General features: G+C 37.7%; 5 protein-coding genes and 2 long non-coding RNA genes across 11 annotated transcripts; 5 read left to right on the top strand and 2 right to left on the bottom strand.

The window, feature by feature from the left end:
• Nucleotides 1-71059: 71059 nt before the first annotated feature.
• Nucleotides 71060-77132, top strand: LOC112176048 (WD-40 repeat-containing protein MSI1). Its single transcript, XM_024313865.2, has 6 exons — nucleotides 71060-71615; nucleotides 72347-72673; nucleotides 72920-73072; nucleotides 74441-74565; nucleotides 74664-74759; nucleotides 76656-77132. Exons 1-6 carry the CDS (start codon nucleotides 71271-71273, stop codon nucleotides 76879-76881), a joined length of 1272 nt encoding a protein of 423 aa, XP_024169633.1. The 5' UTR covers nucleotides 71060-71270; the 3' UTR covers nucleotides 76882-77132.
• Nucleotides 77133-78985: 1853 nt separating this feature from the next.
• Nucleotides 78986-79600, top strand: LOC112168726 (germin-like protein 9-3). The gene has a single exon (XM_024305661.2). The coding sequence runs from the start codon at nucleotides 78986-78988 to the stop codon at nucleotides 79598-79600; it is 615 nt and encodes a 204-aa protein (XP_024161429.2).
• Nucleotides 79601-82571: 2971 nt separating this feature from the next.
• Nucleotides 82572-85250, bottom strand: LOC112181810. Of its 3 annotated transcripts, XR_005804942.1 has the most exons (6): nucleotides 85228-85250; nucleotides 84663-84842; nucleotides 84248-84407; nucleotides 83004-83209; nucleotides 82852-82905; nucleotides 82572-82590 (listed from the first exon to the last, which is right to left on the bottom strand). It is a non-coding gene; the product is annotated as an uncharacterized LOC112181810 (long non-coding RNA). The 3 variants fall into 3 exon arrangements; XR_005804941.1 differs by lacking the exon at nucleotides 85228-85250 and having other exon boundaries at nucleotides 84663-85219; XR_002929114.2 differs by lacking the exons at nucleotides 82572-82590; nucleotides 82852-82905; nucleotides 83004-83209; nucleotides 85228-85250 and adding an exon at nucleotides 83691-84037 and having other exon boundaries at nucleotides 84663-85219.
• Nucleotides 85251-94512: 9262 nt separating this feature from the next.
• On the top strand, nucleotides 94513-96258 carry LOC121051211 (E3 ubiquitin-protein ligase RDUF2-like). The gene is made up of 2 exons (XM_040513334.1): nucleotides 94513-94881; nucleotides 95023-96258. Exons 1-2 carry the CDS (start codon nucleotides 94768-94770, stop codon nucleotides 95431-95433), a joined length of 525 nt encoding a protein of 174 aa, XP_040369268.1. The 5' UTR covers nucleotides 94513-94767; the 3' UTR covers nucleotides 95434-96258.
• A 3412-nt stretch (nucleotides 96259-99670) lies between these two features.
• LOC112181948 (putative germin-like protein 9-2) lies at nucleotides 99671-100291 on the top strand. Its single transcript, XM_024320355.2, has one exon. The coding sequence runs from the start codon at nucleotides 99671-99673 to the stop codon at nucleotides 100289-100291; it is 621 nt and encodes a 206-aa protein (XP_024176123.2).
• Nucleotides 100292-101053: 762 nt separating this feature from the next.
• LOC112186555 lies at nucleotides 101054-106172 on the bottom strand. 3 transcript variants are annotated; one of them, XR_005804717.1, is made up of 4 exons: nucleotides 105532-106172; nucleotides 105377-105448; nucleotides 102660-104135; nucleotides 101054-101776 (listed from the first exon to the last, which is right to left on the bottom strand). It is a non-coding gene; the product is annotated as an uncharacterized LOC112186555 (long non-coding RNA). The 3 variants fall into 3 exon arrangements; XR_005804718.1 differs by having other exon boundaries at nucleotides 101076-101776; nucleotides 103418-104135; XR_005804716.1 differs by lacking the exon at nucleotides 101054-101776 and having other exon boundaries at nucleotides 101784-104135.
• A 9009-nt stretch (nucleotides 106173-115181) lies between these two features.
• Nucleotides 115182-116136, top strand: LOC112181745 (putative germin-like protein 9-2). Its single transcript, XM_024320132.2, has one exon. It carries the CDS (start codon nucleotides 115359-115361, stop codon nucleotides 115986-115988), a length of 630 nt encoding a protein of 209 aa, XP_024175900.1. The 5' UTR covers nucleotides 115182-115358; the 3' UTR covers nucleotides 115989-116136.
• The last annotated feature ends 28043 nt before the right edge of the window (nucleotides 116137-144179 follow it).

Below are 144179 nucleotides of genomic sequence, written 5' to 3'. Positions count from 1 at the left end.
TGATTGTCAAAATTAAGGCTGATTTCTCCAGTTTTTCTACTCTCGTAGATTTTTGCTTTTGCTCTTTCCGGTTGCCTTTTTGGACCTGATAATTTCCATTCAAGAGGAAAAGTCACTTCATTCCAAGTAACTTTATGAATCTGCTGCGAATAGTTCTTCTGGTTGGTGAGGAATCCAGTAGTAAGACCTGGGATATTTGTTATCCTTGTCTTGGGGGCTACTGTAGTACTCATCAATTTATAGTATATTCTATATACTATTGCAAGTTCTTGCATATCTTCTTTCATGGATATGCCGTTTGTCTTGACTCTCAATCGTAGACAGTGAGCTGCATCTTTCAAGCTGGTGGTGAAGTTGGGGAAGCAGTTGAAATACGCTACTTGATCGCACAGAGATGCTTCAAGTGTTCCCAACAGACTAGCTTGGAAGTCCGTTAACCTGTTGTCCTGTAGAACACATAGGACTGAACAGTTTATGCCTTCACGAGCAAGCAGATTTATGCCTACTTGGACTGCTCCAATATGCATAAATTGATATTTTTTTGCTTGTGCTCTGGCAACTTCTGAAGGAGTGATTAATAGAAGATCAGTCTCTCCACCTACTGTAGCGGGGGTTGTGATTTCCAGTAGTTTAAAATAATGGCTATCCATTAGATCAAACTTTCCCCTTTTGTAGATTTGTTTAAAATCTAATTTTGGGATTGAGGAGTTTTTTTACCTCTTATTCAATTTCGTTGAATTCGAACTCTTCAGCATTAAGGAGCTGTACTCCTTTCTTTTTTCCAAAGATGCTTAACATTTTCATTTCTCTTTTTTCCGGGTTTTCATACCGGATACTAGTCTGACTAGTAGATGGTTCCAGAAAAATCATGTTTGGAACACGATTTGTGTCTGGTTTTTCTAATGGTTTGAATCCATTAGTTTTCTTTTTTACTGTAGGCCCTTTCTTGTCCTTCAGTATATTTTTCATAGATTCCAGCGTTTTTTGCTGTTCATTGATTTTTCTACTGACGACTGTCAGCTTTTCTTCTTCCGTTTTTGGAAGTTCTTTGATATAATCCAGTTTGTTTTCCAATCTTTCCAATTGGTGGATTATAGCAGGTAATTTTTCTAGATGAGTTTGACATCTAGATATTTCTAGTAACAACTTCTGATATTTCTCATCAGAAGATTTCAACAGAGAATTTATTTTCTCTAATAACAATTCTGACATTGTCCCCATTAAGGAGGGGTTCTCCTTGAGCTATTTTACAAGCTCTGATACCAGTGATGTGCGGATCTAACCAATGCTCAAATAATCAAGAGGTTTTTGTTCCTCTTCCAGAACATCTAAGAGATTATCTATCTCCTCTTCTATTCTATAGATTCTAGTCTGTAGTCTATAGATAATATCCCAACTACTAAGATTATCTCTATAGGTTTTTAATTTTCTCAATTTCTCTCTCTCCTTTTGCAGTTCCTTAGTAGTAATTTTGCAGATAGCAATCAACTCAAGTCTATCAACAATCGAAATTATGAATGGTAAAAATAACCGTTTACCTTCGAGTATAGAGGATGGATTTATACCTGCAATATGGTTAAACAAACAAATTCAAAAGCATGGGCCCACTATGCTCTGTCAATTTTATTTTTACCAAAGGAAGAGATAACTATTAAGGAAAGTAAAAGACTTACTAAAGACAAAATGTCCTTAAGTGTAAACTTTTGTCCTTAGATGTATAGAATCAAAAGTGGAGGAGTTATTTGTGTTTTGGACTTCTACTAGGGGGGTCTTTGTAGTTTGCTAATAATTATTCTGATTTTTTTTTCCATCGGCAATCCTCCTTCTCTTATATGTACAAAGAAATGTTCTGCACATCCATAATTTTTATTTTTTTCCGTCTCTCGTAGAGTCATTTGCCCTTCTTTTTGATACTCTATGTACGTATGCCCTTTCCATCACCATCATAAACATACCCTTAACATGACCTCAAAACCCAAGACCTAAACAATTGGTATATACTTATTTCTAGTAGGGAACAAATTTCATTACTAGAACTATAGAAGCATAAGATAAAATAAATTAAAGAAATAATGTTGTGGAACAGATATCTAAGCAGGCAACAATATTGATGAATTGATATGTGCAACACTTCAACATAATTATCATATATATATATATATATATATATATATATATATATATATATATCAGTGTTATACATCCATCCATTGACTACAGTGGAAAATGACGTAAGAAACTGTAAAAGAAAGACAAACACACACAGAAAAAGAGACAAATAATTGATGCATAACCTTATGAACTCATTTTAAAAAAGGGAAAAATTCACAACGGTGTCTGGACACTTTAGTGACTTTCAGAATGATACCTGAACTCTGAATGTTATCAATGTGATACCTAAACTTTACTTTTCGTATTATCGTCGTACCTCTGGCGAACTTATGTCACGTCTCCGTCAACTTTGAGCACGTGTGACTCACGTGAGCCCAAAAATAAGGGCAAAAAAGACCTTCTGCCCTCAGTTTGTTTTAGGGAAAAATTCACCAACTGTGTCTGGACACTTAGGGGCCTTTCAGAATGATACCTGAACTTACAAAGTTATCAATGTGATACCTGGACTCATTTTTTCGTATCAACGTCGTACCTAAGACCAATTTCAGTCACGGAGCCGTTAAATTTTGCACGTGAGTAACTTAATGAAGACAAAAAGACCGATTTACCCTCAAAAGTTTTTTTTTCTTTTTCTTTTCTTTCTTTCTTTCTTTATTCTTCTAATTCTTTCTTTCTTTCTTTATTCTTCTTCTTTCTTAATTTCTTTCTTTGTTCTTCTTGTTTTTTGGTTTCTTCTTCCCCTGATTTGAATCATCAAGATTCAAATCATCTTGCTCGTCCGATTCCCACTGCCGATCGCCGATCAAACACTGCCTCTGCGTCTCAATCCACCTTCATGCACCGCAGATGTTTCCCCCCACTTCAGATCCTACAGCAAATTGAAATTGTGCACTGAGGCTTCGCCGCTCACTCTGAGTTCATCCCTGCCGCCGCCACTAACGACTTAGCCACCACCACTCTCGTTCTCTCCTCCGACCCCCTTTTATACACCATTGATCAGAAACTCAGACCCCGCCAGTCCTCCACTCTCAAATCACAGCTCCAATCCCACCCCGCCATCCTCTCCGTCGTTCCCGACACGCAACACCACCTCCACACCATCCTCACCTGCAACTTCATCGGTCTAGCCGACAACTTCGGCCTCTAGCCCAACTTCGATCAGAGGCAATTGTAGGCAGACAAAGATTAACAACTTCGGCCTCCACACCATCCTCACCTGCAGAAAATTCAAGTTGTTCTGAATCACCAGCTCCGCCACTCCGCTGCTACCCACCATTGCGCCTCGCCGATTAGCAGACAAAGAACTCAGAGCCTACACCATCGGGAAATAGAGGCTCGCGTTCTGGGTGTCCTACGCGGCGGATATCGGCACCGTCGGAAAAGATGTTGTCTGAACAGAAATTGAGTTCGGGTTCCACGGCGGCAGCTCATCGATTGCGGCCTTGGCTTTCTTGATGAGCCAATCGACGGCCTTGCTGTCGTATCAGAGCCGGTCTTGCACGTCGTAGAATTGAATGGCGATGTGGGCGGCGAGCCGGACACGGTAGTCCTTGGGGCCTTTGGCCGTGCAGACCTTGCTGTGGCGGTCTTTTCGGTCGGCGGCCCTTAGAATGTGGCCTCGAGCCTCCATGATTTCGCTGGCGGTAGAGGAAGAAGCAGTCCTTATCCCCAACCCAATCGAGAAGCAGCAGAGGACGACGTCATTGCGCGGTGGTGGAGGTTTTTGTTGCTCTCCCCCATTTTTCTTCCTGCATATTCGATGGTGGGTTCTCCAAAAGCGGTGGTATTGGCAAGGAGAGAAGGAGAGAATAAAGAAACCGAAAAAGAAGAAGAAGAAGAAGAATAAAGAAAGAAAGAAAGAAAATAAAAGGAAAAAAAAAAGAATAAAGAAAGAAAGAATGAAAAGAAAAGGGAAAAAAAAAAAAGAATAAAGAAAGAAAGAAAAGGGAAAAAAAACTTTTGAGTGTAAATCGGTCATTTTGTCTTCTTAAGTGACTCACGTGCATCGCACGTGCAAAATTTAACGGTTCAATGAAGGAAATTGGGCGTAGGTACGGCGTTGATATGAAAAAATGAGTCCAGGTATTACATTGATAACTTTGTAAGTTTAGGTATCATTCTGAAAGTCCCCTAAGTGTCCAGACACAGTTGGTGAATTTTTCCAAAAACTTTTGAGGGTAAATCGATTTTTTTGTCTTCATTAAGTGACTCACGTGCATCGCAAGTGCAAAATTTAACAGCTCTGTGACGGAAATTGGTCATAGGTACGACGTTGATATGAAAAAATGAGTCCAGGTATCACATTGATAATTTTGTAAGTTCAGGTATCATTCTAAAAGTCCCCTAAGTGTCCAAACACCATTGGTGAATTTTTTCCTTAAAAAAACTAAAAAAAATCCTAATGAACTCAACTTCTGGGTCTTCTCCTTGATACTTTGATCAATATTGCAACTATCTTGATAAACCACTCATGCCTTCTTGTGATCACATCGTTTGCAAGAACCATTCCAACAACCAAGCCACTCGCAAAACCGGCCAAAAAAATTTCCATTCATTTTTTTCGAAAGCTGCAGTTGGTGGTAGAGGAGTCTTATGATTGATTCCACATTTCTTTGGCAATGCATCTCCACACAACCCTGGGTTTCCCTCATAACAAATGTGGTCGAATGTAGTAAACTGTGTTCCATGTGGCATAGGACCTGTGAGACTATTGTGAGAAACATTGAATTCAACAAGAAATGTAAGCTGCATCAATTAATGAGGAATCTCTCCACAGAGTTTGTTTGTGAAAGATCCAGTGATTCAAGCAATGTTAAGTTGCCCAATATTGATGGAATGTAACTCGTGAATATGTTGTCAGAAATATTTAGAAAGCGATGCCCTTTCAGCTTCCTAGTGAATTCAGGAATCATGCCTTCTGTTGAAAATATTCAATTTATGGGTGTCTTACTAAACTAAGATTATTTTCTATTGTGACAATAGGAGAATATTGTTCTAGATTTCTAGTTCTAATTAGAATAGGATTCCTTGTACTCAAAGATTATGTACTTGCACTTTCTATATATAGGGGCTCCTATTATCAATGAAAGACACACTAATTCTCTCTACAATCTCCTTGCAATCACGTTTCCTTAAACATGTTATTAGCACTATCCCTAACCCTGAGACCAAAAAGCTAAGATCCGCAGGACACTCCCACCACTAGCCTCACCTGCCGCTAGCCTCGCCTGCCCCAACAGCCCGACCAACCTGGCAGCCTTCGTCTAACCCAGCGGGCTCTTTCAACCAGTACCAGCCACGACTAGGCCAGCACCGGCCACGTCCCGGCCAATACTAGCAATGACAGGACCCGCCCCGAATTTCACCCTGAAACCCGAGGTGGCCCTGTGGGCCCACCTTAGGGATAACTCTACCAAAAATTCGGCAGAGTCACCTCTAAAATGGACTACCCAAAACCTGTAAAAACACACTAAACACTTCAAGCAAACCAACCTTATACTCCTGGAGCCACCCTGCTCCCAATTACCAACAACTCCACTTTCACAAAACACAAAACTCAAAAATACTAATCCCAAGGTTATGCAGAGCAATACTACTATACACAGGGATATAACAGAGGAGTAAAGGATCAAGTGATCCTACACTGCGGAAGTAGTGACAACTATGCCTCAAATGTCATGTACGCCCGACCTCCACTAATTTGCCTGCAAATTGGGCATTAGAAACCGAAAGGCCCAGGGAAAAGTAGACGAAAAACGTTAGCGTGAGTGGACAAAAATAAACAATTTAAAGGAAAAAGGATTTCATACTTTCCCACATTTATTCTCTTTAATAACCGATGCATGCAACAATTAGAAAAATACATTTAACTTTAAATCCAAGAATTCCAAAACGATAAATTGACTAGCCTCGCTAGTCACCACATTCGAAAACTATATCGTAAAACCGAAGTCTCATTTCTCAAGAAAATACGACCAGCCCCGCTGGCTACAGTGAAAATCGGACTAGCCCCGCTAGTCAAGCAACGATAAAATATGGGGAAGAAGTTTCACCATACAAAAGAAGGGAGCCTTATTGGCTCGGGTCGGAGTGTCCCACACTCTAGAGCATCCCATGCTCTCCTCTACTCGCCTACGAACACATAGTAAGTAGGGAGGAGTACTAATAGGCTAGCCAGTAATATAATATGTATATATAACGACCCTGGGTATGGTGGTTAAAAACTGATAAATCCTTAAAGCTTCCCCATGTCCCACGTATAAAGAGAACACGGGTACGATTCCCAACCGTACCCGGAAATACTTATAAAGCCGTATAAAATAACCGCGTGTCCCACACGCTAACAAGTAAATTTAAATTATCAGTAAGGCATTCCCAATGCCAAAACAAAAGTCGATAATCCCTTAAAATCTCAAATCGACAAGTATAAATAAAATAAATCGTATAAATCCGAAAATCATATCTAAAACCATTCGTCGAAAAATCAACATCAATTATAAATTCGAATCCGAGCATAACAACTTTATATCCAAACTTTCAACCGGTATAAATCATAAATACTTCATGAGAAACAATATTTAAAAGTAATTCCATGAAATAATTCACAATTATCTTTATATGCTCGGAAAATACGTTAATAAAATAGGACAAGCTTTAATAAATAAATGCATGCATCACTTATTTAAAACAAACGTCCACTCACAGTACTATTGGGCAACCACGCAGACGAGTTCCTTCATCTAACCGTAGCTCGCGACATTGCCCTGTACACAATTATATTTCCATAAACGGTAATCCGATATAATAATTACGAACTTAAACGAAATCCGAAAATCCCTATCTCCAATACTTCTCAAATTCAACCCAAATCTCTTCCACAATTCTAATTCCTCAATTTACATATTCCAAAAAGAAAACGAGGGAAATCCGACGGCCGGATTTCCCATAATTCCACCACAAAACTCCAAACTTTGAAAATTCACAAACAATTCCAAACTCCTCCAAAATTCACCAAACTTCACATATATGCTCTATGATAATTATAGAATTTAACTAGCCAGAAATTGAAATTAAAAAGCTACCCTAGCCGCCGCTACCGCCGCCCACAGTGGCGACACCGCCGCCACCGCCACCATCTCCGATGGCCACCAAAATTTGGCAGTAGCACCTTCTCAACACACCCATTAATTCTTTCAACTGTGACTAAGTTAGAAAATGAGCGGAAGTACCTCAACAATTAAAGAGAAGTTTGAACCCGAATTGTGAATAGTAACTCGGAATTTCAAACCTTCGATTCGACCTCCACACTGCAAACCGTGGCTCAAGGCTAGGGGCAACATGATCCATGGGAAAAACCGCTCCTTCGACGCCGGTTTGGTGGCAGGAGATGGCCGGAATCGCCGGAAATCGACGAAAATCCCAAACTGCTACAGTAAACTTTTACGGGCCGATGCCTCGTTTTCCGGCCAAACCGCCGTGAGTTACCACCACAGGTGCCAAGAGGGGGCGGAGGCGAGTCCAAAGATGTCGGCTTTATGCCACCAGGTGGCCGGAAGAGGGAGGTGGCCGGAGTTGCAGAAAGAGCCGAGGAGAGGAAGAAAAACGCGGGGAGGAGGAGAAAGAGAGGAAAAGAAAGTTACCGGCCCCAACAGTAAAAATTCAAATTTATACTTTCTACCAATGAACAGTAACTTTACTATTTCGCTTGTAACTTTCACATACGAACTCCGATTTTTACGTACCACATATGCACGCGCTCGGTTTAACGTCCTCTACAACTTCCATGAAGAACATTTTCTCAAATTTTGACCCGAACAAAAAGTCAACTTTTAGGGCCACTAAAAGTACTAAACCGAAAGTAAAAGTGAAAGTAAAGGTCGTTTACCGTCCCAATGACTAGTAAACCGGTGAATTTAGGTTCGGGATGTTACAATCTCCCCTCCTTATAATAATTTCGTCCTCGAAATTTCATACTGTTAAAGTAGAGGTAGCACACATATACTAATCTGCAATGCAACATCCCCAACGAATGTAGTACACAGATCATAACAAGGTGGGGATGATATTGCACGATCGATATGCAAGTCTGCTCAACTCATGTAAAAACTAACTTTAGATCTAGTCCAAGAGGTGGTCAAATACAATAAGGGAATCGACATTAAAAAGTAACAGTCCTCAAGCAGAAATATGACCAGTCACTGTAATCTTGAATACCGCAAGGAATAATCGTCTCGCCCATCAAGAAAACCAAGATGTGAAAATAACGATATAACCCACAACCAGAATGAACTTCTTTTCATAGTCCCCAAAAGACTAACCAAAACAATATCTCATCCAATGTTTCCAAAACCTTGAAGCTTGTCGACTTATCCTTGGTCAAATTTTTCTCTTACAATCACAAGTCAACTACTTTGACAACCCCAAAGATTTTTCCTATAATCCCAACTACACAAGCAAATCAAAACGTGATTATAATTCAGATAGCACATGGTATTGACATCACAAACCATTCGATCGAAATAGTAGCATTCGTAACCTCTTCAAATACGTCACACAGTGAAGATCCACCCCGTTCTCCAATAATATTGTGATAATATATCAATTCCATACTCAATACATTTCCCTTCGTACGTGCGTTCATGGGGGTAACCCAACCGCTACTAATATGCCACAAAATAGTCGCTGTTAACCAACAAGTCCAAAACAATTAACTTAGCTACCCCAAAACAACACTTCCTCTTTTGCCTGTTGTGCACAGATTATTGATCAAATATCATTCACATAAAGATCCCACAATTGTCAAATATAACAAAGGTAGCTTCGCACAACCTATAAGTTCTTAATCATGTAGTTATGGGGCCACTACACTTCCGCTACGTTACACTGATACCTAACTAAAAATCATTGGTCCAGCCTTGAAATTATGTTCCAAGTCGACTACGAAAACTCAATTGATAGTTGCCCTGCTGGCCACACTTATAGTATCTCAAACTGGTTAACTAACATTGTCTCTTGAAAATTTCTTATAAAAATAATGTGGTGGAAAACTTTTCTGACTCAAATGTGTTTCAAGGAATCTACTAATTACCAACGTCCCCAATCAGAACTGCTAAAATTCCTCACATGATAATACTTACGGTACGCAACGAGTACCCAGTCGTTCGAAACTCGGTGCAAAGCAAAACCGTTACTACTCACTCTACTCCAGCCCCAAAACTCAAATCTAGGAGGAGATGCATCACTAAAATTGTTCTTAACTATGGCTACACTTCTTTAATAATCATAAGTCAGAAATCTGGTTAAATTCATGTCGTTCTCACTGTCCTCTAATGCTACAATTGATAATTCTACTTCATATGCCAATGTAATTCTCACCACTGAAAACACCACAATCCGTAATATAAGATACTTGACTGAAATTCTGATCAAACTTAAATAAAATAGCATCCTTAGATAACTAGAAAAACTCTCTCTCATAACTGCTCCACCTGTTCCAAGTAGAACATTTCCAACCATCTGTCAAACATCACCTCATAACAATTCTACTACAGGTATGACATTATAGAAAAGTTCTAAATTCTGTATGTGTCAAATTCTCTAATGGACACATACCTCCAATGGACTATGATGCATCCATCAACACAAGAAATTGCTCTTAATCTGATCCAAATCTTGACCAACAGGAAAAGAAATTCAACATTTAAAAAGGAAAAAATCCTCAAGCTGGAATCTAGTCAGAGGCAACAATCCCAACAAAATTCACAGCATCCCTTGTTGACTCAACAGTTTTAAAGTATAGATATGCCCTCAAGCATTACCAAAAACTCTTAGCCACTGCTAAGCAAAAATTCGTAAAAACTCTTTTGCTCAAAACAACCTGGAGAGAAAGTCGAATAAGAGCCCAAATAGAAAAACTTAAAGTCACTTAAAACAGACTACAATACCTTCCACCCAAGATAACAAGAGTCTTGGTCAAGCCTTAACTTAAAATATTTCCAGAGCCAACAGAGAACTTATTTCCTTAAAGTTATTCCACCATCCACTAATATAATATCACAACCCATTCGTCCGGCAAACTTCCACTAAGAGTCTATCACAATTCAACCTTCAAGGCTCCGCGATTTAAAACTCAAATCAGATTCCGTATCACAAAGTAATTTCGTTTGAACTTCTAAGAACACCGAACTATGTCACTATCACTATTCCCCACAACCGTTTCACTCAAAAATGGATAAACAAAGGAATCCATTTGCATAATACCACATACGAAGAGTTGATTCCAACTCTCCCAATTATTTACCGACCAAAGTCGTAACTCTATTATAAAACCTTAAACATTCTTCCGATTCTTGCACTTCAAGCACATATCAACTGTAAAAGTCCATTCTTGTTAATCTCCCTACTCGCTACCATCCAAGACTCAGATAGACAAAACTATAAGTCATGGTATCAAAAATCAATCTCTTTTATTTCGAGCAAAACTATGCTCATACACCTTAGCTAGGTCAACGACCCAAAATGACAATTTCTAAAAATCTCGTCCTACTTATATCTCTCAATTACTATCGTCACTTCTCACTTGCCATCATCAGTGACCAAAGTCACTTGAAAACAAAGACTCTAGCCATAACAACCCAGAATAATTATTCAATTTTCTCTGTAAATGGGTTCCAACACTGAGGTTCCCAAAGAACCACCAAAAACTTCCAATAATGTTCAAATGCTACTTAACAACCAATCACATCACAAAATATCTTTCCCGAAACTTGGTTCAAAGTCAAAACCACCATTATTACCAAGTCCATTTCTACCCACAATCCTGATTCCCGAAGCAATCATATCATCTAGAGACAGCCCAAAGCTATTGTCGCTCGTCTCAGACACTCAAACACAACTCGAACTCTGGTTTCCGCACCTTAATCCCTGCCCCAACAAACTTGTTGGCATCAAAGAAAAGACAACCACAACATTTTCCTCGAATCACATTTCGTAGCACAACTCGAAACTGTAGAGTAGTTTTACTCTACCATCACCAGGGATAGGCGCATGATATTTAACCAATCGAATACGCAAAGAAAACCCTAGGAGGTCGGCGTACAAGAGGCATAGCACCAGAAGAAAACCAACTAACTTTGTACCGTACACACTTGATGAATACCACAGCACCGAAGAGCACACGATGGGGAACCGCTGCAGTCGGGCCATCACTCGAGAGGTACTGGGCAACACCAAGTATATAAGGTAACAGAACAGAAACGAGTCTACAGAACCTAACAACCTAATGCTCTGATACCAAATTGACAGGACCCGCCCCGAATTTCACCCTGAAACCCGAGGTGGCCCTGTGGGGCCCACCTTAGGGATAACTCTACCAAAAATTCGGCAGAGTCACCTCTAAAATGGACTACCCAAAACCTGTAAAAACACACTAAACACTTCAAGCAAACCAACCTTATACTCCTGGAGCCACCCTGCTCCCAATTACCAACAACTCCACTTTCACAAAACACAAAACTCAAAAATACTAATCCCAAGGTTATGCAGAGCAATACTACTATACACAGGGATATAACAGAGGAGTAAAGGATCAAGTGATCCTACACTGCGGAAGTAGTGACAACTATGCCTCAAATGTCATGTACGCCCGACCTCCACTAATTTGCCTGCAAATTGGGCATTAGAAACCGAAAGGCCCAGGGAAAAGTAGACGAAAAACGTTAGCGTGAGTGGACAAAAATAAACAATTTAAAGGAAAAAGGATTTCATACTTTCCCACATTTATTCTCTTTAATAACCGATGCATGCAACAATTAGAAAAATACATTTAACTTTAAATCCAAGAATTCCAAAACGATAAATTGACTAGCCTCGCTAGTCACCACATTCGAAAACTATATCGTAAAACCGAAGTCTCATTTCTCAAGAAAATACGACCAGCCCCGCTGGCTACAGTGAAAATCGGACTAGCCCCGCTAGTCAAGCAACGATAAAATATGGGGAAGAAGTTTCACCATACAAAAGAAGGGAGCCTTATTGGCTCGGGTCGGAGTGTCCCACACTCTAGAGCATCCCATGCTCTCCTCTACTCGCCTACGAACACATAGTAAGTAGGGAGGAGTACTAATAGGCTAGCCAGTAATATAATATGTATATATAACGACCCTGGGTATGGTGGTTAAAAACTGATAAATCCTTAAAGCTTCCCCATGTCCCACGTATAAAGAGAACACGGGTACGATTCCCAACCGTACCCGGAAATACTTATAAAGCCGTATAAAATAACCGCGTGTCCCACACGCTAACAAGTAAATTTAAATTATCAGTAAGGCATTCCCAATGCCAAAACAAAAGTCGATAATCCCTTAAAATCTCAAATCGACAAGTATAAATAAAATAAATCGTATAAATCCGAAAATCATATCTAAAACCATTCGTCGAAAAATCAACATCAATTATAAATTCGAATCCGAGCATAACAACTTTATATCCAAACTTTCAACCGGTATAAATCATAAATACTTCATGAGAAACAATATTTAAAAGTAATTCCATGAAATAATTCACAATTATCTTTATATGCTCGGAAAATACGTTAATAAAATAGGACAAGCTTTAATAAATAAATGCATGCATCACTTATTTAAAACAAACGTCCACTCACAGTACTATTGGGCAACCACGCAGACGAGTTCCTTCATCTAACCGTAGCTCGCGACATTGCCCTGTACACAATTATATTTCCATAAACGGTAATCCGATATAATAATTACGAACTTAAACGAAATCCGAAAATCCCTATCTCCAATACTTCTCAAATTCAACCCAAATCTCTTCCACAATTCTAATTCCTCAATTTACATATTCCAAAAAGAAAACGAGGGAAATCCGACGGCCGGATTTCCCATAATTCCACCACAAAACTCCAAACTTTGAAAATTCACAAACAATTCCAAACTCCTCCAAAATTCACCAAACTTCACATATATGCTCTATGATAATTATAGAATTTAACTAGCCAGAAATTGAAATTAAAAAGCTACCCTAGCCGCCGCTACCGCCGCCCACAGTGGCGACACCGCCGCCACCGCCACCATCTCCGATGGCCACCAAAATTTGGCAGTAGCACCTTCTCAACACACCCATTAATTCTTTCAACTGTGACTAAGTTAGAAAATGAGCGGAAGTACCTCAACAATTAAAGAGAAGTTTGAACCCGAATTGTGAATAGTAACTCGGAATTTCAAACCTTCGATTCGACCTCCACACTGCAAACCGTGGCTCAAGGCTAGGGGCAACATGATCCATGGGAAAAACCGCTCCTTCGACGCCGGTTTGGTGGCAGGAGATGGCCGGAATCGCCGGAAATCGACGAAAATCCCAAACTGCTACAGTAAACTTTTACGGGCCGATGCCTCGTTTTCCGGCCAAACCGCCGTGAGTTACCACCACAGGTGCCAAGAGGGGGCGGAGGCGAGTCCAAAGATGTCGGCTTTATGCCACCAGGTGGCCGGAAGAGGGAGGTGGCCGGAGTTGCAGAAAGAGCCGAGGAGAGGAAGAAAAACGCGGGGAGGAGGAGAAAGAGAGGAAAAGAAAGTTACCGGCCCCAACAGTAAAAATTCAAATTTATACTTTCTACCAATGAACAGTAACTTTACTATTTCGCTTGTAACTTTCACATACGAACTCCGATTTTTACGTACCACATATGCACGCGCTCGGTTTAACGTCCTCTACAACTTCCATGAAGAACATTTTCTCAAATTTTGACCCGAACAAAAAGTCAACTTTTAGGGCCACTAAAAGTACTAAACCGAAAGTAAAAGTGAAAGTAAAGGTCGTTTACCGTCCCAATGACTAGTAAACCGGTGAATTTAGGTTCGGGATGTTACAAGCAAGCTTCCAGCTGATATCGGCCACGACTCGATCAGCCTTCTGCAACGCACCAGCAAGCTTACAGAAACATCTAGGCTGGTGTAAGTCTCCGTGACAGTAACTCTGAAGCCCAGTACTCTATCCGCCTCAGTGGTGTAAGGGTACGTACGGGAGTATGAGAGTACTTTAACCTGGGAGGCTCACTTGTATGGCTATTTCTTCCCCGATTCTTACTTTACTATTTTTCACTAGCAAGGCTAGTCGCCTTTATTCTTTCAATTATTTTGACTGGCGGTGCTGATTAGTTTTATTCTTCGAACTATTTTCATAAACTCTTGCATGCATCATTTGTCTTCTAATGTAAAAGTGAGAAAGTTTTTAGTTATCATTTCTCGTTTAATTTACGAATTTTGATGTTCATCCGCTAATGCTAACATTTTCAAATTAATTTTCCTAGGCTCTTTGTTTTCTAATGTCCAGTTTGCAGACCAGATTAGTTGAGGTCGAATGTACATGGAGTCAAGGCATAGTTGTCACTGCTTCTGCATTGTAGGATTTATCTATCCTCTTCTTTATTTGTCTATTATGAGGAACTGTTAGATTGCTCTGATTTTCATTCATTTGTGTATTTTGTAAATTTTGAAAAGTGTTGAATTGTCTCCATAGGTTTTGGGTAGTCCATTTTATGAGTGATTCTATCGAATTTTCGGTAGAGTTATTCCTGAAGTAGGCCAGCAGGGCCACTTTTGATTTCAGAGTGAAATCTGAGGCCGGGGAGATAGAGAGCATTGTTGCTGTTCTATCTTCAATCTTATTAAAAAAAAAAAAGGATTGTGCATTTGGTATTGTATGTATGTTCTCTGTCTGTTTTTTTTTCCATTATAATCACCTAGCTCTTTGAATAAAAAGTTTCAACATTTTGCTGTATTCGTTATCATGTGTGTAATCTCAATTGCCTATCTGTACGTTTTGTTGGTTTATGCATGCATGCTGTTCTTGTAGTGCGGCTTGCGGTCACCAAGGTTCACTTAAAAGCGAGAACACAACAGAGTTTTAGCCAAACGAAATTCAGTCCTTAATTCCGTTAAAGACATCCAAATTTCTAATATGATTTAATTTAGTGACATCAATAATTGCCTCTCCAAACAAGCAACAAAGAAACATCCGTTGTCAAAACGATAGTCAAGCATTCCCAACCAGTCATGCCTGTAGAAAGACAAAAGAAATTCCACCAAATACATTTCTTTTTTATATCTTCTAATTCTATTTTTGTTATTCCAGAAGCATGACCTTGTGCCACTAATTTCACTAGGCTACATACCTTCTTTAAAAAATAAAAAATAAAAATAATGAAGAAGAAGGGGAAAACAAAACAGAGGCGTTGGGGCTCCTTATTTCTCTTTAGAAGAAAAATAGGATGCAGTCATCTGTTAAAGTAGCAATAAATATTTTTACCCGATATCAGGGATAATGAAAGTAACATGATAGTGGCACGTTAGGCCGGTGATGGTGGTGATGCCAATCCAAACGAACCAGAGACCTGTTCCACAAAGAATGTAGAGCAAAGACCATAAAGATTCCCATCAAATTGACTTGGAGTCAAGACATGTTTCTAGTATGGCATCTGCTCATCCTTGAATTTCTGTAACCTCAGCCCATTTTATACGTTGGAGGACTTGACTTACTCGCAAGTTATCTTAATTAACTGACTAGTTACTTGAAGTCATAATAGAGAAAAATCCTATCTACAAAATAAATGAATATTCTTGGTCAGTTAACGGACCAATTTGTACTCAATTTTTTCTTTAATATACTTTTCTCATTTGTCTAGGTATCATTACAAAGGAAAAAATTGCAAACATACAAATTTTTGGTGATTGGATGACTTCACTTGATAAACAAGAAAGTAGAACCACATAACTACATTTTTTCCAATCCACCCATCCTTAATGCGAGTGAGATTTGAACTCATGACATTCACGATATTAATTAGGCTACCTAATCAATTGGTGACGACTCACCGATAAATCGCGACTAATGTTTTAGACTATCAAACAAACTATCACAGGACAACATATCATGTGGAAGCTACTGTCGTCAATTAGTGCAGACATTCTAGCAAATTGTGATCATAATTCGCTTCTTGGTAACTAGAGTCAGTGTGTCATCAAAAAACTAGAGTCATTGGATAAGTGACGTCCAACTACATTACGTACAATACAATCTGAATTAGAACCCAAGACGTCTTTTTTTTTTTTTGGTTAGGTGGCTGGTCACATGCCTCATCCTTTAACATTTGAGATCTCACCCCGCTTCATAAGTTGGACGAGAGTCCACCTGCCTAGTTCCATCTTTTCCTTGTGTTTTGCTTTCTGTCAATGTAATCCATTCGCCAAAAAAAAAAAAAAAAAACAAACTCTACTCGCACATCGCTATCAATCAAGGACCTTAACCCATAAAAGCATAACCTAGTCTTAATTAGAGAGTGGAACATTGGCGCACATCCATGTGGGATGTGACAATAGCATTAGAGAGGATCTGGGAGCGCGTTTGGACAAAAGGAAATGGAGGTTTTTTTTTTATAAGATAAAAGGAAATGGAGGTTGTGCCGCATGCTTCACGTTGCATTCCGTGTTTAGAGGGCGTTCTAGATGTCTAGATTTTCTTACTAGTATACGTCACTGGTTATTGCAAAAATGCAATCTGAATGGTGTTTTCGATTTGCCCATTTTTGTTTTTTTGAGCCAAATACTCGGAGCTTCTTCTGCCCACCCAGGTGGGCACTCACCTTGGTCTTTTAACAGCACGTGAATTATACGCGCTGTTAGTTTTCGGCGGTTAAGATATTTGTTGAGACGGAAGACCAAAAATTATCAACCCAAATTAAGATCGGCAACTACTTCGAACCCAGATCGAATCTGGATGTTGTTGGGTTAGCGAGTCTCCAGAATCCTCCAAAACCTATTTATGAGTCTCCAAATCGGCCCTTCCATGGAGGACTGAGTTAATCCGTCGATTGTTCTCCCATATCTGGATTTTTGATGGTCTTTGATATAAGAATTTCACATCTGCAAAATTGATTTGATAACTACTGCTAACTCTGAGATGTAACGGTGCAAGACATCAATGCTAAAGTCAAATAACGTTACTATAAGTGATCAATCAAGTCAAATTCTACCAGCTTTTCACCATATCAATTCAAACTAGAAGTCAATACCCTTTACGAAAGTTGCAACAGACCATTGATGCTTTTATAGATGAAAGCAATATTTCAAATTGAAAATCTATACTAACGAATTGGTATCGCAACTTCTCTGAATCTATTCATCCCCATAAACGTAAACAACCCAAAATCCTTCTCATCGTTCTTCAGCCACAGAGGTCTGCAACTGGTTATTTCAGTATCGTACATTCAACAATTGACATACAACCAAAGAAAAATCCAATCAGTTAAGCAGACAATTCGATAGAACTTTTAGTATCTTGTATTCGAACCAGAAAGGATCTGGGTTTTCGATGGTGTTGTCTTTTGATTGAACCTTTGACTAAACCCTTTTTTCTCCCAACTATATTTTGATTTCTGACGGTGATGGTCGTATTTAGACTAACGACTGAATGTACGGTTCACGTGAGTTAGTCGCTTGAGAGTGGCTAGATGTCTGACACGTCAATCAGGTGACCACCCACTTGGGTGGGTAGAAGAGTTTTCGCCAAGTATATGCGTCATAAGGTAACCAAAATATTAAAAAGTCCTTTTTTTTTTATACTTTCATAAATTATAAGACATTTGTGTGAAAAGCTACTATTATTTTCCGAAATCATTACAACTTTAGTATACATCATCTTTTTATGAACTAATATTTAGTATTTGGTCGGGGATGTTCTGCTGGTGGCAATGTCTCGAGATAATGATTTCTTCTCATCCAATAGCTATTATTTTATTTTTTTCCAAAATAGTTTCTAAAGGAGATAAATATAAATTTGAGCCAGCATATAAGACCATTTATAATCAGTTTATCTATACTATTATAAAAGAAGATGTTTGTTAGCCAAAATCTAAAATTTTGATAAAAATACCCCTAAAGAATAATTATACTCAAAATAAATTAAATCACAAGGATAAATATAACAATTACAAAATATATTTTTCTTAAAAAAATAAAAAGAAATTATCCCATAAGCCACATTTCTCTCACACTATCTCTCTTTGCAATAGCTGTTTTATTCATCTAGCAAAGCAGTCAATCAAGTGCAGGCTCCGTTTATTTGGGTTGGTTTGTTGACAAGTTTTGGTTTCTCGAAAAGGTCGGCAGAATCGATTCCCGGCTGTGGAATCGGGATTTTGATCTGAAATCAATTCTGGTGTTGTGGAATCAAGGAGCTGATCGATCGGGTTTTTCGCCGACTTTTCGCGTCAGCGTCGATCGAGCTTAGTTGCAGAGGGCAAGTGACATTGACGCTGGGTTGGAAGGGCAGGTCACCGGAAAGCTTGCCGGCGGCAGCAATGGTTTGGCCGGAAGGATTTAGGGCTTCTGCACACTTAGCTTGGGTTTGGGTTTGGTGGGCCGTTGGGCCTGGGCTCAATCCGAGTCAGAAAAATGCAAACAAAAGCAAGAAGACCAACCTCTTGCCGAGGTTGTTGGCTACTGAAGAGCCTGAGGCAAGTGCTAGTTCTGACCCCAAGGGGAAGAAGAAAGTACTTGCTTAGGGATTCCAAGACATAGACATTCTAAACTCAAGCCTTTTAAAGTATGAGTAATTTCTATAAGCTTATCTAAGACGTTTCTAGTTGATATTTGTACCACAAATGCGACTAGTACAAGAATGTTGATAGACATCAGCTAAAAACTGATGTCTATTTCAGTAAGCAACCGATGTCTCGTTAAGTGATGTCTAATGTCATGCATTTAGACATCGATTTTTGCCCGATGTCTACATCATATTTAGACAACACAGATTTACAAGAAAATGATGTCTTGTATATACTACAAACCCATCACTACCTAGAATTATCGATGTCTAAGCACCAACTTCTGATGTCTGACATTGCTTTAACATCAGCGAGTTATTTTCACCTACTGTGTAATCCTGAAACCAAATCGGCGTTTTACTTATATTTGATGTCTAAGAAGAATTTGACATCAATTATTTACTAGTTTCTGTTTACATATGCATCTTTACACCACTAACTGCAATTAAATCTGTTGTTATCTAGTCTTTTGGCATCCCTTTGTAACTTAAATTTTTACTGTAGAAATAATATAACTTTTATACTTCAAGATGAGATTAATACAACCATTTACATACTAAGAGAGCACTTCTTATTGCTCAGATTAGAAAGAGACTAACAGTACATTGAGATTAATAAGAAATATGATTTATTAGCATAAAAAAACAAATACAATAAAGAGGGGGACATAAGGCCTTACCTCTTAGTACAAAAAACATACACAACTTACATAATGGGAAGCAATAAAAGTTCAATTGATCAAAATTAAATATCTTCGCTGTCGAAATCAAGTTGGTACCCAAGAATTAATATAATTAAAATGTTACATGAATATATAAGCACCCTTGGAATGAGAGAAGAACAGCTCTTCCTTGCACAAAACAGAGCAGAAAATCCTCTTGCAAATCCAACAGAATAGCAACCCCTCCTTGCATTATCCAGTGAAACCAATGCAACAAGTAAAATAATGTCTAAACACATAAGCTTAGGAATAGATGCAGGAAAACAAACATCTAATATTTAATGACCAAAAGTACCAATAAGGCTAGCTTGCCAAGGACATTCTTAGCAATTCAAAAAACAAAACAAAACAAAAAATGCTTTTGTTAAAGTTCTCAAACTCAGTATGTTAAAGGAAGCTCAATTCACTCCATAGCATAATTCTTATCGCCTTATTTAGTTAAACCCACATAAAGAAGTTAGTTAAATTACAAATGATTAAGAACCAAGTGTTTAAAACTTAAACAAATTACAGATAACATAATCATTTATGGGTATAAATCGTCTATTGATTCAGCAAGTCCAGATCGATATAACTTGTGAAGACATCTCTCTGTTAGGAACAACTATTTATGGGTGAAACGTGTTTTCATCAAGTGTATGCAGCACAGTAACAAGCATAATGCATCATGTATTTCTTTATAACCAAGTTTGGTAAAGTAACAAAAGGAAAACTAGTGAAGATATTTATGTTCCTTTAAATCACTGATCAGAATTAAAGTTATGCGACCAACTGATTCTTTGGTTTATGATTTATTTTTAAATTGAAGTTTTACATGTTCCTCAAAGGTAAACTAGTAATCCGATGGATAGTCCCAACTTCTCTGCAAGAGATAAACACAAGCAACACTAGTATAAATAGAATGAATGAATTGACGTATGAAAGACGCCCAAATTTTATTTTATTTTTTTAAATGGAAAAAGATAAAGGCAAACAGTATGGTGGACTTTCAATGGTCACTAAGAGAATAAAAATAATAAAAATAAAAAGAAGAGTCTTGACTTGTCATCTATGAAATCTCTTCAAAACCAAAGGTATTCCTCAGACCCATAAGAGAGAGGCTCTTTATCATGAATGGGGGAAATTCAAATACATAATCCTCTAAGTAAACCTACAAAGAACAGAGAGAATCTGACCCAATAGCTTGAATGAGAAAGAATGATTGGACCCATGTCTTTTTCGTTAGTTATCTACACTTGTCTGCATCGCTTCAATCAGTTCTGTGAATGCCACTTACTCTCCATTTCGCATTATGTGATTGTTCGCATCCAATTAAAAAATGTTTCCGCACCGAATGCCGTCACCTCATGTTGTATATCTGAATTTCAAAAGGCCCCGGGAAATCAAAGCAAACTTGCAGAAACTACGAAAATTCAAACCCTATTATTTCAACAAATGTAATGAATATAAAGAAGAAAGCCTAACTACCGAATTGAAAGAAATTGCAATCGAAGAATGACAGATTTGAGAAAACCAGAATAAAAAAGGCATTGCTTCAAAGAGAGTAAATCGCATATGAATTAAAGAAATTAACAATAGAAAATGTATAGTAGAAGAGGAAGCTTACATCATCAAGGAGGGCGAAGTCCGGGCTGCAGCTTGTGTTGGATTCAATTGTAACCAGAATTTGGTCTTTTGAGAAATTTTTGGCCTTTGATAATTGCAGAGAGAGAGAGAGAGAGATAAGAGGGGTAACCGAATGAAGGGAGAGATTAGGGTGACTGCAGTTCAGGTCTTCAGGACGTGGGGAATTTTTTTTTTTTTTTGTGAGAAGTTGGAAGTAATTTTAAGTTTTTAACAGAGGAGCGCACTCCGCTTTTCTAATTATGAGGTTCCCGCAACTAAAAATAATAATAATACCAGGCTGTAAGGCCCGATGTTTATGGTCATATTAGAAATTAGAAATAAAAGAATGCGATGTTAAAATATTTTTAGAGTAGTGCTATATACACTAAAAAGTTATACAAAAAACTAATACCAAATTATGTGGCGTCCTACGTGGCATTTACCACGTCATCATCTTCAATTAAACAATTTTCAGCATTATATAATTATATTCATTTTCAAATTAGCCTAAAATTAATAATAAAAATCATCATAATAATAAAATAACTTCCTTATCTGAATAAAAGACTTGATGAGATTTACCTAACCTAATTAGAAGACTGATCTTCAAGGTTTTACCAAAACCAAGCGTATTCTAAATTGCAGAACGACTACTTTTATCGTCAACATTGTTCATCTTGTTACTGAGCTTGTCGCTTGTTGCTTGCCTCAAAGTCCTCACAGATGCAAAATCATGTAGCTTCTTCTCTATTTCTCTTACTCGTTGCTCAAATAATATTAGGCCTTTGCAGCAGTCTTGAATACGTACTGATCGATTTCCTTGGATAGCAGCTTTCATATCAATCTGTTTCCTCTCCCTGTAAGTATATTAATTGCACACTTATATACGAATACTGAGTTTAGTCTTTAGTTTCAGAGTTCAATGGCTTTTGTGAATCATATGATTAATAAACTAGTGGCTTGTTAGGCTTTTTTATTTTATTTTATTTTATTCTTTTGATTGGCTAAAGAACTGGGAACCTTTCAATATCATTACAAACTAACTTATTCCAGCTATGCAAATTCATGAAATCAAGAGTACTAGGCTTCTACCAATACGTGGTCCAACTATAGGAATATACGATCTCATATGAATTTGCTTCCATAAAAACTTCCCACTCATATATACCATAAAACGTCAATTTGAAATGAAGATGATACTCCTAAAACTCAAATATAGTAGTTGTAGGTTGGAACTGACAATTGGAAGGATCATGTTCTAGCTCTTATACTACTCATTGCCTGATATCGTTGAACTGCATGTTAGGGATAAAGGCTTCACCTTGGGTTACACACACACACGCGCATATATATTTGCTGAGCCGTTAGATTGATGTATGCTACTTGAAGAATTTATACATTATAGACCAAAAGTTTATCTTCCACAATTCATAGATAATTACTTTTTTCTTTTCCAAAGGACTCCGGCTTTTCTAACACCTTAGGTTTGCAACATGTTGTCCTTGTAGGATTAAGGCTTTTTTGTCCCATATTAGGTTCAGAGCATCTCTCTAGCAGTTTTGGGTGTGGGAAGCATTGCCACTCGGTAAGTTTTAAGTGCTATATGCCTTAATTTTAATAAGAATGGTTATGCAAAGAAAGAGTATTGGATGAGCATGCCAGATATGGGGTATCTAATTGCCACATATTATAAAGTGGTGGTGATCCATTTATCTAATGTACAATGTGTTACTGTCCTTCCTTTGATATTGCCGTCTGAACAGCATGACACTGAGTTACCTGAGATTGCCATTGGCTTTGTCAAGATAGGGAATAAAGGGCATTTTGTACAGGTATTGTAGGTGCACTTAGAATTTTTATTCTTTACAAGTTAATAGTCATGTATATGCAAGTTAATACTTTCTTATCAAATAAAAAAAATGACAGACCTTTCTTTTGTAGGTAAATTTGTCATCAGGGTTGATTCCTATACCACCAATTTCAAGTGAGTGGCACATGCACAATGATGAAACTACACAACACTTGTACCTTAGATACCAAGCCCGTGAAGAGCAATTCAAACAAGTATTTTTGGAGTGCGGATACTATTTGTGCAACAAAAACAGAAATTATGGATCTTGACTGTGATTCATTACATGAAAAGTGCTAGAAATTTTGTGATTCAGCTTTGTGAGTGATGAAGTTCATTGGATTTGGCTCCTGAGTGTTAAAAATTTTATTCCAATTGCATTTGTGATTCATGTATGGGATGCTATATATCTAACTTAAGACACTTTCAGCACCATTCTAAGTGTTTTTTTTCTATTATATTTTTTTTATATCAAAAATAGAATAAGACATACATGTTTATGCCAACTTCTTTTGTGAATCTCTTTGTCTTGCATAATCGCAATAGAGGCTTTACACAAACGGGTGATAACTGTGATATGCTTTACGAATGCTGTGGATCAAGCATTACTAAACGAATGAAAATTTCGATGAATAAAAATTGGTAGAAAATTTCTATGAAAATTTTCATTTAACAAACTGAGTTTATCTTGAACAGAACTTTAGAAGAATAGAACTACAAAATGCATGGATTGCATTTCTCATTCTCAGTCTCTCATTAACAAGAGCCTCACAGCCTTCTTGGGCTTAAACTCGGTTCCATATTCTTCAATGGGAATGAAAGCAGAACCCCCTCCACCATTTGTCTGCTGTAGTTCAACCAAAACATTACAATTGATGGACTATTGATCAACGCAATATCCCATTACAACATTAACACTAATATTATTAATATGAAACACAAAAGAAAGAACTAAAAGTGAAGGAGAGATCTGTACATGTGAAGTTGAAGCAAGGTAAAGGAACCGCTGCTACATAGGCGGTATATTGGGGAAAGAGAAGCCCTTGTATCGTTTGTAAGCATAGCTAAGCAATCCGTGTGTAATAGAGCCTGGAATGAACAAGATCCCACCAAGAATTGCAAAGACATTCCTGAAATTCAAAACCCTGAAATATGAAAATCGGCAAATTGAAAGTAATCAAACAAAATCATATTGCATGAATGCATGTACATCAAAATACTACAAAAATATTTCGCACAGAAATATTATCCTGGTCACCCACCTCTAATATCAAGGGTATCACATAAGTTATTTCAATGCTACACTTGGGGTTTACCAAAATTGAAGGAATTACACCAGATTTAAGGTAGAATTAAGCGTTGGTGTGCAATACAAATACCACTCTCATATCATTATTCACAAAAGCTCACTTTCCTAGTATTCTGGCAACAATATTCGTACCTCATATATCCCACAAATAAAAATAGTCTTTCTTCCAGTGAGACTTTGTCCTCAATATCTCAATTTGTTTCTGTGTGTATTGCTTCGTTGCGTCACCAGTATGGCAGTAGAAGGATATTAGGGTACCGTGAGCTTTTTCGCTGCCGATGCGATTATAGGCCATGAGGGTGCCAACGACAATGACGTCGGTGATCGAAAATGGTTGATCTACATACGCCATGGTTGAGATATGCAAAATCGGGGTGAGGATTTTAGGGTTTCAGAATTGGGATTTTGGGGTTTCTGGGTTAGCTAAGGTTTGTTATTTCTTTTTTTATTCATATTGTTGATTTTTATTTTTATTTTTTGAAAAGATTGTTGATTTTTATTTTATATTGAAAAGGATTTAATAAGAAGACATGTTGGAAATTATTAGGATTAACATGATGATGTAGCATGTGCCACATCATTTGGTAAAGACTTTTTGTATAATTTTTTGGGAGCTTAAGCATTTTCGATATTTTTAACATCAGATTTTGATTAACCTGATGTCAATCAGGCGATGTCTATTAAGGGATTTGTAGTACAGGTTATATTAGATGAATGATTTTTCCTTAGAAAGCGAGATTGTTCTTGCTTAGCTTAGGCTTGCTGTTCAACGAGCATCCCTTTAGACTTTAATGAGTTTAGTTTGGCTTAGATAGGTTATCTGGTTTTCCAGATTTTCTTATATAAGTTTTGTTAAACTCTAGCCTGTTTTCATGCCTTGATTACTAATGAAATAGATCAATTCCTATTCCAAAAAAAAAAAATATTGTTTTATTCATTCTTTTCTTTTTTATTTTCTCAAATAAAAAAAAAACTATAACACATGCAAACATGTATATGGAGAAGGCTAGTTATTCTCTAAGCCATCTAATCCGTTGTCAAAAAAAAAAAAAAAAACAGAAAGTGTTTTACCAACAAGGTCAATCAATTAAAATTTGGTTGGTTGGGTAACAAAGCACTACCCTAAAATTAAACAATTCTTTTACTGTTAAATTTTTTTAGGAGAAACAATAACAGTTTCATTGAACGTCAAAGCAAATATTACAAGAAGCCAAATACGGTCTGGAAATAAGCCCTAATGAGTAACATACACTCCAAAGCCTCCAACGAAAAGAGACCAAGTACACAGAACAAGAGTAGGGTAAAGCCGATCACGGCCAAACTAAAAAAGAAACCCCCTACTAATGAATTGTGCAAAATAAAAAATAATTCAATGACGAAACAGAGAACCCCACCTCTAACCTTTCATTTATTTAATTTTATTTTTAAGGGTTTTTGTCCATTTACCCCATTTCTAGGGATTTTTTTCTCACTAACCCCATTGTGTTTTTTAATTCCCTCTTACCCAATACACTCTAAGAGAGTCTTCCCTAATACCCCATTAAGATTTTTTTTTTTTTTTTTAATTTTTTTAATACCATTTTACCCCTCACCCCTTATTTACTTAGAAAGAGAGAGAGAGACCATAGGAGACTTCGCCGGAGCCCGTCACAGTTGCCGGAATCCGATCACCGGTCGCCGGATTCCGACCAACTTTAGCCGGATTCCGGTCACCGGTGGCCACCCATTAGACCTTTCAGAAAACCTTGCCGGAAATGTTTATTACCCCAACAGACATCTATTGCCCATCAATAAAGGTCTATTGCTCCCCAATTGACGTCTATCAGCCATGTATTGCCTCCCAATAGACTTCTATTGCCCCCTAATAGAACTTTTGGTCTATTGCCCTCCAATAGACGACTATCAGCCATGTATTGCCCCCCAATAGAACTTTCAGTCGCCAGAATAGGAACTAATCTTTCTAGATTTAGACAAATAAAACTTTGATTAAAGAAAAAAAATGAGAATATTACATAAATTCAAAACGTCTATTGCCCCCCAGTAGAACTTTCAGTTGCTGGAATGGGAACTAATTTTTCTAAATTTAGAAATATAAATTTTTGATTAAAAAAGAAGAAGAGGAGATTACATCAATTAAAAACGTCTATTTTCCTCCAATAGACGTCTATTGCCCCAATAGAGAGGCAATAAACCTCTAGCCACCGATGGAAGAGAAAAATATGAGAAAAATATATGTAAAGATACTAAAGCATAAACATTGAGCTACATAACAAATCATTAGTTCACTACTCATTTCAATCATGCTTTCTTTTCTTCTTGCATCGGCCAATGGAGTATGGGCATGTTGTATACCATGATCTAACAAGCTACCTAGGTATAGCTGCACCAGAAAATATTAAAATTTCAACAAACTTTGGAAACAAGTTCTTATTCTCCTGACATATGAACACAATTAACCTCCTCTCCCAATTTAGATGCCCCATCTATCTGGTGGACCTACGCATTAATGGAATTGCCACCTAAAGCTGCCAGAATTGCTTGCATCTGGACACCCTTATGAATTTGTCTGCATCATAACAACTAAGCAAAACCAAACTTTAATACGCAGAAATATGATTCACATTAACCCTTATAACAGAGCACCTCTGCATGCAATTCGACTCAAATTGCTCAAATCTAACAAGCAAGGAACAATTAACAATAACAGATCACCAGAAAATACAATCATAAAGTGGATTTCACCTAAGAAAAGTAGCAAACTAGATCAGGCTACCCGTTTCTGTGGTGCACCCAAACCAAGGAACCTACCGACGCATCAATGCCATTATTACCGAACTCGCTGGAGCTTAAAGTCGGCGCTGGAGCTAGAGAAATCCAGAGTAGAAGGCGCGGAGGTCAGCATCTTAGACGTTGAATGCGGGGCGGAGATCAGAGGATTAAGACGAAGAGGTCAAGGTCGTCGACGTTAGGGTTCGGACCTTGTTGGCGTTGTCCTTGTCGCCGTCGCTCGAAGAGGAGACGCACTGAGAAGATCGGAGAGGGATGAGAGAGAATTCAGATTGGAAAGGGAAGAGAGAGAGTTCAGATTGGAGAGGGATGTGAGAGAGAGAGAGTTCAGATCGTGGAGAGAGGAGAGAGACATAGAGGCAGATGTAATTAATTAATTAAGTGAAGGGCATAACTGTCATTTTTCTTTAAATAGGGTAAGTGAGAATAAAAATTTGTTGCTGGGGTAAAAATGGGATAATATTGGCCAATTTTTGTGCTTTTGGTCAAGGACCCTATTTTTAATTTATTGCACTAATTCTTTTTGTTTTGCTTTAGTCCCACTAACTTTTTGATGCTTTTTAGTTTAGACTAAATGGTAATTGGTTAACCATTAACATCTTCTTATGCCATTATTTTAGGAAAGAATATTCAGTACACCGACGTGCATTTGCATCAACATAAATGGATGGTTAGATAAAATCGAGCATAGTTTTTAGTTATTAAAAAGATGATTACCTATAAATGTTAACGGCTGAGATTTGCTGATTCACTTACACCGCCAGTACTTAGAAATTTTTTTTTTTTATGTCCATTTTCGCATGATATAATATGATAGAAACAACTTAAGAAAAAGAAAATAACAATGGTACACGTAATATACAAAGTTGTTATAATATAAGAGAAGGAACTTGCTTGCTTGGTTGTGAGGAATGAACTTGCTCACTTGCTAGAAAGTAAAGAGTATGAAGAGAGAAGAATAGATGAGGAAAAGTGGTGTGTCTTCTCATTCTCATTAGTTCCCTTTAAATAGGGGTAGACTTACTTGATGATCACACTAACTTGGTGATCACTCATATGGTAAACATGGTGATCAATCTCAAGTTTCCTCAATTTGCATAATGGACTCTAACTAATGAGTATTACATGTTGTCCCAAAATAATTACATGGACAGCCACATTATTATAGTATTTACAACACTCCCCCTAGGATGTCCACCAATTTATTTTGGTGTTGGACGTGCTTATTGTTGCCTCATTAAAACCTTGCCAGGTAACAAAAACCCAGTGGGAAAAAATAACCCTGGTTGAAGGAAAAAGAGTACAACGCGCATATGTCCTATTGAGAATGATTTTGAGCGCTCCCCCTGATTGGAATCTCCCACTAATCACAGCATGCATCTTCTGGTAGCTTGGAAAGTCGACGCATTCCGAGGCCTTTCACTAACTTCTAAAAGGTACATTTTGGTAGAGATTTGGTGAGGAGATCTGCCAAGTTGACATCTGATCGAATTTTTCTAACTTCAACTTTTTGATGCTCCTGAAGCTCATGAGTGTAGAAGAACTTTAGTGCAATGTGTTTTGTTCTATCTCCTTTGATGAATCCTCCTTGAATTTGAGTTATACACGCTGCATTATCTTTGTGTAAGATTATAGGAGTGTCTGTTACTGATGATAGACTGCAGGTGCTTCGAATATGGCGAATCATTAATCTCAACCAAACACATTCTCGGCTAGCTTCGTGAAGTGCAAGAATTTCTGAGTGATTGGAAGAAGTAGCCACTAGTGATTGCTTCGTCGACCGCCACAAAATTGTCCTATCTCCACAAGTAAAAACATATCCTGTTTGAGAACGACATTTGTGTGGATCAGAGAGAAATCCAGCATTTGCATATCCAACAATACTTGGACCATTTATACATTTACATGTATAAAATAAACCTATGTCCGTTGTACCGTGAAGGTAGCACAAGATATGTTTTACACCATTCCAATGGCGCAATGTTGGAGCAAAGCTGTATCTTGCAAATAAATTGACTGCAAATGCAATATCTGGTCTAGTGCACTGTGCCAAATAAATCAGGGCACCTATAGCATTGAGATATGGTACTTCTAGACCAAGGAAAATTTCACCTTCTTGCCTTGGATGGAATGGATCTTTCTCAACGTCAAGACATCGAACGACCACTGGGGTGCTTAGTGGATAGGCTTTGTCCATGCCAAATCTTTTCAAAACCTTTTCAACATAAGTTGATTGATGGACAAGAATCCCACTAGCAAAATGCTCGATCTGCAGGCCAAGGCAAAATTTTGTTTTCCTAAGGTCTTTCATTTCAAATTCCTTTTTCAAATATTCTGCAGTCTTTGTGAGCTCTTCAGGGCTCCCAATTAAATTCATGTCATCGACATAGACTGCCACTATTGCGAAACCAGAATTTGATTTCTTGATAAACACAAGGACATGCAATGTGATCTAGCTAGTAACATGGATATAAAATGTCTCTTTGCCAAAAAAATAACTTCAATCAGTGGAAGTTATAGTTTCACAATTAATGTTATGGCTCACTAAACAGTACATTACTAACTTGCAAAGAATAATATTGTTGTGATAATGACTATTTGAAAAGGAAATGCATATAAATGAAGAACCCAGAATCTCAAAAAAACCAAATGGATCTCAAAGAACATTGCTTTTCTTCTGTAAGAAAATTTTGTCAAAAAGTAACAAAATTCCACTTGGCTTGGGTAACTAGTCGACACATGTAATCCCGTAGTGTCATTAACGCCAAGTATTCTCAATTACTATTCTAAGATCTATGAATGGTCAAATAGTGTCACATTTGAGGTATTTCAATAATGGAAAGCAGATCTAAAACTGTAAATGAAGTAGTATAATCTTGATTTTCCATTGCACATATACTATATCACAAAGTAACAAAGCTGAAACAATATTACATAATCAAAATATCGAAATCCCAATCAATCAAGGGTAAATCAAAGTGCAGGTGGATTGGAAGGGCATGTGGCTTCTGCCTTTGGTCTGGAGGTAACTGTAAAGCTACACAGAAGTGTAAGATCAAATATGGACATAACACATATCATCATAAAGTAATTGATGATTAGCTTAATATCAATCCTAGTTTAACATGGATACAAACAGTAAATCAATAATTGTAACTTAATGAAGCAGTGTATCTATTCATTAAGGTAAGTAATCCTATTCTTAGTTTGTAAGAAAGATTACAATGAAGTGTTACATTAAGAATCTAACTAGGAAACCTAAACCGATATGGATAGCTTTAATGGGAAGCTTCTTGAGGGTTAAGTCTCCTATATATACAGATGAATTGGTCTCTGATTACTACCGACGTTTTGCATATTGTTCTGTCCATTGAGAAGCAAGTTGGTAAGTAACAGAAGGCCATATTCAGTGTTCGTGTTTGCAGCATAAGATGGAATCCATGCCAGTGATTGCTGAAGGTAAGCCTTAATCCCTTTTATGATTGTGTGCATATATTGTGAGCATGTATATGGTTTTTAACAATTGGTATCAGAGCATAGGCTCACATATATCAAAATCGTTTTAGGGTTTTGCAAAACAAATACAAAAAAAAAAAACAAAAAAAAAAAAAGGTTTTTGCTTTACGGGTCAAGTAACTGACCAAGTCACTGACCATGTAACTGGTCATGTAACTGATCAAAGTAAGTTAATTAAGTCGATTGCTGCATCTGGTTAATTATCAAATTCACGCTTCCGCTGTGATTTTTAGCAGCAAATTGGGGAAAAAGCAAAAAAAGGTTTTTCTATGGAAATTGATTTCGATTCATAGCATGATAATTGAATTTTGATTGTGCTCAAGAACACTAGTTGCATTCCCGGCGTGCGTTAGGTTAAAGTAGATGGTGACCGGATGAAATTTACAATTTCTTGATTGTTCTGTGGTTTCTTGGAATCGAAACAATTTTGATTGTGCTTGAATATGCATGATGAATTGATTGATGATATGGTATTGTATCTGTGATTGTGTAAAATTGCATGAAGAACAAAAATCTCCCAGAATTTGTTTACACAATTAAAATTGACAGATACGAGAGCTTAATTTTCTTACAAGGATGAATCTGGGTAGAATATAAAGTTAAAAGCTCATGAGTTTTGTGGTTTTCTGTTGGCATAAGTGATTATGATGCACAAAGCATTCTTCATTGATGTTGGCAGAAAACAATGATCAAGTCACTGACCATGTAACTGGTCAGGTCACTGACCACGACCTGACCAGTTACATGGTCAGGTCACTGACCACGTAACTGGTCAGGTCACTGACCACGTAACTGGTCAGGTCACTGACCATGTAACTGATCGAGTAACAAAACTGAAATTGTGTTTTGTGTTTTAAAACTATGCTTCAGTTTTATCTTCCAAAGAAGTGGTCAAGTATGGTTTTAGAATACAAAACAGCAATATGCGTGCTTGATGAAAATAAATACGGATACTTAGAAATTTTTCTTCTGTCTAAAGATGTGGATAAATTTCTTTGGATAACTTGTTTTCATTGAACATGGTATATTGATAAAGAACTCCAGGATGTTATGCTTCTGCTCAAAAGTGTTGCTTAACATTATTTTTGGTTATGGACTGATATGAATGCAAGTATGGATTGTTTAGGTTTTCTGTATGTTCTTGTTTTGGTTGCTTAAAGCTAAATAAAACACAGAAAACTTAAAGTTATTTTCTTTACAAATTGAGAACTCACACGAATTTTTGTTTTGCTCCTTAGGTAACTCTTACATGAACTTGAACAGTGTCTTGATGCTAACTGGAACCAACTATAGAGCTTGGCTAGATTCTGTAGAGAACTATATGGGAATGCATGAGAACATAGAATATAGCTTCACTGAGGACAAACCTGAAGAGTTAACTGAAAAGAGCACTAAGAAGGAAACTGATCTTTACAAGAAGTGGCATAGATCCAATAGAATGGCTAAGAACCTCATTCGTACCTCTATGTCCAAGACTGTCAGAGGAAGTATAGAAGAACCTGAGCTAGCATCAGATTTTTTGGAACTCATAGGTGCTAAGTTTAAAGAAAGTGAAAAGGCAGAAGCTGCTAGGCTAACCAAGGAGTTTCATGATTTGAAGTACATGGGTTCAGGGGGAGTTAGAGAGCATATTATGAAGATGATCAATATAAATGGCAGACTCAGGGAGCTCTTGATGGGGGTTAGGGATGAGCAGGTAGTGCATTATGCACTACATTCCTTGCCTAACAGTTTTAGTCATCTTAGGACCAGTTACAACTCTCAAAAGGGAAACTGGACTCTAGATGAACTTATATCCATCTGTGTGGATGAAGAATCTAGGATCAAGGAAGAAAAGGAACCTGCTACAACCATTAACCTCATTGAGAAGCCTAAAAGGAAAAAGGCCCAAAATAAGCTCAAGCCTATCAAAGCCATAACTAAGAGTTCAACAGCTGCAGTGGCCAAGGAAAATAGGCCATTTAGGTTCAAGTGCTACTTTTGCAAAAGAGTAGGACACATGAAAAAGGACTGCACTGGCTATAAAAATTGGTTAGCCAAAAAGGGTAAGATTTTTTCTAATACAGTTTTTTCTTTAGAAATTAATCTTATAAATGTTGAACCACAGTCTTGGTGGATAGATTCAGGCTCACCTATTCATATTACTAATTCTTTGCAGGGATTCATAAGGAGGAGAATCCCAAAAAGTGATGAAGTGAACCTGTGTGTAGGCAATGGCATGAGAGTGGCAGTCAAGGCTATTGGAACCTTAAAGCTCGATTTAGGATTAGGAAAATTGTTAGTTTTGGACAATGTTTTTATGTACCTTCCATGAGAAGGAATTTGGTTTCGGTTTCTCTTTTAGTAAAATCTGGTTGTAGACTTGTTATGGATAGTAATGGAATTCTTATTTCTAAAAATTCTGTTCAAATTGGTTCTGGTGTTATTATGAATGATTATTTACAGTTAAATTGTTCAATGGCTCAACAAGAAATTTTACTTGTTGAAAATAACACAAACAGTACTAACACTTTAACAGGTGTTAAAAGAACCAAACTAAATGAAAAGTCTGCATTTTTATGGCATAGAAGACTCGGCCATGTTTCAAAAGAGAGACTGAAAATTTTGGTGAAAAACAACATCCTAAATGAACTTGATTTTTCTGATCTAACAGACTGTGTTGAATGCTTTAAGGGAAAAATAACTAATACTAGAAAGAAGACTGCATATAGAAGCCAAAATTTATTAGAACTCATACACACTGATATATGTGGACCATTTAGGCATCAAACTATCTGTGGGAATGTGTATTTTATCACATTCATTGATGACTTTTCTAGATACAGTTATATTTATCTACTTTCAGAAAAGGCACAAGCATTGAAAGCCTTTCAAATCTTTAAGTCTGAGGTAGAAAATCAACTAGAAAAGAAAATCAAAACAGTGAGGTCAGATAGAGGGGGAGAGTTCTATGGAAAGTACACTGAATCCGGCCAACAAAAGGGTCCATTTGCCTTGTTTTTGCAAGACAATGGAATTAAAGCTCAATACACAACACCCTATAATCCACAACAGAATGGTGTTGCAGAGAGAAAGAATAGGACTCTTTTGAACATGGTTAGATGTATGATGTGTACAACTGGTTTGCCTAAATTTCTGTGGGGTGAGGCTTTAAAAACTGCAAATTATATTTGCAATAGGACACCTAGCAAAGCCATAGAAAATACTGCTTTTGAGCTTTGGTGTGGCAGGAAACCTAGTCTTCATCACTGTCATGTTTGGGGATGTCATGCAGAAGCTAGGATTTATAATCCAAGCTTGAATAAACTTGACCCCAAAACTGTTAGTTGCTATTTTATAGGTTATCCAGATAAATCTAAAGGTTATAAATTATATTCTGCTCATCATTCACCTAGAATTTTTGAAACACATCAAGTAAAGTTTCTAAGTGAAAAAGTTCATAATACAAACCTTGAGGATTTAACCTCAGATTTTGAGGAAATTGTGTCAGATGAGAATATAAGTGTAGCATTGCCTTTAGAACAAGATGTAACTGATCATGTCACTGGTCACGTAACTGACCAAGTAACTGTACCTGGTCGAGTAACTGGCCAAGTAACTGTACCTGGTCGAGTAACTGGCCAAGTAACTGACCATGTCACTGACCAAGTCACTGACCATGTCACTGACCAAGTCACTGACCATGTAACTAACCAAGTAACTGTGCCTGGTCAAGTCACTGCCCATGTCACTGACCAAGTAACTGTGCTTGGTCAAGTCACTGCCCATGTCACTGACCAAGTAACTGTGCCTGGTCAAGTCACTGCCCATGTCACTGACCATGTAACTGACCAAGTAACTGTTCCTGGTCAAGTTACTGACCACGTAACTGGTCAAGTAACTGAACCTCACCATCCTCCAGTGGCTCAGCCTAGAAGATCACAGAGAGCAAGAAAACCAACTTGCGGGGGGGAAGAGAGTGACTACATTGTTTATCTGCAAGAAGCAGAAATTGAAATGGACTGTGCAGAGGACAATGATCCAACTACATTTAATCAGGCCATTGAAAGTAGTGAATCTTATCAATGGCAGCAAGCAATGGAAGCAGAAATTAATTCCATGAGTCAAAATGCAGTTTGGGAATTAGTTGAACCTGACCCCAACCAGAAGCCTATAGGTTGTAAATGGGTTTTCAAAACCAAAAGAGATGCAAATGGCAACGTAGAGAGACATAAAGCAAGATTAGTTGCCAAATGTTTTACACAGAAGGAGGGCATTGATTTTACTGAAACTTTTTCTCCAGTTTCTACAAAAGACTCGTTTAGGATAATCATGGCTTTGGTGGCTCATTTTGATATGGAGCTGCACCAGATGGATGTTAAAACAGCTTTCTTGAATGGTGAACTAGATGAAGTGATTTATATGAGGCAGCCAGAAGGGTTTGTACAAGCTGGAAGTGAAAACTTAGGGTGTAAGTTAAGAAAATCAATTTATGGCCTAAAACAAGCTTCTAGACAGTGGTACAAGAAATTTGATTATGTGATTTCTACTTTTGGATTTACAGAAAATCTTGTTGATGAGTGTGTTTATTTGAAGACTGTTGGGAACAATTTTATTTTTCTGGTACTCTATGTGGATGATATACTTTTGGCTAGCAGTAACATTAAATTGCTTAAAGATACCAAGAGTTTTCTGTCAAGGAATTTTGACATGAAAGACTTAGGAGAAGCATCCTATGTACTAGGTATTGAGATTAAAAGAGATAGGGCACCGAGACTACTTGGTTTGTCTCAACAGAATTATGTTACCAAAATTTTAAAGAGATTTGGTATGGAGAAGTGTGCAGCTGGAGAAGTTCCCATGTCCAAAGGAGATAAGTTAACCAAGAAGCAAAGTCCCAATAGTGATGTTGAGAAAGAAAATATGGAGTCAAAGCCTTATGCCAGACTTGTAGGAAGTCTCATGTATGCACAAGTCTGCACTAGGCCGGATTTGTCTTTTGCAGTAGGGATTTTGTCAAGATTCCAATCTAATCCAGGCCATGAACATTGGGTAGCTGGGAAGAAAGTGTTGAGATACCTGCAGAGAACTAAAAACCACATGCTAGTTTATAGGCAAGTGGAGGATCTGAAACTCATTGGATTCTCAGACTCGGATTTTGCAGGGAATTATCCAGACTCCAAGAAGTCCACTTGTGGATATGTGTTCTTGCTTGCAGGAGGTGCTGTTGCTTGGAAAACCATGAAACAAACACTTGTTTCAACTTCTACTATGCAAGCTGAATTTATTGCAGTATATGAAACTGTGTGTGAAGGACTTTGGATTATGAATTTTCTCATGCAGACCAAAGTATTGAGTCACATTGTGGCTGGAACACTTGTAATTTATTGTGACAATGAGGCTGCAGTTTTCTTTAGCAAGAACAGTAAAAGGTCAAATAATTCCAAGCATATTGATCTAAAGTATTACAGTGTTAGAGAAAGAGTAAAGCATGGTGAAATAGCTGTTTTGAGTATTGACACAAATTCACAGCTAGCAGATCCTTTCACCAAGGCATTGTCAGTAGCAGCATTCCAGAAACATACAGCAAGCATTGGAATTTTAGCTAATTTAGATGCTTAGGTTCAGTAGAGAGTTAGTCCAGTTGGAGCATTTAAAATTCTAAGGTTTTTTGAGTTCTTGTGTTTTAGTTGTGATCTTTTATTTTGTTTATCACAACTTGTTTGTAATGACAGATTTTATTATTAATAAATTTTGAGGTATTTTCAGATTTTGGTTATTACTGCAGTTTTTGTTGAATGTTCTGAAAATTATCGATTTTGTGTTTAAAGTTATACTTGCTATCAGATGGCTTAAATCATGTGAAGCATGATGTTAAGGTTCAAGCAATATCTTTAAGCCATCAGTGTTCAGTAAATTTGCTTGAGTTTTTGGTTTTAGAAACATAAAGTAGGACCTAATATATGTTTACTTGTTGATACACATTAACATATATTGTATCACTTCTGGTTTGACATATGTGGATTGCAGGAGCTTGTGTTTGTGGTTTTGAAACTCTGCATTTTTGTTAAAATGTATACTGTTTCTTGCTCTGCATAAGTAACTGTGATCTGACCATGTTGGAATGGATTTTCGATTTAAGTTTGTTATCTGGCGCGCACTTCAGTAAGTAAGTAGGTTTTGATGTTCTCTGGTGCAAATCATCGAGCATGATATGTGTGAGTCCAAGGGGAGATTGTAAGATCAAATATGGACATAACACATATCATCATAAAGTAATTGATGATTAGCTTAATATCAATCCTAGTTTAACATGGATACAAACAGTAAATCAATACTTGTAACTTAATGAAGCAGTGTATCTATTCATTAAGGTAAGTAATCCTATTCTTAGTCTGCAAGAAAGATTACAATGAAGTGTTACATTAAGAATCTAACTAGGAAACCTAAACCAATATGGATAGCTTTAATGGGAAGCTTCTTGAGGGTTAAGTCTCCTATATATACAGATGAATTGGTCCCTGATAACTACCGACGTTTTGCATATTGTTCTGTCCATTGAGAAGCAAGTTGGTAAGTAACAGAATGCCATATTCAGTGTTCGTGTTTGCAGCATAAGATGGAATCCATGCCAGTGATTGCTGAAGGTAAGCCTTAATCCCTTTTATGATTGTGTGCATATATTGTGAGCATGTATATGGTTTTTAACAAGAAGCCCGGTTCGACCGACCACTCAATCTCTCCAAAGCCCCACCAAACCCAACAGGTCCCCCGAGCTCGCCGATAACTCTCATCCCTGGGGAATAATCCCTTTACCAAAATCCACGCACACACACGCCCTCAGACACACTCAGAAAGGCCAAGAGATGGCGTACCTGATTCACTCCTCCAGCCGGAAAATACCAACAGCAACGCCTCCAACGCCAAATTTCGACCACCTACCGAAAGCTCCAAACCTCTTGCACACCAAAGGGCTTCAAGCCTCACTAAGTTCTTATCACAATTTCCAGCAACAACACAGGAACAGTAACCGCCTCTATATCTCTCCTCTATCCTTATATAGGGACCTCAAGCACACGGGGACCATTGGACGTGCAAGGACGACGACACAAGATCTCACCACGTTTTCGACACCCCTGAACCTTGCAGAGGTCATGCACCGTCGCCTCGGCTCCTTACCACTACGCCATTATTACATGATCCGAACTCCAGTACACCAGGCTTCCCGCACACGACAAACGAATGACATCCCTCCACGTGTCCCCACGGGACTACACATGCACCAAAAGATGTATGAGCCCTACTACCGATTCGCAATAGCGACACCACGCCGAGTACAAATACGCTCTCCTTACCCCATCCAAGACTCCTCTCAAGTGGGGACTGGGGGTACTGGCTATACGGAAGCCACGTGGCATGAACTCGCTTTACTCTTCTGATACTTGCACCATAGACAAACTCCCCACCCAAGAGAACTCTTAACTGAGGACTTGGGGGACTTGTTAGTATACACATACCTCCTGGACACAAGTATCGGAAGCACAAGACTCGTATCGCCAATACACAAGTGAGGTAAGCTCCTAGCCGAGGTTCCCGATACCCCTCGGGCCGATATCGGGAACCCCGATCGTCCTACACCGAAAGAAACAAGGCCAAACTCCCACAAATCTGCTACACTAAGGTCATCTCCAACAACCCAAAAAGATGTAACTGTTTATTATCGCTTTCCATTATCATTATCTTATAACAACACTGACTTAGGCATCGGAGCGTTGAAGGCCGGCACACCCGGTCTTCCCTCTGACCTTTGTCTCTTTTGCAGATATGTGAGACCGATAACGATAGTAGCAGATCGATATACCCCGTGTTCAGCTGGATCGGACCCACCTCGATACCACTGAAATAGCACGCATACAAAAATTAATAAGCATACTTAGTATAAGTAGAAAAACGAAGCAGCTATTCACGATATCTAACTCATAAATAAAATGAGAAATTACATAAGAAAGTCATTACAAAACCAATTGTGTTGCATTTGAAGAACAAATAGCCCAAACTAAGGGAAATGAATGACACCTAGCTAAGGTACCAACATCAGTAAAGCAGGGTCATTTAGGATGCAATGAGGCACACAAAACACAATGATTATGGCCTGTCAAAACTGAAATAAAAGTGAGCGACTGCTAGCATTCTATATACAAATACTCTGGTCATCACTGGCACTCAACAACTACAAAACCCACAACTCCTAAAATTTTCTGCTATGTTCTACATAAACTTGACAAAAGAAACTGCATAGCTATAACAAGTACAACAAAAACCCACGAACAAGCAGCACCAGATTGTTACAATTATTCACGAACTTTAAAACTAAGACCATAATTCTTACTAAGTGAGATTATTATACCAAATATCAGCAATCACAAAAAGCAAGACATATCAAGTTGCACGAAAACTTTATCAAAGAAGAAGATAACAAATCGATTTACCTCGAAAGGCTTTAATCTCAGTCTTAGAATCAATAAGGGAGAGATCAGTCATGCCTTTAGCAAGTCTATAATGGACCAAGAGTTATTTTACACGCATGATGCCTGAGGTGCTAAGCAGCGAGTTATAGGGCCTTATCACATTTTGACAAGACTAAAGACTTGATTCAAGCTTTGGTGATTCTAGAACTACAAAATAGAAATTAGATTGATGAATGAGAGCAGCTTACCCAGTCATGTCAAGCAACAAGAAAATATTCCTTCTATCAATCTTGTCAAACACAGCGAATGAAGAAAAAAAAATTGCAATATTTCCATGAACAGCTTCACAAATCATGTAAATTTTCAATGAATTGAAACTACAGGAAAATAATTCTTATGATAATAGAGACTAGCCATTCTCCAAACATGTGTTTTGCATGTGCAAGTATTTTTATTTTATTTTTTCAGAAATGAAAAAGAAAACTGCCATTACAGAGAAAAGATAGTGGAAGTAAAAAGTGGGTTGTGGGTTTATTTTATTATTTTTTATAATAAAAGTATATTTTGTAAATGGCATAATCCTTGTGATTTAATTAATTCTCAAAATTTTTTAATCTTCTAAGGTCATTTCTGTCAAAATTTTTGATTTTGTCTAACAAACTCTCCTCTCTTAATAATAGTATAGATAAAGAAACCAGAAATTTGATCAAGTTTACGAACCTACGGGTGTTTTTCGCTTGCCGAAGAAGAAACTCATGGCAGTGGATAGGGAACTCAAGATGTCATCGGCGACAGTGAATCGAGGTTCTGAGGCGGCAGCTTCGCGATCAGCAAAAGTGCCTGCAACTCAGGACTCGGCCTACACAGATCCGATCTGTTGAGTTTTCGGTACGAAGGCCGTTTCACTTCAGGCGTTGCTCCACTCATGGTGTCGCTAGTCGTACGTGGAGTTGTGGCTCTGCTCTACGGTGCCGATATAGACAAAGTTTGAAGGTGCCGCTTTGGAATCGTCGGTGAACCACTATGAGCTGCTCCCTCCACCATTAACGAGCTTCTGAGTCTCTGATTGGTGCTTGACTCGATGACAATAGAGAAAAAACGTGAGCATGGACAACATTTCGAGCGTGACGATGTCGATGGACATGGCTGGCTCCGATCACAGAGAGAGAGAGAGAGAGAGAGAGAGAGAGAGAGAGAGAGAGAGATTTGGTAATGGTCTGAGTCCGAATGGATGAGGGTTCAGACGGGCTTGGGTAACGGGAGGAGAGAAAGCTGCGGTGGCAGTTTTTCTAATTAAGTTCAACTCTAGTGGTAGGTTGTCTTACTTTAATTATCATAGAGACATTTGTGTTACCTAAATTATAATAAAGCACTTCAAAATGACTTCTTTTATCATTGGCCCTATATTTTTTATAAATTAAATTACACAATAGCTACTCGGCCTTGAGTTGAACTTAAGAGCACCCACTTGCATGGAAAAGAGTTGTAAAACTAGACCCATTGCAAGGTAGTTAGTGAAGTTAGCATATAGAAGGATCAGTTTTACAAAATTTTATGATTCCCCATAATATTATTGATTTTTGGGGGTCATGCAGTTGCAACTAAGCAAAGATCCTGCATCAGTTTTGCTCTACGAATGCTCATATCCGCAGCTCTTTGTTAAACATATTATGAATGATATTAACAGATCTGTTGGAGCCCTATTGCCTCTTTTTAACACTTTTGGTGTACTGAGCTATGTGACTTTATTCTTAGGGATCTTAGAAAATTGCTATATCTACTCTAATTTATGCTATGGCAGCTGCTTACTCGTACACACATATTCTGCTTGTGTTTTGGTTTGACATTTGATGGACAATTCTTCTCCCTCTTCTGTAAAGTGAAAGGCTAAACTACCTCCTAAGGTACAGGCGTTAGTATTATCATAACCATTGCTCATTTTATAGGAACAGTATTTCAAATTGTCCTTCATGTTTTATGGTGTTTATCATCATCACTGTGTGTGTGAGTGTTTTTTTTTTTTTTGGGGGGGATGGGGGGAGGGAGAGTACTTATTATATATATTTTTTCATTTATTAGTCTACGATGTAAAAATTCTGAGGTACCAGCAGATTTCTCATCTAGCTCACTAAAAGAGAATTAGTTGTGAGATATTATTTGGGACTGGAAATACAACAGAAAAACTCTTGGGCTAATTTTGATACACTCGAAAGTTTCTGATTTAGTTATTGTATAATTAATTGATCCTCATTCCTCGTTTCAATATTATGTCTGCGTTAAATATAGTAATGTTTTTCTTTTCCTGATGTAGATAGTCAGGCATGCTGATGTCTGGGTTAAAGAGCTAAGTCTTAGTAATGTGTAAGGTTTCTTGATCAAATTAGGTCTTCGATGCTATTGCATATTATTGATTATCTCTTTACATATTATATATATTTAACTCCATGCAGATATTTCATGTATGCAAATGCCACAACTTGTTTTAATCAATTGGTTTCTACCTACGCTGGATCGTTGATGCTTGTTTTAATTCTGGTAAGTTCACCTATCATATGCTTGTTTTTATAAGAAATGAACTTTTTATTGGAATAGGGAACAATATACAAGAAACAAAAGCTGTGGACTAGAAGTCTTTTATAGGCTAAAGTCTACTTTGTTTATGCTTTGTCTCTTCTGGCTGCAGCACAATTGTTTAAATGAATTCTTTCTTTATGTTTATATGCAGTGCCCAGACGATACTTTGTAAGTACAGAATGGGTATATATTTCCCAACTAATGGAAATGAGTCAATGTGTCAACAATATTAGGAATCAGACTTAGGAGTGCAGGTTCGTATCCAAAAATAAGATTGCAGAATAACTTGAATCCTAATTGAAACTGCAGATCGATCTCAATATCTCTAATGATGTTATGACTTTCTTGAATTACCAAACCATCAACAAAAACTAAAACATCACACCCAAACACCAAATCTGTTGACACAGTAAAACCTTTAGAAAATGGAAACAACTGCGGGCACTATGCCGGTAACAAATCCACTAAAGAAATCAGTACATAAAGAACTTACAGATGCTCAATCTTCCTAGACCCAATCTAGAAGGCAGCTCTGTCTCTGCTTTGCTACTGATTCTGAATGATGGATATGAACCTCTTTCATCAATCTTCAAATGGCACAACTCTCCACATAGTCGTCAGTCATCTCAAGGCACAAAGGCATGTATGCAACACACATGAATGCATAGACTCACCAATTTACTCTTAATAGTAAGGGATTGAGACTTTGACAATCATTCACGAGCTAAGCAAGGAACAACTCATGAAAGGTTCTGAAATGGAATAAAGGTTCATGCTTCTACAGATCATAGGGGTAGAAAGCTCTCTAAGAAGAGGCAGCGAAGATGTTATGATGGATTCACTCACAAACCCTAAAAGCCCCAAAAACACCACTTATATATTGAACAACAAACTGATAAGATTTCTGTCCGGTTTCATATGGAAATGGACCAGAAAAAACAACACTCCAAAAGCCTATAGAAGTTATGTCATTGGAGTAATATATATTAGCACAATTCCAGGTCAGCACATCAGGATTGAAAGGCAAGTTCAATCCTGACTTAGGAGAGAACAACAAGATCACTCCTATACACAAGTATGAGCAAGCATATGAATGCAAGAATCACCTGATGGCAGAGTGTTGGGATGAGAGTAGCACTTGAAGCTTTGGAGTCGTCCAAATATATGAAGTCCCAAGAGAAGAACAAATTCTAGCTATAATGACTCTTGATTGTTGAGCTAGGAAATGCCAACACTACAATATTTTGAGCTAACAATCTCCCTCTTTGGCATTTCCTAGGCAAAATGAACATACACCTCACAATACACAGTATGCTATCCTATTCTACCATAACCATACAAAGCTTTTCCCTTTATAGCTATAACCTGCAAACATGAAAACGTGACCCAAGTGAAAGAGCATGTATGGTAGAAAGGCATAAACATATGAACCACAACACAATGCAACTTCTCCCCCTTTTTGTCTGGAAATGACAAAGGGGTACAATCTGTGACTCCCCCTAAATGGATGCACCAAAATCTTAATAGCAATATAATTACAAAAAGAGTACACTCAAGTAATTTATGCATCAATGAAAAAGCAAAGATTTCTTGAGATTATAATCTTAGTTTGGAGCCAACCAACTCGTGTACTTGTAGTAGATACATATGTGTAAAAAAAATCATACAGCATGAATGTATGAGACAGACCATCACCAACTCAAAGAGAAAACCAAGCAGAGCTTTTCCAAGATAACATCAACATGAGCATTTCTTCAAGAGCATCAACCAGCAGTTTTGAAAGAGAGCATGTCTCAGTAATTAAACACTATTTATTTCAAAACCAAATTGAGTTAGGGTACTAAAAGTGATATGCTGAAAAGTGAACCAAGATCATCAGAGGCTTTAGAGAGAGTATCATCGAACAAGCTTAGTGGCACAATTTTTTTTTTTTTTTTAAATGGAGACAAGATCTTTGAGGGCACTTTGAGCTCTAAGCAACTGATATACATTTCTTTTTTGTTGCTATCTTTTTTTTTTTCATTTTTTTTTTTGAAAGATCATAAGTCAAACCATCCCCATTTCGACCTGGAACACACTAGCTTTACAAGGCAAGTGTCCCACCTACATTTGGAGATAGCCCGACTTACCTAGACCACCACCGTTTCGACTTGGAACACACTAGCTTTACAAGGCAGGTGTCCCACCTTCATTTGGTGGTAGACTGGATGTCTCCTTAAAGAACTAATGGTGCCATTACAGGAATGAAAAACTCTGACCGCATACCTCACTCAACATCTTAGTGTGCAAGTACAAGAGGCAAAGCAAAGATTTAGTCTCTGTAAACACAATAAAGGAGTGAAAAGAATAGGGTTTAATTCTGGACCTTTAAACACTCAAAATACGAGAACAGATCACTCAAAAAGAAGACCAAGTGATGATATCTAAATCTTAGATCATGAATTACTCTTTGAGGTGAGGATGAGACATAATGCAAATAGTAGGATTGAACCTGACAACGAATCCTACACTAGGATCTAAACATAATATGAATCCTACAGACAGTATAGATGCCATGACGCATAATTACAACAGAGCTATTCTACATGAGATAAATTTAGAGTAATACTACATGAACACACAATGCTACTGCCAACACAAGTTAATAAGAACAAACTAAGACCACAAACCCAATTAAATCTCCTTAGAGTCGCAAATTGCATATGATCAGCAAGTTACACGAAACACATGGACAAGTAGAATTTTTCAAATCAAAAGAAATCATAAAGCATAAACTTTTCTTTCAAAGACGAAGTTTTTTCAAGTATCCACATTACCAGTCCAATTAGCAAATAAAGATCCTTTAACCAACGTAAGGTGTCTGATCAAAATATACTTTCCAATAGCATCTTTGGAGATCTTCTCATTTGTGGTCAGAAGAGGCTTCTTTAGAAGTCTCAAGCTCGAAATTCTTCACTTGTCATTATGTCAGCGTTGCTTGGTAGATGAAGATCCCATCACACATAAATTGAATCTGCAATCTCAACACTTATAAACAAAAACCCCTGTGACGCATGGTATGGTTTGAGAAAGCCAAAACATAAGAATGATCTTAGCAAACAAGTCAAGGGATGCATTTAATCAAAATTTTCACTTGTTATCCAGAAAAATCAAGTGCACACAAAGCATAGATATGAAGAAACTAACATGAGCCCAACTCCCCTTGAACCTTGTAATTGAACACTTAAACTAATGAACCACATGGGCAGACAAGAAATTTCAACAAATAAGGAACAACCAATCAAATAAACTATAAAATTACGTGTCCCAAACTCAAAACAAGATCTAGCTGAAATTTTAATGAACAACTTCTCAACAAGTGAAATTAGACACTGTCTGGGAATCTAAACCAGATGCAATATCACCACTATAGAAGCTGCTGAAAATATAGGATTCAAAATCAATTTCAATCCTAAAGATTCTGAAATGCTAACAAAACAAAAAAAAGTATACGATGCTACAGAAGACAACTCCCCTTAAAAATGTGCTTATGATGACGATAAAATACTGATATATGCAAGTAAAACAATGATCACATTTACACAAGCACATAAAGAGAGAAGAATTCAGATACCTGTATGCGGAAGCTTAGGCTCATGAGGTTCTATTCTTCTCCAAACTTGTTTCATTTCGGAGACAGGTGACAATGGGAGTGAAATGAGCTTTGATATCCTCTTTATTTCTTTCAAATGAATTTTCAGATTTTCTTCAAGCAACTCTTTTTCTTTGTTCATGAATGCCTCCGTGAAGTTCCTAGAATTCACTCTCAACTGAATGTACCTTGGTTCCATACGTCTATTCCTCCCACTGTAGACCCCCGTACTTTATATTGTTTATTTTAATTTATCGTATAACGTATGAAACTACGTATTCGTAAGGTACACAAGTATTCGCACTTAGGTTATAACTTTGAGGCCATTTTAAAGGATTAAAAATTTAGAGAAAATCCAATTTGGGTCTAGACAAGTATTTTTTAAAGTATCGAGGCTTAGGACAAGCCCGGAAAATTTTCGCGAAAGGATTCGGTGAAGTATTGGAGAAATAAGGGTGTTTGAAGAGGTAATTTTCGGAGTAAGCTTAAGGAAAATTAAGAGGAAAATGAAATAGGAGCAGCCCAATCCCATTGGCCCAAAAGGAGGGGCAGATTCGACTTTTCACATTCATTAACGGGAGAGGTATTTAAGCATCTCATTCTCTCAAAAACCCTAGTCTCTTCCTCATTTTCTCACTTCTCCCTCTCTCTCTTCAGCTGTCCCGCTCTCTCATCCGTTCCCTTCCCTCTCCGGAAGCTGCCGGAAGTCGCCGCACCGCCGCCGTCGCCGGAACCCCGATTTCAACCAAAATTTCCATATTTTCTTCTCTTCCTCCCCTCTTTCCATTTCTCCAACCAAAATCAAGAAATTTGGCCATTTAATCCTCCAGAAACCCTAGAACCCAAAGCTAATTTGGGGGTTTTTGTGATTTCTTCTTTCCAAGCTTAAATCAAGGTAATATCCTCCAAATCTAGCCTCTATTCATCCGATCTACACCTATTTCTTCCTAAATCCGAGTTTTTGATTTGGATTTGTGATTTTGTTTGCACGAACCCGATTTCTCCTTAAACCATGAAGCTAGGCTACGGGTTTGGCAAGGATTTGTGGTAAGGATCTATCCATGCAACCTTGTTTTTGAGTTTTTTGGTTGAGATGATGATGTTGGATGGATTTGTAGGTGAAGATGGCCAAGGAGAAGGAATAGGCCGTGATTTTTTAAGAAGAAAGGGTAAGGAATGGGTTTTGGACAAACCCTAGAATTTTTGAAATTTATTTGGTTGATTTTGATTATGTTGAGTTATTGTTGTTGTTGGAAGAATTGTGAAAAATAGGGATTTGAGGATGGTTTAATTAGTAGGATTTTATTAGCCTAATTTTCATAGTGTTGGAATTTTGTTGTTGAAGATTTGGTGATTGTTGTTGTGTAGTTTTGGCCAAAAGAAAAGAAAAGGAAGAAGAAAAGAAATGGATTTTTTTTTTGGAAGAAAAGGAAAATAAAGAAAATGGTAAAAGTTGGATTAAATGAGGTTTTACAGTGGTAAAGTGGTAAAAAGTGAAGAAGGTGAAAGTAAAGGTAATTCAGTAAAAAGGAGGTAAAAGGTAAAAGTGAAAGTGTGGAGGTAAAAGTCCTGGTAAAAGTGAAAAGGTGAAAAGGGAGAAGTAAATGGGTAAAAATAAAAGTAAAATTTTATTTATAATTATTTACTTATTTATTTTTAATAAATAAGAATTATTTACTTATTTATTTTTAATAAATAATAATTAATGGTAAATAAAGGAATATTTGGTCAAAGTCAGAAGTCAAAATCAAAAGTCAAAAGTCAACTCAGAGAGTTGACCAGGGTTGAATGACCTCGAAAAACATGAGGATCTACTCGACTTTGGTCGCTCGGATTGGCGAAAGTTTAGCGGAGCGATAAGGACGTTTTCCTTTTAAAGAAAGAAGTATTTTCCCAAATTGGTAAAGGTTGAAAGCAATAATTAATGGCCTCATTGAAATAAAAAAGATTTAGTGTGCGCGGTTACTTAAAGTTGATCATAATGTTTACCTGGATAATTACTTATAAACTAAGTAATGGTTCAGGAAACACGATCGTTAAGGAAGCTTAAGCGGAAAGCATCAGAGTGTGGAGTACGCCAGCATTTTCTAGGTAGGGTGAGCTGTCCCTTCCTTGTTAGAGGCTTTTCGATAGATGTGGAATGCTCTAGTATAATATTATGTTGCCTGCAACTATGTTTTTGGTTGTTCATTAGTCGATGCCTCGTGATATCTATGTTTTCATAACTTAAGATTGTTGATTGCGAAAATCGAGGCCAGACTTGCATGTTGAGATACTGTACCCTTTTGTATGTTTGTGTTTGTGACCTGAAAGTGAATTGGACCTAGATGCGCAGATTCCTAGGGATCCCACGGTGTCAATAATCGTGAACCTCCGGAGGCGGCTGTGCTCCTATGTTTATCGAGGAAAGGTGAGTACAGACAGTGAACCAGTCATAGGAGACTCAGAGCCAGGAAATGGACACTTTCACCACTTATAGCCATAAAGACTATAGAGTAGTTGGCCGGTTCTCGAAGGATGACGAACCAGGTCGGTCACCGATTTATTTTAGTTTAGCCGGCAGGTAAGTATCTCGGAGCTCCAAATTGTGTGAAGCATGCTGCATATAATTTCCTGAAACGAAACAACTATGATTGTTTTTGCTTGCATTTGTTTACTTGATTTTACAAATGCGCGCAACCTATATTTTAGTAGCTATGTTTTACTTATAGTTTTCAAACCTAACTAAGGTTGGGTCGGCCCCTATTGGGCTAGCGAGGACGAAATGCTCACCCCTACATTTCAGGTTACAACGAGGTCATTCCGTATGATTTGGATTAGAAGTGGGTCGTTGGCCGAGTTCGTGTGTTGCTGTTCCTGTTGCTTGAAGTTCTTCCCTTTTGGTATTCCATCGATTTACTCGTTTTTCATTCCATGTTGAACTCTGTAAGGTCCGCCTACCTGGGAGCGCGCCTCACCCCTTTGTTTTATTGTTATTGTTGAGCTCCTTTCATTTCAGTTATGATGTAAGCCCTAAGGCGCCACAGTGCACTTGCCCACTTTATTTTTTAAGCATTTCCAAACTTGTTAAATTGAGTATTGGGTTGTTGATTTAAAGTCCTTTCTTAAAAAAGTTTTTTTCTTGGTCTCCTATTTTCTAAAAATTGCATTTTCAAAAGGCCTTGTAGTATTAAATTGGTAGGTCTACGGTATATCTACGACGTATCGAGCTCCTATTGGCTTAATATTACGGCGCTGTGGTATACCCATTCGGGTCGCCACACCCACAATGTGGTTCTTTCCTTCTCCAAAGTTTCTTCACTTTACATTTCAAGCTAGGCACAAGCTTTGAAATTTGACTTGTTTCTTTAGTGTGCTTTTCTAATCTCTGCTTCACAGACCTTCTCTTTGAGTTCACAATTGCATGACGAAGCTTGTTACATCTTGGTTTTATGTGGCCAAGAGTTCCACAAAAATGGCAAACAGGAACAAACTTCTTCAATCTTGGTTTGAACTTTGTAGATATGGGATGAATAAACTCTGAGTTTGGTTGAGCTGAATCCTTCATTAACTTGGTCACTTGCTCACCTTTAAATGCATTTTCACTAATATACCCCAATCCACATTTATCACCAAAACTTCTTCCCATGGTCAATAGATTATTTAGCTTATTTTCACTTGTAATCATACTACCAGCTTATTTTTTAAAAGCTCAAGCTCATTCACCAGATTAGCTTTCTTTGCATTTATGTCATCAACTATAACAGCTTTCTCTTGACATTTTTCCTCCAGAAATTGAATCTTTTCCAACAAAGGAAGTCTAGAATTTTCACTAGCTTCCAGTTGGGATTGAAAACTTGTTTCACTCCTACTGAGCTCCATCTTTAAAAACTCAACTTCATCATTCAAAACTTGATTCTTTCGTTTCAAGTCTAAGGAGGTCTCAGACAACTTGATGTATTGCTGCAAAACCTCCTCCAAGTCTGGTTCTTCATCATTAGACTCATCACCAGTAGCTACTAGACCAACAAATGCCACTACTTCAGATTCACAATCTGTTGAAAAGTCATCTCCAGATTCACTATCACTTGATTGAGCATTCTTGGCCATATCTTGATCATTCCTTAGCTTTTTCAACGTATTTGCACATTCACTTGCAATATGACCATTTCCTCCACATGCAAAGCACTTGACTTTAGCTTTGTTTCTCTTTTTCTGAAGGATCTTCCGGAACCTTGCAGCTTGTTCACTTGAATGCTCTTGCAAATTTGTGTTTTCGTAGTTAGAGCTAGATCTTGATTCACGTCCTTTATCACCCTCGTTCTTGAGGAACTTTCTGATTTTCCTAGAGAGAATTTCATCGTGATCAGCATCATCACTTGAAGTCTCATCTTCCACGAACTTTGAAGCTTTGAAAGTAATTCTTTTGCTTTTCTCTTTATCAGGAAAATCCATCTCATAAGTGGTCAAGTTTCCAATCAACTCATCGAGTTTATACACATTTAAATCTTTTGACTCCTCAATTGCAGTCTTCTTGGAATGATATTACATAGGAAGAGATCTGAGTATCTTCTTGACAATCCTATGCTCAGGAATAGGATCTCCTAAGTTGAAACATCCATTGACAACCACACTGAGCTTAGCATAGAAGTCATCAAATAACTTATCATCTGTCATCTTCATATTCTCAAAGTTTTGCATAAGCTGTTGAAGTTTTGACTCTTTGACTGTAGAAGTACCTTCATGTGTAATCTCAAGAACCTCCCAAACTTGCTTTGCAAACTCACAATGAGATATTAGCTGAAACTTGTCTGAAGATAAGACAGTGTAAAATGAGTTTAAAGCCCTCTGATTATTTGTGCTTTTGATCTTTTCATCTACAGTCCACTCACTCATTGGTTTTTGCACTTTACAATCAGTAGTTGAAGTACTACTCTCAATAGTCTTTGCTAATTTTGTTGGATATTCCCAACTGCTCTCAATAATGGACCAGATACTTACATCTTGTGCCCATAAAAATGCCTTCATTTTAGCCATCCAAGCAGCATAGTTGGCGTTATCATCAAGGAATGGTGGATGATATGTTGACCCAGCAGAACGATCAATTGATCTTTCCATTATGTGTAGCCCAAACGATCTCACTATGTCCGTCTAGTGACCCGCTCTGATACCAATTGTAAGTACAGAATGGGTATATATTTCCCAACTAATGGAAATGAGTCAATGTGTCAACAACATTAGGAATCAGTCTTAGGAGTGCAGGCTGGTTCGTATCGAAAAATAGGATTGTAGAATAACTTGAATCCTAATTGAAACTGCAGATCGATGTCAATATCTCTAATGATGTTATGACTTTCTTGAATTACCAAACCATCAACAAAAACTAAAACATCACACCTAAACACCAAATCTATTGACGCAGTAAAACCTTTAGAAAATGGAAACAACTGCGGGCACTATGCATGTAACAAATCCACTAAAGCTAGAAATCAGTACATAAAGAACTTACAAAAGCTCAATCTTCCTAGACCCAATCTAGAAGGCAGCTCTGTCTGTGCTTTGCTGCTGATTCTGAATGATAGATATGAACCTCCTTCGTCAATCTTCAGATGGCACAACTCTCCACATAGTCGTCAATCATCTCAAGGCACAAAGGCATGTATGCAACACACATGAATGCATAGACTCACCAATTTACTCTTAATAGTAAGGGATTGAGACTTTGACAATCATTCACGAGCTAAGCAAGGAACAGTTCATGAAAGGTTCTGAAATGGAATAAAGGCTCATACTTCTACAGATCATAGGGGCAAAAAGCTCTCTAAGAAGAGGCAGCGAAGATGTTATGATGGATTCGCTCACAAACCCTAAAAGTCCCCAAAACACCACTTATATATTGAACAACAAACTGATAAGATTTCTGTCGGGTTTCATATGGGAACGGACCAGAAAAAAAAACAACACTCCAAAAGCCTATAGAAGTTATGTCATTGGAGTAATTTATATTAGCACAATTCCAGGTCAGCACATTAGGATTGAAAGGCAAGTTCAATCCTGACTTAGGAGAGAACAACAAGATCACTCCTATACACAAGTATGAGCAAGCATATGAATGCAAGAATTACCTGATGGCAGAGTGTTGAGATACGAGTAGCACTTGAAGCTTTGAAGTCGTCCAAATATATGAAGTCCCAATTGATGAACAAATTCTAGTTATAATGACTCTTGATTGTTGAGCTAGGAAATGCCAATACTACAATATTTTTCGCTAACATACTTCAAGAGAAAGCATCATAAGAGACAGGTTGTACAGAAGCCTTTAGTAGAGTCCATTGTGAACAATTAAGTTCGAAGCACCCAGGTTTGTGAAACTGCAGTTTACGACATAATTGTAAACTGTCTAGTATATTTTAGACTGGAAGGCTTCTATTACATAAGATCTTCTAGTTCTGAGTTTGGTTCTGTAGTGTTCGATATCCGTTATACTTTTTCTTCTTTTAGTGTGAAGTCCTGGTGAGCTGCTTGTGTAGTAGAACTATTTTGTTTTTGTTTTAGTGAAAAAAATTTCTTCAAAAAACATAAAGGAAAAAAAAAAAAAACTTGAAAGGCGATTACATTGGCGGGTAAAAGGTTATCAGAATGTCCCTTTTATGTTTGAGCACTGAGACAAGTTGTAGATTAGACTATATAGTATAAAGATCTTGAAAGCTAATGTTTGAATGCCCGATAACTGGCCTCAAGTTTTTGCATGTAAGGCCATGGAAGCGTTGAGTTGATGTAGGGAGCAGCCGAGCAGCTTTTTGACTTCTCTATAATAGAAAATATGTCATTTTGGTCTCACTGGTCTGCACGTACCATACAATCCATTAGTATTATGCTGTTTATTACTTAGGTGGATTAGACGGCTTTGATTCACCTTCCATCATGGTGTCTAATTTGATTCACCTTTGATCATGATTATTCTGTATGTAGACTTCTTTTTTTTATTTTTGCATTTTTTTCTTATCAAAATTGGCTTTGACTTTGTCCATGGTATTATCAAACTCATCCTATCAGTTTTACATCTAGGGATGATGAGAAAGTTGTGAAATTTAGAAGATTGAAAAGATATATTTGTTTTATGTTTCTTAATTTCTCACAGTGAACTGAAAAAAAATGAGACCTAGCAGTACTCTACTAGGGTTGAGCGGCCGCGGCCCTTGGGCAAGGTTTTGCAGCACCTTCCCCCTTGTTCAATAGGGATCTATTCCTTCACCTTCTGTGGTGTCGGCTCTTTGGAGTGGCGACTCTCTTCTCCCCTCCTCATTTTATCCAATTATGCTCCTGTGCATTGAGGTGGAAGCAGCGTGCGCTTTGCCGGCTCAATCGGTGTTGAGGATGTTAGCCTATCTCTCATCGTGGATGACGGCTCAGAATGGTGGTTTGTCGAGGCCTCAGCGGGTGCGTCTCAAATTTGGTGGGGTAGGTCGGGTTGGTTTGTGCTTGGATGTTCGGGGCATGCCTAGACCGGATCGATCAGGCGGCGTTGACACCGAATCGATACAAGGTGAGGCTAATCCCGTCTGGCATGAAAGGTTGGAATGATGGTTGAGTCTTCTTCGACGTGGGTTGGAGGGGCTACATTCTGGTAGACTCTGGTAGCATTTGCAGATCGAATTGACGTTGCAGGGCTTGTTGTGCAGTTGCCTTCTCCGGAATGCTCTCTTCCATCAAGCTTTGGTGGAGCCCCTGGTGGATTCAGGTGGGGATAACGGTGCTACTGCTTGGATCAATGGTGTTTGGATGCAGAGGCGTTCGGGTGACCAAAGAGGAGCTGATGCTAGGGTGCCCTAATCAGATTCAAATGGGCTTGGGCTTTTGTCAAGGCTACTTTGGCAGATTTGACTTTGGTCTTAGGCCGGATTTGGATATGTATTTGGGATCCTGGTCGCTTACAAATCAGGATTTCGGATCCGAGACAGCTGCTCATATTGATCTGGTATTGGTTCTGGTTCTTAGGAGTTTGTTTGCTAATTTTCAAGTTTCTGACACCCTTGGTTACTTTCGAACTCCTGGTGGGCGAATCACCTCTCCTAGGTGATCATATCACTGGTTACGATTACGATTACGGTTACGGTTACTATTACATTTACACTGCTCTTGTGACATATGCAGTGCAGCGATGTCGTTCGACATCAAGTCACATCCTGGTTACCTTTCATTCTAGATGCGTCTGTGCATCTTATTATCTTTTATTATTATTTTTTTATTATAGATGTTTTTGTGCATCTCGTTATGCTTTATTGTTTTCTTTCGATGCTTTTCCATCACTTCATGTAACCTTCTATTATCACTTAATATAGTTTGTCGTATTTCCTTAAAAAAAAAATTAAATTTCTCTCCTATATAGGAGAGAAATTAAGAAACATAAGACAAATATATCTTGCGGTTTGGCTAGAGAAGTTTTCTTTTATTATTCTCTTTCTTATGCAGGGGAATTAATGGAATCATTCCAAGTTTCATTGGGTATATCAAGGAACTTGGATGCTTATACAGACAATTAACGCAATACAGGTATCATATATTGATGTTGTGCTTGTACTGTGAGCAAGACCTTTGTTGCTTTTGTCTAATGCATTCTCTATTTTAAAAACTTGATTGTTATACATTATTGTATGTAGTAAATCAAGTTTTCAAATGCTATTTGTTCCCAATTTCTCGCGTTTGTAATATTATATTTTCTTTGTTATCTCTGTCGGTAGGAATATTTGTATTTGTTATTGACCATCAAGAATTGAATTTCATATGCTATTAATAATTATATATACATTTGCCATTGACTGTCAGTAATAATATCCTAATTGATAGTGTGTCATAGGCACTATCATATTGTTATTGACATTCAGTAGCACTATCCTCTTTTAGATTGATAATAGTGTAACACTATCCTTTTTGCTATCGATAGTTCGTGACAAAATTTCTACTTACTAATGACGGTATAGTAGCATACATTTATTTGCTGCTGACCGTTAGTAGCCATTTTTGCCATCACGAGCACCACTAGCCATCACCAATAGCACTATTTGCTACTGACTAATCAATCGCACCATATATAATTTTTTTAACTGCAACACTAGCGTACTTGTGTGATTCTTATCGTTTGTCAACAAAAAAAAAAAAAGACATACAAACTTTGCTTTGAGTTTCTGTGTTTTGAGAAACTAAATTTTTTATTGACTCACACATCATGATTTGCTATTGAAGCTTAGTAGCATTATTTTCTATTTACTGTCGAGAGCATTATTTGCAGTATGGTTATCACCAATAGAGTGATTCCTTTATTGTGAACAAATGCATTGTAAAAACGCTCATGCAAAAGAGAGAGGGAGATGTGGTTTGCAAAAGCGAAGAAGGCAGGGGATTTGGTTTGCAAAAAAAAAGGAGTGTTAGTTTCACTCCCCAAATAAAAAAAGACACAATTATGTATTTGCTTTGAGTTATTGTGTTTTGAGAAAGTAATTGCTATTGTGTTTTGTAAATGATATGTAACACTTGCTTTTTAAAAAGCATTAAAGGCCATTGGACCAAGCTACATGGTACAAAACAAAAGTACTTGTGGTTATAGAATGTCACTAAGTTCGGCCAAATGTAGTTTGAGAAGTATTTGTAGAAATAAAATTGCAAATATTATTGTTGGATGCTTGGTGGATTGTTATTGAGGGGCAAAAGTACCGGGATATAGTTTTGAAGTTTTATCGGCCAAATTGTTTAAATGATTCATTTGAATAATATTTTACTTTTTATGTTTAGTGTGATAGAAGATGTGTGGTTGCACTATGAGTATGGAAATTTCCAGTATTTTAAGACCATTTAAAGAAGTAGTGGTGATCTTGTGATTATTTAAAATTTTAATGTTTATTTTAGCGTGTCGACTATGGTTGTCTCTATGCATGGTAATTTGAGCTATAATCTTAATTTACCTTATTGGTAAATAACTCTAAAATCAATTTTTTAACATGGCAGCTATGGAACTCCTCTACATTCCCATTCTTTAGAGGCCTTGTCATAGTGGTCCATCAACAATGCGAAAATGCATTTATAATTTGCCCTGTTTACTCTGTGCAAGCAAGGTATATACCCACTGCGTAGATTTATTTCATGAACTAATTTCATCAGTTTTTGGGAATTCTTTGTTTCATGAATAACTACCGGTTCCCTATGCTTGGTCAGTGATATACTGGCTTTTATATCACCATGATAGAAGTTACCATTGAGGATTAAAATGTCGGTCATACATATCTATCGGAACTTTAGAAAATGGAGATATCAGAAATACTGAGGACAGATTGAAGATATTCTGGAAAATAATTTTTTTTTTTTGAAAGATTTAATTTATTGAATTTACATATAAACAGATCTAAATGTCAACTTCACCTATATCTAAAAAGAGACTCTAAATAGTTGAAAAGACGCTTGGTGGTCTGACAGTACAATAATCAGATCAAGACATATAACCCATATAGTGCAAATTATAGTGATGAACTTGATAGTCATAGATTTTCTCACCTAGATCTCCCTTGAGGGGATTACTCCTCACCCAAATTCACCTTGACGAGATTTTTCTTCATCCAGATTCCCCTTGAGAGAATTACTCGTCACCCAGATACTCATTGAGGAAATTACTAGTCACCCAGATTCATCTTGAGGAGATTGCTCGGCCTGTAGTAAGGTCAAAAGTCTGTTTCTGCTAACTCCTCTGGGGCCACCCTACCTCCACCATGTTGATCATTGTGTTGGGAAAAGGATCTATGTCTACTAAGGGGGCAGCACTCATTGTGGGTTCAACCTAGATTCTCGCGTTGTTTAGCCATCTTTGGACTGATCTTTCAACTTGACGCAGTTCGCCATGGAAAGATTCCACAGGTTGTGAAACTTGTAGTAATTCTTACCCTTCAGTTGTTTTGGTTTTGGGTATGGCCCGAAGTCTATCTTGATCATCTTGGCTGCTTCAATCAGATCTTTTAGGATTTATGAGCTTTGTTTGCATTGTATGTATATGACTGGAACTCTTGTAATATCCGAGACATTTTAAAAATAAATTATATGTTAAAATGCTCGTAAATTGTTAGTGACAAGTCATTATTGACAAAGAATATATTTCTCTTTTTTTTTTTTTTTGAATAGAAGTTGATTTTTATTCAATAATCAACAGCCAATAGGCCATAGCTTACAAACTTACATAAGAATTCCTGCAAGAAAATCCGGTAAAACCTATCCAAGCTAAAGCAAACTAATTAACATCATTGGGAAGCTCACAATTAAGCGAGCCTATCCAAGAATGACCAAGCTTCGCCTCCTACAGAAAAAAATCATTCAACTAGCCCTCCCTTGCCAATCACGCAATTGTGGTACAAGGAAGGAACTAGAAACGTCATAGAAGACTCATAAAAACTTAAACATCCTCACACAGGCTCTAACCCCTAGCCAGAACAATTAACCAATAAATAGCTCCTTCTCATTTTAGTTGGAGCATAAATCCACACGTGTATTATTACCTTCCGCTTTTGGAGATAATATACGTTTTGCTCAGCGTACAAACGAACAACCCTTCTTCTTTTGAGCTGTCCCCATCGAAATTAGAACCTCCACCGACTCACCAAGGTGAAATTCTGGAGGTATAAATGCCAAACTAGGTTTAAACACCTTCTTTCTCACACCCAAACCCAATTTTGGGCTTTTCCTAGCAATAAGCCCAACATAAAGCCTATCAGACCCCTCCTTTTCCGGCCCAAAAGACTGTAGCCCAGATTGCATCCTAGTCAAACCTGCGGTCAACCCTAATTCAAAATTAACCCAGATTGCATCCTAGACAAAGAATATATTTCTTGCATAAGAAAGATTATGAGAAAATGTAATGAATATTTTCTCATGATCTCGATGGATTATGAGAGTGATTTTGAAGCCTTTTGTGAAATAATCCAAATCTTTTCTTTTTGTTTGATATTCGTCATTTCCTTAGCAAATAAAGATTTTATTATGAGATAGTCCATCCAAACATGGTTTTAAAGAAATAAATGTAGCAAATTATGAGCCCTCGATTTGTTTGCCGACATTAGCTGAATACATAAATAAATAAAAATGGATCAAGAAAGATCAAGAAGAATGGAGAAAGTGAAAAACGAGGGGAGAGGTGATAGGAGCATAATTATGCGATAATAATGTTGATAATCCCCATATTTACTTTGGTAGTTTATCTTATTTTCTGGTTAATTTAGTTGTTTTTATGTTTATTAGGTTTTCCAAAGTAAGGAAAGAAATAAGAGCAAAAGGAAGGAGATATGTACAAATAATGGAGAATTGTGGACTCTTGATGAATCAAGGAAGCTTAAGGCAACATGAAGAAAAAGATATTCAGCAATTAATTCTCTTGGCTGCTCCTATTGGATAGAAGGGTGTCAATGAATCCTAAATCAATCAGAACATTAACCAAGGAGCTTACCGTTAAAGCTAAGGAGTTAGAGTCCCAAAAGGAAAGAAGGAAAGAGTTAAAAACTGAAGAAAAAAAATCTCTCCTTAGACGTTGAAGAAACCTACCATCTCACATACGAAGAAGCATAGACGCACAAGAGCTTGAGAAAATGAAGAACTACAACCTTGCTAGAAACGATCGATCGCTGCACACCAGAAATCGATCGCCGATCCGTATTTTCCAATTTTCTGATTTTTGTTGTCTTCTTTCTCCATGAACCCCTTTGTGTTTTTGATTCCCATTATGTGTAACTAAATTTCCAGTCGTTAGGGGGCAGTTGAAGCCCCTACATGATCCATAACATGCTTTGACATTCAATTTGTTTTCCAATTAATAAAGTTGAGGTTTTGTTTACCGATTTCTCATTGATGAATTCTATATTTGTATGTGTTGGTGAAATTACAATAATAATTATAATTTCTCTTGAGAAACTCGTTGACAAAAGGCTGAGGTGCGGGTATCTCGCTCTCTTTAAGGAGATTCAAGCCATCTACGGAACAATGCCGGTGCACCAGAAATCTCTTGACTTGTCCCCTCCAGGATACAACAACCCAACAATAATTGTACGGTCTCACACCAATCTGCACAAATTGGAGGAACCCAAAGCTCCACCAAAAGAACACCTTTCTTTGGACAAATGAACAAAAAAACAATTTGGAGTTTTTTTGAGAGAAAGTTGATGGGTGAATAACAGAGTAAGAGTTTGATATATGTTAGCATGCAACAAATGGTGCTTTTATAGGCTCTTAGGACACTCTTTACAATTAATAGGGTAGTATAACCAAATGTCATAGGTTACAAAAATTAAAACCCAAAATAAAACACCATGAGTTACAAAATAAAATTCAAAATAAATTCAGAATTTAAACACACAAATAAATTCACCCAAATTTAATTTCAATAATCAATAAAATATTAAAATGTTACAACATTCCCCCACTCATTTTAATATTTTAAAAACAAATTTAAACCAAAGTTACCGGCCAAAGACGAACCATTATGCTTCATGAAGGTGTGCTCTGCATTGAACCTTCACTTAGTGAAACAGCAATCCCTACTCTAGAGTTGATAGTGGTCTCAGACTTGAACTACAACTGCTTAAGGGGAAATAAGAACTACTGCTCACACATAATAATTCAGGTGTTAATATGAGCTTTATTAGCCAGCAAGTTACGGCCTTGTACTTATCCCGGTTTTCATGAGTGCATTTCAAGAATAAGCCCAATTCTCATAGAGAGCAGCCCCACTCTCACACTCATATAGGTAAAATCCGTCAAGGATGCTCTTGTAACTATAACATCCCACTCATATGAGTTACAGATTTTATTAAGAGTTTTAAGTGAACTCAACCTTCATATACGTTACAAGATTAATGCACTTACATCATAGGGATGAGTAAGAAAATATAGTGCATTTTTCTTACGGTCACCTTATGATTCGTTTTTCCCATTGAACCCAGTTTTTAGGATCTCTAATCACCGGGTTGGGTGTCCTCATATATGGCTCATGACGATATGGGCTTCAATCACATCCCCCTCGATGTACTCCAGACCTTATCCCTTGCCAATCCCTTAGTTAAAGGATCTGCAAGATTATCACATGATTTAACATAATTCACATTAATAATTCCATCACTCAAATATGATCTCATAGTACTGTGCTTTCTTCTTATCGGTCTGGATTTACCGTTATAATAACGGTTATTTACTCTACCAATAGCTACAGTGCTATCACAATGATTCAATATAGGTGGTATAGGTTTTTCCCACAAGGGAATTTCATGCAATAAATCTCTCAACCAATTTGCTTCTTCACTTGCTGAAGCTAGAGTAATAAGTTTAGCTTCCATGGTTGAATTAGAGATTATTGTTTGCTTCTTTGATTTCCAACAAATAGCACAACCACCTAATGTAAAGATATAACCAGTGGTAGATAGAGAATCACCTGACAGAGTATTCCAATCGGCATCACAAAAGCCTTCAAGTACAGCAGGATATTTTTTTATAAAATAATCCATAATTTTTAGTACCAAGCAAATATTTCATAACACACCCAATAGCATGCCAATGTTCTTTACCTGGTTTACTTGTGAACCTGCTAAGTACTCCAACTGCATATGCAATGCCAGGTCTAGTGTAGTCAGTTGCATAGCGCAAACTGCCAATTATGCTAGCATATTCCTTTTGATTAATCACAACATTTTCACTCTCAACAGGAAATAAGTGAACACTAGAATCAAAAGGAGTAGACACATGTTTATGGCCAACATAATCATATTTTCTCAACATAATGTGACTGATCAAGAAAAAATACCATCACATGTTTTTGTTATTTTCATGCCCAATATAACATTAGCCTCACCAAGATCTTTCATATCAAAATTGCTCTTAAGCATAGTTTTTGTCTCATCAATTCCATGCAACTTTGAGCCAAAAATTAGTAAATCATCCACATAGAGACTGATAATAACATGTTAATTTTTCCAAGATTTATAATATATGCACTTGTCACATTCATTTGATTTATAACCATTTGCAATCATGCAGGAATCAAATTTTTCATGCCACTGTTTAGGAGCCTGCGTTAAACCATAAAAGGATTTAGATAACTTACATACCTTGTGCTCTTGACCAGGTTCTATAAAACCTTCTGGTTGGTCCATATAGATCTCTTCATCTAAATCACCATTAGAAAAGCTGTTTTCACATCCATTTGATGAATAATCAAATCATGAATTGCAGCAATAGCAATCAATAATCTAATTTATGTAATCCTTGTAACCGGAGAAAAAGTATCAAAAAAGTGTAGATCAGGTTTTTGCTTAAAGCCTTTAGCAACAAGTCTAGCTTTATATTTGTTTACACTTCCATCTGGTTTGAGCTTTTTTCTAAGGACCCATTTACACCCAATGGTTTTTAAACCTGTTGGTAAATTTACTAATTTCCAAGTATTATTAGAAATTAGAGACTCCATTTCATCATTCTCTTACTTCTTCTAGGTTCATTTTCATTAGTTTCTTGTATATGCAAATTAGAAGAAGAAGAATTAGGTTGTGTAAAAATATTTTCTCTAGATTCTTGACCCCCACTATTTTTCGATTTAAAAGGAAATTTTTCTTCATGAAAAATTGCATCACCAAATTCAATCACAACATGATTTTTGACATCAAGAAATCTATAGGCTATACTATTTAAAGCATATCCAACGAAAACACAAGTAGTAGCTCTAACACCTAATTTTGGTCTTTTAGGGTCAGTTAACCTCACAAAGGCTAGACAACCCCAAACTCTAAGATAACCCAAATTTGGTTTATGCCCCTTCCACACCTCAAAAGGTGTAATTTTTGTATTTTTATGTGACACTCTATTCAACACATAACAAGCAGTTAAAACTGCTTCACCCCAAATATTAGAGGGAGCACCTGAATCAATCAACATGACATTTGTTAACTCAATCAAAGTTCTATTTTTTCTTTCTGCCATACCATTAGATGCAGGTGAATAAGGTGGAGTAACTTCATGAATCACTCCTAAAGTTGAACAAAAGAATTGAATTCAAAAGAATCATATTCTCTCCCTTTATCACTTCGGAGCCTTTTAATTTTTCTACCAAATTGATTTTCAACCTCAAGGAGGAACTCTTTAAATTTGGCAAAAGCATCACTTTTATTTTTCAACAAATAGACATAAGCATATTTGGAACAATCATTAATAAAAGTGATAAAATACCTGTTACCTCCACGAGTTAAAACTCCCTCAAATTCACACAAGTCTGTATGAATTAATTCCAATAGCTCGGTATGCCTTTCAACATTTTGTGAGGCCTTCTAGTAATTTTTGCTTCATTGCAAGTCTCACATTTTTCAAAATCTTTTTGCATTGGAGGAATTAAACCCAAGCTACTCATGATTCCCACATATCTACTATTTATATGACATAAACGTGCATGCCAAAAATTCAAAGAAGAGAGCATGTAACTGAAGTAGATGCTTTATTATTATTCTCAATATTCAATTTGAACATGCCATCACAAGAATAACCTTTGCCCATAAATACACCTTTTTTTGTGATCACATATTGGTCAGATTTCATAGTTTGTTTAAAACCCACCTTATTAAGAAGATAACTAGACATCAAATTTTTTCTCATGGAGGGTATATGCAACACATCTTTCAAAGTTAGCACCCTACCAGAAGTAAATTTGAGTTCCACCTCACCAGTTCCAAGCACATGAGTAGTATGTGAATCTCCAAGCATAACTGTTTTGGGCTCCTTAAAAGGATTGTATTTCTTGAACCAATCTTTATCATAGCAAATGTGCCTATTAGCACCGCAATCTGCCCACCATCCTTCAACACTTTGAACCATATTTACATCAGTTATCATTGCCACATATGGTTCTTCAGTGACGTGAGCTTGAGGAACAGCCTCACGTTTTCGGTAATTGCAATTTCGAGCAATATGCCCACTTTGCCACAAACATAACAACAAGTATATTGTTGCTTATTTTCTGAAGGAGGATATCGGTTCTTATTCATATAGCTTGGTTTGCCTTTATTTTGTTGGTGAGGTTTACCAACTTTTTTCATATTTTTCTTCTTTGGCTACATATGAGAATTTTTATGAAAATGACCAATGGGCATATTATTATTGGAAGATACTAAATTTACCTTGGAGATGTCTTTGCTTGTATGTTGTATAAGAACATCTTGTTGTTTCCTCCTCAATGCGGATGCAAGTTGTCAAGGTCTCCAAACAAATGGTGCTATTTATAGGCTCTTAGGACACTCCCTACAATTAATAGGGTAGTATAACCAAATGCCATAGGTTACAAAAATTAAAACCCAAAATAAAACACTATGAGTTACAAAATAAAATTCAAAATAAATTCAGAATTTAAACACACAAATAAATTCAGAATTTAAACACAAAATAAATTCACCCAAATTTAATTTCAATAATAAATAAAATATTAAAATGTTACAACAGTATGCTTTGGAGGCCTACTTAGTATGCATGCTAGGGTTCTAATACTTTGATTGGTTGATGCCTGGATCAATAGTTGGATTCCTCAAATTGTCTAGAGAAGTAATTGGTAGTTCTCACTAGGAAGTAAACAAAACCCTAGGTTTAGCAAGGCTCTAAGTTATTTGCGATGCCTAGTGATTACTCAAACTCTTTTCAAACTTAATGATCTCTGCATGTTTAATCTAATAAACGTACCTTTAGGTTGCATTGCTTGGGAATAGTCTAGGTGTAGAGCACTTCCTGCCTAGCGTACAAAGTAAGAAAGAGTAATAGGTTGTGTTCAAGCGTACATAGCCAATCCGAGCGTCTTCAACTAAGTTAATTGGAAGTAAATTGGACAAAGTGTGCTGTGTGTGATTGTTGGGGGTGGATACTTCCTTCCTAGCTAGGTTCACTATCTTGATCTCAATCATTCTCAAATCAGCTTTTCTTTATTTTACGTTATGTTCTCTGTTTTCCTGTATTTATTTAATATAGTAAACGAATTGTGTGTCTAGTGCGCCTCTGTAAATTTTCATGTTTTTCTGGGTTGTTTTGGTTAGATTATTAGTTTGTTTTTTGACTGCTGTTCAGTAGGAACTGCAGTCACGTTTTTGTAACTGTTGTTGAAGCATTTAGTTTAACTTAATCCTCTGCGGGAGACCCTTATTTCCCTATATTACAATTGACATATTTGTAGGAGAATAAGGAAAATCAATAGCTTTAAATTCAGCTATCAAGAGGGAAAAAAAAATAAACAAACAAACACACACACAATCTCTCTCCAATCTAAGGAAAACATTCCCTTTGTTACTCTCTCTCTTCCTTTTTGTCCTGAGCATCATCGGCAACAACAGTCTGGGTAAAGAAATATCACCTAACTTTCATCTCCTTGAAAATCATGTTTCAATAATTTGGTCGGGAAAGTGATTTTTGGTGATGCTGTGACCATGATCGGTGAATCGAGGTTTTGATTGTTCCGATTATCACATAACCATTAATATTGACCCAGGAAAAGTAAAGGATGACACTCCCTGCTCTTTAACTCGATGGAGTCATGCAAGAGCAGCGATGGATTTAGTCTAATCAAAGGTAAGCTTGGTGAAATTCAAATTATTTCTTGAATTAATTCAGGTGGTGGTGTTACAACTCTGGCTTGGTAAAAGCCACTGACTTCCGTTTAATAGGGTCTTGGCTAATCTTCAAATGCTTAGGTTTTGCCGTGTTTCACTTAGTCAGCTCTAATGTAGCTAGCTAGCTATGTCCTTTTTCGCCTATAGAGTCTTCTTTTTCACTCCCTTCCTCAGCGGTGGTAAAAAGGATCGAAGGATGATGGTTGCAACTTAAGGCATTGACAGTCCTGTTCTTGCTGAGGATGTAGGTTCATTTCGAGGAATTCTTCTTGTAATCCATCTCCTTGAGCAGCAACTCAAAACTGCCAATCTCTATGACCAAATCACCCATGCAGCTGAATGTTGTCCCATGGTGTTAGACTCGCTGACATTTTTCCAACCCCTTAATAGCCAGCTTAACCACTTCCTTCTCTGGGAAAGCATAGCTGCACTCCACTTGCTGAATCTTGGACCTTTGAAGATAAGCTACTGCTGACTCGGTAGGTTTCTAACACATTTAGAAAAGTGCACTAAGCTCCACTTCTGGCTCAATCTTCCCATATAGGCCTCTTTGAAAGCCATCTCCATCTCTTTCCATTTTCTGACGGATTTGGTTTTCAACTTAGAATATCAGGAGAAGGCAGACCCAGAGAGTGAACTTGCAAACAACTTTAACTTCAACTTCTCATCATCTCCATACTGGCCGCACTGCACTACAAACCTCGCAATGTGCATTGCTGCATTTTCTTATAATCTTCACCTAAAAATAACGTGAAAGTAATATTCTTGTAGTTCTTAGGAAACTAATACCATGCGATGCTCTCTGCGTATAAATGCTTATAGTTGACATTGTTCTCGGGCTTCTGGTTATAGGCCTTGATAATAGCCATGACTTGCTGCTCGATCCATTGTGCCTCTGAGAGGACAGCTTCTTGGTCGTTCCTACCGGAGCCTGGCAGACTGCCAGTAACTGCATCCTCAAGTAGGACGTCATCCTCCTCATCTTCGGAACATGAAGCGATAGCATTGTCTACTTGCTCTAAAGCAGCACTTGCCTTTCCTACTACCCAACTATCTGCAACATGTCCACCAATCTTCGAGAACCTATATCCGGCTTGGTTTCCACTGCCAACCGAGCCGCTTTTCTGTCCATAAATACCAGGATCTATTGAAGTCTAGATGAGTAGACCCTCGGTCTTAGGGTTCAAAGTCATACTGCCCTTAGGAATAATATAGTTGTTAGGCGGCGCGAACTTTATCTCGAAAGAACCATGCTTAGCCAAAGTCAGTTCCGTACTTCACATGTGGATTTCTCTGGTCGCAGAATCTGCTTTGCGCCAATATTATCAACCTTGGAAGAAAGTTGGTAATCCTCTTGTTCGTTTGAGTTAACTGGTTTTTTAGGACCGTTAACTAGTCTATTATGGTCGTAATAGCCACCATCTCCTGAGCCATATGCTCCAAAAGCTTTTCCAGAGTCACAATTCCATGCACATCGGAAGCTCTATCTCTGGCCATGTCATCTGTCTACAAATTGCTAAGGACAGATTTCACGGACACTTCTTCTTCGGAAAGACCAGGACACGTAGCACTAGTGTGAAACGTGTAACTGGAGGTCGGGTGTTTCAGGCAAGCTGGGAAACTCTTCACTTAAGGATTGGGTGATTCACTAGGTGAAGATTTCCTTTTAGGCTTCATAATGGTTAACACCAAGAAACACTAGTGGTCCCATGCCACTTGGTGTGGCAAAATGTTCAGCTGCCAAGAAGGAGTTGCAAACTATCTCTTTTATATGCTACGAGGCGTGCCAACACCATGGGGTGAGAGTTGTCGAGGTAATCCCTAACCTGAATTCTGCGATCAAGTTTGTGGACAGGGAGAGCATCAACCTTGTCACAAGGTTCTTCTTCTTACCTTATGAGAATAAGGACTTTGGTTATGGTCTCTGGCGTCACAAACATTGATACCTAATATTGTAGATTAGGCATAGCTATTTTTGGGAAGTAAGAGAAACACAGGTTGTGCTAAGATAGACCTTAACTTCTTGGGTTGTTTAGGTAGACCTCAAGGCCTCCCCACTGAGTAGACATTAACTTCTCAGGGGTTTAATCAAGGTTGAGATAGATGTTCCGGAAAGACTTTTGTATCTAAATACATGGCTAGTTGTGTCATACTTTTGCCCTAGAACCTCCTATTTATACAGGCTCGCTAATTCCTTATCGTTGAAGAATAATCATTCCTGACAAACTAGTAAACACATAAATACTTTCAGTTGTATATTTAGGCTTATGAAAAACCCAACCCAAGAAAGTTAATAAAACTATTTGGGCCGCAGGGATTGACCCAATAAACCGAACACACTCAGTCTCCAACAAAATACATTTTGGGCTCAAACAATGAGTATCAAGAGAGAGGGGAGGAAATATTTTATCTTCATCTAGGTTGAACTAAAAAGTGTAAGGCTAATTAGTGATGTCTTGAAAACTTCATATAATGAATTCTGACTTATATTAGTTGGGGAATTTGACATGTACGAAATAATTTTTTTTTTTCCTAACGGAGAGATGGCAGGTTTGATGGTAGTGCAACAAGCGTATGATTTAATTAAGGAGTTTGGCAACGCTAATGCGAGTTCATTTCAAAATAGAAGGAAGCAGGATAGGTTGTAACATCAAACTATATCGATCGAGTTCTAGGTGGACTATTTCCCTTTTACAAAAATCTATTTTGTTGCAGTGGTATTAAATACTACTGGGTATAGAGGTTTAGGGTTGTTAGTGGTTGTTACCAAAGGTCTAGTTAGCCACTTTTCTTCAAGAATCTTCAAGAGTGACAGAGTTGTATGTTGCTACTTTGAGGTACATTAATAGTTCATTTCTTCTCTTAGATGTGTAGATGAAAGTTAGCCAACACATGAAGCACTCATGGAAGCTGTAAAATTTCTATTCTCTTAATTTTTAGTAATAAAATAAAGGGTCATTGATCCAAAGCACCAAAATGAGTATTTTTTATTCTCACTAACCCATTTAAAATGAAATGACAATTTTGCCCTTAACCTAATTAAGAAACTACATCATGTCACTCTATCTCTCTCTCATCCCTCTCGGAGTCTCCAATCTAAAACTAACTCTCTCTCTCTCTCTCTCTCTCTCTCTCTCTCAAATTGTCTCTACTGTCGTCGTCGGTCACGCCGTTGATGGTGGACGGAACCAGAAATCCATGACCACCATCTCACCTCCACGACCATGTTCGTTCTTCCCTCGAAGAGTCTTCCGATCTCTCTCCACAAACGATCTGGATTCCTTGCCCAAATCCTTCCATCAGCTGCTCCACATTTATACAGGATCGGCTTTCGCGATGTAGCTGAAGCCTAGCTCTCTTCGGTTGTCGTTGTTCTCAAGGAAAAGCAGGTGTTGCCGGAGAGCATGTGCACGAATCCATTGGCCAGAATAACACCGGCAGCAAAGGCCTTCATATGTTCCTGATTTGATTGTTTTCTGTTAGATGGTAAGGTTCTCCATGACGTCGGATTCGGCGACAATGCAACGAAGGAGGAGGAGGCTACGGTGCCAGAAAAGCTTCCTTTGGTGATGGTGCCTCCTTAGATTTCGGCTCTGGTAGGTTATTGGAAAGAAAAGCATGTATCGAGCATCAGATTTCCCAGGGACGGTTGCTGGAGCAGTACTCTTCTTCTTCTCTGTGCTTATCATGGTCAAATTCAGGTTCTGTCAAGTAGAATTTAGGTCAGGTGGAGTACTAGTTTTGGTAGAATTGTCAGAGTTCATTCTTTTGCCTCTGTCTGAATTTAAGCGACTCCAGTCCGCAGTGTTTTCTGAAGACACCAAGCCATATGAATATTTATTTGACATGATAATTGAAAGTGTAGTTTTGGACATCATTTCTTTCAAGAAGACGATGCCAATTGTGCCTTTGATTTAAAAAGCTTTTTTTTTTTTCCTTAATTTGGATGGAGCTTCTTCGTTGCAAATCAAAATGGTGCTACTTTTGTTTTGCAACAGAATGCTCAAAAGAAAGAAAGAAAGAAAGAAAAAAAGTTCTATTGGAGGGCAATAAAGGTCTATTGGGGGACAATAAATGTTTTGAATTGATATAATCTCATCTTTTTTTTCTTTAATCAAAGTTTTATTACATGCCCCGATTTTTAAACATAATTAAAAATCAATATAAACAGAATTATACATATGTGATGGTTCAGCCATCAATATAACAAACCTGGAAAACTTTTTCCTTTTTCAACCAAGTACATACTGATGCCCTGAACCCACAATGTCAATATATTCTCACTCCGCAGAGTCATATATTACACAAGTTTACTAATTAAATTGCAATAACAATTAAAACGTAACTGCTCCTCAAAGCTTACTGCACAACGGAAGTCTTATCAACGGTAAAGTCACAAAATTGGCTTCCTACCATAAAGCTGCAAACACGGTACTTCAACTTCAAATCCTGACCTGCAGGCCGGATTAACCCCTACACCATCGAATAGTGCATTGGGTTGCTACACAACAAATTCGGTAAGCTTATGAAAGCTTGTATGGGTAACTCGAATATAACAATCAAACAACTCACACCAACCACGAGAAAACCACCCTTTCAATTTAATGAAAACAACCCACGCATTAATTCCTCTCTTTAAAGGAGATGCATCAATTTGATCATACAATAAAATGAATATGAACCCCAAAGTCCCCCATGGACCATAAAAGAAAGAATACTCTCGAAACTCTTTTTCAAACCCGAAGTTATGAGTCCCCCATAATATACAATAAAAACCTCGGCAAACAGACAAGAGGTCTAACTGGTTGTAACCAATAATTTGGCCAAAGGGTTGTTTTCCGATAACATGCCATGGTCATATTCGTGACCCCCGATCCTCAACCCTCAGATCTTTGGATCCTCGGTATAAATACCAAAACATTAAGCGAGTCGCACTGGACCCAAAATGTTACCCGAATCTAAAACAAAGGATTCCCCATAATTGATCCTTATCAATTACTCGCGGTACAAAAACCAAACGTTTAAATAAGTCACCATGACCTAAAAATGTTCCAAAATTCTCAACTCTTTTCAAAACAATAGAAATCAACACTTTCCACAATATATTGTTTTCCAAAAAGTCAACCCAAAAACAATAATATGAACCCTATCACAAATACTGCTTTCATCATAACAAATCCACCAACACATATATTTCACGTAAAAAAAAGCCTCTGCGACACCCCCCCACCCAAAAAAAAAAAAAAACTATGCATTTCGAATAATTATTCTTCTGAAAATAATTTCAAATCATGAATAACATACGAATAAAGCACAACACCTATAATTCACAAATAGCATAAGAATAAAGCACAACACCCATAATTCATAAACCGGTCCATTATTAATTGCAAGAATTAAGTAATGAAAATCCAAGTCATCACATTTTATTTATCTAATTTTAGGGAGATTAGTTTCCATTCCGGTGACCGAAAGTTCTATTGGGAGGTAATAAACCTCTCCAGCTCCATATGAGATCTCTAACAACCTCTTTGGGGATTTCCGGCGAGGTTTCATAAACTTCTAATGCCCCCCAATAAAGGTCTATTGGGAAATAACATAGGTCTATTTGGGAGGCAATAAAGGTCTATTTGGGGCAATAAACATTTTCATGACCTATGAGATCTCTGACGACCTCTTTAGAGATCTCTGGCGAGGTTTTCAGATAAGTCCGGTGGGTGGCGGCCTGTGACCTGATTCCGACAGCCGGTGATGGGAATCCGGTAGTCGTTGCCCTGAATCCTGCCACCAGTTACAGGACTCCAGCGAAGTCTCCTATGCATTATCTTTCTCTTCCACTCTCTCTCTCTCTCTCTCTCTCTCTCTATGTAACAAAGGGGTGAGAATAAAATAGTCTAAAAAAAAAAACAAAAAACCAAAAAAAAAAAATTTAATTGGGTATTAGGGAAGACCTTATTAAAGTTCTCATGGATAAGAGGGAATGAAAAGAAACTTAATGGGATAAGTGGGATAAATGACCCTAGAATTAGGGTAAATGGACAAAAACTCTAAAATAATTATATATTTTCACTCCTTGATGATCAGCACATGTGTTAGCTAACCACATGCTTATATTCCTTAACACGTGTTGTTTTCTTGTAGCCCTATTTTGCTAAATCATCTATTATTGGGTAGGGAGAGCTTCTAATATTGAGGACCTTATAATAAGGATCAAGTGAGGACTTTTGAATGAATAGTTGGATGAGTGTTTTAAACTTTAGTTGATATTTTACAAGGTTAAGTTTTGTTTAGTCCCTCTACTTTGCATCTCTCATCGTTTTAGTATTTGACATTTCAATTTTATCCAAAAACTCCCTGACCTCTCAATTTTCTCTCAATAAGTCCACTCCGTCCAAATACTCTGTTAACTAGTTGACGTGGCACACAATTAGATGACATGTCAACGCCATATAAGCGAAGTAGATGGTAAAATGTCTACTATATCCTTGTTCAATTTCCTTTCTCTTTTTTATTTTTAGTTTGTTTCATTTCCTTTTATTTTGCTTCAAGTATATATATCCTTCTAAAAGTTCATCTAATATATGCTGTTGTTCCAATGGCTAATAATTATTACTCTCAAAATTATCCTTCTAAAAGTTCTTTCAAATATTCTCAAAAACTTATATGATGAACTGCTCCAAATAAAAATTTTGTTAAATGAAATTTTTGATGGATCTCTTAAGCATGACAACAGTGGTGCTGCAGTTTTGTCTTATGACCAAGGTATTCCTATCTTAGCTTTCTCTAAATTCATTTCTTTTTTATGTCCTTACAACTGAAGCTCTAGTGCTCAGAGCTGGATTAAAAGTTGCCTCTTACCTTGTGCTTCTACTGAGTTTCAAGTCAAAGGAGATTCTTAAATTCGCATTGAGAACATCAAGCTTGGCTTATCAAGCTTATCATCTGAGATATCCTACCTTTCAAAATCTCGCAAAGTATTTCTCTCAATCACATTTTAAAAAGAAGCGAATTTTATAGCCAATTTAATTGTCAACTCGGATAATATTCATGCCGGACAGTGGAAGAAGTTCCTTATCAAGCACCTCATGCTCTCAGACTTGAATCGTTAGGTGTTGACTGTGTTAAGGTTCTTACTTGTAATCTTTTTTCTTTGTAATAAAAAAAATAATTTAATTTTCTCCATCTATCCACAAAAAAATAACAAAAAGAAAAGAAATTATAAAAGATAGCTCAGCAGCATCATAAAGCCCCCATGTTCCTTCCCACACCGAAGAACCTCCGGAAGAGGGCTTTCAAGTATAGAAGATCCTCCTACTGCCCAAACCACTCTATTTCACCCTCGCTCCTTCTCAAACCCTCCATTTAGGGTTTGTTTCCGCCAAATTCCCGCCAAGAAAACCTTCCCCCCTCTCAAACTCACACCCCTCCCCAAAATCCCAACACCCCCTGCGCCTCCGACTCAGACTCCGACCATGGGCAAAGACGACGAGGAGATGCGGGGAGAGATTGAGGAGAGGCTAGTCAACGAGGAGTACAAGATATGGAAGAAGAACACTCCCTTTCTCTACGATCTGGTCATAACTCACGCCCTGGAGTGGCCGTCGCTCACCGTCGAGTGGCTGCCGGACCGGGAGGAGCCGCCGGGGAAGGACTACTCGGTGCAGAAGATGATATTGGGGACGCACACCTCGGAAAATGAGCCCAATTATCTTATGCTCGCGCAGGTCCAGCTGCCGTTGGAGGACGCGGAGAACGATGCTCGTAATTATGATGATGATCGCGCGGAGGCTGGAGGTTTCGGCTGCGCTAATGGCAAGGTAGGTTTTGGTTTTTTGCGGTTTCAAGTTGTTTAATTTTGGCGAAGGGGTCGAGATTTGGAATTTTAGGGGTTTTGGTGTTCTGGGTTGGGTTGAGAAAGGTTTTGAATTTTCGAGGAGGAAGCATTGGAATGTCAATCAAGTTGTGAAATTTGAATAGTTTGAAAGAAATTAGGAAGATTTATGTTATTTATGGTTAGTGTAGATTTGTTGTTAGCAATTTTGAATCTGAGATAAACCTTACTTGAATTGAAACATAACAGAAATGAAACTGAGCGTATCCCATATGGACTAAACACCTCAACTCTTTCTTTGTTTCTTCTTCTTTTTAGTTTTTTTTAATTTATTTTTGCCTTTTTAAAACTGTAATCCAAGTTGATCCCATGAGGGAGGGTTATAGGGCTTAAGATAGAGCAGTACTAATAGCTGGGCTTATTGATCCCATGTAGTTGAACAATACTGATAGCTAGGGTTATAATCATCCCAGGATCATGTAGACAAAAGAGAACTACAAGACAATGCAAATGGCTCATCGTATGAAGGAGTTGCATGAGCTCACTCCACACTAATATCTGAATTAGAACACCTTATTGATGTATGTTGTATTTGTTTCTATCCTCCTACATCCAAACAGACTGAAGTACATGATATTGAGTTTATATATTCTGAGTGCTTGTTAATATTATTGTGACTTTAGTGTTAAAGTCTTCTTTCTCGTGAAATTTCTTCAGGTGCAAATAATCCAGCAAATAAACCATGATGGAGAGGTTAATCGGGCTCGTTATATGCCTCAGAATCCATTTATTATTGCCACAAAAACTGTCAGTGCTGAAGTTTTTGTGTTTGATTATAGCAAACACCCATCTAAGCCTCCTTTAGATGGTGCATGCAGTCCTGATTTGAGGCTCAGGGGTCATAGCACTGAAGGATATGGTTTATCATGGAGTAAGTTCAAGCAGGGTCATTTACTCAGTGGTTCTGATGATGCGCAAATATGTTTGTGGGATATCAATGCAAATTCTAAGAACAAAACCCTGGAGGCTACTCAGATATTTAAGGTACTTGTCTGCATCTATTTGGGACATATTTTTTTTCATGTATTGATGATTGTGTAAAGCGGTTGCTCTTAATATTGGGTAAAGAAGCATATCACCTGGACTGGAGATAGGCTACTGTTAAACATGAATGGCTGCAGTATTCTGGTTTTGATGCAATTTTGAAAGTTATTTTACTTGCATACATATGCAGTTCTATGCATTTGACATGTCGAAGTTTACCGTTGTTTGAAATTGCTTTTGAATTAGGTCCACGAAGGTGTTGTAGAAGATGTAGCATGGCATTTGAGGCATGAATATTTATTCGGTTCTGTTGGTGATGATCAATACCTTCTGATATGGGATCTCCGGACTCCATCAGTTACCAAGCCTGTCCAATCTGTAGTTGCTCATCAAAGTGAGGTGAGTGATGTGAATATCCCTCTCCCCCTCTCCCTCTCATTTAGATGGACAGCATTGTTATAGATCAATTGTGTAGATTCAGTTCTGTCATAAATTACTTATATTCTAATAATGGCATCTATATGTTCTAAATTAATGTTTCGAGCCACTCTTTCATCAACAATAGAGGTGATTTTAGCAGTGGAATTACATTGTCACAGGCATTTGTTAAATACAGAGTCACATATACCAGGATCAATGAGTTTACCATTGTTCCTGTGATACAATTTGCTTTCTTTGAGATGAAATGAACTTCATAAACACAGACACAAAGTTAGCTATTTAAAATTTTTGTTGTCATGGTTTGGATGTATGCAAAGTTAGTACTTAGCTTTTGAAGTTTGTTTCATAAAAATTAAATTGTCTGGCAAACACTTGGAAAGGCTTATAAAAGTTAGGAAATGTTTTTTGGAAGACTAGGATGGACTCAGGTAACCATGGTTATTCCTGAAGCTAGAATATTAGGATGTTATATGAGTACAGTCCTGCCACCTGGGGGACTGTAATTCAGGGACAAAAAGAGACGAAAGGTTTTCAGCCACTAAATTTAAGTGATCAGCTCTGACAGGTAAGATCAGAGCACCTTTAAAAACCTAGTTCTTGGATCCATTGCATTATCCCGATCGTTACCCATATGGAAATTTCACAATCCTATTCCATATCATTTTCGTATATTTTCCTATGTTATCCTTGTTTTCAGAGATTATGTACCTCATCTTCTCCATCTTTAACTTATGCTCTCCCACTCACTAGTTTGTACTTCTGGGTTGGTATCATTCGAGGCTTATGAAGAATTGTATCCTGGGTTTGAGTCAAGGCTGAGGAAAAATAGCAAAAAGCAGATTCAAGATTGATGAACTTCTGTTCTGGGTTGAAGATCCAAGATTTTTTTTTCCTTCACATCATAAAAAAAACTGGAGATCCAAGATGTATTTCTCTGATATTTGGCAGTACTTGTTATCAATGGATTTGTCTCTTCATTCAGGACCACAGAACTTCTAATAGGTCCAAGATGAATTTTTTCTTTAATACAAAGCGTTTCCTATTTCTCTGAGATTTGGCACTACTCTTTATCAATGGATTTATCACTTCATTCAGGACCATGGAACTTCTAATAGGAACAAGTTGTTATAGATGGTTGAAATAGTTATCTTTTAGGCTGTATATCGGCTATGTATCATCCTGTTGGCAAATGCCACCATTGCTTGCATTGCCTGTAGAGCTAAGTGCTAACTAAGTTGAAGTAATATAATATCCCTGAATGTTTTGGAGAATATAAAAATTATTTTCCTTTTCAACTGATGAAAAGATTTTCGTACATTCTATTAGGTCAATTGTTTGGCTTTCAATCCCTTTAATGAATGGGTGGTTGCAACTGGGTCCACTGACAAAACTGTCAAGCTTTTTGATCTACGCAAAATCAGTACCGCTCTCCACACCTTTGATTGCCATAAGTAAGTTTCCGTCCTTGGAGCTGATAGCTTCAAATGATACACTTCTGTTTGATAGAATGTGTCTGCAAAATCTTAATCTCAAATTCTGTCTTTTGTAGGGAGGAGGTTTTCCAAGTCGGTTGGAATCCGAAGAATGAGACTATCTTAGCTTCTTGTTGTCTTGGCAGGAGACTGATGGTGTGGGATCTTAGCAGGTAATCCCTTAACCAACCAATTGCACCATTTCATTTTATTACATAGGAAGAGGTGATATTGACGTTATCATTTGCTGTTATACTAGATATCAAAACATTTTAAGTGCCTGTTTTCTTACAAAACAATTTCCTGATTTCATGCATGTATGTAGGGTTGTGAATCTATAGCATTTAGTGGTTTGGTTGGTAGCCCAGATGGTAAGAACTATGATTGGTCTGGACAGCCAGATCAAGTGAACTGTGTTATAAGAGGGAGATATGTTCACAAAATAAAAAGAAAAAATGGTTGCGTCTTATTATGAACGTGGTTAGAATACTTTGATAAGTAGAAAAAAGCTAGACTGTTGGTTCCGATTGGGGGTTAGGATGCTGGTTCATTGATGAGGACATCATTGTCAAACCAGTTAGGGTTTATGAGTGGAAGAAATGGAAAAGGAGAACATCTAATTTGCTGGATTAATTGAATTCAAATTAATTGCTAAGTTTTAGTAAGAGAACATCTAGTTCATCTCTAGCCATCTCTATCCATATGGCTGGATCTAATTGATCTCAGAGCCTTAAAGTTTCCTTTATTAAGTCTTGTCTTGTATGCTTCAGCCTCACAAGTCCGAGTCTCATCTTTAATTGAGTCGTAACTGATAGTTAATGGGAGTGTAAGAGTGCCTCTTGTCAAGTCATGGTTTGATGAATAAAATTATCAGAGTTTTCTGAGTTTCCTGAGATGGGATTTGTTGGTGTGAAGTCTCGTAGAGACTCCTAATTCTTGTTTTCTATCCCCTATCCTATTGTTTCTGTCCTAGTTTACTCCTAATATTAGAGGTGGCTGATCCTGGTCTCTAAGGCAGTAGGTATACTGCACCACTTGTAAAAAACCGAGGCACATGAAATGGATAGCAAAAGATAAACTCATAAAAGGGACAGGAAGAAACAGAAGAGAAAAGAAAAAAAAAAACTGAACAAAAAAGAAAAAGGCGGCCTTAGACAACAGACAAAAATGTAGGCATTATCCTCTTTGTATTGAAAGGCAATGTATATAATCAAGGCCTAAACTTTTGAAGAAACATTGACAGTTCGATATTGAGCAAATATGACATTATTGTAAGGATAAATTATGCACAATTTTGTATTTTCAATATCTTGGTACAGATGACAAATCCATATACACATCCAGCAAGAGAGTGAAAAGTGATGAGTATACATCTACATACATGCAGTTGTCTTACTAAGTCGTGTAATCTAAATTGTTTGAGATGCATGCTTAACATGAAAGGCATATGTCCCACTTTAGCTCCATTCTATCCTTACGGTGAACGGGACAATTAGATGAACTTATTGAATATGCAAGGTTGTTATTTCCATTTCACATTATATAAGACCATTTTCAAACCGGTAGTATGTATAACCCTACTACAGGTGGCTGTTTGATGGAAACCTAGTAGTAAGCTAGTTGCTTGTGTTTTGGTAGTTGTCTCCATCTTCTTTTCCGTTACTTTGGTTTCAGCCAATCTGGTACATTTCTAAACAACATCTGTTGATATCTGATAGTTCTCGAATATTAGTCTGAAATCAGGCATCATTGGCAATGACATTTGGGATATCGGGTTAAACCCCAGTATCTGTAATAGTTACTGAAAATGAAAGAGATATATCGGCCAACATATCAGGATATTGGCATTTGGCATTTAAAATTGCTATAATGCTCATAAAACAAAGGCCTAAGCCAAGGCACTGTTAGATCTCACATTAGAAGACTTAGATGAACTTCCCGTTCATATGCCATGTATGATATACCACGGCATAAGTTTTAGTTGCTCGTACTTAATGTCCTAGTGATGTATCATTCTATAACTTGCATGTCAACATATCTTCACTTGACAATTTTGGGTTCTTATACAGAATTGATGAGGAGCAAACACCGGAAGATGCAGAAGATGGACCCCCAGAGTTGCTTTTTATTCATGGTGGTCACACCAGTAAAATATCTGATTTTTCTTGGAATCCATGTGAAGATTGGGTTATATCTAGTGTTGCTGAAGATAACATACTGCAGATCTGGCAGATGGCAGAGAATATATACCATGATGAAGATGATTTACCTGAAGAACCGGCAAAGCAGCCTTAGCGTAACTTCTCATTACTTAAGATAGCCAATGTAGTCAGAAGAAGTTAATTAGAGAAGGGGTTCATAGCCCTTTGTTTGTCTATGTTTTTCTTTAACTTCAATTTTCCCCCGTAATTGCATGTGAGAATCTGTGCTTTTCTTTAACGTTAGATCAGTGTTGTACGTTGTATTGACCCATGCTTAAGTAATTGTATGCAGTACTTTGGCATGGAAGTAAGTTCCGAAAAAAACTGCTATTATTGTTTTGGCCATATTGATAGGTGTTTTTCTTGATGCTTTTCTAAGTTTTTGTTGGATTGCTTCAACACGCGGTTGAAAGCACTTCAAACGACTCTCATGGGCATTCAATCCAATTATAACTGAAATCTTGAGTTTATGTACGTTTACTAGGAGGGTAATGTCAGGTGAACTATCTTTTTGTGCATCTATTTGTGCATCTATTTGCATTACATTTTATGTGACAGTTGATATAACAGAAAATGCAGATGGCTACTTAAAAAGGTGAGATGTTGGTGGTACTTAAAAAATATGGTTCACCAAGTAATACCAGGACATACAAGGTTACCTTTGAAGTTGCCCATATATTGTTTTTCTCAATGAAGCCAGTAAAATGCAACATTTACAAGAATTCCTGTGCATTTTTAATTTGAATAATTTACGAAAATGCAATTGTATTTGAAATGCTATTCTCATTCTCTTAATGATGACCGATATTTTTAAAATAAGCTATTGTTATTTTCTAGAAAAGTTACCATAAAGCTATGCAGTATTTGATTTTTTGAAAAGCAATTGTCTCGAATAGGAAAACTATTGTCGATGAACTGAAAAACTACTGCTGCCGAATCGAAAATTGTCTCCCCCACTCAAAATCTATGACTGCTTTTATGCCAAACTCAACTCGGTTGGATTCCCGCCGTCCGGCCATCTTTCAACAGAGAACCAGTGTAGATGTGTTCCACTTGCTAGCTTGAGTCTACCTATACCCTTGGATTGTCGATTGATCAATGGTGACAACAAATCGAGCCTCGAAACTCATGATCCTCCAACGGCTTTTCTCTGTTTTCCAACAACTCTAGTGGCACTCATCCAAGCATGAAAATTGATTCTCTCATCATGAATTCATGATCAACATCTTCTATAGCATGAATTTTATCTTTAGTCCATATTTATCAATTTCTCTCTTGTTCTGTGCTGCTCCCTTTCATTTTTAATTTTCTTACTTTTTTCTTCTTTTTTATTTTTTGAGTGGCCTAATGGAGAATGGAAATATATGGTGGTTTAGAAAATAACAAGGTAACCGAAAGTGACCTATCTACAAGTTTTTTTTTTTTTTGAGAAAACTGTCAACGTAAATAAATTAAGAGGTAAACTCCTTGGATAGTACATCAACAATACAAGCTGGAGGCTCGAGGCCCCAAAATAAAGAACTAGAAGAAGAACAAGCAAAACGAGCTAAAGTGTGAGCCACAACATTGGCTTGACGATAAGCATTACTTGAAACCGCTTTTAAGGAGACTCTAGGCTTTTCGCTATTTTACTGATTGTAGTCTGTTAATGCGGGCATGTTTGGCTTATATTAAATTTTGATGCCAATTGCCGAAAGCAATGCAAGACAAGCAGCCTAAAGCTCAATGAGCTGTGCTTGAATGTACTGTAGGTTATGTTCATAGCAGAATGCAACTACAACATTTCACTTGCATGATCAAATTCATGTCGAATATACCCTACATTGTTTCTTTCAACAAAGGAAGAGAGTTGTATTTGCGGCATATGCTTTGCAACTCGACTCATTTTCATATGACCCTGAATGTAGTCAGACTATGCTTTTCAATGCAAAAATCCCAAGTAGTTCAGTCACGTTCATTCGTTAGCTGTACACAGCTTTCTGTACATTGCTATGCCGCCTTCTCACATGTGGCTTTGACGTACATTAGGCCAAAAGAAGAAACAGAAAAACAACATAGATAGTTTCATCATCCACAACACAAAAACAAACTGTGCAGCTCCTCAATGGCTTATAAATACCATGCTACCAAGTCAGCCATTGTCCACAAACAAAACCATATTAGCCACTCTTAACTATCCACCATATATGGCTATGACAATGAGGTTGGTTCAATTACTGATGATGACCATATTAGTTCTTGCTCTGGCCACCTCCAAAAGGGTCTTGGCAAGTGATCCGGATATCCTTTCGGACTTTTTACTCCCACAAAACAGCTCAACAGTTGATGCTAGTTTTTTTACATTCACTGGATTTCGCGGAATATTTGATCAAGCACCCAAAACCTTGAAGACAACAAAAGCCAGCATGGTTGAGTTTCCTGCTCTCAATGGCCAGAGTGTGTCATACGCGGTGCTTCAATTGCCTCCACAGACACTCTTCCCACCTCATACTCGCCCTGATGCAACTGGACTTCTGTTCCTTTTAGATGGTTCCTTGGAAGTAGGCCTAATAGACACAAAAAATAATCTGTATACTCAAAAGCTTCAGGCTGGAGATATGTTTGTATTTCCCAAGGGATTAATACATTATCAGTATAACACTGATTCTCAATTGCCAGCCACTGCCATTGCAGCATTCGGAAGTGCAAGTGCTAGAGCAGTTGCGGTGCCACCTTCTGTTTTTGCTTCAGGTATTGACGATGTCATCCTTGCCAAATCCTTCAAGACAGATGTTGATACTATTAAGAAGATTAAGGCTGGCCTCACTAGCTAAATTAGCTACCTGCGGAATGATTCAAGACTCCAATAACTAATTCATGTTGTTTTCTCTAACATGCAAAGCTGGATTTGTTTAACTACTCTAATGTTGTTTACTTGATTATTGCCGTTTCTTTTTTGTTTTAATGTGTATGGATTCATGTTACTTTTGTCTTAATCTATTTCTTAATAAAATATTTCTATTCATTGATAAGATCGTAGCTTCTATATATGATCAACAAAACTAACAGAATTACTAGCTAGGTATTCTAAACTCATTGCCACTAGTTACTACTACTAGGAAGGCTAGAAGCCACTGAAATAGTCCAGAATGTATTCTCTTTCTGTTGTAACGAATGAAATTGTTTTTATTAGGACCAGCTAAACTTCTGAGAATTCAGAACTTAAAAAGCATACATGTACTTCATTGTCACCACTACAGTAAATTGCACTACTACACAAAGTGAATCAGACAACAGTCAAAAGCCTGTTGTCTGAATGAAAATGGAGATGTTGTAAACTGGCGTGTTGTCTGATCTCCCCCTTCAGACAACATTCTTTTTTAATTGTCTCTCTGGTCATTCACACAACATGTGTATCTAAATATGTGTTGTCTAAATTTACCAAATTTCGATTCATGACAGTAGTCTGTTGTCGGGTATGAACTCAGACAACAGCTTACTGCAAGGGTGTTGAGTGAAATTCACCAAACACAACAATCTTTCCAAGCTGGTGTTGTCTCCTAAATATCTTCAATGACAATATTGCACGAGACTTGATGTGTGAAGTAAACATCAAACAAGCATTTTCGATTACCAGATGTCGTGTCAAATGCATTACAAATATCAATTTGCTCGAAATGGTGTTGTCTTGCATGAACCTCAGACTACACTTCCGATTACCTTATGTTGTCTGCATCTTATCTAAGATAACAATTATCTGGATTTCGGTGTTGTCTGAAATTCAATTCGTATGACAATCTCTTGGATGCATGTGTTGTACCGGATGAATTTCAAACCACACATTTTATTTTTCTTGTTGTCTGAATTAATGTTATAAAACAAGTTTGAGGATGCTAATGTTGTCTGAATGTTATTTAAGATAACATTTGATGTTGATGAATTTGTTGTCTTGAATGAACCTCAGACCACACTTTGCTAGACGCCGATGTTGTCTGAATAGCTTTAAGATGACAAGTTGCTAGATAAAAATGTTGTCTAAATTTTCCTCAGACAATGTGTTATGTCTTTTTGGACTTGTGTTGTGTGATATTTTGCATTACAACAGTTACTAATCCTATATATGTTGTTGGAATCGAATTTGCCCAATTGATATGGAAATAGACTGATATGAAATTCGAAGTTCCAATTTCATTTACCACATTCTCATACATCATTCTCACAAATCTTACATTATCAATTCAAAGTACTAGCATCAACTCATGTCCAACCAAATCTAAAGAACAAGGTCTCAACTGAACTAAAAAAATATATGGGTACCCAAGTACCAAGTACAATGCTTACATATATGTCTTGACCACAAACTTTGTCCACTCATTTCTAACCACATCCATATCTTCTTGGGATATGCTTCTTTGCCTCTTCTTTCCCACTGAAACAAAAGGGTTTGCACTTAGTAATTGACAAAATTGCAGAAAAGAATCTATAATTGTCATTGAGCATTATGTATTCTGGCCAACCTTGAAATTTTTTTGTAATTTGAGCATTACATATATGCCACTTAGTAAATGACAACCAAAATTTCAATAACCATAATCTAAGCAACCAATAGCAACCAAAATTAAATATATGACATTTACCAAAACACATGCAAAACAACAACAACCAAATTTTCGAGCAACCAAAATTTCAAGCACTTTGGACTTTCCTGACATAATCCAAGCAACCAACATCAACCAAAAGGATATATATACATATTCACCAAAAGACATGTAAAACGATAGCAACCAAAATCAGAAGGTAAAGGCAAACAGCAGTCTATCTCCACTATGAATTTTTTTCAATCAAATACACACATGCAAATACCTCAATTTAACTTTTCAGTTTCATGAGCAGAACCAAAAGCAGGAACAACCAAGTCCAAGAGACTTGAAAATTTCAGAAACTTTATCATGCACCAAACCCCCAAAATCTTCCTTCCAAACACAGTTTGCCTTCCAGAATATCACAGCATACCAAAACAACTAGCCCTGACCAATTTTTTGATATTTAAAAGAACACAAAATAAGGTACCAAACAAGGAATAAAACAACTTTCTCCGCTAAACAATTAGGCAACTGGACATAGATATAAGAACTAGATAAATGGTTTTCAAAACTAGTTGGTAAAGTCAAATTGCAAGACCTTTTAAAATCCAAGAGCGATAATAGCAGAGTGCCCAAACTCCCAAAAATAAGTGCTAGGAGAAATCAGAACATGGTTCACTGAACAATCGCTTACTCTTACGAGTCTAAACATAAAAAAAGTAAAAAAAAAACATTAAAAAAAAGAAGCATAATTTCAGATATAAAAGTCACTCACCGTTTTAAACTAGTTCTTCCTCCTCACCCATTCAAAAACGAATGGCAAAACCTCCACCCATTGCTATATTGTACAGCCGACAACCAAAATTATCTCAATCTTCATTCTCTTCTTCTTCTGAAATCCAAACCCATCATAAACAGATCACTACTCTCTTCTGTTTTTCTTTCCCTATTTTCTTTCTCTTTCCCGTGCTCCCTCTCTTCTCTTCTTCTTCTTCTTTTTTCTCCCTGATTCCTTTGCTTTTCTCCTCCTCCCTCTCTTCTCTTTCTTCTCTCTTCCTTTTCTCTTCCTTCCTCCCTGTTCCCTTTCTTTTTATTCGATCCGACTCCCCCTTCTTCTTTTCTTTCTTCTCTTCTTCTCCATGTCTCTCTTTTTCTTCTTCTTTCCCGTCTCCCTCCCTCACTATAGTCGGCATCCAACCCTTCTCATCTCCCAAAAAATTTTGTCCCGAAATTTGCAAAACCTGAATGACCACAAGGTAACAAACAGCCTCAAAAACTGAACATAATTCAAAATCAAAATAACTAAAATGTCCCAAACTGATGTAGATAAAGTCTGAACATCCGCTATAGGATACTTAGGATTCTCAAGTTAAAAGTCTAACTTCAGTAGCAAAAGAAACTTGGATTGCCATAAACCAAAACTATGATTGTTTAAGAGTTGAAAAGACTGAAACTTTAATATTTTTAAGTTTAATTACATACAGAAAATCACTCACACATACTTGATGAGTACAGTTACAGATACTGAAGTTTTGGCAAATTGAATACTTCTTTACCTGTAAAAAATCTCAATTAGATTACATATAGAAATTGAAGAGACTAGCTATATCCTAATATACTTAAAACAGAAATAACACAGCAAAACAAGGAATACCTCAAGTAATAATTGATGTAAAATGAAACAGACAAGAAAAAAAGGATTCCCCTAGCTCATTATTGCCCTTCTCCTTCGATTCTAGCTCAAAAACAAAACAAAGAAATTTGAGAAATCGAGAGTTAAATTTGCAGAAACACTTAAAATAATTGCCATTGTACGACCTGGAAATTCTTCCTGATTGTGAATGTTTCTACCAGCAGTACCTGTAAATGGAGAAATAGTGTGTGACTCAAATTAGAAAGTAAATCCAAAGTAATTGTTAATCTAATCTGTCTCCTTCTTGTTGGTTTCAATTTTTACCAAGTTCAAAAGATATTTGAAGGTGCACTTGAGACTGATTAATTCAACTCCAAGCTCGCAATCTGCTCCTATATCATCTCAGATTCAAAGTAGTTTAATGCAGTGATATATAGTTAGTAACACCCATTATCACCAGAAGCTCCATATTCATATCAATTTTAAAACAACAAAATGAAAAGAGAAGTTCCACATAAACATATGCTTGTCTATGTGAAGGAGCAGAAAGATGACAATATATGAAAAATGACACAATTAAACCCAATTAAACCAATAGTCCAATAGAAAGATGATAATGTCTTTGCTTTACACTCTTTTATCATTACTGTTTTGATTTAATTGGGATGCTTATTTATGTTCGTCTTCTTTCTGTTACATCTTCACCTTTACCAATAGAGAGTGTATTGGACTACAATCTCACCAAATTTATCTTCACATATATATCTAGACATTATTCTCTGTGCAACAGTTCATCAATGTACAACACCAAGACTACAATTTCATACATTATGATGAAAAAGAATTCAAATTGAATTTCCCATTCCTTCATCGTTTTGCTCAATTTTTTTGGTAATCAAATAGATAGATGCATGCTAATGAACTCAAAAGAAAAAGGAAGAAAAGAACCTGATTAAGGTATTTGTCTGAATCAGATAAGGCTGCCCACTCCTATTCACCAAGAACTCAAAACCTAGCTCACCTCTGGTTGGCCTTGCTCCATTTTCAGTGCACACCTGCAGCACCATTTTTAACAGTTTCAAAAACATATATTATACCGTAAAATGCAAGTACACAATTGTACAACCACTGAAATAGGCGTATGATTTACTTCTACAAAAGAATGCAGTATTTTATTTTAATGGGGCCTTCATTTACATAGCATTCATTGTATGATCATAACCCAATTGAGTAAAAACATGAAAATTTAGGAGCTACTGACATACCCAATCCACCAAGAGTCTCCCCCTTCGTCTCTAGACCGTCTTTAGGATTCAATTTTGAAGAACCCCCAATCAATTACAAATGCGACTCATAGAAACAGTAGTGTTTCTTTATTACAACGCTGCCAAGGAGCTTCTCCTCCTTCTCCAGCATCTCAAGTGTCTACACCATTAAAGAAACAAAAATTCAGCAGAAAAATGATTCTAATACCAGATAAAAATTCAAACTAAGGCTAAAATGATTCTAATAGCAGATAAAAATTCAAACAACTGAATATGGGAATATCATTCTCTTAAATAAGTTGTACTAAAAGGTTTGTTAGAAAAAGTCTGAACTCAGGAAGATTTGATATCTTTGAATGTTTAGTATAAAATGAAATAATGTCTACAAAGTTAGTTAGTGGTGGGTGGTACATACTTGCATATTGATCGGAGACTGAATGACTTCATCCCTTCAACAATTTTCAACATGTCCACGATAAGCCTAATATAGCTTTCTCTTTCTCGGGTATCCTCCCTGAAAACTCAGGCCTGGGGGTTTCAAAGCCACAACAATTTCATGTAGTGGTAATCATATATAAACTCTAGCATATCATATCTGCAAATTTTATATTAGATCAAAGAATCAAAACCCCAAATTTTACATTAAAATTGGGAAATCGATTAAATAGGGTTTAGAGTTTAGATAAATGTTTGCAGACTAAACATCTCTTTTCTATTTGTTCCCAACCCAATCTTTCTCTCTGAGAGTGTCAAAAAAGTTTGGTTCTCGGAGCTATTGAAAAGCTAGAGCATAGACTACAAAAGAAAACCAAATTACATACATGAAGAATTGAATCAGATAAGTATCAATTAACAAAAGAAAGAAATAACAAAAACTTTCGCTTTCACAGATTGTAAAAGTCGAGAAATTGATAATTGTTGCTAAAAACGTGAAAACAAATGACTAATAAAAGGAAATGACTTCAGCTATATCAACTTACCAAGTGTTTGCTGCTGCTGATTTTGATGGCTGAGTGTGATCTTCTGTAACAATGGGAGTCGCTCCCACAATCTTGGCAACTTTTGTTGAAAGCTCCTTGTCTTCTTGACATGCTCTCTGTATCTATTAAGTTCAACATCAAGCTTCTTGATCTTCTCATCCACTGTATCGCCCCTTTTATTAATCTATTTGTTTGTTTGCAAATAAACCAACAACTTTAGCACAGAATATACCAATCTAAAGCTAAAACGCCTAAACAAGAAATCCCACTGGTCATTGAATGACCTAGAATTAAGCCCAGAACCATTTAAGCCCCAACAGTAATACAAACACAGAAGGAAGCTTATCAATCACTGATTAAAGTAACCAACAATAGCCCCAGGGCATAAACAGAAAGAGAGAGAGAAGAGAACGAACCCTATTGGAGGCATCTCCAATAGAAGAAGGAGGCTCTTTATATTTCTTGACACTGACACCGGCAGCGATAGTGAGAGAGATCCCGAGACCGGCGGCGATAGTGAGAGAGATCTTGGTGGCGGCGATGGCTTCTCAAGATAATTGAAATCGACTTCGAGCTGAGGCGGCGGAGAGAGTAAACTACCGGACCAAGTAGCGACTTTGAGCTGGACCGGCGGAGAGAGAGAGAGAGAGAGTGAGAGCGAAAGTGAGAGGTGAGAGCGAGAGCGAGAGAGATTGGGACTAAGAGTGAGAGTGAGAGCGAGAGTGTATCGATTTCACTCTCGATAGGCTGGTGAGATGGTGAGAGTGAAAGGGAGGGAGAATGACCTAATTTTTTTCAACTTAGGAGGGAAGTTTTTTGTTTTGATACGACTAAGGGAGGGAATTGAGCAGATAGGGATTTGTGTTTTGGCTAGAAAATAAATGTAAATTAAATTTTTTTTTTTTTTTTTTTCTGATTTCTCAGACAACATATGTCCTAGTAAGTGTTGTCCTAAAGTTGTCAATTTCAACAAATTCCAATTGATTACAATGTGTTGGCTGAGTTTGAGAACAGACAACAAATATAACTAACATGTCGTCTGACTAACTCAGACGACACCAAAATGTCGTATGTCGTCTGTTACGTGTCGTCTGATTCACTTTGTGTAGTAGTGTTGTCATCTTCGGCACCCAGTTTCACTGCCCTTAATTCACCTGGTCGGGTTCAGCAAGAGCACCATTTCATTTCAGTTTATCAGTCTTGTTCTAAAACGTCATTTCTTTGTGAAACAAAGTCTATACATGAACTTATTGTGAATTGATTGACGGAATCTATGTTGTTTTAGCAATTTAGCTGCAGCTGTTGAAGTAGCAACAGCTCGAATGAGGTTACTTGTGGCTGCCGTTACCAACAAGGAAGACCTTTCCGAGGTAGGTCGTATTGTAGAGGATTGCCAGTAGCAAAACAACTATTTAGGGAGTAGATGAGTAGAAGGATACGACTTCAAGGGCCAAAGTGACAGTGACAATCTCCGTTCGTGTGCTTTTAAGTCAACGAACTCAACACAACACATTAAGGAGGATGGGAAAGAAAAAGAACAGTATACAACTTGGTTTCAGAGAACATTTCATTCTGCAATACCTATAGAAATGAGAATAAGTTGTCCAGAGAATGACTGTAACTAGAGAAGTATCTTCAATTTATGTAATTGACAGCCTCGAGAAGTACAGCCACCAGAGCAGTCATAGAAATACGCACGAAAGAGAGAACTTCATACAACATGAACATAAGAAAGCAAGAGAGGATAACTCCTTCAAAAGGTGCAACAAAATATACTTGTTTCCGTAGTAGCAGTAAGACCCTGACTTGTCCAGCTTTGTAAACAACAAAATGTACACTAAATCAACATCTAGCATTCGCTACTCCACAAATCTCAAAGAGTTCCTATTTACTTCAGAAGATGGTACAGCAGGCACCACGCGTGAAACTTCCCGCTCTGCAGCTGTATAAGAAAACAAAAGTAGAGAAAGATCAGCTGCCTCTCTAATCTGAGCATATTCCAATTTCAGCAAGTGGAATAGTTTTAGTATTGGACTGATGACAATGTAATACCTGCACAGCATAAACCCCATCATTCCTGTGAATCCTAGTAATCCTCGAAAGTGAACCGGTCTGAAAGCCTACAAGAAAAAGAATAGGATTTTTGATCTATTAGAAAGCACCCACATGTGCTAGAGGCAGGTAAACAAATATATGCTCAAGTTAAAAATGCAGGCAAGTACCAAAAGTCACTGGTTAGAAACTATCTTCCAAACATATCATTTTTCTAGTTATGTTCCAACAAGCCAATTAAGTACCATCCACAGACCACTGTTGATGATACTTCAATAAACTTAGCTTCCTATGAGATGGGCTGTATGAAAATTCAGAGTCAAATGATTGAAGAGAAAGTTGGAGGGAGATTGCTTTTATAAATCTTTTTACGTTCTACTGAAACACACCAGTCTATATAAAGTCTTTGATAAGAACGCACAAATAATTTAATTTGAGTGTGCTAAAAGATACTATTATGCATATACCCTCACAAGGCGCGCATATACCCTCACAAGGCGCACAACGAATCTTAAAAAGTAGTTGACTGAATACCTCCCACCGGAACCATGGCCTCGCCCTATGACAATGTGGCCTCGTCCCCCGGCACCCTGGCCTATACCTCCTGCAAAATGGCCTCGACCTCCAGCACTGTGGCCTATACCTCCTGCAACATGGCCAAGATCTCCTGTGATGAGGACAAGACCTCCCGCGCTGTGGTCAAGATCAGGGGCACCATGTCTACAATAAAAAAAAAAGTGGCATTTAGAAATTTTCATATAGTAACAAAGTCATAGAAACTAAAATTCTCATTTACACATATCATCAAATCTCAGTACCAAAGGAGAGGACGACAGTGAGAGAAAATTTGATTCTCATCGAAACCTACTCTTATGATTACACTTCTAAATAGCCAATCACAGAATACAGCAACTCAAAAAGCAATCTATCAAAACGAACATATTAAAATCCTAAACAAAACTTCTGCAGGAGGCCTAATAAACATCTATGAGATCTCTTGTTCCCCTACTTAGCAACAACAAGCCAATGCTTCTTCCCCTATGAGATCTCTTGTTCATGCTCCCAATTGGGGGTATATATATCCTGTTGATAATGCTTTTCTTCAGTCTGAATAGAGAGTAGTTTTTTGAAGATCTTCCTAAGCAAATACTCTGAATAGAGGGCTTAGTGCTCATGATTGCTTGCGTAAGGAGGGTGTGTCATTTATGGAAGCTATGAGTGGTGGTGCTTCTGCAGTTGCTTCATCTATTAGAAATAAACTTCATATGTCTACTCCTGCAAAATATCATGTGTTGGATATGAGTCTTTTTCTCAAGGTACCTTTATTTATTGCGTCATCTGATGAGGAATATGATCTTCCCTCTCTTAAGGCTTACAAAGAATCTAATCCTATAGCTATAAGCTCTCTGATAGTAACTCTGTGTGCTCTAGTCTATGGTCTGCTGAGTTTGACTTTTCTAAGTTTCGAGCCTTGTTTCTCAATGATGGATATGTTTCCATTATAAAAAAAAAAAAGGATTAAATTATGCTTACTACCTTGTATTTTTAAGCAGAGCCGTCTCAAACTTTTCGGAGGCCTTGTGCGAAAGTTTAAAATGCGGCCCTCTAATCCTTGATTTATTAAAATGCTGTGTTTGAAACGATCGAGCCGTCTCAAACACAGCATCACCAAACAATCCAAGCAAATCAATGTGTTATGAGAAACCTGATTCTTTGAAGAACAAAGTCTCAAAGTATAGCATAAGACTCTTGAGTTTCCTCACTCCTTGATCTCTCCAATCCTTGATTTACATTTCTCAATTTCCATAAAATTGCTAGGCCTTTGCAATTTGAAAAACAAATCAAACCATTAGGAGAACTATACTAAAGAAACATTTATTTATATGTGGATACAAATCAATTAATCATACCTGAGTCATGACTAGGGTGTAGGGATTTCTGATGAACTTCATTTTGCCTCTAAATCACTAATTGAAGAATGAAGACTTGAAGTGGGAGAGAATTAATCTGGGATTTTTTTAGAGTAATTAGAGAATGAAAAAGGATAGAAGAGATCGATGGGAATAGAGAAGGGTCGATGAGAATTGAGGGGCCTGGCCATGGCATTAGGTACGTACCAAACTAACTAGCTAATTATAATATTGCATGTATGCATTTAATTTGTATTTATTCAGTACGTTCTTGATCAAAGATAATTGTTGGAAGTCTTGGTAGGTACAAGGACGAACAACCCGTGGTCGGTGTCACCGTGACCAACTACACATTGTCAGAGAGAGAGAGAGAGAGTGTGTGTGTGTGAATGCAAAGAGCATAGGATAAATATTTTAGAAAATTACACAGTAGCACCAGACCAAAGATATAAAAACAGAAAACCCACCTTCAAATAGATTTATACAAATAAGGACACGAGCCCAAACCCAAAAACCAAATGAAGCAGGCCTGGCTCCCAATTTTAATGTAAAATGACCAAAATGCTCAATTTGATGAAAAATTTACGCGCATGCCATTGAGTGAATAAAACACCCAATACACGGGTAGTTATCAAATCAGAAACCCCAAAACAATATCGTTCCCAAATCTGAAACCCTACTATTACAAAACGGTATCAAATCGATCAGTAGCAGAAGTCAAATTCGACGAAGACTAACCCAAGAAATCAAGTCAGCATACTCCCCATCTTAATTTCCAGCAAAAAAATCGGTAAGTTTGGTCAGATTTTGAATCTCGTTCATAGGTTTTGCTTCCATTTCATGAAAATTCAGTGGCGAACATTTAAAACGATCTTGAAAATGCAGGTTTTCATCTTCGAATCAATAGCAGCTTGCATAGAAAACTCTTCTCAAGGTTTTCATCTCCGTATGTCTTGAATCGTCTTCCGCGCTCTCGCCTCCAACGGCATGCTCAACTGCGTCAAGCAAGGGTCTTGGTAGCCCGTCCCCAAAACGGTGCGTGTCGTCTGCTGGTTTTGCAATTTTTTGTTTATTTGATTCTCAGGAAATGAAAACGTTCATCTATGTTGAAATGATAAGGATAGTGTTGTAGAGAGTTGTGCAAGTTTGATTCACTAGTGATCAAATTTTACCCTATGGTGGAGTAATTAGAGTGGTACTCTTTGTTCTGCGGTGGTCTTAAATGTCTATTGAATTTGAATTTTGATTGTTGACATCTGGTGGTATTCTGCCATGACAGTTACTGCATTGATCAAAAATATTTGTGCTGATCCATCATCATGATATGATAGTCATTGTTATATTTGTTATTGTTTTGTGGGTTTTGATCTATATAGAAGTTAATGGAAAATGCTTTAGAACCCACATTTCGGCCAATATCCGATTACGACGATTTGATAGGTTAGTATGAGCTTTTATCTGTTGTTATAGGTTATGCATAGTTGTTTTTTGTAGTGGGTAAAAGTGGATTGAGAAGTTAACAAAACATTTTGGTGTGGTGAGTGCTACTGACCTAGAAGCGTACTAATGAGCAATGTTAGAATAAATGTTTTGTTAGATGGTTAGTTAGCATTCAGCTATGAATACATGTAATTTGGTAGCTGCTTTTGTTGAAAAGAGAATGTAATTTCCAGTCCTTGTTTTTGTTATAGTTAAGAGAGAAATTTTACAAGAAAGTAAGAACTATTGGTTACAGTATCAACATGCATTTATCTATGAATGAACCATTGTATGAGCTAATTACTTTCCTTATTATGGTAGGCTTTTTGGTTCCTAAAGAAGTCTATATAGCAGGAAACTGTGTTTTGCTAAGTTCATGTGGTTTTGGTCACTTTGTAGTGGCTATGGATATATTAGTGTTCTGAGTTTCAATTATACTTTTTAGACACCAGCAATTCATTTTTATAAGTGATAGTTCTACCTAGAGTGTAATGCTTCAGTACTTAAGGAGATAAAATTGTTAATATTGCAGTAGCAACCTAATACATGATTGATCCTTTGATTTACTCATTCTTGATTTGGAGCCAGTAGCAGTAGCAGTAGCGGCAGCGGTTGGAATAGGGGAAACTATTGATGTAAGAGGAAGCAAAATATGGCGGGAAGCGCTATCGAGAGTTGCGAGAGGAAGCAAGCTTAACTAGAGAGGCTGTGGGATGAAAAGGAAAAAGTGACAAAGAAATACAAACAATTGAAGATAAAACTGAAGAAGAAGCAAGAAGAGATCAAAACTAGAGAAACAAATGCAGCGTAAGATAGAAGACGGTGCTACTGGGAATGAAGATATTTTAGCTGTACAACTAGAGACCAACATCAACATACCATAATCTTCATTAAAATATAGTACTTATATGTAATAACTAATATTGAATGTAATATCATATGCTACTGCTACTGTTGAATATGCTACTGCTAGATATGCTACTGCTCAGATAGCCATATTGCATGACCTAAAGTTGTGGTGGCCAAGTTGATCACTGAAATTAAATTTATTCCTGTAAATTTTGAAAATCTTTAATTTATCACAACAATACAATGTCATCTGCTACTGTTGAATATGCTACTGCATAAAAACAGTCATACATGACAATTTATCCCTACAATACTCATTTCCTTAAGAGCTCAAAAAATTAATTTGAGGCACATCTACAATATAAAATTGGAGTGTGAACATACATATAAAAAATAAAAAAAAGTTTCAAAGATCTATTAAAGATTGAATGTAATGCCATGTGCTACTCTGCTACTGTGGAATATGCTACTGAAGATCTATTATGGATTGACAAATCCAATTGCTCATGCTCATGCTACTGCTACTGATCCTGCTCCTGCTTTTGCTATTGCAAATGAAGCTGCTATTGAACCAAGAACACGTTCAGCAATAAAGAAGCAAAAGAATCCTGCTACTGCTACTGTTCATGCTACTGCAGCGAGTGCAGTAGCAGGATTGGACAAGTGCTGTAGCAGGATTAGGTGATGATGAGTGCAGTAGCAGAACACGAGTACGAGGGCAGTAGTAGAACTGGACGAGTATGAGTGCAGTAGCAGGATTAGGCGATGACAAGTGCTGTAGCAGGATTAGGTGATGATGAGTGCAGTAGCAGAACACGAGTACGAGGGCAGTAGTAGAACTGGACGAGTATGAGTGCAGTAGCAGGATTAGGCGATGACAAGTGCAGTAGCAGGATTAATTTGACGAGTGCAGTAGCAAGATTAGGCGATGAAGAGTGCAGTAGCAGAACATAAGTACAAGTGCAGTAGCAGAACTGGACGAGTATGAGTCCAGTAGCAGGATTAGGCGATGACAAGTGCAATAGCAGGATTTGACGAGTGCAGTAGCAGGATTAGGCGATGACGAGTGCAGTAGTAGAACACGAGTACAAGTGCAGTAGCAGAACTGGACGAGTATGAGTGCAGTAGCAGGATTAGGCGATGACAAGTGCAGTAGCAGGATTTGACGAGTGCAGCAGTAGGATTAGGCGATGACGAGTGCAGTAGCAGAACACGAGTACAAGTGCAATAGCAGAACTGGACGAGTATGAGTGTAGTAGCAGGATTAGGCGATGACAAGTGCAGTAGCAGGATTTGACGAGTGCAGTAGCAGGATTAGGCGATGACGAGTACAGTAGCAGAACACGAGTACAAGTGCAGTAGCAGAACTGGACGAGTATGAGTGCAGTAGCAGGATTAGCCGATGACAAGTGCAGTAGCAGGATTTGACGAGTGCAGTAGCAGGATTAGGCGATGACGAGTACAGTAGCAGAACACGAGTACAAGTGCAGTAGCAGAACTGAACGAGTATGAGTGCAGCGAGTGCAATAGCAGGATTACGTGATGACGAGTGCATTACCGGAAGAGGGGATTTGTGTTGGGAAAAATACTAGTGAGACGAAGTTTAGAAAATTTTGGTACTTCAAAATTGTGGAAATTTCAATGGATATTTTGCTTAAATTAAAATTTAGAAAATTTGATGGAAGTTTTGATATATGGGGTAAATATTCGTATCTAAAACTAGTTTTGAAGATATTTTGGAGAGTTTAAAATATCGATAAAGCTAAGTTACGAAAAAAAAGTAATATAAAAAATATTATTCTAAAAAAAAAAAAAAAGTAACATAAAGGGATTATTCTAAAAAAAAAAAAAACTAACATAAAGGAATTAGAAGTTAAAAGAAGTAGTTAAGGGTAAAAAAGTAAATTAACTCATGACATGTGGCAAGTGGAGAGCAGATTGTCCTTATTTGTAATATTTAATCCTTATAAAGGGATTAGAAGTCAAAAGAAGTAGTTAAGGGTAAAAAGGTAAATTAACTCATGACATGTGGCAAGTGGAGAACACATTGTCCTTATTTGTAAGATTTAGTCCTTATATGTTTAATTCAATCTTTAAAGGATGTATTTGTTATGTCATTTTTTGTCAATAACTTATATGTAATTTGTTATAAATATTTAGTGTATGGGGCCCTATTTTTTCTTTTAAGTTATTGTTTATATAAATAGATATAAAAATATAAAATCTGGGGCCCTATTTCCATATTAGTGTTAGTGTTCAATGCATAGATCCAAGTCTTTTATATTCAATCATGCAAACATAAATCTTTAAAGAAAAACGTTGGGGGCCCTCTCAATTTGGGGCCCTGATCTGTCGCACTCAATGCACCTGTTTAGAGCTGGCCCTGTTTTTAAGTGTTCATTAGTTCAGTTCCTACACTTATAATTTAATCAGAAAAATTTTTGCACTCTCCAATTTCATCAAATCGATCCAATCCGTCACTATTCCGTCAATTTTCACTGTTAAAATGCTGACGTGGGACCTTCTCATAGGGAAAATTCTCAAACTACCTATCGCTAGGCAACCCGCCGACACTTCAGTGTTGTGAATGCAGATGGGTAGTTTGAAAATTTTCCCCGAAAATTGATGGATTGGTGAAGAGATATCCTTTTGAACGGCTCAGCCGACAAACCCTTCCCCAGTTCGACGACAAAGGTGAGATCGTCTGGACACTAACGGAAGTGCTTGATATGGCGGTGGCGCAGAAGAAAGGTCGTGCTGCAGTGCAGTGGTCAGGTATGCCTAAAGAGGACTCTACTTGGGAGGAGACCCAATCAATTATGGCCCGTTTTCCACAGTTTAGCAGCCTAGGCCGGCCTGCTACCTAAGGGGGCAGGACTTGTTAAGAGTAGCCCACTTAATCACTCTTAATCCCTTTTGTAACTAGCCCATTAGGCCCAGATGCCACTATTTTGGAAGGACACATTGGAGGTCCTGTACCACTGCCAACGCCGTCCTCTTCTGTCTAGATGGGATGCCATCTATATCATAGTACTGGAATTGCCAGAGTTGGTTATGAAAAATGAAGCTCTAAACTTTAAATTCTTGTATTCCTCTTTTCCTTAATTTGGCTCCCAACAGAAAACCTTTTCTTTCCGAAATTCTAATCCTTGTCGATTTGGTTCAGTCTTGCTGTACTCTCTTCTCCTCGTTGGATTAGAATCTGTATATATCCAACCCAAGCGGTTGAGTTGGTGAAACAAGAGCAAGGATGCCTCGGAAGAGATATTGTCGTTATTTTCACCATGTGGTGCAAAGACGTGAACCCAATCGCTGGCCAGAGCTGGAGGAAGACAAGCTTCTCATCATATTAAAGTTTTTTGATGTAAGGCTAAGGACCCTTCCGGGGGATCAACCAGATGTTTATGAAAGATATTTTCTAATAGCTGAAAGAGATATTTGGGTTGATTTTTCTCACATGAAGCACCAATTATCATCATCCTCATCATCATATTCATATACACAGATTATCTGTGAGTCTCTTTCGAGCATGGGTGTGCCTCAACATGAACATCCGGCTATTGTTCACAAGCTATTCCGGTTTGTCGAGGCTGCCGTCTCCCCCGACCTCCCTATTATTGTGGGTGTGTCGGACACCACTATTTTCAGGAACTCCAATTTCATTCCTGCGAGTAAATCTTCAATTGACGGTTTGCAGCAAGTGAGACTTGATAGTCGTATTACTACACACACGCCCACGTGTGCTATTTGTTTGGAGGATTTTGCAGCTCTTTTGGTTGATCATCGACAACAACAAGAAGCTCTGATTACTCGCTTGCCCTGCCGACACCATTATCATCTGCATTGCATTGTCCAGTGTCTGGAGATCAACCACCTATGCCCCATGTGCCGATACCCAATGCCAACTCAAGATTGATCAAAACACACCCCAGGTGCTAGCTGCTGTCTCTTCTTAATTTTACTGCTTCTTACTTGCCTTAGCTGCTACTGAAATAACCTGTTTGAAATGGGAGCTAGGTATGTATGTGACAGTGTAAAACTATAAAGGTTTCTACTTCATCATGCTGTACAATATGGACAATCTAGTTGGGTTTAGTTATGGTCCTCTACTTTTTAAATTTCACCTAGATGGCATGCTTATGTGATTAAATTTTTTATTTTTTTATTATCGTTCTATGGGGAGAAAGTTTGTTAGGATTAGAATAGCACCAAATATGATCCTCAGTTGGCATGCATATTGCAGGAAATTAATGCTAGTCCAGAATCCATATTCTACGCTTAATTATATGTTGCTGTTGTAATCATCATTTTGAATCGGTATGGATATATGAGTTTGAATTAATATCGACTCCATTATTATGTTCACTTTATTGTTCATCTCTGGTCAAGAGATCACGTTACACCTGCCCTGATTTGATATTTGATGCCTTTCATTCCTACGAGGCCAGCAGGCTGCTGCAGTTTTATGGTTTTTAATTTGTATATTTTTCTAGTAATTAGATCGCAAGTATATGTATGTCTACCAATGTCAGCTTGGGTTTCAGTAGTCTTAAATATAATGACTTCTTTGATTCCATTGGAACCTCCATATATTCTTATGTGACCTCCATCTAGACCTCTTACCAAGCATCTTGACATATTGTAGCATATCAGTTTCTGTTAAATCCAATAAAAAAGTGACCATTATGGCTGTTGGTCACTTTTTTATTGAATTTAACAGAAACTGATAATCACTTGGTAAGTTTGGATCATATGTCCCTTTTTTCTGGAAGGCATCAAGATGTCATGCTCCTTGGTAGATCCGTTTGGCGGAGGACTGACATTCAAACCATAGGAATCTTAAATGAAGAACATGGGCATATTGAAGATGGCGCTTCTGTGCAATGGTTATATTCTGAGAAGGGTGGTTGCTTTTGTGGCAAATTGTGTATATGTTGTAGACATTCACCAAAGGTGTCTCAGATGATGATAATGATAAGGAGTCAAACATGGTTTAATGAGCAAAGAACAATTTTTGCTTTTACGAAGATGCCAAAACTGTTGGGGCCAGTGTCATCCAGTCCGTTTTGAATACTACCTACATGTGATGGATTTTTTAAGCCAACTCACTGAATCTCATTTTTTGATTTCCTTTCTTATCTTATCGATTAATGGTTTGAAGTTTGAACTTCTTGTTGTATTGTTGGACTGTTGAGGTGGGTGATCATTCTTTCCTTGCTATAGCTGCAAGGTTTTGTTGGAAGTGTCAGTCATTATCTGTGCTTGTTGCAAATTTTTTGTTAGTGTATTATGGTTTATGATTTTGGTCAGAAGCAATGTTTCCTGAGGAGTTAAGGTCTGTTGTCACTATAATCTCAGGTGGAAGTGGGTGAGAAAGTCAGGAGTAATGTTTCCTGAGGACTTAAAGTCTCTCTTCGCTATAATCTCCAGGTGGTAGTGGGTAAGAAACTGAGATGGATTTGAATGCCACAATTTGTTAACTGAGCATTTCAATTATTCAGTTTTTAAATCTCCATGAGTATATAACTGTTGTAAATTTCAGCAAAATTGGAAATTGTTAAGATATTGAATTAGATAAATCACTTAACGAACTAAATATGTGCAATACGAAAGTATTCATGTTCATAACTGTAAATTTTAATAAATGCCTTGACGATTTTCAGTTTGGTTGTACCATTCTATGTTATCATTTGCCCAGTTCTTATGGCAGTATTGAGCATATTGCTTGCCTTTCTACAATTGTATACTGAAGAACTGATGGAGAAATAGTGCGCGCTGATATGCTAGTACTACTAATTAAAGTACACTTCTGATCAATCTGTTTGTTTTTGCATTAAGCATAAGCATATGCATCAAGTAGCAGAACAGTGTACTGTGTTCTATAAGGATCCAAAACAAGGATAAGAAATAGGCAGTTGATTATACTAGCTCACCATAATTGAATGGATCCAAATGATAGCACTTTAATAGAAGCAGAAAGACTTGAAGTAATGGAGCCAGCTGAACCAATTCAGAAGCAATACTAGAGCCAAACGTATAATCACATTCGTTCCATACTTCCATTGATTCCTCTTCCCACACCAGAACCAAAGTCTCATGATAAGAACAGATAATCAATCATCAGCTCAACGTATTAGTCAATCATACGAGCGAAGAGAAACTTCATGCGGAATTGAGGAATCAATAGATTTTGCTTACCTTTGTTTCTTTACATCTTTTTTACACTTTAAGTTTCAATTCTACTTCATATCTATTTTGATGAAACCTTGAAAATTGCTTTGCTTCATGAAAAATGAAGCAAAAGAATGCATATAACCGGAACCATGGTTTGATTAACCTAATATGCTAGTATGTGACTGTATTGCACAGCTTAGAAAACTTTCCATGGTGGCACTGACTGACTTGGAACAGATGACAAAACAAAAAGATTGGTACCTTGTTGAAAATTTGAGTGAGAGTTTTGCTTCTTTGATCTTTCAGCAAATTAGTATCCGTAAGCTTGGATAGCATTTGAGGGCGTAAGAATCTTGAGATTAGATATATAGTTAGTTGAGCAAAGTACATAACTTCAAAAGACATTAGGAATGACTAATCCATACAAGGAGCAACTAATTAACTTCATATTTCATTTATGGCGAGCTAAATTATATTTCATTTCTCAGTTAATTATCAGGAGGGCTATTTGATGATTTGTTGCTCTAGAATCGCCGAGAGGGGCAGATTATTTGCGTCACAAGAAATTTGGGCAATTCAGGATTTAGGTAGGATCAAGAGGCTATTCTCCACTGGGGATGCAGCAGGTCTCAAAGAAGTGTCTTCATGAGTAGTTGGCTACTACCAATGGTTCCTGAATTATAAAATCAGATGAATCTTTTTGGTTTGCATAATATAATTCTAGAAATTTCTAATGTAAATTTGACAACCACTCCACTTATTCAAGTTTCACATATTCCACTTTGAACCAACTGCTAATCTTTGTTTCCCTAATGTAAAATGAGAATTTTACATGCCAACTGATCTAATATATGATAGTATTAAAAATTTAAATTCATGAGAGTTGTTTTTTGATCAATCTTTACAGATTTTTCTGCTCTATAAAACTGGAACAAAACCATTCCAGTATTATGTATAGTGCCTGTTTCATAATGCTAGACAGCATCGAGTTAGCATATAGACTTTTGAGAGCATCTCCAACAGTGATAGCTATCTTGATAGCTAAAAGTAGCTAAAATTGGAATATAGCTAGTTGAATATTGAGTTATGCTCCAGCAAATACCTAAATCTCAAGTTAAATTTAACTTTTAGTTAAATTCTCTCTCCTCTCTAGCTAAATATAGCTAGGTCTTTTAGCGAAAGCTAAATTTAGCTTTTGTTTAGCTAGTCTGCTGGAGATCAAACTTAGTCTAAAACTAGTTAAATTTCAAATTTTTTTTGAAATAAGTATTCTGTTGGAGATGCTCTAAAGTCATAAAGTATAGGCCAAAGTATAAAGAATTCCTATTTCATGATGGGTTATTGTCACTGTTAAACCAAGGAAATTTTGGTGATAAAAATCAAGGAAAAAGGTTACGTACATATATATTGTTTATATGTTACCAAGTATCCATCCTAGTTAACCACTGCAAGTGGCCTAGTGCTTCTTGCCTAGTTGGGTGTGCTCCTCAACCTAGATTCGAACCCTGAAGCTGTCAAAGTGGCTAGGCACTGTGCTGCAATGCACAGTTGGAGCATTTCACTTGCGCCGAAGGGGTTTATCTTGGGCTTAGGAAGCCTTTGGGATCCCTTGACAAAGTCAAAAAAAAAAAGTGTCAAAAAAAAAAAGTATCCATCCTACTTCATAAAATAAGCCTGAAAAGGAAGGGAGGCAGTCTGTAGCTGCCGTGTGACACTACGCCTTTAAATCCTAAGAAGTTCAGTCAAATTCATTACATGATCTTGTCAATAAGCTGAAGCATCTCTCTGTATGCAGAAATAGCACATCATTTGTGGCTTTTCAATCAGGCCAAGAGAAGAAAACAGAGAAACCACATTGAAAGTTCCATCCACGCAACAACAATCGAGACTGTGGTTTCTCCTAGAACAGTATAAAAATACGATGCTAGCAACACAGTCGTTAGCCAAAAATAATTCATCTTCCATTTATGGGTATGACTATGACGTTGGTTCAATTAATGATGATGATGATCATATTAGTACTTGCTTTGGCCACCTCCAAAAGGGTCTTAGCAAGTGATCCTGACATTCTCTCTGATTATTTACTGCCTCAAAATAGCTCAACTGTTAATGCTACCTATTTTACATACACTGGATTCCGCGAGATATTTGATCAAACACCTGAAACCTTTAAGGCAACAAAAGCCAGTATGGTGGAGTTCCCTGCTCTCAATGGCCAGAGTGTGTCATATACAGTGCTTCAATTCCCTCCAAGCACACTGTTCCCACCTCACACCCGCCCTGATGCTACTGGACTTTTGTTCCTTCTTGCTGGTTCCTTAGAAGTCGGGTTCATTGACACAAAAAATGTCCTACACACTCAAAAGCTTCAGGCTGGAGATATATTTATATTTCCCAAGGGTTTAATCCATTATCAGTATAACTCTGATCCTCAGTTGCGAGCTACCGCCATTGCAGCATTTGGAAGTGCAAGTGCTAGAGCAGTTACAGTGCCACCTTCTGTTTTTACCTCGGGTGTCGACGATGTCATCCTTGCCAAATCTTTCAAGACTGATGTTGATACCATTAAGAAGATTAAGGATGGTCTCACTACTAGCTAAGCTAGCTCTTGAATGATCAAGACTTCAATAATGATAACTTGAATTCCTTTTGTTCACATTTTGTACACAAAAATTTGATTTGATTTTTTATTTCATGATCTGTTCTTGAGTTGTTTGTTTATTTAAGCAGCTTTGCCCTTTAGGTTTGCTATTACTTTTAAAAGTACAGCATTGTCTTTTATGATCTGTACATGCATGTATGAATAGTACCTGTCCATTTCCATTGTAAGTAACTAAGTATATATCCATCCTAATTACTATCCCTGGATGGTTGTAATGATCTTTTGGCAGATGCTTGACTTGCAAGCAAGAGAGTTATTAATTTGCAGCTCTTATTTTCATACGTACGTCCGTGGACTAAAAGAGAATTGGACATTGTAGCTACCAATTTGTACTGCCTTCTATCCCTAAATCCTAAGAAGTGCAGCCAATTAAATTAATTAGATAGTCAATCTCCTGTTCTTAGCTGTATACAGCATCTTTAGCTGGCCGAAAGAAGAAAACAGAGCAACAACATATAGATCGAGAAGTTCATAACACATGCAACAATAAATATAAACTGATGATCACCTCCTGAAAAAGCATATGAATACCATGCTTGCAAAGTGAGCAAGTCAGTGATTAACCACAAAAGAAAATCATATGCAACACCTGCACGCTATATAGCGCATCACAGGATTGCAATTGGTCACCCTACAAATGAAGGGTATTGTGCATTTAATTTCTTGCTCATACACCCTCACCAAAATGGACTTGCTGAAAGTAAAACAGACACTACTTTCTGCTGCAAAATTACCCATAAATTTCGTACTATGCATCAATCTCATAAACAGGATCCCATGCAAAGCACTTGATATGAAGTTCTTTTTGGAAAAGAACATCCTGCCATTTATCGTCTCAAGATTTTGGTTCAGCCCGCTATCATTTACTAGCATAATACACACAAACTTAAACAACCAAGTTCTGTGTATTTTTGGGTCATGCTTTGGGGGTACAAAGGTGTGAATGTAATGTGCATTAATTCACAATAAAATAGGTACATATATCTTATATCAAGACATGTAATCCATGATGAATCATTTTTCCCATATTATACCCTTAGTAGGTTCAAAGACTAATATCCAGTTCTCATTCTTCACCACCTGTTATTGTTCCTGCAAGTGTTCGTTCACTCACGCCTCAAACAGCTCCTATGTTTCCATCTTGTCAAACCCCAATTGTTAGTTCATCTTCAGTCTCTGATCCTTCCACTCCATTGCTTTCCTCACATTCCAGTTCTTCCATATATATCAAAGAATTTTATACCAGATAGTTGATCCCATGGCTTCTCCTACTGCATATATCGATCAATGCCACTGGTGAAGGCTACTAGCAGTCTAGCACAACACCCATGTTTCCTGTCCTATAAAGCTCAGTTGCTGGTAGTTCTTCCTATATTTCTTCTGTTAGTTCATCGCCCACATTATCTGCTTCATGTTGTTGCCCCTGTTAATGAGAACAAGTCCCAAGACATGAGGATCAATGGTGTTGTAAAAGAGACAAACACTATAAGTTTGAATATAATCACTGTCTCTTTAGTGTGATTCACCAGCAGAAATATGATGAATATTCATATTACTTTGGTTTCACCAGCATTAATTTCTGATATGAGGGACTCAGTTGAGCCTTCTTGCTATAAGGCCGCAGCTACTAAACCAGAATGGAAACAGATAACGCTTAAGGAAATTCAAGCCTTACAAACACAGGGTACTTGGATACTTGTTCCACCTCCAGGCAGGCTGATAGAAACTTTTTACGGTGCAAGTGGGTCAACAAGATAAAGGAAAAACCAGATTGATGGGATTGTGTCAAAATACAAAGCCAGCTTGGTGGCTCAAGGTTTCCGTCAACAAAGGTCTTGACTTTGACGAAACCTTTAGCCCAGTTGTCAGACATACAAAAATGAGGATGGTTATTGCTTTAGCAGCTACAAATGGTTTGACATTATGATAACTTTAAGTGAAAAATACATTTCTTTATGGGAATTTAGAAGGGAGATTTAGATGCATGAAAAAACTTAAGAGGCTTTCTTGATGGTGATAATCCACAATATTTATACAAACTCCAGAAATCCTTATATGGACAAATAGCAAGCTCCACGTGCGTGGAATGAATGAAAAGTTCACAGGATATCTTCCAGCTCTTGAAATAAAGCTTTACATTCTGATACTAGTTTGTTTGTGGAAAAAGATTCAACTGGTGTCGTTATTCTACTATGTATGTAGATGATATCATTATCACAGGTTCTAATGCAAGACTTAGTTCAGCTAGTGATTGATGATATAAGCAGTGTATATGATAAATGAAAGCTATGGGGCACTTGACTTACTTTCTTGGTCTACAAGTTGAATACCGGAAGCATATATGGTATTTTTATTAATCAGCAGAAGTATGCCACTGGTCTAGTGTCAAAAGCAGGTATGTCTTCCTGCATTCCCTTTCCTACTCCACATCTTCCACACACTCAATTATTCAAATGTGAAGGTGAATTATGGGATTTATACAGAAGTTAGTTGGAGCCTAGCAATACTGCTGGTGAAATGTTTTCAAGAAGCTATACTGAAGCTGAGTATAGGATAGAGCCATTGCAAACGCTGCTGGTGAAATTGATCATCTAAGCACATATAGTAACAAAAGGTCTTCATGGACCTCAATGTAACGCCCCAAACTGCACCTCACCAGTTTGAATACATTACAGTGCCGCGAGTCTCTAAAACATAAGCCAGATCATCCAACTCACATCTTAAAGAACAGCAAGGCGTTTTATTTAAAACAAGCCATAGTTTTCACTAGAGTTTGAGCTCAAAATCGAAGCCGGAAGCGTAAACTTTTTTTGAGGTGTAAAACGTGTAAAGAAATCAATTTAACTTTCTTTGAAGTTAAGCTCTAAACCCTAAACCACAAGGCAAAACTAGTATGGAAGTACAATCCAAAATGACATTTGATACTATCTAAAACATGGCTCATTGACGGTGTAGGTAAATGGTCAAAGAATAAGGCAATTGGAAGACAAACAACTTCGAGTAAGGTTTCCAATAATACAAAAAAAAATGTACCAAACACAAGGATATGAAATGGAAACCTTACATGAGATAACAAAGTTTCAAAGACACTTAACATTGAACAATTATGCACATCCCGCTTGATTCAGCTCTCTTCCGTTGTTGTGCACAGTACCTGCATCCAAAGCTGTTGTAGGGGTGAGCTTTCGTCCTCGCTGCTCAATAAGGACTCAACCCAACTAGGTTTAAAAACTATTTAATTTACTAGCCAGTATGTGAAAACTACGTACATGGATAAAAATAGATATCAAATCACAAGGCATAGATTTTGTTTCAGAAACATTTGCGGGCCCAGAAAACACAAACCTGATGACCGGTCACTATGCCAACTACACCCTTACCAAGATTTACATCATAACCGGCAAAAAGTAGCGAGAGTGTCCGTTTATGCCGTATCACCTAGAAGTGGTGCCACACCTCGAAGGATGTGTAAGACACCATCCCGTCCATACAGCTCCTCCGAAGGTTTAGGGGATCGAAACCCAAGGTAGTCGCTATGCTCCGCTCAATCTCAGGTCATCACACAATATTGAAAACAATTGAAAACAAGCATGGCAATAAAATATCAAAATCTTTAAATTCATAAGGAAATAACCATAGCCATGCAATCACCATTGTATATACGTTATATATGAAAGCCACTAATCGAGGAGAGTCCTGAATCCCCTACCTGATATTCCTGGAGTTCGAACCTTTACTCCACAATGTTTGGCAAACACCACCATTGCTTACAATCTCAGTAACTGGAGATATGTCCAACAAATCCGATCTGAATTTCTTATTTCCATAAGCAACCTTTTTCTCAAGTTCATCATACTTAAGGGCGGGCTTACTAAAAATTCCATGATTCACCAATAACTACATGGTATAAGTATAACCATATAGGCACCCAAATTAATTTGTTTACGTTATTGGTATTTGGAGTCTTTATCCATTATCCAAGCTTATAAATCAAGCTTACCTTACATTTGTTTTCAATTGGGCTGCTCAGTAGTCAGTACTACACATATACTGACCGAAAACAATCTCTACATTTATAATTACTAATTCCAAATTGAACAAATCTGGTACTACATCCCTTTAATGGAAACGTGACCTTATCTCTTTTGTCATTATTTCCAAATTGGAATATCAATTACACCTTTCAAAATAAACTAGTTTGCAACTTTTGTCATTCTTGTAAATATGATGCAGCGCATTACCAATTGATCAAAACCATTGTTAGGAACGTTGTGGTATGGGGCACCCAATTACAACTGAAGTAGAAACTATGAAAATGAGTGAAGCACAAGATGATAGGCAAATTGTAGAAGGATTTCACTATAGCAAAAGGATACAACAATTTCTCTTCTGCAATAAGGAGAGCAACAATTGAGAATACCCTCTCTCTTATAACAGGAGGAAATACACACTAACAAAGGAAAGACACTTGAGTTTTAGGAGAAATCTCCATTTTCTCTCTAAACTCCACTCCCTCTCTCTCTTTGTTTTCACTCACCACAACATGGGATTTTTAAACTCTATAACTCAAGACCTCTATTTATACTAGATAGAGGAGGTTACAACTAGCTTCTTAAAGCTTAAGAAACTTAGCTATAGATGAGTTGTAAATGCAATCTTTACGACTATCATATGTTGGAAAGTAAGCCACAATCTTTGACCTATCAACAACTTAAGCATGAAGTAAGTCACAATCTTTGACCTATCAACAACTTAAGTATGAAGTAAGTCATAATCTTTAACTTATCAAAAACACCATGCTTATCAAGAACTTAAGCATGAAGCAAGCCTCCATTTTTGACTAATCAAGAAGATCATGCTTATCAAGAACTTAAGCATGAAGTAAGATGCACAAGTGGCTTTACTTCCACAACCATATCAAGTGATCATTGCATACTTACAGTAGTAATACTTTCACCAAAATATACCCAGGCCATATGCAAACAAGTCCAACAATAATTGTCCAAAGTGATCTCCCACTTACCTTATAAATTCTTTATTTTAAACTCTTTCTTCCTGCTGCGTTGTTGGACCAAGCAACTGAACATTCTCTACTCTGTTTTCATCGAATAGAAATACCAATCACCATTACCAAACTTTAAAGTACTGAACTCATTCACTTTCGTAAGAGGATCTTACCTTTTTCTGTTTCCTTCTCTGTTACCTTCATCGTCCAACGCTCTGCATCCTTCTCAATTCTGACTTAATGGAAAATCCTTATATTGCTTCTCAACCCAATTAAGTTCCGGTTTCCCGTCATCACCGAAAGCCAAAATCCAAATTCAAAAACCCAATATCAAACTTATTTCTTTAATAATCCAAGCTTAAAAACACAAGATAGGTTCCCAGACATATACTTACAACTTAAAGAGGTCTGGGTCTTCTGCCTCAAAGCTCACGAACAAGGGAGCATACGCAATCGATTCCGGCATCGTCGTCACCAGCAGCCAAATTGTCAACAACAATCAGAACCCAACTTCTCTTAAAACCAAAATCCAAAATTGATGGGTTCTTGGGTTTTTACCTCAGAACGACAAGAGACGAGGAACGACGATCTTGCATGTCGGGTTCTACCACTCGACTCGATGTCGACGGTGCATCACCGAACGACCCGAACTCCATCTCCGCTGTAGCCTCGAACTGAAGATTAGCGTCAAACCCCAAACTAACTAGCAGCCTTTTCGTGATCAGAGAGTGATGTCGTAAGAGATGCAGAAGATGAGAGAGAGAGAGAGAGAGAGAGAGAGAGAGAGAGAGAGAGTTCTTGAGAGGAAGAGAGTGCATGCGAGAATGCTTCCAGACCAAGCTCTTCATTTTGTAGTCTAACGTGTGAAATCAGTTTTGCCCTCAACTTGACCCATTAGTGACCCAAAGTGGACTGGGCTGTCCCAAATCTTTTCCATAGGCCCAATTCCGACAATCAAACTAGTCGAGCCCCAAATTAATGTAGTCAAGCAACATTTGTACGTCCACAATAAAAATCGTCGACTAAGGTTTACTTGCAACTGTAATTCGTATAACCATAAGCATATAGGGGCTCACACTCAATATCAAGGGTTATTGACTCAAAGCACTAAAATTGACCCAGAAAAATAAAGGAAAATGAAATTGGCTCAGAAAGAAAGAAAAAGGAAAAAAAAAGTGTTTATTATAGGGCAATAAAAGTCTATTGAGAGGCAATAAAGGTCCGTTAAAGGTCTATTAGGGGGCAATAAATGTTTTGAATTGATGTAATTTTCTCCTTTTTTTCCTTAATCAATGTTTTATTTGTCTAATTTTATGGAGATTACTTCTTATTCCGACAATGGAAAGTTCTATTGGGGGGGCAATAGACGTCTATTGGGGGACAATAGAGGTTTATTGCCCCTCTATTGGTGGGCAATAGACTCCTATTATGGAGCAATAGACCTCTATTACCCCTCTATTGGGGGGCAATAGACGTCTATTGGGGGCAAATAAAGGTTTTCAGAAAAAATCCGATGGGCGTCTGTCAGTGACCGGAATTCGGTGACCGGATTCGGCTACCAGTGATCGGAATCCGGCGACCGGTGACCGGCACCAGCGAAGTCTCCTATGGTTTTCATCTCTTCCATTCTCTCTCTCTCAAAGTAATAAGGGGTGAGGGTAAAATGATATTAAAAAAAATAAAAAAATAAAAAAAAACTTTAATGGGGTATTAGGGAATACATCCTTAGAGTGTTTTGGGTAAGAGGAAATTAAAAAAACTTAATGGGATAAGTGAGAAAAAAAGGGAGCAGATCCTCTCCTGAGCACTTTTTGGAGCTGAGCTTCCTGAGCTTTTCATCACAAGATGACATGTGTATAAAACCACATCTAATGGCCCCTATTGCTTGAACTTAATTTTGATTTATCTTTTTTTTTTTTTTTTTTTTTCCATCAAAACTCAAAAACGGAGGACTCTCACACTCTCCATCTTCTCTCTGAAGACCAGCGATTTATCTGTTCATCATCACCCACTCCACCTAGCCCATCGTCACCATCAACCACCCCGGCACATCATCACCACCGCCATCAACTACCCAACTATCGTCTTGCTATTGGGTATCAGTTAATTAAAACATCAACAAATTGAACTCAATTCTCTCTCAAATCACTGGGATTGCACCTTGAGTTTTATTGTTTTGCAATCCACATTTTAATTTTGTCTCAATGGTCTGAAATTTAAAGTTTCAACAATATTTAGTACTCAATTTGGGATTGAATTCTGTTGGTTGGTTGAACTTGAGGTTGGGATTCAATTGATCGGTTCAATTTGGGGCTAGGTGTTCCATGGATGGGTTCTAGACTAATATCTGAATTTCATTTTGCCATCAGCATGTTCTCTTCAATTTTCACCAAACCCAATTTTCCCAGAGGATGACGTAGGTCCTGATGGTTTCGCCGAACTCGGCTCTCCATTTCAGAACGATCCCCTTCTCGAGGCGAATATCGGGGCGGGGGAGTTGGGGGATCCTAGTCTGGATCCAGGTAGGGTTGGAAACGTCTTCGTTCGAGTCGGAGATGATAAAAAGAAAAAGATAAAAAAGAACAGAGAGTAGACCAAGAGCAAAAGAAGAGGAACAGTGGGGAGAGAGAGAGAGAGAGAGAGAGTAAAGCCAGACTTGTTGTAGACCATTGAATCTAATAATATACACGTGTCATCATCTCCTTCAAAGCTCAGGTAGGTCAGCAGAGAGTTTAGCTCAAGAGAGGATCCTCTCCAGGAAAAAAAATCCCTAGAAATGGAGTAAGTGGACAAAATACTCCACAACATATCAAATAGTGAATACTAGGATGGATTCTAACTCCACGAGTCTTAAGGACCAGGATGAATCAGACAAACAAAACAATATAATACTTGAGGGAGTTTTAAATTACAACTGTACCATCTATGGAATTACTTTCTCACCGTGATCTTGCTTCTACTGCCCAACTAAACCCACAAACTCTCCCTTCTGCTTCCATAAGGGTTTTGACAAGATCGCACTGGGAGCGATGACAACGACGACACGGTGGCTTGTTGGAGCCGCTTGATGACGGTGCCGGACTTGCTAATGACGCCGCCGATGCGGGAGGCGTGGCAGAGCATGCGAAAGTCGACATGGCAAGGAGGAATAGTGAGAGGAAGGCGAAGCCTGGAGGATCATTTTCGAAGTTGGGCACGGAGGAGGAGGACAGAATATAAAGGAGACCTCGCCGGAGACTTGACTGTGATGAGAGAAAGAGAGACCTGCTCGCCAGAAAATATCGGTAAACCTTGCCGGACTTGACTGTGATGTGAGAGAGAGAGATAATTGCTTGCCAGAAAACATCTGCAAACCTCGCCGGGCTTGGCTGTGATGAGAGAGAGAGAGAGAGAGAGAGAGAGAGAGAGAGAGAGAGAGAGAGAGAGAGAGAGAGAGAGAGAGAGAGAGAGCTAGTCTGTGCAGATCGAGGAGAGAGAAATGGGATCAGAGGGAGGAGAGAGATAGAGAGTGGCGTAATGTAGTTTCTTAATTAGATTAAGGGCAAAATTGTCATTTTCTTTAAATTGGGTTAGTAGGAATAAAAATCTGTTGGTAAGGTAAGTGGATAATTTTGGCCAATTTTGATGCTTTTGAGTAAACAACCCTTAAGTCAATAGTCATTACAAGGAAAGTCAACAATCTCAGATGGATGCATCCCATGTAGAAAATATTGTGGATTACAGATATTGTGTATCATAATTGTAATTGAATTAGGATTACAGAATATTACTTTAGAAGATTACATAGATTACTTACCTTAATAGAATTCCTAATTTGTAGTAGTTAAGAGTCTAGCACATTTAGACCTCTCTTGTATAAAAAAAGGTTCTTTGTATCTATCAGTGAAATATATCTGCAGCCAATATTCATTTCTTTCATTCCAGCTGTCACAATCTCAATGGTTTTGTTAGCTTTTCCGTTAGATTACCTGTATCTTGAATCAAGAGGTTATATTTCTTACTATCAACATGGTATATACCTCAGCTGATTCCTTGTTCTCAATGAAAAGCTTAGAGGGGTGTATTTTATTTGGATTTGTGCAGATTTTTTTTTAAATGACATACTTTTTGAAAAGACCACGGACTCTTTAAAAATTTGATAAATTGTTATTGATTTCTTAAAACCATTGATTTTAGCAACAAACTTTTATTGATTCATGAAAATCTATATATTTTATTATGAATTACTTTTACAGATTTCCTAGCATGTACAAAATATAAAAACAAAAAACAAAACCAATGCAGCCCAAACACAAAACAAGATAATAACTTGTTGCCTCTTCAATGCTCAAGTATCTTAATTATAATAGAAATTGACTCAAATGAATGATTGTTACTATGTCCAGCTAGTTTGTTCTCATTCTTAATCTCTCAACAACATAAAAATACAATATAGATCACTTTATGTTTATGGTTAATTATTCTCATCAATTTTGTTTTCGCCGATTAACATATATCATAACAATATTAGTCAATATCTTGATCTATAATCAATCAATTGAAATTCAATTGTTCAACCTTTCTTTGAACCATTATATAAATTCAAATCGATGAGAATAATTAATAAGATAAAATTTAGTATGTCATAGCAACACTGGTCAAGGTCTTAGGGGTACAGACCACAATATTTGGGTTTTAGGGTTTCATAAATCATTTCTATTGCTATCAAGGTTCGAAATAACACAATTGAAAAAACAAAAAAAATCACATTCAATAGCTACAATGAACATGTTGGGTATCAAAAAACGTTGATATGATAAAAGATTAGAGAAAAGACAAAAAAATCAAGAAAGAGAGATGATGAAGGACCAACCTCTTCACGCAGAGAGAAGAAGTTTGATAGATTTTTTTTTTTTTTAAGAGAGAACTTTGATAGACTTTTTCAAATCTTTGGTCTGGAGACTAGAAAATTATTGGAGTTTGGTATGTATAGTTAACACTACAAAGTCCATGATTATCCATGATTTTCTAATTGCATAAGTATGAATGATATTTTGAATACCTCTGTACTTTTATTCATTTTTAAAAGTCCTAATTGAATACCCCTATATTTTTGTAGGATTCATAAAGTCTTTAAAAATCCTAATTGAATACCTTAAGGGGGGTGTATTGTATTTGGATTTATGTGGAGTTTTTTTAAATGATAGACTTTTTCAAAAGTCCATGGATTCTATAAAAAGTTCATAGACTTTTATTGATTTTTTAAAAACCATTGACTTTTATTGATTTTTAGCACAGATTTTTACTGATTTGTAAAAATCTACAGACTTTATATGAATGACTTATGTAGATTTCACAATACTTATAAAAAAGAAAAACCAAGCTAGTTTATTAGTCAGAGAATAAAATACGATGCCATAGCTATGTTAACTAATGACCATTAGCGTAGGAATCAGAGAAGCTCAAATAATGTCATGAAACAAACATATAAGAAAATAAAGGAAAAGTCTCCAAATATAATCAACCAAACCAAAAAATATCCAAAAAAGAGAAGGAAAAAAAAACACATTGATGAAGTTTCATGCCAAATAACTCTGTATAGATTCACCCAAAGCTTGAACCAAATTGCACCTCTGACATTACTATCATTTTAAGAAAGTTGACATGAGATTGTCAACATAAGTCCCATCTCAATGCAGGGTAAAATCACACACACTATTAGGTATAGAAAAGAAGTTCTGGCATGAAGGAAAAAAAAAAAAAAAACCACCCACCGTTTGGCTAATCTACCCGAACTTAAGAGCCACAAGGGCAAAGCAGTAGCAAAAAAAAGAGAACCATGCCATATAGGACAACAACAAATACAAAAGAAACAGAAAACCTAGCGAGAAAAACAAAGAAGAAGAAACATACGCAGCAAACAAGCGACGATAATAGCAATAACCGCAATAGTATGCAGGACTATGATCGAACCGTAAAAGCATTAGGCATATACATTATTTGGCTTTGTTTTAGGAGTTGATGATAATATTAGGGTTCCAAGCATCACAATTGAAAAAAAAAAAAATCAAATTCAACAACAACAATGAACATGTTAGGTATTAGAGGTTGATATCACAAAATAATAGAGAAAAGAAAAAAGAAATCATGAAAGAGAGATGATGGAGGACCAATCTTGAACGCGCAGAGAGAAGAACTTTGACAGACTTTTCCACGCTCAAAATCTTTGCTCTGGTGGCTGGAAAAATATTGGAATTTGGTATTTATACTTAACACTACAAAGTCCATGATTTTCCATGATTTTCTAATTCCGTATGCCCCTAAACTTCTATTCATTTTTAAAAGTCCTAATTGAATACCCCTAGACTTTGGTGGAATTCATAAAGATTTTTTAAAATCCTAATTGAATACACCCAGACTTTTATGGACTGTTAAAAGTCTCTATTGAATACACCCAGACTTTTAAATTCCATGGATTTCTTTAAAAGTGCCAGTAATTCCATATACAATACACCCCCCTAAGACTTTCATGGACTGCTAAAAGTCTATATTGAATACACCCAGATTTTTAAATTCCATAAATTTCTTTAAAAATTCCACTAATTTCATATACAATACACCCCCTTTAATTTCAAAAACATTTTTAATATTGAGAAGCACAAATGTTTAACGAGAGATTATAATGATTCTCATACTCTCTCTTTTTCTTTATTCGAGTCGTCTTCCAACCCAAGAAAGCAAAAATCTACTATGCTCAACCGTCTCACCCCCACGTATTGCTTGAGCAACAAAACGAACAAGAACACTATGTATCCTCCCCTGAACGAAAATAGAAGAGTTATTACTTGTGCTACTTTTGAACGAGTGCCATGCAGACATAGACATAGTTTTCCTTCACTAAAGAAAATACATAGTTTGTGTTACTGTGGTCGATTAGTTGTGGAAAGGTTTAGGGAAGGAGGAATATTGCTATCTACCTTTCTCTTTTACTTTTTTATTTATTAACTGAAAAGTGTCTTCTTATTTCACTTAAAATTATGACATTTAATGTTTTACAAACTGAATATTATATTTTTCAAATATACCCCTAATTATTGTTTATGAATAACTTGTCAAAGCGACCACTGGCAAGTACCCAATGTTTCATTTTCAGTACTTGGTTTACATTTCTTATTTTGTTTTGGCTTTTATTCGGGATAAGTTTGGTAACAGTCATGATCACCTGGTCACCTACTGACCAAATATTATTTGGTCAGTCACCGTTCGATTGACATCGGACGGTTGACAGCTAAGTGATGAAATCTAAGATGAGAGCTGTCAACCGTCTGATCTCAATCGAACGGTGACTGACCAAATGATATTTGGTCAGTAGGTGACCATGTGAACGGGGCCGGTTTGGTAATTTGGTCCCCGGCTGACTCCCCTGACTCCCATCCCTCTTGGTAATTTTATCTCTACATCAATAAATTTTAGAGATTAAGGAGCCCTTTTGCCTCTCTTATTAGCCTCCGATTTCAGCCAGAAAGAGGGTTTAGGGAAGCGGGCCGGTTATGTCCTCATTGTGTATTTCATGTAAATTCAGAGGAAACTTCCTACAGCGTGTCTTTGCCATAATCATGCAGCTCATTAAAAATCCCGACTGCACTGACCAAAGAAGCTTTGGTAAATAGACTGTTCAAAATAACTACTATCCCAATTACCTCAACTCCAAGAGTCAGTCAACAAAAGGAGACAAACTTGAAGATCTCAAGGACATGGAAAGCAACATGATCGTCTAGACTATGTCTTTGTATTTGTATATTTATACAGAGCTATCACATTTTGACTATTACTCCCCCGAAACCATACTAGCACAACTGTTGATGTAATCTTTTACCTAAATAAAACTATGCGGGATGTTAGACCAAGCACCTACAGGAAACCTTCAAAGCAACAAAAGCAAGCTGGAATGTTCCATGCTCTCAGTGGACGAAGTGCGAATTAGCTATAATCTTATCAATCTATATGGTAGTATTAGCTGAACCTATGACAGAAAATATCAAACATTCATGACCAGAAAATGAAATTGAACACCAAAAACTGAATTTGCATTGAAGTTCTTGTACGTCGAATCAAACTAATGAAAATCACATGGATATTTCAAGGTCTCGAGATCTATGTCTCCATAGAAAAATAAAACAAAAAATGAGATTGAGTTGAGAGAGATCCAAAAAGTCTACTACAGTAGTTTGATTTATTATTATTATTATTATTTTCCCTGTTTTGGCCAAGTCCAATTTACTTTGGTTGAATTGATATTTTCCATATAAGATCATTAGACATTCATTAGACGCCAATGTCCAGTGCATGCATGACACCGCACATCACCTGTTGACATTTTCAGGTACCATAGCGATGTTTAACTTGGGCCACAAAATTTCCTCAAGCGAATGTGGACTTGAATTTTATTTAATTTGATATTTGATATAATCTTATTTGATAACTTGAACGTTATATATGGTAAAGACTCATCCATCTAGTTTGTTCTTGCTTATCAAACAAAAAAAAAAAAAAAACAGAGGTATATAACTAACTGATCATTATGTGATATCGCAAATGTCAAGATGGACTAACATCTTTGCTAGTTCACTGCATATGTAAATTGGGCTTCTCATATCATTTCGTTTTACAGACTAATTAAAGAAGTTCATATATCTCGAGCTTGCTACATTCTATTGGCATATATATTTATAATTTGATTCTTTCTGTTACAAGAGTGCTGATGAACGGGTACTCGCTAGTAGCTAGCTAGTACATAACATGCATTAGTTGGAATCTCTAGCAATCCCATTGAAAGTAAAAATAGGATATTTTCTCATTCACATTTTGAGAATTGCCTCCAAAAGGTCATGGCCGGAGGATCAATTTAGCACATTGGAACAAAATTGAATAGTTCATCAACAGAGACCTTATCAAAATTGAAATTTACCCTTTAAATATAAAGGGTGCTATGCTTTAGCTCAATCCGATCCATGTATCACATCAGAGTAAAATTGAATAGTTCATCACTGATCGAAGAACTTTGTTACTCAAAAGTTGAAGAATAACGCTAAAGTAACATTTATACCTCTTTAAATTGATCAGTTCTCTGCTAATGTGCTGTAGTTTTGTAAAGTTTAAGACTAATTACCAGTGGTACAGGTGTGAATATATTCTTTAGATCCTTCCATTAGCACATTGGAACAAAATTGAGTCATTCATCACCGATCGAAGAACTTTGTTACTCAGATCGAGTTGAAGAATAAGCGAAAGAAACATTCATTCGTCCATGAACTTGAAAATATAGCTTGATTATGTATCTGCCAACTGGATCTGATAATGACCAGAAATAAACTTAAAAATAGAAGAAAACTATTTCTGTGAGTTTATAATAATACTCTTGCTGCCTCTAATCACTTGACGTTATTTGCTTTGCCAAACATAAAACAAGATTCGAAAGACCATTAACCAACCAAATCCATATTTAATAGACTCTATAATCTAAAACACGCATGTTTAGTTTGGAAGAAGACTGGCCGGAACTGACTTATTCAACAGAAGCAAAGGCTTTATCTAAACCCTCAAGACTCGCTCAACAAATGAAGACACCCTTCAAGACCTCAACAAAACAGTAAGGGACATGCACGTAACACCATCATCTAGATTTCAGAATATGTCTTTCTATATATTAGTCTATCTGTATATATATGTATGCATATCTTGACTTTTTTACTGTTTGACATGGTCTTTCTACTCCTGTGGATGTACCTGTGAGAATTGAAGTTGTGCTTTCTCAATTAATGCCAAATGAAGAAAACAAAGAAACAAACAAAATTTCATCACCCAGCGTCCACCAACTTTAGTTATTGCAATTGCTCAGCTCGATCCTTTCGAACATATATAAATACCATCCGAGCAAGTTAAACCACACTAAACCATATACAACAGAAGCAGCTAGCAGCCTAGCTGGTACTATATTTCTAACCCTTATAAACCACCCACCATGGCTATGACTATGAGACTGATCCAATTACTGGTGATCATATCGGTAATTGCTTTGGCCCTGTCCAGAAGAGCGCTGGCAAGTGATCCTGACATCACTTCCGATTACATACTCCCAGAAAACCACACGAGCACAACTGCTGATGCCTCATTCTTCACATACACAGGATTCCGCGGCTTATTTGATCAAGCACCCAAAACCTTCACGGCAACAAAAGCAAGCATGGATGAGTTCCCTGCTCTCAAAGGCCAGAGTGTGTCATACGCCATGCTTCAATTCCCTCCAAACACAATATTCCCACCTCACACCCGCCTTGACTCTGCCGGACTTATGTTTGTCCTTACTGGTTCCTTGGAAGTAGGCCTAATCGACACGAAAAACGTTCTGTATACTAAAAAGCTTCAAGCTGGAGATATGTTTGTGTTTCCTAAGGGATTGATCCATTATCAGTATAACGCGGATCCTAATTTGCCAGCCACTGCCATTGCAGCATTTGGAAGCGCAAGCGCTAGAACAGTTGCAGTTCCAGCCTCTATCTTCAGCTCTGGAATTCGTGATGTTGTCCTGGCAAAATCATTCAAGACAGATGTTAGTACCGTTAGGAAGATCAGGGCTGGCCTAAAAAATTAATGACAAAGGGCTCTGTACTTTTGTTATCATACTGCAGTTAATTTCATTACTTTTAGTTTCTACTTGTTTGTATATCATGATATTTACTTCCTTTATTTTGAAATTTATTTTATTTGTTTTCAATAGAATCATATATATTCTTCATTCATATCCAAGCATGAGAAGACAAACATAACTCGGTAGAATGTTTCTTTAGTATGATTATGACACTATAAAACAACCCCTTCGACTGTACAATAATTAAATGGAGTCCTTTCCAGTTTATTATGGATATAATGACTTTACTTTGGTGTTTGGAAGTTCAGTTGTTTTAATTCAAGGAATTAGTGTGATGTATTCTTACAGAAGAGAATATGAGAAACTAATCTATCAATGCATACACAGAAGAAATGGATGAAACTAATGGCCTAATTAACTGTAAAAAGAAATTCCTATATGGTAGGAATGACATGGATTATCGTTCCTACATGGAAAATCAAGCACACATATACAGATCGAAGTTTCATAACTTTATCCTAGGAAGATACTTTTGAGAACTATCCCCTCATGCATACACAGAAGTTTTATCAAATTCTCCTCCAACTTACCATTCTCCACATGCTTTTTTTGGAAATAAGGTCTCACGATCACTTTGGCATCAGATATCGGGACATCCTTCTAAATTTCTAATACAGTAGTGTCTAGTGAGTTAGTGTAAAATTTCTTCTTCTCATGATTCGTGTAAAGTCCTGTGTGATTCTTGCTTATCTGTTAAATTCACAAAGTTGCCTTTTCTGTTTCAACTTCAAAATCTGTAACTCCCTAAAATAATAGTTACTGTAACATTCTCTTATACGTGCACAACGCTCACTCAAAGTAGCATGAAGAGGAGATATAAGGTTTGAATTTGTTTGATTCTATTTGAACCCAAAATGAATATTTTTCCTGACAAAGGGGACTCGAAGAAATCCGGGCCAATATTGGTGGCCCAAGCTATATATTTTCGATAAGCTCGAAATATATTGTTTAGACTAAGGGGGGTGTATTCATTTAAGAATCTACAAGATTTTTTTGTATTTTGAAAGTCTATGGGTATTCAATTGAGATTGTAAATAATCCTTTAAAATCTTGATGTATTCAATTAAGATTTAAAATTATCCATTCAAATCTGCAGATATTCAAAAGTATAAGGATTTTTAAGGATTTCATTAAATGCTGGATTTTGAAGGATTTTATAGTGCTTTTTATACATATCAAAACTCAAAAACAATCCAACCACTTTCCAAGAGATTTTGATGGATTCTTTCTCACTCAAAAAATGAAGAAGCTATTCACCAAAAAAAAAAAAGTAGCTCTCAATAGATGACACTCATCCATTTTGTCTTAGACCTATTTTCCCACTATCCTCCTCTACCTCTGCCTCTGTTTTCATCTAATAATTTTATTTTTATTTTTAATCCTTCTAGCTAATGAAGCTCACTTTCAATGGTATTGTTAAGATGATACATACACACATGTTTCTTTTGTAAATTAAATATGAAATTGTTTAAGGATATCTCTATTTGTGTTTGGCCCAAACTCTAGGTTACTTGACCTAGTGATAATAGGGTTTAATTAGAAGAATCTAGAGATTATCTTTCCTTGTATGATTCAGACTCTATGCATTGTAATCCTCTATATAAAGAGGCCCCTATTATCAATGAGAATACACAGAAAATTTCTCTCAATTTCTGATTCCCTAAAACAGAAATAAATTATGTCATTAGTTTATTACTTTATTTTTTGTGTAACATTTTGGCTGATTAGTTTTCTCTTATTATTCATATATCTTTACACACAACATAAAGAATGGTAAATTACCACACACACACACACACTTTTTTGTCATTGATATAGAATTATAGTTGGATCCATACATCCATTGCTTTTAAAGAAGAAGAAAAAATTAATCTACCAAAAATATCATAAGGACTTGTAAAATCAAAACAAATACCAGTAAATCAATCCATTAGAATCAATTAGAGTCCGTATAGAATTTAAACAATCCGTGGATTAAGTAAATCCATGGATTATAAAAACTCAAACAAAATCTTTTAAAATCTGAATTGAATACACCCCCCTAAATAAAGCCTACTTGAAGATCAAGCAATCTCAGAGCATATCGTGATATTCCTTAATTTATTATCAAATATTGGATAATTGTTTGCTTAAAGATTGTGCAAGAGGGGAGACGTGCAAGCTGCACTCATGCGACAATTAATATGGTGGACATGGACCAATTCAGGAAGGATTCAGTTGTCCTATATATGCAAGCAATGCACAAGATTCCCATGCAATTGTAACGTCCCGTATCTCAATTACCCGTTTGCTAGTCATTTGGACGGTAAACGACTTTTATTTTCACTTTTACTATCGTTTCAGTACGTTTAGTGGCCCTAAAAGTTGACTTTTCGTTCGGGTCAAAATTTGAGAAAATTTCCTTCATGAAAGTTGTAGAGGGCGTTAAACCGAGCGCGTGCATATGTGGTACGTAAAAATCGGAGTTCGTGTGCGAAAGTTATGGGTGATTTAAGAAAGTTACTGTTCATGGTAAGAAAACTATTTATATAAGGAAAATTACTGTGGTAGGTTTCCAAAACCGGAAACCCACCTTTCTCTCTCCTCTCCCCCGATTTTCGCCTCTTTCTTCTTCGGGAAATCCTTCTTCCCTTCGATTGGCCGCCGTCCGGCCATCACCCGGCAGAAAGCCGGCCACCACAGGGTCGCCTCCTCCCCCTGGTCACGCTGGTGCCCTTAGTTTTCGACGATTTGGCCGGAAAAGCTCGGATCGAAGCAAGGTTTGCTCCGGTTGCAGTTTTGGGGTTTCGCCGATTTCCGGCCATTCCGGCCACCTCCGGCCACCAGGTTAGCATCGAAGGTTCGGTTTTTGATGGTGATCATTTCCCCTAAGGTAGTTCAATCCAATTTGCAGTGTAGATATCGAATTGACAATTTTCCATTTCTAGGGTTCTTGAGCTTTTCTGGAAAATTTTCACCGGCTTGATTCGACCACTTCGAGGTAAAATTGGGTTGTGTTGTAGTTGAGAGAATCGATCAGTGTGTTGAGTAGGTGCTACTGTCAAAATATGGTGGCCATCGGAGGTAGTGGCCGCCGGCGCGTGGGGCCCACGCGCTGCCACTGTGGCGGCGAGTGGAGGCGTGTGTGGGCAGTGTTTTAATTTTAGTTTTAGCCCTTTAAATTGTATAATTGTTGTAGAGGTTAATTATGTGATTTTGGTTAAGTTTGGGAGAAGTTTGACATGGATTATGAATTTCCGAACTTTGGGAGTTTCGGTTGTTGAATTGTGGGAATCCGACCTTCGGATTTCCCTTGTTCCGATATGGAATACATTAATCGACGGATGGATATTAATGGTGAAGTTTGGTAAGGATTGGTGAAGTTTGATTGGGTGTGGAAGAGGATTGGAGAAGTTGAGGTTATGGGTTTTGAGATTAATTATTAATTATCGTAAATAGTTATCAAATTGTTGTTTACGGATTATAATAGTGTACAGGACGTGATACCGACCTATCGCTCGACGAAGATCCTTACGCTTGGATACCACGTTAGCCGTATATCGTGAGTGGACTTTTATTTTTAAAGATTGATGCATGCATATATATTTATTTGCTTATTTGCTTCCGAGTTGATTATTTTATTTATCCATTTACCTTCTTGAGCATACGGTTATTTTTCGGAAACGGTTTTGGTTAATTGATTTACTTGGAGATTTTATGGCGTGCGGGGTCACGTCATTGGATTACGCTTATCTTCTTTTATTTATTTATTTCTGATGTGATTTCCGGATTTATACTATTTATAATATACTTATATTCGGCAATTTGAGATTTCTATGAGATTCGATGAAGTTAATCTTTTTACTTATTTTTATCCTATCTATTTTGAAGATGAGATTATCTTGGCGTGTGGGACACGTCTTTGGAAATTCTTTTACGAGTTGGGGAAGTTTTATGGATTTATGAGGTTTTCGGATTTTCTTTTGCCATACTTGGGGTGACTTATCATTGCTAGCATTGATCTTCCGCCTTTGTGGCGAGGTGATGGGATCACCGAAGCCCTCCGCCTTTGTGGCACTGGTTACTGTCTCTGTGACAGTAATTCTGAAGCCCAGTATCCTATCGCTACACTTAGTGGCGTAAGGGTATATTACGGGAGTAATGGGAGTACTTTAGCCTGGGAGGCTATCACCCGAGCCTGGGAGGCTCACTCGTATGGCTATCGCTTTCCCCTACTCACTTTACTACTTAGCTAGCGGGGCTAGCTCGATTTTTGTTTAACCAGCGGGGCTGGTCTTATTTTCCGTAAGTATCGGAGTTCCAACTTTTTCTTTTAATTCGTATGTGACTAGCGGGGCTAGTCGGTTTTCATGAGTGTAACTCCTCTTGTTTATTTGTCATTAATCATTGCATGCATCGGAAGTTTTTAGAGAAATAAATGTGGGAAAGTATAAAATCCCTTTTATTTGAAATTGTTTATTTTTGTCCACTCACACTAACGTTTTTCTTGTACTTTCCCCTGGGCCCTTCGGTTTCAAATGCCCAGTTCGCAGTGTAGCTGTTCGGCTTTAGGAGTTGAGGCTTAGCACCACCGCTGTCATCTATTCCTCGTAGGTTACTTGCTAACCTACTTTGTGTATCGTTATTTCTTTTGGTTCTAGATTGCTCTGATAACCTTGAGTATTTTGTACTAATATTGTAACCTATGACTTGGTTGTAATTTGAGTTATTTGGATAATTTGGTACTCTAAATTGTGAAGTTGTGCGGTTTTGGGAGCAGGGTGGCTCCAGGAGTTTTTGGGAGGGTTGTTTAGAAGTGAAATTGAAATTCTACAGGTTTTGGGTACCCATTTTTAAGGGAGGTTATGCCGAAATTTTTGGTAAACCTTCTTTAAAGGTGGGTCCCGCGGGGCCACTTCGGATTCCAGGGTGGAGTGGAATCCGGGGCGGACCCTGTCAGCAATGGACGTAAACAGTTGGGGAAGGAATCAACCACCTTAATTGCAATAATGAAGGAGCATATATGATTGCTTAGTGGTGGGCCAACTAAGGAAGATATACATACAAGTTAATTGCAAGCTGCATGCAATTAAAGATACGTGCATATGAGTCCCCGTGAAGAGTCATCGCGAAGATATATATGAACATATATACGTGCATATCTTACTGTTGGCATCCGAGAAGATTACGTCAAGGACTCCAAAAGGTAATTAACCTTGCCTAGAAGATTGCTACGACAGAGTTAATCTCTTATTGCATACGATAGTTATCAAGACTATTAAGAGTTTTGATTAGATTTAAGGCCAATAACTGTGGCCTAAAATATAGTATTTCATTCCTATTAGGAAGGAGAATCTGTAGTGGCCTATATATAGAGGCTAAAGACGACAGAAAAAAACACACAACTCTTGAATCAACTAATCTCTACGATTATCCAAGTCTCCCCGGAGCAACCTCTCTTACCGGTGACCACACTCCAGTCCCAGTCTCCTCAAGAGCTGACTATCAGTGCCACCAAACCAACCCAGCAACCGTACTTCTAGTCCCAGTCTCCCCAGGAGCTGACTGCCAGTACCACTGCCACCGATACTATCTCGACCAGCGAAGCAAGGGTAACGCCCTCACAACCCAGCGAAGCTAAAGTCACGCTTTAGCAAACCTGTGCTTTCTCCAACTTCCCAGTGATTGCTCTGCTTAGTCTACAACACTAAGTATCGATTTGGTGAACGCAAAGAGATCACAACCAAAACCCTTACCCGTAAGGCAAGAAGTCCTTTTTCGAAAGGCATAGAAAAGAATCTGGTGACGAGGTTGGTGCTCTCTTTGTCCACATCGTTTGGTAAGAAGTCAGGTCAAGGGACTCCCCCGACGACTGCACCCCACGGTGCTGGCACTCCCGCACAATCACAACAGTAAAAGAGACTATTTGCTACCCGAGCTGGTTTTGGAGCCAAACATTTTAGCACGCCCAGTGGGACTGCACTAGAGTCTTTTTGTATTCACCATCATTGGGATGCCAGAGGAAAATCTTTACCAAAAGAAATTCCTAAAGTCATGCCCGTCTTTCTCAAGAAGAAGTGCAAACTCCTCTTCTCCACAGCGTTTGGTAAGAAGTCAGGTCAAGGAACTCCCCCGACGACTGCACCCCATGGTGCTGGCACTCCCGCGCAATCACAGCAGTAAAAGAGACTATTTGCTACCCGAGCTGGTTTTGCAGCCAAACATTTTAGCACGCCCAGTGGGACTGCACTAGAGTCTTTTTGTATTCACCATCATTGGGATGCCAGAGGAAAATCTTTACCAAAAGAAATTCCTAAAGTCGTGCCCGTCTTTCTCAAGAAGAAGTGCAAACTCCTAAACTTTCCAAAGCACAAGACCTCCAGTTACAAGCCGTATAAAAGTGATGCTTGTCGTGGTCTTTCTAAGGAAGAAGTGTCTACGAACTCGGCTCTAGACTCTCAGACAGACAAGATGGGCAATGCTGCAGTCACCGGTGATACTGCGATTAATGACGAGTTCGTTCCTCTCCCCATCCCAGAAGATGCGAGCCCTTCGGAGAAGCTGGACATCCTAAAGAATAATAGTGATAGGCATTGGAAGATGCTGATCAAATCGCGTGCGAAGACAGAGCAACTCTTCCAGCAGAACGCCAAAGCTAGGGAGCAGCTCTTCCAGAAGCTTTTCTTGAGTAGCAACGAACAGGCTGCTCAACATATCGCGAACACCATAGCAGAATTCGCGACCATGTGCAAGAAGGATGCCAATCTGACTGCAACTCATGTGGATTCGCAGCATGGGGAGGTCAACGCCATCAACACAAAGCAAGAAAACTTCTTGGAGAGTCAAGAAGTTGCAAGAGAAGATGGTGTTACTGAGATTGAATTGCCTATAGGAGGCGATCAATCTAAGGACAAAAGCCTTCATCTCAACCAACCCGTTGCAGAAGAAGAGACCAGTTTGCTCACTGGTGAATCACAGCCTTACATAGAGGCTGCATATGGAGAAGATGGTCCACGAGATTGTTCTTCTGAACAGATAGCTGATTTCTCCACTGATCAAGCCAAATACGTGGATACTGATCAGATGCATGGGGGGCAAGATGCAGCCCATGTTGATTCCCTTGATCAGCAGAAGCAAGTTCATGATCAATTTAATTATGATTTTGCTACTGGGCATCATCATGACCATGCAGAGGGTCAAGAGCATGATCCACTTAATTATCAATTAAGGCATGGCCCACCTTATTATCAATTTAGCCTTGGTTATGCTAGTGGACATCATGGTGAAGATGATCACAATCATGGCCAACTTAATTATCAATTAAGTTGTGGTCTTGGAAACCAATCTATGGCTTTATTGATCAATTCAAGGTGAAATTCCTCATCAGTGCTTCAAGGCCAAGCGGTGGCTTTAATATATGTGGAGGATACATCTGCAACCCACCTTGCAAGAACCGCCAGAATAATTATTCTAGTGGCCAATTTGTCCTTCGCGACTGTAAGTTTGAGTATCATCAATACAAGTTAACTCTTGTTTACCATTATCAAGCTCCAAATTTCTTGCAAAAGAAATTTGTCTATGATGATACTATACAGTCCATAGAGGTGTCTCAATATTATGCCTGGAAAGTGGACAGAGGCAAACAAATATTTGATATGCCTATCTTTGAAGAAGAGGTCAATTCACCACTCTTTGGTGACTCACAATATGATCTCAATACGGAGCCAATCTATGATGAATATGATGATAATTACAATTTGATTATTGGTTCCAAGAATCATATGCAGGAGTTCAAGTCCTTTGAAGCTCTTGATATGGAGGATTTAGACCAACAAGTGGTCAAATGCAATAGCCAATCTGTGGCTTAATCTAAAGACACCATGTTCTATGACATGGTAGTTGGCGACAAAGCTGATCTTAGAACATCTTCCTCTCCAAAGTTGCAATTGAAAATCATGCTTCGTCAACCAACAAAGATACTTGGGGGTAAGATTACTCCTCCTACGAGCCAAGTTCCTTCCAAATTTTCGACGCGAAGTATCTTTATTGTTTTCCTGCAAGCTCTCACAAGAGGGGTTTTCCTACTACAAATTTTGACAAATCGGAGCTTGGAGTGAAGCATAGATGGCCTACCCCGTGGCCTTCTAGAGGTTAGCCAAACATGTTGCTACTAGCTTCTTTCTTTGCTTCTAATTTGCTGTCAATTTTCAGTTTCTTCATTTCGTTAAAAAAAAATAAAAATAAAATAAAAATAAAATAGAAAAAGGAAAAATATAAAAAAAAAGTTTCAAGTTCCAGCGCCGCGGGGGACGCAAATAGCCGCGAGGCCATACACCTGCGAAGCGAGTGCTCGCAAAGGAGGCCAAATACTAGCGAATGTTCGCGAGGGACACTTCACCCATTCCTCGCGAGCGAAATACAACGAAGCGGAGTCGATCTAAAGGCCAACGAGTGGGCAATGGACAATCTTCTGCCAACCGCAGTGGAAAACATCAAGGCAGAACCAAGCGGAAGACTTTCGACGCTAAAGAGAATTCAGAGAGAGTTTCCTCCGGCAGCAAGAAGAAGCAAAACTTGAAGTGCAGGAGACTCCATATCCAATCCAGAGTAATCTCCCACTGCTGCCGCGAAGAATTGAGTCGAATCCCGATGAGTAGTTGATTGTACTCTGTTTGCTGATAAATTAATCTCTTGTGGGTCATTCTGTTGAACTTTCATCGAAAATCTGCGAATCTGAAATATGCATATAAGGTGTTTGATGGGATGCCTGAGAGAAACCTTCTACGAAGATGACATATGCCGACTTGAGGGGCAGAACTATCAATCCTCAATGCCTCATGTTAGTGTCTCTCTGAGAGATTACAAGGGAATATCAATCCTACATGGTCAAGTTCAAAGAACAGAGGCTTATGAACATTTACCTAGCTCACACCGGATGGCACACTCATGTTTTGATGTCCTGCACTAGCATCTACACTTAACATGATTCATTTCAGACATCAAAACCGGGGGGCACCATATGGACAGGTATTTTCAAGTTTTCTTTTTGTGGCAGTATTCTCAACGCCAAAATGGATAAGATTAAGACTTTGGGGGTCTTAATCTTACCTAGGGCCAATCCCTGTGGCCTTAAATAAATTTACCAAAAGTTTATGGAAGCCTACTTTGTGGTTCTAAGAAATACCAGAGCAGACCGTCATCTACTAAGCGAAGAGGGAGCCGATAAGAATTCTTGGCAGCAGTTGAATTATTTATTCAAAAAAGTCATGTGCAGTAAGCTTTGGAATAAGACCACATGATTTCCGGAACTTCAAGAAGAGTCTGCTGCGAGAATGAAGAGCTGGGACTAATTGAGCTTTTTGGAGTTGAAAAAGAATTCATTTTGTTGAACTAATTAAGATGGCAGTGGAGGAGTAAACAATTGGCTTGAGCAGAATGATTATGATCATCTCTTGAGATTCACATATGCAACAGTGAAGAGGTGGATTTTGGTCTCGTATATATATGATTAATATATGGCATACAAGATATTGCTTGTGTTATTCAGGAGTTGTTTTCATATGCCTACATGAAGAAAGTACCAGCACCATCTTCACTTGAGCCAAATTCTGTGGCTTTGCAAATATCAAGATTTCCTTTCCATGGTTTTGTTGTTTTGCTTTCAATACTACAGGGCTTCAGAATCTTCATTTCATAAAGAGCTCTGAATACAGAGGTGAATGGCTAGCCCAGTGAGGGACTCATCTTCAGGGAAGCATGAAACTCTATTGTTATCAGAGGCAAAGAAAAGTATAATCCATGTATAGCAGCAGTTTCCTAGATTCTGGGACATGAAAGCTAAAGCTTGGAGAACTGTTCTCGATATGAGTTCACATGGAGGAAACAAGTTGCAGGGGAGGAAAGCATTATTGATTGATATTTCTTCTTTGTCAAAAGAAGGGTTAATTTCAGTTTACTCTCCTAAGGTTTGGGGGTGTCATCATTTCACCCCCTCTACTTTCAATTTTAAAGTTTTACCCCCTAAACTTTCCAATTTCAATCAGCCGTGTCCAATTTCTACTATTCCGTCCAAATTGGACGTTAAGTTTGACTCTTGAGGGCTGAAATGGTCATTTCAACATTAAAAAACAAAAAAAAAAATTCTTCTGTTTCTTTGTTTTTTTTTTTTTTCCTTCAACCTATACACCCAGTTATAATAGGTTTATAAAAACAAAAAAATACTGTAGGTGGTTGAAAACCACTCGCTAGTCTATGATATTTGTGGTATATCTCCGATAAAGTGAAGAATTTTAGGATATATCCCCAATAAATGAAGAAATATTTGTAAAAAAATAATTTTACACTTTATCTGTAAATAAATATCTGTATATCCCTAATAAAGTGAAGAAATATCTGTGTAAAATCATTTTTGGTCTACGATATTTGTGATATATCTCCAATAAATTGAAGAATTTTAGGATATATCCCCAATAATATGAAGAAATATCTGTAAAAAATGATTTTACACTTTATCTGTAAATATCTATATATCTCCAATAAAGTGAAGAAATATCTGTGTAAAATCATTTTTACAGATATATATTTACATATAAAGTGTAAAATTATTTTTTACAGATATTTCTTTACTTTATTGGGGATATAGCCTAAATTCTTCACTTTATCGGAGATATATCACAAATATCGTAGATCAGCGAGCGACTTTCAACTACCTAGAGTATTTTTTTTATTTTTATAAACCTATTAGAACTTGTAGTGTATAGGTTGAAGACAAAATAAAAAAATAAAAAAATAAAAAATGAAGAAACAGAAAGAAAAAAATAATAATAAATAAATAAATAAAACTTATTTTTTTTATTTTTTTTTATGTTGAAATGACCATTTTAGCCCTCAAGGGTCAAACATAACGTCCAATTTGGACAGAATAGGAGAAATTGGACACGATTGATTGAAATTGGAAAGTTTAGGGGGTAAAAATTCAAAATTGAAAGTAGAGGGAGTGAAATGATGACACCCCCAAACCTCAAGGGGGTAAACTGAAATTAATCCATAAATGTGCATATGAAGTGGTGAAGATGTGATTTTGGCCTTATGTGCTCAATATGTGGCACAACCTGTGTCGGCTAGCCAAGTTAGTGGCCATAAAGCATTTGGCTGCTTGCAGCATGCTTTCTACAATGATATTTAAATAACTGGTTGCAGCATGTTCTTACCCACTGGGGAACACAAAAGAGGCTTAAAACCAAATTTTTGGTTGGTTAGCCTGATGGTTATGCATGTAGAGAAGCATGATGGGCAGTGTTATGGTTCTAGTTACTGATCTCATCAGTTTAGTATTCTTCTTTTGGATATTAAAGTGTCTTAGTATTTCTAAGGCCAACACACGTGGCTTTTAATTTTTCAAGTTCTTACTTTGTCAAGTGGTGAATTTGCTTTGCCAATATTCTTGCTCAAGACTTATGTAGTGTCTTAGTACTTTTAAGGCCAATTCCAGTGGCCTACAAATGAACTACATCCAAGTTGATGATACTTTCTGGAGCAATTAATTTGATGTCCAACTAGAAGTTTAGAACCATCCAAACAATTAATTCTCTTAATTGTATTCCAAATCGGAGCAGTAATCATTGATTTTAATTGTCACTTTTTTTTTCTTAAATGGGATTTTTATTATGTCTTTAATACATTAATTAACAAATTAATTTAAAGAAGAAGAAAAGAAAAGAAAAATAATAGATAATTATTAATTTTTTATGACTCATCTTAAGTCATTAAGGGGGGTGTATTCAATTCAGATTTTAAAAGATTTTGTTTGAGTTTTTATAATCCATGGATTTACTTAATCCACGGATTGTTTAAATTCTATATGGACTCTGATTAATTCTAATTAATTGATTTACTAGTATTTGTTGAGATTTTACAATTCCTTATGATGTTTTTGGTAGGTTAATTTTTTTTTCTTTCTTCTTTAATATTTAGAAATGATCATTTACCCGATTTTAGGCTAAAAATTGCCCACTTGCTCCACCAACTGTTTTTTAACCCCATTTACCCAAAACACTCTAAGGGATTATTTCCCCTTTACCCAATTAATTCTTTTTTTTTTTTTTAGACTTTTTTGCCCTCTCCTTCTTTCTCACTTAGAGAGAGAAGTCACCTTCCACCTTGCTGTGCTCCGGTGACCAGTGGTCGGCGCGGTCTCCGGCGACCGGACTCCGGACTCTGGCGAACGGTGACCGGATTCCGGCGACCGGTGACAGGAATCCGGCTATTATTGCCCCCCAGTAATCATATTACTGCCCCCCAGTAATTATATTATTGCCTCCCAAAAATCATATTATTGCCGTCCAGTGAATTGTATGAACTCCAAAAACCAAAATGAATACACTACAGGAACAATTGATCAATTTATAATCATATTACTGCCCTCCAGTAATCATATTATTGCCCCCCAATACAAAGTCCAATGTTTCTACTGCCTCCCAATAGACCACCAAAAATGCACATTTTTGTAGGATTCACAGATAATTTGACTTTAATTCACAGAAAACAACAGGTAACTTATTAAAACACCACACTATAGTGATCCCTGTCCCTCATATAAAAGTCTACTGGGGGCCAATAATGTGTCTACTGCCCCAGTAAACCGTCAAACAAACCCCACAGTTACATTGCAATTCCTTCCTCATTCTCGCGGTTCACAGTGTACAAAAAAAATAAAAAGTGCTATGGGCACCCAAAAATTGCTCTGGGCACCCAAAAGTGTGAAGCCGGTCCCTCTTCCTCCTCCGCCGGACGACGACGACGAGCGCGCCAAGAAGAAGCACAAGCTCATCCTCGAAATCAAACACCAACAGCCAAATCGCAAACCTGGGATTGTTTGCAGCCATCCCTGCCACCGGCGTAAAATTCCTCCGTCGCCGCCTAGGAATACCTCCATTAAATTTCGCTCCAGCAGACCCTCCGCCATTGGCGACTCGACTTGATCTCCTCCACCGTCGTGGAACTGGAATGCGACTGCTTGATTTAGGATTTGAAGCCGTACTGAACCAGACCGAGCGAGAAAAGCAGCAAGCATAGGAAAAACCCTCGCCGCCGATCTGCTTGGCTCTCCCTCGATTTTGACAAACCGAACCCATTTTTCGATCTGCAGACATGGAGAGAGAGAGAGAGAGACTGAGACTGAGACTAAGACAAGTTAAGAGAGAGAGGCTGTGACTGAGACGAGTTGAGAGAGAGAGACTGAGACTGAAATCGGTGAAGGTGGAGGAAAGTGAAATAGATCGAAGACGGAGGGGGAGGAGAGAGAGTATGAAAGGAGAGAGTTGATTAATAGGGGCAAAACTGTAAGTAGATGTTAAATTGGGTAAATGGAGTTAAAAATCTCTTAGTGGAGTAAGTGGGCAATTTTTAGGCTAAAATTGGGTAAGTGGTCACGGCCCCTAATATTTAAGCAATGGATGTATAGATCCAACTATAATACTATATCAATGACAAAAAGTATGGCAATTTACCATTCTTTACGTTGTGTATAATGATATATGAACAGTAAGAGAAAACTAACCAGCCAAAATGTTAGACAAAAAATAAAGTAGTAAACTAATGACATAATTTATTTCATATCTAATTTACAAAAGAAACATGTGTATATATATCATCTTAACAATACCATTTGAAGTGAGCTTAATTAGCTAGAAGGATTAAGGCTTCTAGAGCTATAGTGAGAAAAAAAAAAATTATTAGATGAGAGCAGAGGCAGAGGATGATAGTGGGAAAATAGGTCTAATGCAAAATGGATGAGTGTCACCTATTGAGAGCTGCTTCTTCAAATTTTTTTTTTTTGGTGAAGAGCTTCTTCATTTTTTAAGTGAGATAGAATCCATCAAAATCTCTTGGCCAATGCAATATTTTGCGAGTCTTTGTTTATCAAGTTAGGCCAATGCAAGTGGCTTTAGAGCGACGTTATTACAAGACTAGTGCTGACTCAAGACCTCTTCAGTCAAGACGGGAACCTTTGACTTCGAGGTCTGGGGGGCAATGTTTGAACCCAAAATGAATATTTTTCCTAACAAAGGGGACTCGAAGAAATCCGGGCCAATATTGGTGGCCCAAGTTATATATTTTCGATAAGCTCGAAATATATTGTGTAGAGGCTAAATAAAGCCTACTTGAAGATCAAGCAATCTCAGAGCATATCGTGATATTCTTTAATTTATTATCAAATATTGGATAATTGTTTGCTTAAAGATTGTGCAAGAGGGGAGACGTGCAAGCTGCACTCATGCGACAATTAATATGGTGGACATGGACCAATTCAGGAAGGATTCAATTGTCCTATATATGCAAGCAATGCACAAGATTCCCATGCAATGGACGTAAACAGTTGGGGAAGGAATCAACCACCTTAATTGCAATAATCAAGGAGTATATATAATTGCTTAGTGGTGGGCCAACTAAGGAAGATATACATACAAGTTAATTGCAAGCTGCATGCAATTAAAGATACGTGCATATGAGTCCCTGCGAAGAGTCCTCGCGAAGATATATATGAACATATATACGTGCATATCTTACTGTTCGCATCCGAGAAAATTACGTTCAGGACTCCAAAAGGTAATTAACCTTGCCTAGAAGATTGCTACGACAGAGTTAATCTCTTATTGCATACGATAGTTATCAAGACTATTAAGAGTTTTGATTCGATTCAAGGCCAATAACTGTGGCCTAAAATATAGTATTTCATTCCTATTAGGAAGGAGAATCTGCAGTGGCCTATATATAGAGGCTAAAGACAACAGACAAAAACACACAACTCTTAAATCAACTAATCTCTACGATTATCCAAGTCTTCCCGGAGCAACCTTTCTTACCGGTGACCACACTCCAGTCCCAATCTCCTCAAGAGCCGACTGTCAGTGCCACCAAACCAACCCGGCGACCGTACTTCTAGTCCCAGTCTCCCCAGGAGCCAACTGCCAGTACCACTGCCACCGATACTATCTCGACCAGCGAAGCAAGGGTAACGCCCTCGCAACTATGCGAAGCTAAAGTCACGCTTTAGCAAACCCGTGCTTTCTCCAACTTCCCAGTGATTGCTCTGCTTAGTCTACAACACTAAGTATCGATTCGGTGAACGCAAAGAGATCACAACCAAAGCCCTTACCCGTAAGGCAAGAAGTCCTTTTTCGAAAGGCATAGAAAATAACCTGGTGACGAGGTCGGTGCTCTCCTCGTCCACAGCGTTTGGTAAGAAGTCAGGTCAAGAGACTCCCCCGACGACTGCACCCCACAATGTTGGCACACCCGCACAATCACAGCAGCAAAAGAGACTGTTTGCTACCCGAGCTGGTTTTGGAGCCAAACAGATCCCCTTCTAACATAGATCGAAGTTTGGGGAAAGTATAAATAATGACTATCAATAACGTTTTCTCATATTCAGTTCCTGGCCGGGAATTTTCAAATAATATTTCATTCTGTTAGAGTTTTATGAAAAAAAGAGAAGCAGAAAAAACAGAGAGAAAGCTGAAGAACAAGATGGATTTCAAGGCTACAATTGTATCAATATGTGTCAATTACAGGACTACAAGTATTTATACTATGCACTCTAACTTGAGTTGGAAAATCACAATTTTACCCTTAACACCCCCCCCTCAAGCTGATGGGAGTGATACGAACATCAGATTGCAGCAGAAAAGAAAAAGCTAGAAGAGTGCAGCAACTTGTGTCAACCAGGAGGAATGAGGGGAAGTAATCACCACATATTCGTAGACCCATAAGCTTGTCTACAATTCATTAGATTTCTGTCTGGAGTCGAAGGGCAGAGCCAAGTTCCTGGTGTTGGCAAAGCTTCGATTTTATTGAGGAGAGCATGTTGCAAACTACCCTCAGCTTCCTTATTTGAATTTAACATCAATATTCTCCACAGATGATCCAACTCCTTGGTATCTACTTTGTTCATAGACCTACTGTACACATATTTTTTCCACTCTTATATCCTCCTCCTTGCTGTCATCCCCATCAACACCCTTAACAACTTCTTGACAACTCTTAGTGAGATTTTTAGTAACAGCCCCAACATCCATATCAGTTTGACAAGCAAAGTTACTTGAACTATCTTTGCGGTATCAGTTTTCTTCAAATTCTCATTTTCTTGAAGTTCAGTAGTGACATAAGAGTTATTGCCATCTTGAGGGATTACCTTTTTCACTGAAGGCACAAACTCTCTAAAGGTGGAAGCATTTCTGAGTGCCACCTGGGCAGGTGTGGAACTTTTGTTTGCAGAAGACACAGAGGCTGCAAAGGCTGCATTTTTGAGTACAGATGATGATGCAGAGCAAGGCATGGCCTGTGAAGAAAATTTTCCCTTACTAGAAAAGCCATCATTTTGCTGTTGATTTTGCTGAGAACTATTGTTGAATGTACCAGGTTGCACATTTTGTTTAGAGAAGTTTCCATGTTGTTGAGCTCCATTGTGATTAAGATTGGACTGTTGAACATATAAGGTACGGTGCTAGAACCATGTTGAGGTGCATAACCATAAGAGGGAGCAGATGATGAAAAGTAATTTCCATTTCCAACACTATCATGCATCATATATCCACAATTAGGCACTGACTGCGGGACACCAATATTGGTAGTGAATGGGAGCAGGTCTTGACAATTTGGAGGAGCATTAGGCATACTAAGAGCTGAACTTGATATCATGCTATTATGTGGTATCCCAAAATGTGTAGTAGAGCTAGGTGGTGGAGCATTATAATGATGAACATTGGAGGCACAAGATGACGTATTGTAATGGTTATAAGCAGGTATACCTGGAATCAGATTTGTATTGGTAACACTAGGCAAGAAACCAACATTTGATGCAGCAATGTGTAGAGCATATGTCATTGAAGAATATCTAGTATAATGGGATGGAAAGATTGCTTGAGATGATGGCCCTGTACTTGGTATCCGGCCCATATTGCATACTTTGAGATGAATTGGCAAGAATATTTTGTGCAATCATAGCTGTAAGAGAAGACAGTGGTAGTGCTTTGTGCTCAAGCACGGGAGCAGAAGCAAATGATCTTGATTCTTGAACAATTTCAAACTCAACATCCAATAACATTGTGCGAAGCTCGCTTAGAGATATTGGCGTTATTCGAGCTCTGATGATAGTCTTAATGGCCGCAAAGTCAATAGGCAATTCATTCAGGATCAAAAACACTATATCTTCATCAGGAATGAAAAATCCAGAAACAGAGAGTTGGTCCTGAACAGTTTTAAAACGTTCCATATACTTGTCTATACTATCTTTATCTTTTTGAATTTTCTGCATTAAGGTCTGGAGCTCGAAGCTTTGAACTTTGAAAGTTTAGCATACCTCTCATAAAGCGAAAACCAGACATCTTTTGAGGTTTTGCTCCCAACAATAAAAGAAAGAGCATTAAGGGACAAGGTACCAGCTAGTAATGTCATTAAAGCAGAGTCATTCTTCCTCCAGGCCTTATAATCTTGTGTAAGCTCTGAGGTAATACTACCCTCTTTTGTTGTTTTGTATTGTGGAGGCCACGGAATAGACCCATTAATGTATCCCATTAGATCACACCCTACCAACATTGACTTGAGCATAAATCTCCAAGTTATGTAATTAGTGTCATCCAAGCGAACTATGATCGCATTGTTGAAATTGGAGATTAGAGAGAGTTGTAGCTCATTGTTCTGATACATGATTCAAGATGGCAAAGGATGAAACTATGATTCCTTTAATGTAGAGAAGCAGAGAAAATAGGAATTACTATCTTGAATAAGCAGGAGGCAACCTACTCGAAAACCTGGAGTAACTATAATACAGAAGTTACTGAGATATTCATCACAAAACTCAACAACCTTCAATAATTAGTAGCAAACTTCGTAATATCTGAGTAGAGTTCTTCAATAGGAGTCCAAAATCAACATATACTCCTCTCATACAAAAATGCCCAAATGCATAATCAAAGAGAATTATCCTAAAAAAATTCAAGATAGTTCCAGTCTTCTTCAATCAAATTTCCACCATGATTCACTTAATATTTGAATTTTAACATCAAATTTCACTAATCTTGATTGGTGTCCTTGATTATAGTCTGAATGTCTAGAATTCTAGGTTTTTTTCACTTTTCCTCAATCTTTAACAAATCTCCATGAATAACTTGTTTCAATCAGTAATAGAGTACTCAAAACACAAATCCAAAGCTTCAATGTAGAAATTATCAACAAATATAAACAATCTTAACAAAATCCAAAACCAAAACCACGAAGATGAACTTATCTGAAAAAGCTTGAATCACACTTCTCATATACTTGAATCATAAGCATAATAGAGACTGAGAATATGAATTTCTTGAACAACTAGGTCGCTTGCGCCGATTTCCAATCCCAATCGAACCTGGCTCTTGATACCATGTTAGAGTTTTATGAAAAATAGGGAAGCAGAAAAAAAACAGAGAGAAAGCTGAAGAACAAGATGGATTTCAAGGCTGCAATTGTATCGATATGTGTCAATCATAGGACTACAGGTATTTATACTATGCACTCTAACTTGAGTTGGAAAATCACACTTTTACCCTTAACACATTCCACCATATCTTTGGAATGACAAATTTAATTTGTAGCTAATTTTCTGGCAAATTTGGGTCATTCTACTCGGTCTTCTTTAGTTTGACATTATGCTCTTCCTCTCTCCTCTAGTCTACCTTCCAACAATTTGGGGATGGATGTTGTAGAGGATTTTGTTGGTAGTTATGTAGTTTTTGTTTGTTGTATCAGAAAAAAAAAAAATCTTTTGGAAATCGGAATGTAAGGTTTTACAATCAAAAACTAATTGAAACACTAAATCCAATGTCAATGCTCACTGCATATGGCCTTCTATATAATTTATAATGTTTTTATCCAAATGCACGGACAGTGAGGGAGTGCAACAAGGTAAATTGTACTATTGCTCGCCTTGTTGTTCATGAACACGACTTTTTATTTAGTTGAAGAATGAGTTCACTACACCAATAATATGATCAGACGACAGTTTTTCGCTATCGTCTGATGACCTTCTTTGCTGTTGACTAAGTGAGTGCTGTCTGATATAGGGTATCAGACAACAGCAAGATTATGTCGTTTGAAGAAAATTTGGACAAGAACAAGAGCTAACAAACTTGTTGTCTGAACACTAGAAAGAACAACAGTGTCTTATATGCTTACTGTTGTCTCTATCAAACTTCTACATCAAAGGATTAGGTTTACTCTGTTGACTGAATTTAAACAAGACAACAGGTTGCTAAAAGTGGCACTGGCTGTCCACTTTTGATACTATGGATTTATCTAAATAACTGTTGTCTGAGTTTTTATTGGACAATGGTTTTTGATATAGTCTCTTTGTGCTAAAATGGCTCCAACAATAGTTTTTGTTATCTTTTTAGTTGTGTTTAACTCTCTCTGACAATTGTTTTTACTTAGTTAAGTGGTCTAAAAGTGACTCATGGCATAAATTTTTCTTGTATTGAAGAACACCAATCTTTATTAAATGAAACTAAAGAGTACATGGGGCAATGCAATAGCATCAAAAGGAAGGGAAAAAAAAACAATAAAACTACTATGAACAACATTTGGACCTCCATGAATGTAACAATTGTTCCATATATGGGAAGCAGTCAGCTTGCAGGCTTGGGTGGTTCATCCTTGACGTAAGCCTTCACTGCATAGAGTGCTCGCTTTTCCGCTGTGTAATATTCCATGACCATGGCAGAGAGCATATCAATGTAGAACTGGCACTTGCTAATATCACTTCCAAAGTTGTTGACACACTTCCAAAAACAAAAACAATTTGTTGAGAAGAAATCAACTAGGGGATGAATTCAATCATAATTTGCAATTAGGTTGTAAATACAATCCCAACTGATTCAGACTAATAGCAATGGAGTTTTGACCATACCGGAGTTACTAACGTACCAACCAGAATGGGGTAGATAAGTGTAAGCAAGTGGCATCCAAGAAACCCAAAAAGGACCCAAATGGCAGCAGCCGGGGGGGGGGGGGGCAGATTTTTCTTGTTCCTCCACAAGAACACATCAGCAGCTGCAATATTCAATATAGAAAATTACATACAAGTGTTAACTTGAAACTTAAATTAGCCATAAAGCCACCAATGTTTTCTTGTATACATAAGGCCACTTGTGGCTTTAAATTATTTTCAACCTGACAATTTTACCCTTCCACTAACTCCATAATCATCCGGCTAAAATGAATAGAAATTCATTCCCTCTCCTCTCTCTCTCTCTTTCCCACATCTCTCTTCTTCTCTTCCCTCTGCAATCATCGGAAAGAATCAATTCTGGCCATCATCTCTCATCACTGTCACCATCAATTGAACCACAACACAAACCCGACCAAAGCCCAGCCACCCCCCACCCCGATTCTGACGACCATTGCCTCTGATCTGGTGAGATTCCAAGCTTACAAAACCTCGAATCGTCGTCAAGATGCCTGAAGATGACGACGTCAACGAAGAAGCTCTGATCGGAGCTACCTTACTGGAGTCCAACTCAGATCTCTCTGATTCTCTACTCATCTCCGATTCACTCAGATCTCCAATTTTGACTTGAGACAACTCACGAGCCTCGGCTCCGACAACTCCCTTCCTCACATCTAGCTCGGCTACGGCAACACCCTTCCTCCACCGCCACCTTTGCCTCTTCCTCCACCTCACCTGCATCGGAAACCTAAATGAGCACTGATTCTCCGGCGACGACGACAAGGCCCGCGACCTCTTCATCTCCAACCGGAAAGTCGCTCCAGCTCTTCGACATGGCCTACAGGTCAGACAATGACTACCACTTCAAGGTCATCTTGATCGGCCATGCCGGTATCGGCAAATCCGATTTGTTGTCCAGGTTCATGCGCAATGAGTTCAACCTCGAGTCTAAGTCCACCATTAGTGTCGAGTTTGCCACCCGGAGCATCCATGTCGATGATTAGATTGTCAAGGCCCAGATTTGGGACACCGCCGGCCAAGAAATGTGATAAGCTTTTCAATTCCATTCATTATTGTCATTGTATTTGGTTTACTTATTGAGGTTGAGACCAAATCCTTCTGGTATTTTTGTTGAAATTAATTAGACGGCATGATTAGAATTTGTTTAGTTTGGTTTGATTTGATGGTGATTTATTGGAATAAATGGGCTTGGATTTGTTTGAATTCATCTGTTGTGGAATTTTGCAGGGGAGAGAAAGAGAGTTGTGCTCTTGTGTGATGGGGGGATGGTTTTGTGGTTGAATTCTGTTTTCTGATAGTGTTGTGATGTATTTTGATTGATGAATAATGAACCATTTCTTGTATGTTATTTGTTGCAGTTAGTAACTCTCTATAACTGTTATAGCGGCTTTTCAACATAGTGATAGTATCTTTCTATATCTATGTTAGTATTTTTTCAACATGATGTCAATAGCTTCTATTTTCATTTTCATTATTTCAAGTTAGCAGCTCCGTGTAATTGCTCTAGTAGCAATTCAATATCGTGATAGTAGCTTTATGTGTCTATGTTAGTATATTTTCAAGCTAATGTCAATAGATTTTTTTTTTTCAAATCAGTAGCTCTCTGTAACTATTTGAGTGGTTTTCCATCATAGTGATCGTAGCTTTCTATACCTATGTTAGTAGCTCTGTAATGTTAGTGAGAGTAGCTCGTTGGTGTTAGTGACAATAACTTTTGTTGTTGGTAAAAGTAGTTTTTGGTGTTGGTGAGAGTAATTTTCTGGTGTTGGTGAGAGTAGCATTTGTTGCTGATGAGAGTAGTTTTTGGTATTGGTGACAGTATCTTTTGTTTGTGGGGATAGTAGCTTTCCGTTTTGGGGAGCAGAGGTTTTTTTGGTAAGGAGTAGCTTTTGTTGTTGGTGATAGTAGCTTTTGTTATTTCGCCGGAGGTTGCCGGAAATCTCACTAGAGTAGCTTTTGTTACTAGTGACAGTAGCTTTTGGTGACTAGAAATCTCATAAGAGTAGCTTTTGTTGCTAGCCACAGTAGCTTTTGGTGTCAGTGACAGTAGCTTTTATGGTCACCGGAGATTCGTCGAAGGTCGGCCGAAGTTCGCCGGAAGTCGGCTGGAGACCCGCCAGAGTTGGTCGACGACCTCGCCAGAGAGGAGAGAGAGAATAATTGTTGATTTTGTACTCTAGTGGCATTTATGTAAATATGTTGGTTTTTAATATCCAAAATATAACACCTTTTTTAGTCTAGTGGCCTTATGAGGGAAAAAACTAGTTGGTGGCCTTATGGCTAAAAAAACAATCAAAGATGCATTTATATGTAATTAACCCTATTCAATAAACCAAAGACAACTTATTATAAACAAAACAAATGAAATACACTAAAAGATAAACAAAAAAGATCGATCTTTTGGATTTATTGACATTAACAACAAGTGATTTTACAACTCAAAACAAGCAAGAAGTCAAAATGAAATTGATACTTGAACCAACCCAACTTACGTACAATTCAAGTATAGGTTAGATTAGTGAACAACTGAGGGAAGATAATTTAAAGTTTGATTAATTTGTGGAAAAGTATAATCATTCAAGTATAGGTTAGATTAGTGACCAACTGAGGGAAGATAATTTAAAGTTTGATTAATTTGTGGAAAAGTATAATCATTCTTAAAATTGTTGCTTGCATTACCTGTGATAAGGACAAGTTAGCACCTTCATACTCATAGTGACCTTTCAAAATGGAGAAAGAATATGCATTCTGGTGCTATAAACTTTCATAATTTGTGTCTTGACTAGTAGCAGGGTTTTGGTATTGGTTCACTACCAGATTTGTGTTCAAAGTCATGATTTTGTCTATCATAAATGTCAGGATGCAGAGCTATCCCCAATGTAGCAACTCAGTACCACCAAAATGAAGCGGCTGAAAAGGCACATGGAAGTATCAAAATCAAACTAAGCAATCCAAAATCCATCATGTTTCAATAGCATTCTAACTTCAGCACAATAAAACCTTTCCAGGCATACTCGATGCATTTTCATTTGGAGAAATTTCAATTTAATAGTGTTCTCCAATGTTTTCCAGATAGTCTTAATGTCATGATGTTTCTTTTTAGGTTTTTCAAAGTGACTGAAGCATAAAAGGCAGTAGTACAATTTGTACAGAATTAGATGCTCGCCTAGAGTAACGTAGAAGCATGAGATAACTACCTTTTGATGGCACAAAGGCAAGGCTGAGGGATTTATTTGATGACTGCAGTACTTCCTCAAAGACACTTGTTGTACCACCCCTGACGACACCAACCTTAACATTTGGAGTTCCAGTAACCCTAAGGACCAAAGAGAACCATGCTTGCTTATGAAAGGTTGGTTTACAATTTCAAGTTCTTAGAAATCACCCAATCACTGCAAACATGACATATTTAGTTTCTATAACTTGATAGCATATTTAAGCTGCCAGGCATCTACAATTACATTTATGAACCATAGAATAGATAATAAAATCAAGTGGCCATGCGTATGAATAATGAGAATGAAAGAAAGACGTACCAAGATGCGCTCATGCCAAGGAAATGAACTCTAAGCTAATGAAGGAGTTTGAAGAACATGAAGTTCTAATGGCTTTGAAACAAATGCATCCTATGAAAGTGTTTGAGCCCAAAAGTGATTTTGGCAAGATCCTTTAGTGGATTTAGCATAGCGGACCAATACCTACGGCCCAAAAATAAGTCTACTTGGGTTTGGGTTACAGCTTCATCCATTCCATGATCCATAAGGAAAACGAGCCCTTATTGGAGTCAAGTAGCGGAGATTGAATATGAAACTTCAATCAATAATCCTTCTATGGCAAGGAACAGTCGAAACCCTAGGTATAAATACCAAGTTTCAAGGACGAATCAAAGACAACTCTTCAATCAACTAATCTCTCAGATTATCAAGCCTCCCCGGAGCAAACCTTCAACCTAGTTGAAACCCAGCGACCGTACTTCTAGTTCTAGTCTCCCCAAGAGCCGACTATTAGTGCTACTGCCATCAATACTATCTGCGAAGCAAGGGTAACGCCCTCGCAACCCAGCGAAGCTAAAGTCATGCTTTAGCAAAACTCGTGCTTTCTCCAAACTTCCCAGTGATTGCTCCGCTCAACCTACAACGTTGAGTATCGATCCGGTGACGTGAAGAGATCACAACCAAAGCCCTTATCCGTAAGGCAAGAAGTCCTTTTCCGGAAGGCATAGAGAAGAACCTGGTGACGAGGTTGGTGCTCTCCTCGTCCACAGAGTTTGATCAAGAAGTCAGGTCAAGGGATTCTTCAACGACTGCACCCCACGGTGCTGGCACGTTTGCGCACACGCTCAAAAGAGACAGTTTGCACCCATACTGGTTTTGGAGCCAAACAAAAAGTGCCCGGACCCGATGGTTTCTCTCCCATTTTTCATCAACGCTACTGGTCGGTGGTTGGCAAAGATGTGACTGCCGCTATAAGGTACTTCATGTGTGAGCCCCGAAAAAGTTTATTGAGCTTAAATGAAATAGTTCGATAATTTACTTATCAATCTCGATAAACGTTAAAGTACTCGGGAATATTTTCAGAAATTTCCACAAAGTGAAATCCTCGATTTAAGGGTTGGATGATAAAGTACACATCACGACGAGTTCATGAAAATTTTCGGAGGATTTTTTGGATACCCAAGCTATTTATAACGATTTCCTGAAGTTTTGGGACTTTAGAGATTAAATAAAGAAATCGAAATTAGGCGGTGCGATCCTAGCCATCCATTTTCCCCACCGCTTGATCTAGACCATTGATCTTTCCTTAAAGGAAGGGAGACCCGGTCACCTCTCTCCAAAACATGTGCGCGCGCGCGAGAGAGAGAGAGAGAGAGAGAGAGAGAGAGAGAGAGAGAGAGAGAGAGAGAGAGAGAGAGAGAGAGAGCTCGGTGCTCTCTGACCCAAGACGCCCTGCGACCCAACCCGGTCGGCGCGCCATCGTCTGACCACCGATAGATGACGGACGACCACCATCTTCTTCATCTCCGCGTCGCCGACCTCCCTACATCCTCAGATCGTCCATGCACCGACAGTGAACTGAGCAGCAATGACGGGAAGCCTCGAGCTTTCTCCGGCCACCTTTGCAACTTTTGGAGGCCGATTGGACTGCATGTGGTATGGAACTCACTCCTTTCTTTGTGCTCTACACTCTAGCATAATTAAACTGTCGTTTTGATCAAGTTTTGATAATTTTGTTTCTGGGTTCAGCTCGGGTCCGGCGCTGTTCTTCGACGCCGGCGACTTCTCTGGCTTCTCTTGGTTCGCTCTCCACATCGTTTCCACCTGTTGATGCTTGTCGTTCTAGACTTGCTAGCTGGTGCGTCGAATCCTCAGTTCATCGTCAGTCGGGTTTCCGGTTTAGAGATTAAAACTAGGGCTGGGCACCTGAAACCGAAAACCCGAACCCGAACCGGTCCCGTACCGAAAACCGGCGGGACAAGACGGTTTGAAATCCTGAAAATAAACTATTTGGGCCAGTCTCGAACCGTCCTGTTTTAACAGGACGGGCTTCGGTTGGGAAAGTTTGAATCCCGCATAGGCCCGGCCCGTCCCGTTTTATTTTCATTTATTCTATTTTTTTACTTTTCTATTTATATGGAATTTGATTGGTTGATTTTCGAGTCTATAGTCTTAACATGAACTCGAGCACACTGGATAGGCCGATCCAAACGGTAAAATAATCCCCAATTCTAATCCCTTCATTCCTTCACGCGATTACAGACTCACAGTATCACTCACCGTTCCAAGCTTAGAACCCTAGATCCCCAATTCATAATTCATCAATTCGTTCTCTTGCTTTGTTGTTCCGATCGGATATGAAGCAAGACTGCTTTGCTCTCTGAACAGGTACCACTCTTTCAGCTTCTTTGATTATTATTCGTATGCTTTTTTGTGAAATCGAGCTGGGTTTCTGTAAAGAATAGAAATTGGAAACTGGGTTTTGGGCTGTGATAACTGATAAGTGAGGGTTTTGGGTTTTCTTGGGTCCCAAACGAAAGTTGAAAATGGCGGTTGTTTTGGGGGAAATTGTTGCTTCTGGCCTTGGATTGTGAAAGATATGTTCTTTGAGTAATTGAATTCGATTCAGAAATTGGGTTTGATTTTGATTGTGAATTAAGGCTGTAGATATATTGGATTTTCATTTCTTGGATCAAGGCTGTGAATTTTTTTTTCCCCTGGATGTAATTATCTTTGTTTGTGCAGATGTTTTGTTCCGAGTCATCAACATCTTGATTCTTGCGGCCTGAGGAAGCTGATGGGTGGAGGGAAGAAAATAGCTCGACCTCGATCATATGCTTCTGGTCTTGAGGATTCTTCGACAGCCACATCACCGTCTTTTCCTGCACTGCTCGAAGCTGCAAGAGAACCTGAAGGTGCAGATCCAACTCTTGAACAAGCTGCAAGTCAACCTGCTGCAAGTCAACCTTCTGGAAGTGAAGCTGCTGCATCTGTAGGTGAGGCTCCCTCTGAAAAATCAGGTATAAAGCGTAGCTTTGTTTGGGAGCATTTTAAAGAGTATGATAAGATTGAACATGCTAAAGATGCTGATGGAAAAGACATTCAGATAGTTCATAAGAGAGCTCATTGCATCTACTGTCCTAGGGGAAAGGTTGGTGATTTTGCTGTTGAAAGTTCTAAGAATGGCACTTCTGGAATGATTAGGCACATTAACTTGACTTGTAGATATTATCCTCCTAATATGGAAAAGTCGCAGAAAAATCTTGTTGGTGATAAATTTAAGGGCAATAGACTGACCACAGTAACTTATAATCAAGATGATTATTTAGAAGCTTGTGTAGAGATGATTGTTATTGATGAGCTTCCTTTTAGTTTTGTGGAGAAGAAAGGCTTTAATAGATTTTGTGTTAAAGTGTGTCCTCTTTTTGATGTTCCCTCTAGAAGGAAATTGTGTAGGACATTTCTACGTATGTATGATACTTCAAAGAAGGATTTGAAGAAGACTTTGAGGAAGTATAGGTTGAGTCTAACCACCGATACTTGGACTAGTGTTCAAAATGTCAATGACATGGAGCTTACTGCCCATTTCATTGACGTAGATTGGAAGATGCACAAGAGGGTTATTAATTTATGTGTGATTCACAATCATCAAGGATCAACAATAGGGAAACTTATTGAGTCATGTTTAGTGCAGTGGGGAATTGAGAAAGTCATGTGCATTACAGTTGATAATGCCTCTACAAACAAGTCTGCTTTAGAGTGGCTTGTGTCTAAAATGAACAAGTCTGCATCTTATCAACAGATTTTGAGTGGCAAATACATGCATGTGAGATGCACTGCTCACATCACTAACTTAATAGTGGGGCATGGCTTAAAAAGGTTGCAAAAGTCTGTGTTAGCAATTAGGAATGCAGTGAAGTTTGTGAGATCTTTTGCAAACAGATTGGATATTTTTAAGAAGACTGCGGAGAGAGAGAAGCTTCCCTGTAAGGGACTTGTGTGTTTGGATGTCCCAACTAGGTGGAACAGCGCCTATCTAATGTTGGAAGCAGCTTTGAAGTTTAAGAAAGCATTTACAGTGATGGTTGAAGATGAAGATAGCAATTTTGCAAACTACTTCAAGGAACCAGATGAAGAGTATGATGAAGATGGAAATCTTGTACCAAGCAGGAATAATAGAAATAGGGTTGGACCTCCAGAAGTGGGAGATTGGGAGAAGGCTGAGGTCTTTGTGGAGTTTCTAAGAGTGTTCTATGATGTCACATTAAGGGTTAGTGCATCATTGCACCCTACTATGCACACAACTTTCCATGATGTGATTACCATGGAAAAAAACATAGACAACATGTTTTTGGAACCTGAGATAGCTACTGGATCAGAAACTGAGAAAGTTTTGATGGATATGGCAGCCAACATGAGATCTAGATGGTTCAAGTACTATGGTTCATTTCATGAAATCAATCACATGATCATCATTGGCCTTGTGTTAGATGCAAGGTTCAAGTTGAAGAATGTGACTCACATCTTTCAAACTGAAGGTTTAAATGATGATGAGGTGCAGAGAAGAACCTTGGAAATTAAAACCCTTCTATTTGCTCTATATGATCAGGTATTACACTAGTTCCATTGTTTGAAGTTCAGTTTCTTAGTTGGTTTCAAATA

The sequence above is a fragment of the Rosa chinensis genome, chromosome 1, assembly GCF_002994745.2.
Source record: "Rosa chinensis cultivar Old Blush chromosome 1, RchiOBHm-V2, whole genome shotgun sequence".
Classification (NCBI taxonomy): Eukaryota; Viridiplantae; Streptophyta; class Magnoliopsida; order Rosales; family Rosaceae; genus Rosa; species Rosa chinensis.
This window is presented reverse-complemented; position numbering and strand designations above follow the sequence as displayed.

Bases quoted from the DNA above. Each gene is read 5' to 3' on its own strand.
- LOC112176048 (XM_024313865.2), top strand. From the start codon at position 71,271: ATGGGCAAAGACGACGAGGAGATGCGGGGAGAGATTGAGGAGAGGCTA. The intron at 72,674-72,919 runs GTACTTGTCTGC...CTTTTGAATTAG, and splicing joins AGGCTACTCAGATATTTAAG to GTCCACGAAGGTGTTGTAGA. The intron at 74,760-76,655 runs GTAATCCCTTAA...GTTCTTATACAG, and splicing joins ATGGTGTGGGATCTTAGCAG to AATTGATGAGGAGCAAACAC.
- LOC112168726 (XM_024305661.2), top strand. From the start codon at position 78,986: ATGAGGTTGGTTCAATTACTGATGATGACCATATTAGTTCTTGCTCTG.
- LOC121051211 (XM_040513334.1), top strand. From the start codon at position 94,768: ATGCCTCGGAAGAGATATTGTCGTTATTTTCACCATGTGGTGCAAAGA. The intron at 94,882-95,022 runs GTAAGGCTAAGG...TCATATACACAG, and splicing joins TCATATTAAAGTTTTTTGAT to ATTATCTGTGAGTCTCTTTC.
- LOC112181948 (XM_024320355.2), top strand. From the start codon at position 99,671: ATGACGTTGGTTCAATTAATGATGATGATGATCATATTAGTACTTGCT.
- LOC112181745 (XM_024320132.2), top strand. From the start codon at position 115,359: ATGGCTATGACTATGAGACTGATCCAATTACTGGTGATCATATCGGTA.